Here is a 110523-nt window from a genome sequence, read left to right on the forward strand (position 1 = left end):
AAATCTATGCCCCCTGGTATTGACCCTTCTGCTAAGGGAAAACGTTTTTTCCGATCTAACCTATCAATGTCCCTCATAATTTTATATACCTCAATCCCCCCTCAGCCTTCTTTGCTCTAAGGAAAACAACCCTAGCCTTTTCAGTCTTTCTTCATAGCTGAAACACTCCAGCCCAGGCAACATCCTGGTGAGTCTCCTCTGCACCATCTCCAGTGCAATCACATCCTTCCTAAAGTGCGGTGACCAGGTACTCCAGCTGTGGCCTAACTAGCATTTTATACAGCTCCGTCATAACCTCCCTGCTCTTATACTCTATGCCTCGGCTAATAAAGGCAAGTATCCCATATGCCTTTCTAACCACCTTATCTACCTGTGCTGCTGCCTTCAGTGATCTTTGGACAAGTACACCAAGGTCCCTCTGACCCTCTACTTCCTAGGGTCCTACCATCCATTGTATATTCCCTTGCCTTGTTAGTCCTCCCAAAATGCATCACCTCACACTTCTCAGGATTAAATTCCATTTGCCACTGCTCCGCCCATCTTACCAGCCCATCTATATCGTCCTGTAATCTAAGGCTTTCCTCCTCACTATTTACAACACCACCAATTTTCGTGTCATCTGTGAACTTGCTGATCATACCTCCTATATTCATGTCTAAATCATTAATGTATACTACAAACAGCAAGGATCCCAGCACCGATCCATGTGGTACACCACTGGTCACAGCCTTCCACTTGCAAAAACAACCCTCTGCCTCCTGCCACTAAGCCAATTTTGGATCCACTTTGCCAAAATGCCCTGGATCCCATGGGCTCTTACCTTCTTAACCAATCTCCCATGCAGGACCTGATCAAAAGCCTTACTGAAGTCCATGCAGACTACATCAACTGCTTTACCAGCATACACACATCTGGTCACCGCCTCGAAAAATTCCATCAAGTTAGTCAGACACAGTCTCCCCCTGACAAAGCCACGCTGACTATCCCTGATTAATCCCTGCCTCTGCAGGTGGAGATTAATCCAGTACCTCAGAAGTTTTTCCAATGTTTTCCCAACCACTGATGTTAGACCCACTGACCTGTAATTACCTGGTTTATCCCTGCTACCCTTCTTGAATAATGGTACCACATTCTCTGTCCTCCAGTCCTCTGGTACATCTCCTCTGGCCAGAGAGCATTGGAATATTTGTGTCAGAGCCCCTGTTGTCTCCTCCCTTGCCTCACATAACAGCCTGGGATACATCTCATCTGGGCCTGGGGATTTATCCACTTTTAAGCCCGCTAAAACAGCTAATACTTCCTCCCTTTCAATGCTAATATGTTCAAGTATATCACAATCCGCCACTGCACCTACATCGTCCTTCTCCATAGTGAACACAGATGCAAAGTAATCATTTTAATCCTCACCTATGTCCTTCAGCTCCACACACAGATTGCCACTTTGGTCCCTAATGGGCCCCACTCTTTCCCTGGATATCCTCTTGCCCTAAATATACTTATAAAATGCCTTAGGATTTTCCTTTATCTTTCCCACCAGTGTCTTCACTCTCCTAATTACTTTTTTTAGTACCCCCACCCCCCCTCCCCCCCACACTTTCTAAACTCCTCCAGTGCCTCTGCTGTTTTCAGCACTCCGAATCTGCCATAAGCCTCCTTTTTTTTCCTGATCCAATCCTCTATATCCCTTGACATCCAGGGTTCCCTGGACTTGTTGGTCCCACCCTTCACCTTAATGTGTACATGTTGGCTCTGAACCCTATTTCCTTTTTGAATGACTCCGACTGATCTGATGTTGACTTTCCTACAAGTAGCTGCTCCCACTCCACTCTGGCCAGATCCTGTTTTATCATATTGAAATCGGCCCTCCCCCAATTCAGTACCTTTATTTCCAGCCCGTCTTTGTCCTTTTCCATAACTACCTTAAATCTTAGAGTTATGGTCACTATCCCCGAAATGCTCCCCCCACCCACCACCCCCCACCCCCTCCCCCCCCCGACACTTCTACCATTTGTCCAGCTTCATTCCCTAGGATTAGGTCCAGTACTGCCCCTTCTCTTGTCGGACTTTCTATGCACTGGCTCAAAAAGCTCTCCTGTATGCATTTTAAGAATTCCGCCCCCTTTAAGCCTTTTACACTAAGACTATCCCAGTTGATATTGGGGAAATTGAAATCCCCGACTATTATTACGCTATTATTTTTACACCTCTCAGATTTGCCTACATATCTGCTCCTCTATCTCTCTCTAACTGTTTGGAGGCCTGTAGTACACTCCCAGCCAAGTGACTGCCCCCTTTTTGTTCTTACGTTCTACCCATATGGCCTCATTTGAGGAACCTTCTAAGGTATCATCTCTCTTTATTGCAGTAATTGACTCCTTGATCAACAGTACAATGCCACCTCCTCTTTTACCCCTCCCCTGTCATGCCATAAGATTCTATACCCTGGAATATTGAGCTGCCAGTCCTGCCTCTCCCTCAACCATGTCTCTGTGATAGCAATAATATCATAATGCCATGTGCTAATCAATGCCCTCAATTCATCTGTTTTACTAGTAAGACTCCTTGCATTAAAATAGATGCAATCCAGCCTTGAATTTTTCCCTTGTGCCTTAACAGGTCTATATTTGCTCTGCATTACAGACTGACTCAGTTTCTCTTCTATATTTGACTGTGTATCACCCCCTACTGTATCTCCACTCTGTATCCCCTCCCCCTGCCAAATTAGTTTAACCCTCCCCTCCCCCCCCCCCGCCAACAGCACTAGCAAACCTCCCAGAAAGGATGTTGGTCCCGTTCCGGTTCAGGTGCAACTCGTCCAACTTGTACAGGTCCCACCTTTGCCAGAAACAGACCCAGTGACCCAGGAAGCTAAAGCCCTCCCTCCTGCACCATCTCCTCAGCCACGCATTCATCCGCTCTATCCTCCTATTCCTATACTCACTAGCACATGGCACTGGGAGTAATCCAGAGATTACAACCTTTGAGGTCCTGCTTTTTAATCTGCTACTTGGCTCCCTAAATTCTTGTTGCAGGACCTCATCCCTCTTTCTACCTATGTCGTTGGTACCAATGTGTATCACAACCTCTGACTGTTCACCCTCCCCCTTCAGAATGTCCTGCAGCCGCTCCATGACATCCTTGACCCTAGCGTCAGGGAGGCAACATACCATCCTGGAGTCACGTTTGCAGCTACAGAAACGCCTATCTGTACCCCTTACGATAGAATCCCCTATCATTACAGCTCTTCCACTCCTTTTCCTTCCCCTGCTGTGCAGCAGAGCCCTCCATGGTGCCACGAACATGGCTGTTGCTGCTTTCCCTTGGGAGGCCATCCCCACCAACAGTATCCAAAGTGGTATATCTGTTTGAGAGGGGATGGCCACAGGGGACTCCGGCACTACCTGCCTGCGCCTACTACTCCGTCTGGTGGTCACCCATCCCTTTTCTGCCTGTGCAGCCATTACTTGCGGTGTGACCACCTCACTAAACATGCTATCCACAATTTCCTCAGCATCGCGGATGCTCCACAGTGAATCCACCTGCAGCTCCAGCTCCGTAATGCAGGTAACCAGTAGCTGCAGCTGGATACACTTCCTGCACACATGGTTGTCAGGAACACTGGAAGCATCCCTGATTTCTTACGTAGTGCAGGAGGAGCATATCACGGATGCGAGCTCTCCTGTCCATAAATCAACTTAAAATTCTATTGTATGGGACTGCGGCATGCACCACTCACATCGCCAAATCCCTGATGGAGAAAGGGAGGGCTCCCAAGTGGAGAGCATCCCGCTGGGCTCCCCTGCCTCCTCCAGACAGCAGGACGGATGGCCACAGCTGGGTCAAAATCCTGGAACTTCCTTCCTGACAGCACTGTGGGTGTACCTACCCCACATGGACTGCAGTGGTTCAAGAAGGCAGCTCACCACCACCTTCTCAAGGGCAATTAGGGATGGGCAATAAATGCTGGCCTGGCCAGCGATGCCCAAATCCCATGAATGAATTTTAAAAAAGCATATCCAGATAGCCGGTGAGGGTGAGGAAGTGGGAGGTATATAAGAGCAGCCTGAACAGGAAACCCCTCTGTGCAGAGTAGAATGGCACGGAGGAGATTTCCGAAAGCCATCTCAGGTTGTGGGGCCAAGTCTCCTGAGGGAGGTTTTGAGGTCTGGCCCCGATGAGAAATTCCATCTGGACAGAGGTCAGCTCGGATGGGAGTGCTCCACAAGCCCGAGCCACCTCGACACCTTGCATGCAGTCAGGTCGAGTACTTTTTTTTTAAAAAGATTCTCAAAGGCTTTGGATGCTACCCAAGGATGCACATCATGCCAGTTCGTCCAGAGATATCCAGCCTACTTCTCCATCGTGCAGTACATCCCTAAGTCTGGTCACCAACCAGCGATCATGGGATTACAAGACCGACACCTTACTCCTTCGCCACCATGCCTGTACTCCTAGAAAGTTCCATTCCCTGGCCGAGAATCGAACACAGATCGCAGCAGTAAGAGCAGCACTAGGCCATCAGGGAGGCCAGAATGTTCACGCTCGGGTTCTGACCAGGGACCTCTCACATGTGAGGCAAATGCGATAACCGCTACAGTAGGTGGAACTGCCAGTCTGTATTTATACCACTTTTGGGCCAACGGGAGGTTGTTAATAAAGAGGAACAAAGTGCCCCTTCTGAAAGGGACACCATAAATATACTGTAACAGAAAAAAAAAACAAGGAAACTTCACAAATGAAACTAAAGTGACGTTCCCAGGAGTGGTGATGCACTCCAGTCGCAACCAACACCCCCCCCCCCTCGTGCTCACTGGTGGGTGAAGGTCTCAATTGTACAGCAGACACCCCGTGTTCCCTCTCCAGGGATACCTCGGTGTAGACACAGCTTCAGAATGAAAGGTTGCTGATTGATTGTGTGGCAGAGTGAGTGTGAAGAGCTGTGACGTGAGCAGCCTCTGCTGGTAGCAAAAGCTTACTGCAGTTGGTATTGCCCAAGCAGCCTCCCATCTAGTTACTAACCAGGTCTGAGTCTGCAGAGCTTCTGAGTATAGACTTACTCAGGCATTTGCAAATTACTATGGCCATAGGCAATCTGCCTTTACAGGGGTACAAGTGAATCTCCACCTACATACAATTAAACACAATTAACAAGCAATTAACAGATTCTCTTCAACACCACACAAAAGCAAAATACTGCAGATGCTGGAAATCTGGACAAACACAGAAAATGCTGGAAATACTCAGCAGGTCAGGCAGCACCTGTGGAGAGAAAAAGAGTTAATCAGATGCTGCCTGACCTGCTGAGTATTTCCAGCAATTTCTGTTTATGTAATAGATTTTCTTCTCTCTAAGTATGTTTATATGTACAACCAAAATTTCAAAACTAAATCAAATCCAAGGCCTCCATATTCTTAACAAAGCATTACATTGCGAAGCACACCTCCTCCGGGACCTCTAACAATTACTCTGTACAAGCATTTCTTTTTGCAAAGCAATCTGACAATTGAAGACATGCACCAACCCATCTAATTTTAGATTTCCTTTCTCTCCAGCATTTCTTTTCAGTCAGCAAGGTCAATCTATAACATTTTCTCATTCACACTTTTCAAGTACATTATCCCACAAGAAACAATTATATCTTTTGTAATTCGTTCTTGGGATATGAGCATCACTGGCAAGACCAGCATTTATTGCCCATCCCTAATACCCCTTGAGAAGGTGGTGGCGAGCTGTTTTCTTGAACTGCTGCAGTCCATGTTAGGAAGGGAGTTCCAGGATTTTGACCCAGCGACAGTGAAGGGACGGCGATATAGTTCCAAATCAGGATGGTGTGTGGCTTGGAGGGGAATTTGCAGGTGGTGGTGTTCCCATGCGCCTGCTGCCCTTGTTCTTCTAGATGGTAGAATCATAGATTGGATATAGCACAGAAAGAGGCCATTCGGCCTGTCACGCCCTTGCCAGCTCTCTGCAAGAGCAGCTCGCCTAATCCCCTCTCCCCTGCCTTTTCCCCGTAGCCCTGCAATTTTTCTTTTCTCTTCAGATAATTATCCAATTCTCTTTTGAAGGCCTCAATTAAGTCTCCACCGCACTCTCAGACAGTGCATTCCAGCTTGTAACCACTTGCTGTGTAAAGTTTTTCCTCATGTCGCTGTTGCTTCTTTTACCAATCACCTTAAATCAGTGCCCTCTGGTTCTGGATACTTCCACCACTGGGAACACTTTCTCCCAATCTACTCTGTCCAGACCCCTCATGATTTTGAACACCTCTATCAAATCTCCTCTTATTGTTCTCTCTCCAAGGAGAACAGACCCAGCTTTCCAACATATCCATGTAACTAAAGTTTCTCATCCCTGGAACCATTCTCATGAATCTTTTCTGTGCCCTCTCTAATGCCTTCACATCCCTCCTAATGTGCAGTGCCCAGAACTGTACACAATACTCCAATTGAGGCCAAACCAGTGTTTTATACAGGTTTATCATAACTTCCTTGTTTTTGTATTCTATGCCCCAATGTATAAAACCCAGGATCCCATATGCTTTATTAACCACTTTCTCAACCTGCCCTGCCACATACAGTGATTTGCGTACATATACCCCCAGGTTTCTGTGCTCCTGCTCCCCCTTTAGAATTGCACCCTTTAATTTATATTGCCTCTCCTTGTTCTACCAACCAACATGAATCACTTCACACTTTTCTTCATTAAATTTCATCTGCCATTTGTCCACCCATTCCACCAGTCTATTTTCTCTTGAAGTTTATCACTATCCACCTCACAGTTCACAATATTTCCAAGTTTTGTGTCATCTGCAAATTTTGAAATTGTGCCTTGTACACCCAAGTCTAGGTCGTTAATATAGATCAAGAAAAGTAGGGGTCCTAACTCTGATCCCTGGAGAACCCCACAATATACCCACCTCCAGTCTGAAAAACAGCCGTTCACAACTACTTTCTGGTTCCTGTCACTCAGCCGTTTTGTATCCATGCTGCTACTGTCCCTTTTATTCAATGGGCTGTAACTTTGTTGACAAGTCTGTTATGTGGCCCTTTATCAAATGTCTTTTGGAAGTCCACATATACCACATCAACTGCATTACCCTCATCAACATTCTCCATTATCTCATCAAAAAACTCAAGCAAGCTAGTTAAACACAATTTGCCCTTAACAAATCCATGCTGAATTTCCTTAATTAATCGACATTTGTTCAAGTGACCGTTAATGTTCTCCCAAATAATTGTTTCTAAAAGCTTTCCCACCACTCAGGTTAAACTGATTGGCCTCTAGTTGCTGGGCTTGTCCTTACATACTTTTTTGAAAAAGGTTGTAACATTTGCAATTCTCCAGTCCTCTGGCACCACCCCTGTATCTAAGGAAGATTGAAGGTTAGAGCCAGTGCCTCCACAATTTCCACATTTACATCCCACAGTACCCTTGGATGCATCTCATCCAGTGCTGGTGACTTATCAACTTTTCAGTACAGCCAGCCTATCTATTACCTCCTCTTTATCAATTTATATCCCATCGTGTCTCAACTACCTCCTCTTTCACCATGACTTGGTCAGCATCTTCTTCCTTGTGTTATGAATGCTGGACTTTGTAGTATGGTTATGTTTTGAAAACTGTGATGTTTAATGCAGTGTAAAATGGACAGTCAGAGGAAACATGTGATCTCAGGCAAAATCTGCCCAGAGACAAGCCTTGGTAACTATGAGAAGAAGGAAACCAGATCAATGGCCCTTTTGAAAGCAGAGTGAATGGTTGCAACACCTAAAGGACAATGTGTTTCACTCTCCCAGACTCACAGATTATAAACAAGGAGACAGGGGCTTTAAAATACAGATTTGAGTTGCAATTTTTAACACCTGGAAATGAAGGAAGGCCCAGGTGGTTTTGCCATGGTCAGACTTATGGTCTCTGAGAATTGTCAAAGGCAATTTTTTTGTTATTCGTTTGTAGGATGTGGGCATCACTGGCTAGGCCAGCATTTATTGCCCATCCTTATGTAAGATTTTGTGTATTTAGGTGAGATGTTGACTAGCTTGTGACCCACAAGGTACAAATTCTGGTTTCTTAATCAAGATAGAGAGTTTATTAAGAACAGCAAGAATATACAAGCAATAATTAACCAACAGCAGTAGTTATACAGCAAGATATCGGGTGTCCTTGGTCCTTGCCTTCCGAGTTGCTGTGGTGCTGTCTTCTTTCTTGAGGTGTTTTGTTGATTGTAGGTTGGTTTCTTCTCGAACCCACGTTGTCCCAGCACCTGTCATTTATGGCTCCTTCCGAGGGTTCCTTCCTTCCATATTAGGTTTAGTCCACCTTAACCCTTTGATTGGTCAGGTATGATCTCACCTTCTGTACGTTGTGTCTTCTTGATTAGTTTATAATAATTAGATTACAGCAGATATGACCCTACCTTCTGTACCTTGTCTTTGCAGACAGCTTGATGGCCTAAGTCATTGTCACACAATGGGGAATGTTTGCTGTCCCCATCAATACTCCAGTCTTGAATAGTCTCTGAATATTTTTATTTGCATTATCATCCTTCTTGAGGCCGACAAGTCTAACCCTTATGGTGACTGAGTCTGTCTTAGTTGAAATGTGAAATGGGCATCCGGTCTCATAGCAACGCTACTTCTGCTATTGTTGTTACAATAAACACCGTCTCCCACCATCTCCCCACTACAGTATACAAATATACATTTCACATTTAACAACATGATTCTAAACACAAAGTCCATAACTTAGTTCTAGTCTAATACATTGAGATATATATATATTTACAAAGTATAACTATTCCCGCGCATAACCGCAGCATCACTTAAAATCATTCTAATTTAAAGCATGGCATCTCATGTGAGTATTATCAGACCATAACTTACATAGATTCATCCAACAAATAAAACATGGCAGAGGTTAACCCTTTAGCTCCTACAACTAATTGCCCTTGAGAAGGTGGTGGTGAGCTGCCTTCTTGAACTGCTGCAGTGCTTAGGATGTAGGTACACCAACAGTGCTGTTAGGAAGGGAGTTCCAGGATTTTGACCCAGCGACAGTGAAGGAACGGCAATATAGTTCCAAGTCAGGATGGTGTGTGGCTTGGAGGGGAACTTGCAGGTGGTGGTGTTCCCATGCATCTGCTGCTCTTGTCCTTCGAAGTGGTAGAGGTCGCAGGTGTGGAAGGTGCTGTCGAAGGAGCCTTGGTGAGTTGCTGCAGTGCAGCTTGTAGATGATAGTGAAGGAAGTGAATGTTGAAGGTGGTGGATGGGGTGTCAACCAAGTGGGCTGCTTTGCCACTTCTTGAGTGTTGTTGGAGCTGCACCCATCCAGGCAAGTGGAGAATATTCCATCACGCTCTTGACATGTGCCTTGTAGATGGTGGACAGGCATTGGGGAGTCAGGAGGTGAATTATTCGCCACAAAATTCCCAGCCTCTGACTTGCTCTTGTAGGCACAATATTTATGTGGCAGACAAATTCAGGTTTTGGTCAATGGTGACCCCCAGGATGTTGATAATGGGGGAATTCAGCGATGGTGATGCCATTGAACATCAAGGGGAGATGGTGAGATTATCTCTTATTTGAGATGATCATTGCCTGGCACTTGTGTGGTACGAATGTTACTTGCCACTTATGAGCCCAGGCCTGGATTATGTCCAGGTCTTGCTGCATATGGACATGGGCTGCTTCAGTGTTTGTGGAGTCATGAATGGTGCTGAACATTGTGCAATCATCAGCGAGCATCCCCACTTCTGACCTTATGATTGAAGGAAGGTCATTGATGAAGCAGCTGAAGATGGTTGGGCCTAGGACACTACCCTGAGGAACTCCTGCAGTGATGTCATGGGACTGAGATGATTGACCTCTAACAACCACAACCATCTTCCTTTGTGCTCGGTATGACTCCAACCAGTGGAGAATTTTCCCCCGATTCCCATTGGCTCCAGTTTTGCTAGGGCTCATTGATGCCATACTCGGTCAAATGCTGCCTTGACTTTTGATCTGGATAAATTCAAGAGGTGTCCCTAGGTCTGGGGGCTGAAAGGAAGAAATGAAGCAGCGGTCAGCTGCCGGCCTGAAGAAAGAGAGAGAAAGATCCTGGGCTGTTGCAAAAGGCTGCTAAGATTTAAACCCGGTTCTAAGGTGTTAATAAGTTAATGGGATACACCGTTCTCTGTAATTTAGTGTATTAGTTACCTACTAAGTACTGTTTAGCTGATGTTGATTTTTAGTTGAGTTATAATAGTAAAATTCTTAAAACATGAAATCTTGTCGTGTAAATTCTTGAATCGGTCTGGGGAGTTCTGGGAATTAATAATTGATAATAAGGAGATGGCAGATGATTTGAACAGGTATTTTGCATCAGTTTTCACTATTGAGGATACAAGTAACAGCCCAGTATCAGCTGTAAGTCAGGAAATGCAAGAGAGGGAGGAACTCAAGAAAATTACAATCACCAGGGAAGTGGTACTGAACAAATTGTTGGAGCTGCAGGCTGACAAGTCCCCGGGTCCTGATGGACTTCATCCTAGGGCCTTAAAAGAAGTGGCTAGTATGATAGTTAATGCGTTAGTTTTAATTTTCCAAAATTCCCTAGATTCGGGGAAGGTTCCGCGAAACTGGAAAATAGCGAATGGAACTCCTTTATTCAAAAAGGGAGGGAGACAGGAAGCAGGAAATTACAGGCCCGTCAGCTTAACATCTGTCTTAGGGAAAATGTTAGAAGCTATTATTAAAGACGTTATAGCAGGGCACTTAGAAAAATTCAAGTTAATCAGGCAGAGTCAACATGGATTTGTGAAAGGGAAATCATATTTAACCAATTTATTGGAGTTCTTTGAGGGAGTTACATGTGCTGTAGATGAAGGGGAAATGGTGGATGTATTGTACTTATATTTCCAAAAGACATTTGATAAGGTGCCACATCAAATGTTATTGCAAAAAATAAAAGCTCATGGTGTAGGGGATAACATATTGGCATGGATAGAAGATTGGCTAGTTAACAGGAAACAGAGTAGGCATAAATGGGTCATTTTCTGGTTGGCAAGATGTAACGAGTGGTGTGCCACAGGGATCTGTGCTGGGGCCTTAACTTTTTACAATTTATATAAATGACTTAGATGAAGGGACCAAAGGTTTTGTTGCTAAATTTGCTGATGACACAAAGATAGGTCGGAAAGTAAGTTGTGAAGAGGACATATGGAGGCTACAGAGGGATATAGATAGGTTAAGTGAGTTGGCAAAAATCTGGCAGATGGAGTATAATGTGGGAAAATGTGAAGTTGTCTATTTTGGCAGGAAGAATAACAAAGAGCATACTATCTAAATGGTGAGAGATTGCGGAGCTCTTAGATGTAGAGGGATCTGGGTGTCCTAGTGCATGAATCGCAAAAGGTTAGTATTCAGGTACAGCAAGTAATTAGGAAAGCTAACAGAATGTTATCGTTCATTACGAGGGGGATTGAATACAAAAGTAGGGAGGTTATGCTTCAGCCATACAGGGCATTGATGAGACCACATCTGGAGTACTGTGTACAGTATTGGTCTCCTTATTTAAGGAAGGATGTAAATGCATTGGAAGCAGTTCAAAGAAGGTTTACTTGACTAATACCTGGAATGGGTGGGCTGTCTTATGAGGAAAGATTGGATAAGCCAGGCTTGTATCCATTGGAATTTAGAAGAGTAAGAGGTGACATGATTGAAACATATAAGATCCTGAGGGGTCTTGACAGGGTGGATGTGGAAAGGATGTTTCCCCTTTTGGGAGAATCTAGAACCAGGGGTCACTGTTTAAAATTAAGGGGTCGCCCATTTAAGACAGAGATGAGGAGAATTTTTTTCTCTCAGAGGGTCGTGAGTCTTTGGAACTCTTTTCCTCAAAAGGTGGTGGAAGTAGAGTCTTTGAATATTTTTAAGGCAGTGTTAGATAGATTCTTGATAAGCAAGTTAGCTGTCTCTACTGAGGTTGTAACACTTGGTAAAGACAAACGCAAAGTACACGTTTCGTACCTCAGCCATAAACCCCTGCCTCCATGTGTAAATCCTTATTTAGATCCTGAATTGGTTCTGCTCCTTCTTTTACCACCCTTTTACCAGTGATATGCCGACAGAAGACTTTTAGATTCCATTTTATGTTAGCTGCCAGTCTCTTCTCATACTCTCTCTCTGCTTCTCATTTGTTTTTTTCGCTTCCTCTCTGAACCTTCTATATTCAGCCTGGTTCTAAATTGTCTTTTCCATCTGACAGCTGTCATCTGCACACTTTTTCCACTTCATCTTATTCTTTATCTTACCTCTTTTGGCATCCAGGGAGCTCCCAATTTGTTTACCCTAACTTACTCCCTCGTGGGAATATACCTTGACCCTACTCGAACTATGTCCTCTTTAAAGGTAGACCATTGTTCAGTTACAATTTTGCCTGCTAATCTTTGATTCCAGTTTATCTGGGCCACATCTGTTTGCACCCATTGAAGTTGGTCTTCCCCCAATTAATTATTTTTAGTCTGGATTGCTTTGTCCTTTCCCATGGCTAACTTAAACCTTATGATACTATGGTCCCTGTCCCCTAAATGTACCCCTACTGACACTCGATTCATTTGATCCACATCATTCCCCAGAACCAGATACAGCAAAGCCTGCTCCCTCATTGGGCTGGAAGCATACTGATGAAAATGTTCTCCAGAACAGACTCTAGAAACTCTTGCCCCTCTCTGTGCTTTACACCCCCATTACTACTATGCCAATCTATATAAGGATAATTAAAGTCCCTCATTATAACTATTCTATAATTCTTGCCACTGCTAGAGGTCGTGGGTTTGGAAGGTGCTGTCGAAGAAACCTTGGCAAGTTGCTGCAGTACATCTTGTAGAAGGTACACACTGCTACCACTGTGTGCCAGTGGTGGTGGGAGTGAAAGTTTAAAGTGGCAGATGAGGTTTCAATCAAGCGGCCTTCTTTGTCCTGGAGCTTCTTGAGTCTTGTGGAAGCAGCACTCATTCAAGCAAATGGAGGTTATTCCAACAAACTCCTGACTTGTCTCTTGTACATGGTGGACAAGTAGTCAGGAGATGAGTTACTCAGTACAGAATTCCAAGCCTCTGAGCTGCTTTTGTAACCACAGTATTTATATGACTGGTTCAGTTGCGTTTCTGGTTAATGTTGACCCCCAGGATATTGATGGTGGGGGAATTCAGCGATGGAAGTGCCATTTAATGTCAAGATGGAGATGGTTAGATTCTCTATTGTTGGAGATGGTCATTGCCTAGCACATGTGTGGTGCGAATGTTACTTGCCACTTACTAGTTACGTCAAAAAAAATAGAAATATACTTCTCAAAGAACAAAATTACAGCCAGGTAATTCACTGAAAAAAAATTATGGCAATTCCAAGTTCTCTGTGATAGATGGTGATTTTTTTTTAAAGTTCACTAAATTCTTGAAGTCAAACTTGGCTCAGTCTTGCCTCTATATCAGAAGATAGTGGATTGAAGCCCCACCCAAGAAGCTTAAGCATGCAATCCAGACTGGCATTTCAGTGCAGTACTGAGGGAATTCTGCACTGGTGGAGGTGTTATCTTTCTGAAGGTAAGTTAAATCAAGTGCCCTTACCAATATATATCCTGCAACCACTATCACTAAAACAGATTAGTTGGTCATTACTCATTGCTGTCTGTGGGACCTTGGAACAAATTTGCTGAGTTGTCTACGTTACAACAGTGATTACACTCTACACTCATTGCCTGTTAAGCTGTTTATTTTAGAACTCAGATAGCCAGGCAGTGAAGGACAGAATATTGGAGCCTAGTCTTTATATACTTACAAGCTTTCATTTACAGAGAGAAGCATGCACCTCCAACCAACCAACCATCCCTCCTTCACCCTGCTGCTATCTATATGAGCACATGTGAGTTCCCAATTAGTGCCCACTACTTGAATATAATTAAACAATTAACACTTTAGTCATGAAAGGTGCCATATAAATGCAATCCTTTTGTTTCTAAAAATTTAGATAAAAGCTATTAACTTCAGAAAGTGGATCAGTCTGAGAGAGACACACACATACACACTGTCCTCTCTAAAATGTCACAGGGCACTATTTGGAAAAGAGCAGGGAAGTTCTCCCCTGGTGCGCTGGCCAATATTTATACCTCAAACAAAATGATTAAAACAGATTATCTGGTCATGATCATTTTTCTGCTTTTGGGATCTTGCTGTGTGCAAATTGCCTGCCACTTTTCCTACATTATAAAAGTGACTACCTCTTTGTCTGTAAAGCGCTTTGGGACATCCTGAGACTGTGAAAGGGGCTCGACAATATTTCTTAGTCCAGTAAAGATGCAATTGCAATACACACGTCCTCCATTAGTGGCACTGCTGAACTTCTGATCAAATACGTTGACAGGAAATCTTCGAGTGATCCGTTCACTCACTGTGAGAATTCCTTAGCTAACAGCTGCTTGGAAACTTTCCTCTTCAGAACCTCAAACCTTAGTGTAGTGGCTTCTACATTTTATTCAATTCCCTTCTTAGATCTGGGCTTGGGCAACTTAAGTAACTTTATAATCCCATCCCTCCCGTTCATTGTACAAAATAATGAATTCTCCTCCTCCTGCAGTCCATGGAAAATCAATCATTAATTGGCCACAATTATTTATTGTGCTGTTCTTTTTACTGACTGTACAGACACTGCAATTTAACATGGAGTCTAGTTCTTAGACATTTATGTAACATGCACAAAATACAGTATAACAGGTAATATGGGCCCCTCAGAAATACTGACAGTCTTACCATGCAGCCATCAATCATTGATCTGTGTAATAACACTGTCTGATCAATCTGTTCCTTTCTTCTCTAGGGGAAAAGGCAGCAGTGACTCTGGATCCAATGACTGCAAACTGGTATATGACTCTCATAGAGTTATTATGGTACAGAAGGAGGCCATTCAACCCATCGAGTCCATGGCAGCTCTCTTTGGAGCAATCCAGTCAGCCTCATTCCCCGGCTCTATCCCCATGGTCCTGCAAGTTTATTTCCCTTAAGTGCCCATCCAATTTCCTTTCAAAATCATTCATCGTCTCCACTTCCACCGCCCTCATAGGCAGTGCGTTCCAGGTCATTACCACGCGCTGAGTAAAAAAATTCTTCCTCACATGTCACCTGCAACCCTTGCCCAAAACTTTAAATCTGTGTCCCCAAGTCCTTGTGCCATCAGCTAATGGGAAGAACTTTTTTTTTCCAACTTACCTAAACCTGTCATAATCTTGTACACCTTTATCAAATCTCCCCTCGATCTCCTTTGCCCCTCGGAGAACAACCCCAGCTTCTCAAACCTAACCTTATGGCTAAAATCCCTCATCCCTGGAAACATTCTGGTAAATCTCCTCTGCATCTTCTCAAGGACCCTCACATTCTTCCTAAAATGTGGAGACTAGAATTGGACGCAATACTCTAGTTGTGGCCTACCCAGATTTTATAAAGATTCAGCATAACTTCCCTGCTTTTGTACTCAGTACCTCTATATTTATTTATTTATTTATTTTTAAAAAAATTTTTTAGAGATACAGCACTGAAACTGGCCTTTTGGCCCTCCGAGTCTGTGCCGACCATCAACCACCCATTTATACTAATCCTACACTAATTCCATATTCCTACCACATCCCCACCTGTCCCTATATTTCCCTACCACCTACCTATACTAGGGGCAATTTATAATGGCCAATTTACCTATTAACCTGCAAGTCTTTGGCATGTGGGAGGAAACCGGAGCACCCGGAGGAAACCCACACAGACGCAGGGAGAACTTGCAAACTCCACACAGGCAGTACCCAGAATTGAACCCGGGTCGCTGGAGCTGTGAGGTTGCAATGCTAACCACTGCGCCACTGTGCCGCAATGTCAAAGCCCAATGTCACATATGCTTTGCTAATTACTCTCACAGTATGTCCTGCCACCTACAAAGATTTCTGCACATGAACCCACAGGTCCCTCTGTCCCTGCACACTCCTTAGAACTGCGCCATCTGGTCCATAATGCCTCGCTCTATTTTCCTAACTCCTGATGTTAGACTCACCGGACTGTAATTACCAGGTTTATCCCTGCTACCCTTCTTGAATAATGGTACCACATCCACTGTCCTCCAGTCCTCTGGTACCTCTCCTGTGGCCAGAGAGCATTGGAATATTTGTGTCAGAGCCCCTGCAATCTCCTCCCTTGCCTCACATAACTGCCTGGGATACATCTCATGTGGGCTGGGGATTTATCCACTTTAAAGCCCGCTAAAACAGCTAATACTTCCTCCCTTTCAATGCTAATATGTTCAAGTATATCACAATCCCCCTCCCTGATCTTTACACCTACATCATCCTTCTCCATAGTGAACACAGATGAAACTCATTTAAAACCTCACCTATGTCCTCCGACTCCACACACAGATTGCCACTTTGGTCCCTAATGGGCCCCACTCTTTCCCTGGTTATCCTCTTGCCCTTAATATACTTATAAAATGCCTTAGGATTTTCCTTTATCTTGCCCACCAGTGTTTTTTCATGTCCCCTCTTCGCTCTCCTAATTACTTTTTTTAGTGTCCCCCCCCACACTTTCTAGACTCTTCTAATGCCTCCACTGTTTTCAGTGCTCCGAATCTGCTACAAGCCTCCTTTTTTTCCCTGATCCAATCCTCGATGTGCCTTGACATCCAGGGTTCCTTGGACTTGTTAGTCCTACCCTTTACCTTAATGGGTACATGTTGGCTCTGAACCCTCACTATTTCCTCTTTGAATGACTCCCTCTGATCTGATGTCAACTTTCCTACAAGTAGCTGCTTCCAGTCCACTCTGGCGGGATCCTGTTTTATCATCTTGAAATCGGCCTTCCCCCAATTTAGTACCTTTATTTCTGGCCCGTCTTTGTCCTTTTCCATAACTACCTTAAATCTTACAGAGTTATGGTCACTATCCCCGAAATGCTCCCCCACTGACACTTCTACCAGCAGTCCTGCAGCCGCTCCATGACATCCTTGACCCTAGCACCAGGGAGGCAACATACCATCCTGGAGTCACATTTGCAGCTACAGAAATGCATATCTGTATCCCTTACGATAGAATCCCCTATCACTATGGCTCTTCCACTCCTTTTCCTTCCCTGCTGTGCAGCAGAGCCATCCGTGGTGCCACGAACCTGGCTGTTGCTGCTTTCCCCTGAGAGGCCATCCCTCCCAACAGCAGTATACCTGTTTGAGAGGGGGATGGCCACAGGGGACTCCTGCACTACCTGCCTGCGGCTACTACTCCACCTGGTGATCACCCAGCCCTTTTGTGCCTGTGCAGCCATTACCTGCGGTGTGACCACCTCACTAAACGTGCTATCCACGACATCCTCAGGATCACGGATGCTCCACAGTGAATCCACCCGCAGCTCCAGCTCTGTAATGTGGGTAGCCAGTAGCTGCAGCAGGATACACTTCCTGCACACATGGTCATCAGGACACTGGAAGTGTCCCTGATTTCCCACATAGCGATGGTGTCGAGCTTCTCGAGTGTTGTTGGAGCTGCATCCATCCAGGCATGTGGAGAGTATTCCATCACACCCCTGACTTAGAGTCATAAATCATAGAGTTATACAGCACAGAAACAGGCCCTTCGGCCCATTGTGTCTGTGCCGGCCATCAAGCACCTATCTATTTTAAAATAAAAACAAGAAATGCTGGAACCACTCAGCAGGTCTGGCAGCATCTGTGGAAAGAGAAGCAGAGTTAACGTTTCGAGTCAGTGACCCTTCTTCGGAACTATCGATTCTAATCCCATTTTCCAGCACTTGGCTGGTAGCCAGTATGCTATGGCGTTTCAAGTGCTCATCTAAATACTTCTTAAATGTTGTGAGGGTTGTAGATGGTGGACAGACTTTGGGGAGTCAGGATGTCAGTTTCTAGCATTCCTAGCCTCTGACCTGCTCTTGTAGCCACGGTATTTATGTGGCTGGTCCAGTTCAGTTTCTGGTCAATGATAACCCCCAGGATGTTGATAGTTGGGGATTCAGTGATGGTAATGCCATGGTACATCAAGGGGAGATGGTTAGATTCTCTCTTGTTTGCAATGGTCATTGCTACTTCCCTTTCCCGCCGGGTCCCATAAAATCCCAGCCCACGTTACAGATACCCTTCATTTACTGATGCCACTTGTCATGTCACAGGTGGGTACCTGTCCCAGTGCCCTACCCAAGATGGCAGCATCGGAGCACCAGGGTTCATAGGGCAATGAGTGAGCCAAAACTACTGTTCATGGGGGAATGGAAGGACTTAAATTCAGCCTTCTTGTATTTTTACTGCTCAGTTAGTGCTGAATTGAAAGGGTTAAACTTCAACCAAATCATGAAACTGAAAGCAAATATTTTCACTCCTTCCAGTCAGTTTTTTTTCTTTCACATCCTGGTCTGGTTGCACAATATCCTCTGCGTAAAGGCTCTCGTTCAAGGGTTAGGAAAATGGAAACTGGAGCTTTAGCAGAGGAGTTGACTTGTGCTGTGTGTCTCCTGGTGTACCAGGACCCTGTCATATTGCCCTGCCAGCACAGTTTCTGCTTGAAATGCATCAAAAATGCTTGGGCACATGCAGCATGTCAGGGTGGAGTCAGCTGTCCTCAGTGTCGCAGGCAATTCAACCCCAGGCCCTGTCTGGAGAAAAACTTCACCCTTTGTAACATCGTGGAGAAATACAACCAGTCTCAGACTGCTGCTGAATGTACCCCTGTTATGTGTGAGTACTGCATTGACAATCCATCTGCAGCTGTGAAGACCTGTCTCAAATGTGAAACGTCTTTTTGTTCTTTTCATTTAAAACCACATTTGACAAAGGAGACTTACAAGGACCACACCCTGATCGAACCTATAGCTGATTTAACAAAGAGACAGTGCGCGAATCATAAGAAGATTCTTGAATATTACTGTGAACAGGATAAAGAATGTGTGTGTATATCCTGTACAGTAATAGGGATACACAAATCCCACACTCTGCTGAGTCTGGATCAGGCAGAAGCTCGAATCAAGGTGAGCATTTCTTTTCGAGAAGCTGGGGTAAAGGGCCAAAGTCCATACTGCAGAACACTATCAGGATTGAGAAGAAGAAATCATAATCAAACATTTTAGTTCTAAATGTTTTAAGAATAACCCAATTGAAGATAAATCAGAACTGTTGATGATATTACAGCTAATTGCAGAAGGTCAGTAGTCCAGTATTTTCTTGCTCACACTGGGCTGAGAATTATAGGGCTGAATTTTATGGGCCCCCCTAGGGATGGGAGCAGAGGTGGGCGGACCATAAAATTGCATGGGAAGGGGGAGGGGGGGGGGGGGGTGGGTGGTTTGGTTTCAGAATGCCCCGTTGCCTTCCTGACGCCTTGGAATTTAGTCCAGTGTGGGGAAGGCCAAAGACCAAATGCCAACTGATTGGCCACTTAAGGGCCTCTTCCCGCCGCCACTGGCATTTTACCAGTAGCTGGTGGGGAGGTCACACAGTAAAACAAGGCAATCTGTTACTCACAGAGGGCCCCTGGTGGCAAAAGTCGCCCCTCCACTAACAATACCCCCTCCCCCCCCCCCCACTGTACCCTCAACGACCATCCTCCCTGCCCACCCTCGCCAGGGCCTGTCGTAATGGCCCCAGCAACCCCACCACACTTACCTGCATCCAGGGCTCTGGAGCTGGTCCTGGTCCCGGGCCTCTTGTAGTACCAGCAGTAGCTACTGCTCCAAGTGGCGCTGCCGATACTACTCAGCTGCCAGCCCTCTGATTGTCCGGCAGCTGTTGGAGGTGGGATTCCCATCCTTAAAAGGAGGGACCCCGCCACCGGCCAGTTAATTGTCTGAGCGCTACGAGATAGAGCCGGGGTGGGGATCTCTAAAGGGCGAGGCAAGGTCCCCCTTACCTTTTGGGCCCAGTGTCAGGACACTTGCCACCTCCATAAAACCCAGCCCATAGAATCACCACAGCACAGAAGGAGGCCATTTGGCCTGTTGTTTCCATGTCGGCTTTCGACATGAGTAAGTCAGCTACTCCCACTCCCAAACCTTTGCCCTACAAATTTTTTCACTTCAGGTGCTTATCTAATTTCCCTTTGAAAGCCACATTTGAATCCACCTCCATCACACTCTCAGCAGAGCATTCCAGATCCTAACCACTCGCTGTGTCCTCTGACTCTCGACCCTTTTGCCAGTGGGAAAAGTTTCTCCCTATCTATTCTGTCTTCACCAATCATAATTTTGAACACCTCTATCAAATCTTCTCTCAACCTTTTCGTCGCTAAGGAGAACAACTCCAGCTTCTCCAATCTATCCACCTAACTGAAGTTCCTCAACCCTGGAACCATTGTCATGAAACTTTTCTGCACTCTCTCTAAAACTTTCACATCCTTCCTAAAGTGTGGTGCCCAGAATTGGACACAGTACTCTAGTTGAGGCCGAACCAGTTTTTTATACAGGTTCACCATAACTTCCTTGCATTTGTGCTCTATGTATCTATTTCTAAAACCCAGGATCCCTTATGTCTTTTTAACAATTTTCTCAACCTGCCCTGCCGCTCTCAATGATTTGTGTACATATACCCGCAGGTTCCTCTGTTCCTGCACCCACTTTAGAATTGAATCGTTCATTTTCTAGTGCCTCTCCTCATACCTCCTATCAAAATGTATCACGTGACACTTCTCTACATTAAATGTCATCTGTTACATGTACCGACCGCTGCGGAACTCCACTGTATACCTTCCTCCAGTCCAAAAAATAACCTTTCACTATTCGTCTGTTTCCTGTCACGCACCAACTTCATATCCACACTGCCCCTGCCCCTTTTATTCTATGAGCTTCAACTTTTCTGGCAAGCTTATCGTGTGGCTCTTTATCAAATGCCTATGGAAGTCCATGTATGCCACATCAACAGCATTACCCTCACCAATCCTTTCTGTTACCTCATCAAAAAACTCAATCAAGTTAATTAAACATGATTTGCCTTAAACAAATCTGTACTCATTTTCCTTAACTTATCCACATTTGTCCAAGTGACTGTTAATTTTGTTGCTGATTTATTGTTCCGAAAAGCTTCCCACCACCGAGTTAAACTAACTGGTCTATAGTTGCTGAGGTTACCCTGACACTTTTTTTTTGAACAAAGGTGTAACATTTGCAATTGACCAGTCCTCTAGCACCACCCCTGTATCTAAGAAGGATTGGAAGATTAAAGCCAGTGCCTCTGCAATTTGTATCCTCTGTGTCCTTGGATGCATCTGGTGACTTATCAAATTTCAGCACAGCAAACCTTTCTAATCCCTCCTTATTATCAACTTTTAGCCCATCCAGTGTCTCAACTACCTCCTCTTTCACCATGACTTTGGCAGCATCTTTTTCCGTGGTAATGGCAGATGCAAAGTATTCAACCTGTACCTCAGCCATAGCCCTCTGCCTCCATGCGCTGATCCCAGTTTTGGTCCCGAATCAGCCCCACCCCTCCTTTTACTACCGTTTTACTATTTATAAAACTATAGACTTTTGGATTCCTTTTTATGTCAGCTTTCATTCTCTTCTCATATTCTCATTTTGCCCCTCTTATTTCCTTTTCACTTGTATTATCAACCTGGCTTTGGTTTCCCAACTTTTCCCCCTCCTCGGAATGTACCTGGACTGGACCTGAACCATCTCCTCTTTAAAGACAGCCCCTTGCTCCATTACAGTTTTGCCAAATAACTTTGATTCCAATTTACCCGGGACAGATCCATTTTCACCCCATTGCAATTCGTTCCATTTGTTCGTTGGTGTCATCTTCTACCCAGAAGGTTGACTGTCATGGATCTCCATCTTTGTCTGTCCTGTGCTTCCCTTACACATTCCGCACAGCTCTACTGTACTGCATCTAGTCCATTATATCCGTCATCCATTTTCTCCTCTGCTTCCCTCTCCTGCATTTTTCATCGATCTTTCCTTCCAATAATTATCTACCTTCTGCTCTAATCAGCTGACCAAAATGTTGTATCTTTCTCTCTTTGGTGTTGTCATGCCAACTTGCTTTGTTAAATGATTATTTAATCCACTGACCGGAGATCTGAATTTTTTTGAAGAAGAAATTTAAAAGGAACAGATAAAAAAGAAGATTTTGCTAGCAGCTTAAGATGGCTACCTAATTTGCAACACTGTATCCTACATTGCAAGAACTGTGAGGAGGGAGACAAAATGGCTACATGTCTCAGGAAGTTTAAGGGAGCTGCTTGATAGGGCGGCACAGTGGCGCAGTGGTTAGCACTGCAGCCTCACAGCTCCAGGGACCCGGGTTCGATTCTGGGTACTGCCTGTGTGGAGTTTGCAAGTTCTCCCTGTGTCTGCGTGGGTTTTCTCCGGGTGCTCCGGTTTCCTCCCACAAGCCAAAAGACTTGCAGGTTGATAGGTAAATTGGCCATTATAAATTGTCACTAGTATAGGTAGGTGGTAGGGAAATATAGGGACAGGTGGGGATGTTTGGTAGGAATATGGGATTAGTGTAGGATTAGTAGAAATGGGTGGTTGATGGTCGGCACAGACTCGGTGGGCCGAAGGGCCTGTTTCAGTGCTGTATCTCTAATCTAAATCTAATATAATCTAATGATCTGGCTGAGGCAGAGGTGGTAGCCTCCCCAGTGGTTTGAGAGATACTGAAAGGTCAGGGAGGCAGAGCACTTTCATGAAAAGGTAGGTCTCTGGCACTTTTCCTGACTGTGTGGTGACCCAGTCCATGGCCAAACAAGTTCCGTCAGAGGAGGCTGAACTGGCACTGTAGACAGATGACCTGATTATCTGGTTATCTGGAACCTTCTTTGGGAAGTGAGAGGACCCAAAGGATGGATTAAACAGGTCGACCTTGGTCGAGGCTCAGCAGGTCAACCCAGGGTTAAAAAAGTTAGCACAGTCTGCCCAAACTGAAACTGGAGCAGAGGGAGTTCCAGAGTGTTTAAAGGATGAGGTGCTGATGAGGAAGTGGAGACCCCCTCACAGATTTGTAGATGAAGAGTGGACAGTGGTTCACCAGGTCGTGGTGCCACCGAGGTACCGTAGGGAAATATTGAGAATAGCCCACGAGATTCCAATGGCTGGACATGTCGGTATCAGAAAAACCCAAGCCCGCATCAGACAGCAGTTTCACTGGCCACAACTCCACAAGGATGTGGTGGAATTCCGTAAGACTTGCCACACATTCCAGGTTGTGGGGAAGCCTCAACCTGCAATGAAACCTGCACCCTTGATTCCCATACCGGCTTCTGGGGAACCTGTCAGCAGAGTGCTGGTAAATAGCGTGGGGCCCTGCCGAAAACAAAAGGGGGCTACCAGTATCGTCTCACCATTATGGATGTGGCTACCTGATTTCCAGAGACTATCCCTCGAAGAACTATCTCTGCCAAGGTAATGGTGGAGGGGCTAACCCAATTCGACACCCGATATGGGCTGTCTGCTAAGATCCAGTCAGACCAGGGCACAAATTTTATGTCCAGTATGTTTCAAAAGGTCTTGGGTAATCTGGACATAACCCAGCTAAAGTCCTCAGCCTACCACCAACAGTCACAAGGGCTTTAGAGCCTAAAGATAATGATCAGGACATACTGCTATGAGTACCCCTATAACTGGGACAAAGGGCTGGGATTTCTTCTGTTTGCCAGCAGGGATTCACCCAATGAGTCCACTGGCTTTAGTCCCTTTGAATTAGTTTATGGACACGAGGTGAGAGGTCCTCTAAAACCAATCAAGGAGAGATTTTTAGGACACAGGGATGAATCTTCCCTGTTAGACTACACCGCCATGTTCCGAGAACAGCTCACAAGAGCCTGTGCTCAGGAACACCTAAAAACCTCCCAGACAGCTATGAAAAGGCAGGTGGATAAACAAGCCAATTCCAGAACATTTCAGCTCAGTGACCATGTGTTAGTGCTATGACCAATACAGGGTGAACCATTGACAGCTCAGTTCAGTGGCCCATACAGAGTAATAAAGAGAATCAGCCACATGAATTATATAATTGACACCCTTGATCATAGGAAAAAGCAAAGGCTGTGCCACATCAATATGCTAAAATGGTATCACAGCCGGGAAGGGGACAAACAAGCACAAGTCTGTCAGACAGTCAGGAAAGAGGAGGGTGAAAGGGACAGTGAGGATGAGTTACAGGGAGGCCTGGAGGATTCCCAAATCGAAATCCCTACCATCCGGTGAGCTAACACTGAAATGTTAGGGAAATTAGACACCGTACTCTCCTATTTAAATGCAGAACAGAGAGGAGACCTAACAAGGCTGCTAACAGCATTTAAAGGGATCTGCAGGGACAAACCAGGGTGCACACCCCTAACACTACACGATATGGATGTGGGAGAGACCCCTCCCATAAAACAAAATCCCTATCACCTAGGTCCCGGGAAACTGACCCAAGTTCTGGAGGAAATATAGACTGAAGAGCTAGAAATTAAAGATTTAAATTCTGAAGGGAGACACAGAAAAGCTCATAAACCAAAGGAAAACCCGAAGCCCAAAAAGGTTTTTGAGGCAGATTTGGAGGGTGGTGATGGTGGTGATGACTGCATGTCAAGTATCCTAACTGAGGAGGAATTGTGGGCCAGACTGGATGAACTGGAACAATAGAAAGAGATTCAGGATGAAATTGATAGGTGGGCTCAAGTTGCAAGGAAGAAAATCCAGCACTGGATTAAAGTACAAAATGACTATGAAACACTTCAAGACAGGCTTAAAACCTTGCCTGATAAAGTGTTTTATGATGTTATGGTGCCATTTGGCCCACCTGCATTTATCCCAGGACAACTAATCCACACAAATGAAGTCACCATTTTACGAGGTGACAGTTGGTTTGCAAAGTGCTCTGCAAAGCAAACTGTTGGCCTGATGGAGCACAGGAAAAACCATGTACAAAAAGCACTGGATGATCTTCACAAAGTTATGAATATCTTTGAATTCAGGGTTGAGTTCACTGATGTAAAGGAACTGGGAAGGGAAAGCATTGTGGAAATGCATAAGGAAATTCAGTGTATGCTGGAGCACAAGCTGATTGAGCCCAGTCAAAGCAGTTGGAGTTCGCCACTTGTGTTCATGGCCAATCCCCGATAAAAAAAATGAAACCCAAGTATGGCTTTGACAGTGAGACTGATGAGTGTGCGTGTACAGTTTCTTTTTAATTTATGACCTCATAATGAAATGTCCCTGTTGTCACATCTCATTTCTCATGGTGGGGAGGTGCCACACCAACTTGCTTTGTTAAATGATCACTTTATTTAATCCACTGACTGGAGATCTGAAATTATTTTTTTGTTGAAGAAATTTAAAAGGAACAGATAAAAGAAGACTTTGTTCGCAGCTTACAATGGCTACCTAATTTGCAACACTGTATCCTACATTGCAAGGAGTGTAAGGAGGGAGATGAAATGGCTACATTTCCCAGCAAGAGCCAAGACCCAGGAAGTTTAAGGAAACGGCTTGTTGTTTTTCTTTTTAGCAAGAGAGAAATATTGCTAACTATTATGTTTTGAATGAGTGAGTGACTGTCATGTGACAAGCCCCTGTCCATCTGTGGTTTTTAAGCTGGTATTTTCTCTGAAGGAAAGGGGGAGCTTCTGGAATCTGACATGTGCAGACCCTAAGGGGGGAGGGGGAGGGGGAGGGGGAGGGGGGGGGGTCCCTCTCTCCCTTTCCATTCCAGCTTGAAAATTCCCAATCCTGCTTGTTGACTGACCATACTCCAGTTTCAGTCAGAAACCCTGTTGGAGGAAATTATCCACATCACTGTCTCCAAGCGACCCACAGGAACAGTCATCTACTTCTTCAAACTAAAAGCCTCAGGATGACCAAATTCAGCTAGAAGCCAGCCGAATCACCAAACACCTTTTTTTCTCTGGACTCCAACTCAACCAATCTACTTTTCCCCACTCTGTAGCCTATTTATGTGTGTGTAAACCTCTAGTGTGTGTGTGTGAGAGTGAAAGTTGGCGTGTAGTTTATTATTTCATTAGTCCAGTTTAGGTACAATAAAGTTAAGCTCTTTCTTTGTAAACGCAAGAGCCCTGTCCAATTGGTTCTTGTTATGATCATAGCAAGTAAGTAATCAAATACCTACTGAATTGACCAGTACCATCTGTTATGGTCAAACAAGGAGAGGGCAAAGAGGGAAGCCCTTCGATCCCTCCTCACTTGACCATACCAATGTTATAACTAATTTCTTCTTTTCTCCAGTCATTTCCAGCACTTCCTCATTAGTCTTTCTGGCTGTGTAGGATATGCGGAACATCCTCCAGTATGTCCACATTTCGAACGCATTTGGCTTCTCAATAGTCTCTTTGTTTGTTGTCCATGTGTCCGAAGAAAATAACATAGCTGACAAAATGTAGCATCTCAGCATTCTTATCCTACGGTTCCATTTCAGTTTCTTTGATGTTAACACATCCTTCATTCTGACAAAGCTGATTTTGACTATCTCAATTCTCCTTTTGATCTCACAATCACATCTCCCATCATCTGTGATAATCTGCCCAAGGTATGTCATTCTTTTCACTTGTTCCAGTCTTGTCCATTTAATTCAATGTTCACTTCCGGGGTTAGGTCTCTGCTTATCACCATTGGCTTGGTCTTCTTCACATTCATTCTGAATCCATGGGCTGGATTTTACCTTAGGCGGACGGGAATGCACCACCGATGTAAAAGTTGGTGGTGAACCCGCTTCTGCCCACCACAGGGATCCGTCCCGTATTTTATGGGTGCCCAAGCTTTAATTGTCCCGATGCGGGACTTCCACCCACTTGAGGGAGGAGGTCCCGCCTCAGTGAGCTGCCGGCTAATCAGCGGGCAGGCAGCTCTTAGTCCCAGCAGCGCCACCAGGAGCGGTGGCCACTGCTGGGTCTGCAGCCCAGCTGACGCCATGGAGCCTGGAGACGAGGTAAGTAGAGAGGAAGGAGAGAGAAAGCAGGGAATTATAGACAGTCAGCCTGACGTCAGTAGTGGGGAAAATTCTAGACCCCATTATCAAAGATTTTATAGCAGAGCACTTGGAGAACGGTGGTAGAATTGGGCAGAGTCAGCAAGGATTTACGAAAGGGAAATCATGCTTGACAAATCTACTATAATTCTTCGAGGATGTAACTAGTAGAGTTGATGAGGGGGAGCCAGTGGATGTGGTTTGTTTGGACTTTCAGAAGGCTTTCGACAAAGTCCCACATAAGAGATTAGCATGGGATTGGGGGTAGTGTATTGCGATGGATAGAAAATTCGTTGGCAGACAGGAAACAAACAGTAGGGATAAATGGATCTTTTTCCGAATGGCAGGCAGTGACTAGTGGGGTACCACAGGGATTAGTGCTAGGACTGCAGCTATTCACAATATATATTAATGATTTAGATGAGGGAACTAAATGTAATATCTCCAAATTTGCAGATGACACAAAACTGGGTGGGAGGGTGAGTTGTGAGGAGGATGCAGCGAGGCTTCAGGATGATTTGGCCAAGTTGAGTGAGTGAGCTAATGCATGGCAGATGCAGTATAATGTGGATAAATGTGAGGTTATCCACTTTGGTAGCAAAAGCAGGAAGGCAGATTATTATCTCAAGGGCTATAAACTGAGAGAGGGGAATATGCAACGAGACCTGGGTGTTCTCGTACACCAGTCGCTGAAGATAAGTATGCAACAGGCGGTAAAAAAGGCAAATGGTATATTGGCCTTCATAACGAGAGGATTCGAGTACAGGAGCAGGGATGTCTTGCTGCAATTATACAGGGCCTTGGTGGGGCCACACCTGGAATATTTTGTGAAGTTTTGGTCTCCTTACCTGAGGAAGGATGTTCTTGCTATAGAGGGAGTGCAGCGAAGGTTTACCAGACTAATTCCTGGGATGGCAGGACTGATGTATGAGGGGACATTGAGTCGGTTAGGATTATATTCGCTGGAGTTCAGAAGAGTGGGGTGGGATCTCATAGAAATCTATAAAATACTAACAGGACTTGACAGGGTAGATGCAGGAAGGATGTTCTCGATGGTGGGGGAGTCCAGAACCAGGGGTCATAGTCGAAGGATACGGGGTAAACCATTCAGGACTGAGATGAGGAGAAATTTCTTCACCCAGAGAATGGTGAGCCTGTAGAATTCGTTACCACAGAAAGCAGTTGAGGCCAAAACATTGTATGTTTTCAAGAAGGGTTAGATATAGCTCTTGGGGTGAAAGAGATCAAAGGATTTGGGGAGAAAGCGGGAACAAGCTACTGAGTTGGATGATCAGCCATGATCATAATGAATGGCAGAGCAGGCTCGAAGGGCTGAATGGCCTATTCCTGCTTCTATTTTCTGTGTTTCTATGTAAGTTGGGAGTGGTCGTTTGTGGGGGGGTGCGTCTTGGGTCCCGGGGCTGGGTTGGGAGGTGGGGGTGGTCCTCAATTGAGCACCTTGTGCCCGACTGCCATGGCCCCCCCCCCTGGGGCGCAGAAAGGCCTGCAGCTATCACTGGGTGGCCTTTCAAGTCCCCAGCACGCCTGCTTGCCACAGGTAAAATACCCGTGGAGGTGGGAGAGGGCCCTTAAGTGACCATTAAGTGGCTACTCAAGGGCCTTGATTGGCCTCGGGTGAGCGGATCAATCCACCAAAGCCCCCACCCCACCCCCACCACCCGACTGCCATAAAGTTGACCGGAAGCGGGAGAGGGTCGGGTTGGCCTCCCGGAGCCTCCCTCTCAATATTACGCCATCCCCACGCCACCATCCAACCCGCTGGGGCGGTGTAAAATTCAGCCCCATATTCCACACTCCTTGTATTCACTTTGTTCACAACTTCCTGCAGTGTCTCTGCTGACTCTGCAACCAGTGCAGTGTCATCTGCCTACCTCAAGTTGTTGACGTTCAACCCAGTAATGTTGTAACCTGGTAGATCTTCTATGTCTCTGAAGATAGCTTCAGTGTACAGGTTGTACAGTTTGTGGGGCATAAAACATCCCTAAAGCACTTCTCTTTTGATTAGGAAACTGTCTGACAGGCTGCTATCAAGTCTCATCATTGCTGATGGATTCCAATAAAAGGAATTATCCTTTTAACATTCCTGTTAATTGCTAGTATTTTTAAGCACTCCATTACTTTCTGATGATAGACACTATCAAATGCCTTCTCATAGTCTATAAAGCATGCTGACACAGGTTTTTGCACTTTCCAGGTATCTTTCAATGACTACTCGCAAGTTAAAGATGCCCTCTCTTGTTCCTTTCTTTGTGTCTGAATCCTGAATATCATCTAGCTCTGCTTCTATAGACTGGTCATTTCTTTCCAAAATGATTACTAGAATCATTTTCATCACATGGCTCATGAGGCTTATTGTCCTATGCCCTGAACACTCTAGGGCTTTTGGTTTCTTTGGGAGCTTAATAAACACTGACTGCATAAGATCCTCAGATAGGAATCCTATTCTGTAAATGTTGTTGCAGAGGTCTGTCAATTTCCCAATGTTAACATCAGTCAGGGCTTTCAGTCATTCTATTGGTATCTCATTGATTCCAGCTTCTTTATTTGCTTTCATCTCTTTCATTGCTGCACTGTCTTCTGCCTCTATTATCTCTGGTCCTTCTCTTCCCTCTGATGGTACCAATTCACTTCTGTCTTCATCGCCATACATCTCTCTGATGTACTCCACCCATCATTTCTCTACACTTTCTATTTAGAAGAGAAACTGACCCTTGTCAAATTAAATATTTTAGCTCTAGATTGCTCCTTGTCCTTCTCCATAAACTTTATGATACAATGATCACTGTTCCTAAAATGTTCCCCTACTGCTACTTGATCCATTTGACCCATCTCATTCCCCAGAACCAGATCCAGCAATGCCTCCTTCCTCATTGGACATTGATCAAAAAAATTCTCCTAAACACACTTCAGAATGTTTCCCCCTCTTTTCCCTTCACAGTATTACTCTCCAAGTTTATATTGCAATAATTAAAGTCCCCCATTATCACTACACTATAATTTTTGTATCTCTTTGTAATTTCCCTGCAAATTTGTTCCCCTATATCTTTCACACTAGTTGGTGGCCTATAGAATCCACCCCAATAGTGTACTGGTACCTCGAATATTTCGTAACTCTAACCAAACAGATTCTGGCCTTGACCCCTCGAGAACATCCTCTCTCTCTCCAGCACTGTAATATTCTCCTTAATCAATACTGCCATCCCTTCTCCTTTCTTTCCTTCCCTATCTTTCCTGAACACCTCATGTCCAGGAATATTCAGTACCTAGTGCTGCCCTTTCTGAGACATCGCCGCAACAGGACGCTCCCATGTAGCTATCTATGCCTGAAGCTCACCAACCTTATTTACCACACTTTGTGCATTTAGATATGTGCACAGTAAACCTAATTTAGACTTTATTACATGCCCTTTTACTCTAACCCCACCTACTACTTTAATATTTCCCACTCGAGTGCGATCTATCTCTCCCAATCTTTACTGCACCTTGTTTCTCATATCTATTGCTACATCCTGGTTCCCATCCCCCTGCCGAGTTATCACTAGTTTTGCTTGTTTCCCTTTCTGTTTAGCAGTGCAGCAGAGAGGGCATGTTGGCTGCTGGGAAGATGTGTAATAATGGCCCCAGCTAACAGTTCCTCCAATCTGCGTGGCATCTGCTGCTAATGAGCTGGCACTCCATAAAACAGGTCAATGGATCTCCAAAATGCTGTTCCTTCAGGCAATACAATGTTCATCCAAATAACAGATGAATAAATATCAGACATGGAAAGGGAAATGGCATACGTGGTAAAGAATCAGGAACTGGATGTAAAAATTGTGATTGCTTCTGTCTATAATAAGAAAGAATTTATTCTTCAAAAAATTTGTTGGTGTGCCTCTTTGTAACCCTATATGTTGATAACCACAATTCACTCCAAAACCTAGATTAACCAATTTAGAACCCATTTAATGCAAATAACAGTGAAAAGCAACGAGACTTGATTATTACAGTCCAGTAAATCCCTGAACCACTTTCTATTCATAGCTAGTCTTTTTCTGTTTAAATTCCTTTTGGGAATCCACTTTCTGAACCATTTGAATTTCCTTTTATAGAAGAAATTGAAGAAAGAAGTTGAGAACCTTCAGAGAGTTCAGAAGAATTGTTCAATCGAGCAACAAGATTTCAAGAAATCAGAAACTAAAATAAAGGTAGAGCAAACTGTGCAACTGGATTTAAAAAGAATTTCCCTTGGAACTGAATAAATATGTACCTCGGAAACAGTCATAATAAATTAGGCTTGTCCTGTTAGGCCTGTGTCACTGATTATACCATATTCCTTATGTGTCTGATATTGAGATGAGCTGTCCGTCACACGAACATCAGACAAAATATTAGTACATCCCAGGTGTCCAACTTATGAGTTGCTGCAGTGCATCTTGTATATGGTACACATTGCACCAGAGGGGGAGGGAGTGAATGTTGAAGATGGTGGATGTGGCGCCAATCATACAGGCTGCTTTATCCTGGATGGTGTCAAGCTTTCTTGAGTGTTGCTGGAGCTGCACTCATACAGGCAAGTGTTCCATCACACTACTGCCTTGGTATATGGTGGACAGACTTTGAGGAGTCAGGAGATGAGTTACTTGCTGCAGAATTCTCAGCCTTTGAACTGGTCTTGTAACCAGAGTATCTATACGGCTGGTCTAGTTACATTTCTGGTCAATGGTGACCCCCCAGGGTGTTGATAGTGGGGGGGTTTAGTGATGGTAATGCTGTTGAACATCAAGGGGAAGTGATTAGAATCTCACTTGTTGGAGATGGTCATTGCCTGGCACTTGAGTGCCACAAATGTCACTTGCCATATCAGCCCAAGCCTGAATGTTGTCAAGGTCTTGCTGCTTGTGGGAATGGATTGCTTCAGTATCTGAGGAGTCTTGAATGGTACTGAACACTTTGTAATCATCTGCACTTTTGACCTTATGATAGAAGAAAGGTCATTAATGAAGTAACTGAAGATGGTTGGGCCTAGGACACCGCACTGAGCAACTCCTGCAGCGATGTTCTAGGCCTGAGATGATTGACCTCCAACATCTTCCTTTGTGTGAGGTATAACTCCAGCCAATGCAGAGCTTTCCCCAATTCCCATTGACTTCAGTTTTATTAGGGCTTGTGGATGCCACACTCGTTCAATTGCTGCCTTGATTTCAAGGGCAGTCACTCACACCTCACCTCTGGAATTCAGCTCTTTTGTCTGTGCTTGGGCCAGGAGTGTAATGAGGTCTGGAGCCAAGTGGTTCTGGCAAAACCAAACTAAGCATTGGAGTGCAGGTTATTGGTAAGTGCCACTTGATAGCACTGTTGACAACATCTTGCATCAATTTGCTGATGATCGAGAGTGGACTGATGAGGTGGTAATTGCCTGAATTGGATTTGAATTGTTTATTCTGGACAGGACACACCCTGGGCAATTTTCCACATTCCACAGTTCTGGCAAAAGGTCACTGACCTGAAACGCTAACTTTGCTTCTCTCTCCACAGATGCTGCCAGACCTGCTGAGTATTTTCCAGCACTTTTTGTTTTTATTTCTGATTTCCAGCATCTGCAGTATTTTGCTTTTAATTTTCCACATTGTTGGGTAGATGCAATGGCCAGAGGCATAACTTCTTCTGGAGCACAAGACTTCAGCACTACAGCCAGGATGTTAGAGTTTAGAACCAGGCAAAATACAATAAGCTGAGAGGGGAAGTGAAGAGGAAAATAACACTGGCAAAGAGAGCACATGAGAACAGAATGGCGGTCAACATTAAAGGGAATCCAAAAATCATCTACAGGCACGTAAATAGTAAAATGGGTAGTAAGAGGCAAGGTCGGTCCTATAGGGAGAAAGAGGATAATATATGCTTCGAGGCACAGGGCAAAACTGGACTACTGAAAGAGTACTTTGCATCAGTGTTTACTAAGGAAGAGGATGCTGACAAAATATCAATAGAAGTGGAGCTGGTAGAGGTAATGGATGGCATGAAAATTGATAGGAAGGATGCACTGGAAAGGCTGGCTATGCTTAGAGTGGATATGTCACCTGGACTGGATGGCTTGCATCCCCAGTTTCTAAAGGAAGTGGGGGTGGAGATAGTGGAAGGGCTGGCCATAATCTTCCAAAATTCCCTGGATTCAGGGGAGGTTGCAGAGGATTGGAGAGTGGCCAAAGCAACTTGACAAGATAAGGTGTAAGGACATTCCTAGCAACTACAGGCTGGTCAGTTTAGCGTCACTGGTGGGTAAGGTTTTAGAAACAATAATCAGGAAAAATAATCAACTTGGAGAGGTATGAGTTAATTAAGGAGAGCCAGCATGGATTTGCAAAAGGCAGATTGTGCTTGGCTAACCTAATTTATTTTTTTGATGAAGAAACATAGAAGGTTGATGTAGGGAAAGTACTGGATGTTGTCTATATGGATTTTAAGGAAGTGTTTGATAAAATACCACATAAAAGGCTGGTCAACAAAATTGAGGCCTATGGAATAGGAAGCTCAGTGTCCAAACGGATAAAAAGTTGGCTCAAGGACAGAAAACAGTGTGTCGTAGTAACTGGCTGTTTTTGAGACTGGAGGATGGTAGATGGTGGTGTTCCCCAAGGGTCAGTGCTAGGACTGCTGCTTTTTAAATATATATAAATGACTTGGATATGGAATATTCAATAAAATCTCAAAATTTGCTAATGATACCAAACTTAGAGGAGTGGCATACAGTGAGGATGATAAAACCGTTTGCAACATGACATAGATAGACTAGCAGAATGGGCAGACAAATGGCAGATGGAATTTAATACAGAGGAGTGTGATGTGATACATTTTGGCAGAAGAGGCAATATAGACTTAATGGCACAGTTCTCAAGAGTGTGCAGGGACAGAGGGACCTGGGTGTTCATGTGCATAGATCTTTGAAGGTGGCAGGACATATTGAGAGGGTAGTTAGTAAAGCATATGGGAACTAGGGCTTCATCAATTGACGTATTGAGTACAAAAGCAGAGAGGTTATGCGGAACCTTTATAAAGTCCTGGTTAGGCCCAAATACTGGAGTACTGAGTCCAGTTCTGGTCACCACACTTTAGGAAGGATGTGAGGGTTCTTGAGAGGGTGCAGAGGAGATTTATCAGAATGGATCCAGGGATGAGGGATTTTAGCTACAAGGTTAGGTTGGAGAAGCTGGGGTTGTTCTCCTTGGAGCAAAGGAGATTGAGGGAGATTTGATAGTGTACAAGATTATGACAGGTTTAGATAAGGTAGACAAAGTAAAGCTGTTTCCCATTAGCTAATGGTACAAGGACTAGGGAATAAAGATGTAAGGTTTTGATCAAGAGATGCAGGGGGGATGTGAGGAAGAACCTTTTTATGCAACGAGTGGTAATAAACTGGAACTTGCTGCTTATGAGGGTGGTGGAAGCAGAGACAATCAATGATTTCAAAAAGAAATTGGATGGGCACTTGGGGGAAATAAACTTGCAGGGCTACGGGGATAGAGCAGGAGAACGGGACTGACTGGGTTGCTCTACAGCGAGCAGGTGTGGACTCCTTCTGTGTTGTAATGACTCTATTACTATGTGTGGTTTGGATTTTTAGACACTTACCAATGAGCTGAAAGGAAACCTGTCCAAGAAGTTCTCTGAATGGAGAAAACAGTTAGAAAAAGATGAAAAGTACACACTGCAACTGATCGATGAGGAGGAGATTCGCGTGCTCTCACAGATTAGGAGCTGTTCAGAATCACTGGCAAAAAAGATGGTACAGATCACATCAATAAATGATGAAGCCCATAAACAACTGCAGAGGGATAGTCTCTCCTTTATTCAGGTACACTTTATTGAAATTGGCACCTCTCCTCTAGTGAACCATTGCTTGCTACTTCAACAGCCACCAGCAGTCCTTCAGTGTCTCCCTCAAGTGGCCATGTGCATGGAACAAACGGTCAGGCCCTTGCAGAAGCTGTCAGGTAAATGAAGGCTGATTGCGGGTGTGGGGGCTGGTGAAGAGACAGAAGCCGAAGAGCGAGATCAAATGCTGGCAGATGGAAGGAATCAGTCCTCAGGCTGGTGTGGGGGGTTGGTGGTAATGGAACAACCAGTATCGGGGAGGGGTCAGGGAGATGATATGTGGTCAGAACCTCATCCCGGGAGTCAATATGACACCAAGACTGCAAACAGTCTGGTTCAGCCTCAAACAGTTGCTAGGGTGCCTAGGGACCAGGTTTGTGACGAGGACCAAAGATGTCTTTGTCTTCCCAATAATTAGTGGAGGAAACTTCTGCTCATCCAGTCCTGGATGTTGGATAAGCAGTCTGACAACTTATAGATTTGTAGGGGTCGAGAGAGGTGGTGGTGAGGTAAAACTGGGTGTTGTCAGCTTATATGTGAAAACTGACACTGAGTTTTCGGATGATGTCCTGGCAGGGCAGCATCTATATAAGAAATAGGAGGAAGCCAAGAATAAATTCTTGGGAGACACCAGAGGTAACAGTGCAGGAGCTTTTTTTTAATTCTTTCATGGGATGTGAGTATCACTGACAAGGCCAGCATTCATTGCCCATCACTAATTGCCCTTAAGAAGGTGATGGTGAGCCTTCTTCTTGAACCACTGAGTTCATGTCATGTAGATATACCACAGTGCTGTTAAGGTGGGAGTTCCAGTGAAGGAAAAGTGAGATATTTCAAAGTCAGGATGGTGTGTGGCTTGGAGGGGAACTTGCAGGTGATGGTGTTCCCATGCATCTGCTGCTGTTGTCCTTCTAAGTGGTAGAAGTCATGGGTTTGGAAGATGCTGTTGAGGGAGCCTTGTTGAGTTGCTGCAGTGCATCTTGTCAATGATACACACTGCTGCCACTGTTCACTGGTGGTGGAGGAAGTGAATGTTTAAGCTGGTGGATGATGTGCCAGTCAAGTGGGCTGCTTTGTCCTGGATGGTGTCGAGCTTCTTGACTGTTGTTGGATCTGCACCCATCCAGGCTAGTATTCCATCACACTCCTGACTCGTGCCTTGTAGATGGTGGACAGGCTTTGGGGAGTCAGGAGGTGAGTTACTCACTGCAGAATTCCAGCCTTGGACCTGCTGTTGTAGCCACAGTATTTATATGGCTGGTCCAGTTCAGTTTCTGGTCAATGATAACCCATAGGATGTTGAGCTGGACGAGAAGCCATTGCAGGTGATTCTCTGGCTACAATTAGATAGAAAAGGATGGAACCAGATGAGTGCAGTGCCACCCAAATGGATGATGATGGTGAGGCATTGAAGGAGAATGGAATGGTCAAATGTATGCTGCATTTTTTTTTCTTTTTTAATATTTACCCAAATTCCTTTTGAATGTTGCTACTGAATCTGCTTCCACCACCCTTCTAGACAGTGCATTCCAGATCATAACAACTTGCTCTCATAATAATTGCTCCTCATCTCCCTGCTTGTTTTATTGCCAATTATCTTTAATCCTTGTCCTCCGGCTACCAATGTTCCTGCCAGTGGAAATAATTTCTCCTTATTTATGCTTTCAAAACACTTCATAATTTTGAACATCTTTATTAAATCTCTCCTTAACCATCTCTGCTCTCAGCTTCTCAAATTTCTCTACCAGAATCACAATCCGGGAACATTTATGGGTAAATCAAACTTGGAGATTTGTTGCTGCCTCACAGCTGACTCAGAATGTCTTGTAGAGAAATGTTCCATTAATCAGTTACTACGAATCACTCTCCCACTCTCATACACTTACCTTTTTACACTGAATCCCATTCCCTGCATTTCATTCAACGGTGTGTTGATTGATTTTTTTATTTTATTTACAGGATTCTAAGCAACTTCTTTCCAAGTAAGTTTCTTTCAGTCGTCTAGTAATTGCTGCCGGTAGAGAATCTTCATTAGTATCTGGAAGAACAGTTTATGGAGGAAACGTGGGTTATAACTTGGCCTACCTGAATGTCATTGCTGATGACAAGATGGAATACTGAGCGTGGGGATAAGCAGATGGTTTGATTTTTCTTTGACTGCTAAATAAAACTGGTCTTGAGAATCGTAGCTGGATCATTTCCTAAATATCCAAAAAATATTTTTCCGCCACCTGTGCCCACAGCCTGCTATCTATATTAAATTTGCTATATATGAGATACACTCCTTATTTGGGCATCATCACTTCTGCTATGCCTGTCGGCGGTGCCTGGATGGATATTCCCATTATTAAGTGAGCAGCTATTCATGGTCACAGGCTCCGAGTCATGTTGCACTTCTACAAGTATGTGGAGATTCGGTCCCAAAGAGCTCAACCACCATTATGCAGACTGGTTCAGGGCTCTAACTTTCTAACCTTCCTCTTGAATAACAGTTGGTTTCTTATAGTCTGTTAGCCCATTTGCAGTGTGTATTTTCCCCAAATGTTAATGGCCTTTTGGCCTCCTGGACCATCTTTTTTGTCACTCTTTCAGGAGCACCCAAGTGTGCAAGCCCATTACCATGGTAACGAAGGGCTGGGCAATAAATGTTGGCTTTGCTAGCGACGCCCACATCCCACGAATTAATACACATCTCCCACTGTTGCTCACACGACGGCTGCAGGTCCCACGACTGCTGCGCACAATCACTCCTCGCAAGATTTTATTTCTCAACTTGTGCGGAAGTTTTTATTACATTCCTTAAGTTCCCCAGCCCTAATTTTGCCCTCCAGGTCGTTCCTATCACCAAATCCCAACTCATGCTCTCGGGAGATCGTTCTCTAGGCCCCAGTCTTCCAGATCCCCAAGTATTTCTTAACAGTTTTCATATCATTTGCAAACCTCCACTTCAGTATTATGATGGCAACAATTTATTACTCAAAATTTAGTCTTCGCTCCATTCCAACAGTTTGCCAGTCTGGATGGTTACCTCTTATATAATTAAAATAATTAAGTTCTTGGGAGCTAAGCAACATTGGTAAGGCTGTATTTATTGCCCAGTTCTACTTATCTATTTGTGGAACCACAGCAGCCTTTGTGGTGATTTTAGTATTGTTCTCATAATGGCTTTAGCTTGGGAATTCTAGGACAGCAACCCAGTGACAATGAAGGAACTGTGGTATACATACATCAGGTGTATGACTTGCAGCTGACACTGTTCCTACAGTATTGTAACCTTTGACAAAGAGGATTCCGGCCCAGAAACACACAACAATTTTTTTTTGTCAATTTGTACAATATTATTGAACCTTACATCAATTGACCTCTTTTTTTTCCCTTTTTTAAATTTGGCTGCCCAAGTTTTAGAATCTGGACAATTCCCACTGCACAACTGTTTTCCAGAACATTCCAGACCAAGCCTTCAAGGCCTTCTCATGCACCCATTTGGCATTTTCCCATTCTTTTTTTTATTTCAAAAATATTCATTAATTTAATCATTAACTATCTTGTGTAAGTTTAAAAATTTTGATTCATCAATATTTACTCTGGTTAAATGCTTTTAGATTTTCAATTCCTAAATATCTGCTCATTTTAATTGACACATTTATTGAACTGTACTCAGTGTCAATTCATTTTGAAAATGATAATTTTAACATTGTACTTAGACCCATTATTTAATAGATCATTTCTAAATTTTTCTCTCTAACATTTCGTCAATTCATCATTTCCACATTTTACTCAAATAATTGGTAACTTATTATTTAATTTTTTTTTCATTTAGTCTTTATTTTAGATAACAGTTTTCATTATTTCTTTCATTTTAGAATTTCGCAATTTTCAAGATTCCGAGATACCGTGACACCACATGTGAATAATCCCTTCATGGCAGATAACTGGAATGATGCTTGGGATATGAATGTTCCTCCACAGTCCCTGACAGACCCCAATTACATGTAACTGACAACCTATATCTTCCAACTCACCACAAGCAATGCCAAGAGATATCAACTGGCATTTCAAAGATTTTGAACTATAGCACATTTTCTAAATCTGTTGCAGTTTGTAAAAATCTAAACATCCATTACACATTGTCAACAATGAGACACTTGCGAGGGATGGGATCAGATGCAGGGGGCCCAATTAAATTGCTTGGGAAGGAGTGGGGTGCACAGTGCCCATCGCCTTCCCGAAGCCTGGGAATTTAGTCTGTGACAGGGAAGGCCGATCAACGGCCTTACCTCCCAGAGGCCAATTGAGGCTCTTAAGTGTGAGGAAGTCACCCAGTAAAACAAGGCGGCCTCCCTGTGGACTGGAGGGATGGTGCCCTCTCCCGTGGGCAATTTGTGGCCCACGGAGGGTCCCAGCAGCAAAGAACACCCCTCTTCAAACAACCCCACATATCCTCAATGACCAGCCTCCCCCACCACCCCACACCCTGCACCACACTGGGGACTGCCGGATTGGTCCCACACATACCTGAGGCCCGGTGCTTCAACTCTCCTGGTCCCAGGCCTCTTGCAATACTGGCAGTGACCACCGCTCCTGGTGGTGCTGCCAGTACTACTGAGCTACTGACTCTCTGAATGGAGGTGGGGTCCCCATCTTTAAAGAGACAGGGATCCCGGCGCCAGGCAGTTAATTAGCTGCCCGCCATGTAATTTGGCCAGAGGTCCAGAACAGGGCCGAGGTGGATCCATCCCCTTCCTTCCAGCCCATCACTGGGACCACCGCTGTCCAGGTAAAATTCAGCCTTTAAAGTGCAGAAAAAATTTGAATCCAGGCAAAACTTAGAGGTGCTAGAAAGATTAAAGTCCACTTTACCCTGCAGAAAAATGGGAAATATGAAGGAAAATAATAGGAAAATCCAACATTAGGAGAGTCACTTAATTAATTTCTAATGGAATGAAAAGAAAACTAAATCCTTTGAGTATCACTCATTGTGTTTGAGCCTCAACAAGACAGGATTATGTGAAGCATTATAAATATCCAAATCAGAGCCATCCTACATAGAGAAAACTTTAGCCCTTCAAAGTAGTATCAATTTGTCATGTGGCAGAGATCATTAAGATAGTTAGATCTACAGAAATTAAGGCCATAGAATTTTATACTGGACTTTATAGTGACATTGTATGGATGATGAGGACTGTTTTAGATTGTGGTGTACCCTACTTAAAAGGAGATTATAGATGCATTAGTAAAGGTTGAGAAAAGAGTCACAGGGTTGACTCCAGGTACTTGAAGACTAAGTTATGAAGAAAGGCTCAAACAACTTAGGTAATTTAGTTGAGAGATACAGCACTGAAACAGGCCCTTCGGCCCACCGAGTCTGTGCCGACCATCAACCACCCATTTATACCAATCCTACACTAATTCCATATTCCTACCACATCCCCACCTGTCCCTATATTTCCCTACCACCTACCTATACTAGGGGCAATTTATAATGGCCAATTAACCTATCAACCTGCAAGTCTTTGGCATGTGGGAGGAAACCGGAGCACCCAGAGGAAACCCACGCAGACACAGGGAGAACTTGCAAACTCCACACAGGCAGTACCCAGAATTGAACCCGGGTCGCTGGAGCTGTGAGGCTGTGGTGCTAACCACTGCGCCACTGTGCCGCCCCTAAAATTCACTCGAGATAAATTTTCAAAATGTAATAAAAAAGTCAAAAATCTGTACTCAGATTGTTTACATCCCTGAATACTAAAATCGGTAGGGGAAGAGATATCTGGACTCTAACCATAATATACCAAAGGTCTTTAGAAACATGTATTGTGCTATCAGACTGGAGTGTGACAAATGTTATACCGCTGTTCAAAAATAGGAAAAGAAATAAGCTAAGATGTGATAAGCCAATTAATGTTAACTCCATTGTCAGTACATTTCTAGCATTCATAATAAGCGATGAAACTCGTGAATCTGTGCTTCTTTGCACCCAACTTCTAACTATCCCTGGAATTCAGAAATATTCATTCATTGAATAATTTTTAACATTTTTGTACAATTTTTAAATTTTGATTCAATAATATTTACTCATTAGTAAATTATGCCATTTTTAGAATTATGATTCCTAAGTATCTGTGCATTTTAATTTACATACTTAGTTATTAACATCATTTATTTTACATTTTACTGATTCTGATTTCATAAATCATTATTGCAACGTTCAATTTATTCTTTATTCTTGATAACAATCTTCATTATTTCTATCATTTTAGATTTTTGCAATATGGAGCTCCCAACAATTTAACACACTTCTCATTTGGGAATGATTCCTACTTTACATCAAACCAGACAGGAACCTGGGCAAAGAATTGTTATCCCAACTTCCAGCAGGCCACCAGGTATGTGTGTCTGACAGCCTATATCCTCTGACTTACCATGAGTAATGCTACAGGCTAACAGCTAGGGAGGCAGTGGCGTAGTGGTATTGTCACTGGACTAGTAACCCAGAGACCCAGGGTATTGCTCTGGGGACATGGGTTCGAATCCGACCAATTATTAAAAAGCTAGTCTAATGATGGCCATGAAACCATTGTCGATTGTTGTAAAAACCCATCGGGTTCACTAATGTCCTTTAAGGAAGGAAATCTGCTGTCCTTACCTGGTCTGGCCTACATGTGACTCCAGACCCACAGCAATGTGGTTGACTCTTACATGCCCACTGAAATGGCCTAGCAAGCCACTCAGTTGTAACTAACCACTACGAAGTCAATAGCACTGTGGGTGTACCTACCCCACATGGACTGCAGCGGTTCAAGAAGGCAGCTCACCACCACCTTCTCAAGGGCAATTAGGAATGGGCAATAAATGCTGGCCTGGCCAGCGTCGCCCACATCCCATGAATGAATTTTAGAAAATAAGAAATTTTGAATCCAAATGTATATTTGTCAAAACTTAGAGATGCTATAAGGATCATTGTACACTGTAAATGAGCTGGATTTAGTCACGCCAGCAGGGCTCCCGGTGCTGGGCCGTAAAGGAAAGCAGAATTCCATCCTGGCCTTTCAGAGGCCCCCCTAGCAAGATTCAACGGCCTCAGTTTTTTAAGTGCCGGGCGCCGGATCCCTGGCCCTTTAAAGACAGGGAACCCACTTCCCAGAGCTTCCAGCCAATCAGAGGGCTAGTGCTCAGCAGTATTGGCAGCGGCACTAGGAGTGGTGGCCGGCACTACAGCAGGCCTGGGATTAGGCCCATCACTGGAGACCTGTACCAGAGGTGAGTGAGGCCGGGTCACCGAGGACAGTCCGGCAGCCCCTGGCGATGGGTGAGGGGGGGAGGGATGGTCAATGAGGGTAGGCGGTTGTTAACGTAGGGGCAGCCTTTTCCCCTGGGGCCCTCCGTAGGCCACACATTGCCCACATAGGAACCCACCCCTCCAAGTCTGCAGGAACGTCGCCTCATTTCATTGGACAACCTCCCCACATGATAAAGACCCCACCCTGCTGCTGGCTTAATTCCAGCAGTGGCAGGAAGAGGCCCTTAAATGGCTAATAATTGGCTATTTAAGGGCCTCAATTGGCCTCTGGATGGGAAGGCTGTCTTTGGCCTTTCCCACCCCTGACTTCATTGCAGTACAACAGGAAGGCGATGGACCCTCAGCCCCCCTCTTCCAGTGCCATTCTATGAGCCCCACCCCACCCACCTCCTAGGCCTATTAAATCCAGCCCACCGCAGCTGGGATTTTAATCCCTCTCACACAGTGGGAATGGTGCTTGGGAGTGATTATAATTTGAAAATTCTACCTTCCTGTTCCAATCCACCTCCATGGTGATTATGGCAAATCATGTCATTAGCGAGACTCCAGGTAGGGGCCTACTTAGTATTCAAAAAATATCATCAGGCTGTGGTATAATAGTAACCTAATGTCAGGGGGAATATCCACACTGTCTGCAGCAGAATCATGGCAGGAGGAGCTGACTGCAAGAGGAGGACAAGATTAGTCATTAAAAATTCCCTCTATTAGAACTCCTTGTGGACCAGGAAGAGCAGGAGTGCTCCTCCCAGGCTGACCCCATCAGCCACGGCCCTCCCCAAATTCCGATCACCCTCAAGACCCCAGCCCTGGCCTCTCCTCATCTGCCTCAAGATCTCAGCCCCAGCATCCCCCAATTGTCCCCTCTCCTTCCACCAAATTACTGCTCCCCCCCTCCGGCCGGGTAGTAACTCTGTCCAGGTGTCGGGTGCCCCTCTGAAACTTCTATTCAAGATCAGCAGGGCCTCCACATTACTGAAGTCTCTAGGTGTACCACCTGCTACCAGGATCGCAAGCATCGTTCTCCCTCCACCCGACTCATAAAATATAAGGCCTTTGTACCTGAAAATAAGAGAACAAAAAGTATAAATTCTACCTTGCCCAGATGGTTTAGAGTCATAGAGTCATAAAGTTATAGAGCACAGAAACAGGCCCTTTGGCCCACTGTGTCCACGCCGGCCATCAAGCCTATCTATTCTAATCCCATTTTCCGCACGTGGCCCATAGCCTTGTATGCTATAGCATTTCAAGTGTTCATCTAAATACTTCTTAAATGTTAGAGTCATAGCGTTATACAGCACAGAAACAGGTCCCTCGGCCATCGCGTCCGTGCCGTGCCCAGAATCTTAAAGGAGGTTGCAAGGTGATTTCTGTAGCACGAACCTTAATTTATCAAAGATATTTGCAAAACACAAATTGTGTGAAAGGTCTGCAGGGTGACAAATGTTATACTGGTTCAAAAATGGGGAAATATTTTTTCAAAATGATAGGCCAATTAGTCTCACCTCATTTCTGAACAAACTTCAAAAGTTCACAATGAAGGGAATGAAACTACTCTCCACGTTGAAAAAGGAATAGAATAATTAGTGGCAAATCCAATTGACTGCATCGGTCATGTAGTGGGCAAAATAATTTATCAGAATTTTTTGAAGAACTGGAGACTTGTTATGAAAATTAAAATGCATGGGATCGTATGTTCTTCACCATAATACCCCAGGCTGAATTTTGGTGTTACAGTGGGCCCAAAAAGGAGGGCCCCCATGCCCCCACCCCGTACCCTCAGGGAGGCCGCCTTTGTTCATCAGGCAGTCTCCTTATGTGGCGGATGGCCCACCCGCCGCAGGTAAAATGAAGGCAGCGGTGGAAAGAGGCCCTTAATTGGCCACTTAAGTGGCCCAGTTGGCCTCTGGGCAGGAGGGCCATCCTCCACCTTCTCCGTTGCTGGTAAAGTGGCATGGTGGAAGGAAGACGATGGGCACTCCACCCCACTGCCTTCTCCCACCAGTTTACAGGGTCCCCCATTCCCCCCACCTCTCAGCCCATCCTTAGAGTGCTGGTAGAATCCAGGGCACATGTATGTCTGTTTCCAGAATGCTAAGATGAGGGAAAACTGGCCAAGAATCATTATTTATGTTGATTCTCTGCCACCTTTGTACTGAACACTAAAAGCTCCCACTAAAGCACATTCAAGTATTCAAATGGCAATGATATAGGAGTGACATCAAAATCCTCTCATGTCGATATTCTACATTTCCACCTGGTACAGGCCCAACCAATGTAAGAGGTTGTGACCAATCCCATCAGATTGAAGAGTGTGGAAAGGGGTTGTCAGCAACCTCATACCAATAGGTTTTTGATTATTCATAAGATCATAAGATCATAAGAAGTAGGAGCAGGAGTAGGCCGTCCGGCCCCTCGAGCCTGCTCTGCCATTCAATAAGATCATGGCTGATCTTTTCGTGGACTCAGATCCACTTACCCGCGTTCTCACCGTATCCCTTAATTCCTTTATTATTCAAAAAGATATCTACCTTAGCTTTAAAAACGTTTACTGAAGAAGCGTCAACTACTTCACTGGGCAAGGAATTCCATAGATTAACAACCCTCTGGGTGAAGAAGTTCCTTCTTAATTCAGTCCTAAATCTGCTCCCTCTAATCTTGAGGCTATGCCCTCTTGTCCTAGCTTCACCTGCCAGTGGAAACATACTCTCCACTTGTATCTTATCTATTCCCTTCATGATTTTATATGTTTCTATAAGATCCCTCCTCATTCTTCTGAATTCCAATGAATATAATCCCAATCTACTCAGTCTCTCCTCATAAGCCAACCCCCTCAACTCCGGAATCAACCTAGTGAACCCCCTCTGCACCCTCTCCAGTGCCAGTACATCCTTTCTCAAGTAAGGAGACCAAAACTGCACACAGTACTCCAGGTGCGGCCTCACCAGTACCTTATACAGCTGCAACATAACCTCTCTGCTTTTAAACTCAATCCCTTTAGCAATGAAGGACAAAATTCCATTTGCCTTCCTAATTACTTGCTCTACCTGCAGACCAACCTTCTGCGATTCATGCACAAGGACACCTAGGTCCCCCTGCATAGCAGCATGCTGCAACTTTTTACCATTCAAGTAATAATCCTTTTTACTGTTACTCCTACCGAAATGAATGACTTCACATTTATTAACATTGTATTCCATCTGCCAGTCCTTTGCCCACTCACTCAATGTATCTATGTTCCTCTGCAAAGTTTCACAGTCATCTGCACACTTTGCTCTGCCACTCATCTTAGTGTCATCTGCAAACTTTGACACCCTACAAGTGGTCCCCAACTCCAAATCATCTATAAAAATTATAAATAATTGCGGACCCAACACCGATCCCTGAGGCACACCACGAGTGACTGATTGCCAACCAGAATAGCACTCATTTATCCCCACTCTCTGCTTCCTGTCAGTCAACCAATCCTCTATCCATGCTAATACTTTACCCCTAACGCCATGCATCCTTATTTTATACAGCAGCCTCTTGTGTGGCACCTTGTCGAAGGCTTTTTGGAAATCTAGGTACATCACATCCACTGGGTCCCCATTGTCCACCTTGCTCGTAATGCCATCATAGAATTCCAAAAGATTTGTCAAGCATGACCTGCCCTTCATGAACCCATGCTGCGTCTGCCCAACGGGACAATTTCTATCGAGATGCCCTGCTATTTCTTCCTTGATAATAGACTCAAGCATCTTCCCCACTACAGAGGTTAAGCTAACCGGTCTATAATTCCCCATCCTTTGTCTACCTCCCTTTTTAAACAGTGGCATCACATCTGCTGTTTTCCAATCTGCTGGGACTACCCCAGAGTCCAGTGAAGTTTGGAAAATTATTGCCAGTGCACCTGCTATCTCTCCCACCATCTCTTTTAGTACCCTAGGATGCATTCCATCAGGGCCAGGAGACTTATCAATCCTTAGCTCCATAAGCTTGCCCAACACTACCTCTTCCGTAATAATGATTGTTTCCAGGTCCTCACCTACGTTCGTCTCTTTGTCAGTTACTGGCATGTTATTAGAATTAGAATTAGAATTAGAATATTACAGCGCAGTACAGGCCCTTCGGCCCTCGATGTTGCGCCGAGCTGTGAAACCATCTGACCTACACTATTCCATTTTCATCCATGTGTCTATCCAATGTCCACTTAAATGCCCTTAAAGTTGGCGAATCTACTACTGCTGCAGGCAGGGCATTCCACGCCCTTACTACTCTCTGAGTAAAGAAACTACCTCTCACATCTGTCCTATATCTATCACCCCTCAACTTGAAGCTATGTCCCCTCGTGTTTGCCATCACCATCCGAGGAAAAAGACGCTCACTATCCACCCTATCTAACCCTCTGATTATCTTATATGTCTCTATTAAGTCACCTCTCCTCCTCCTTCTCTCCAACGAAAACAACCTCAAGTCCCTCAGCCTTTCCTCGTAAGACCTTCACTCCATACCAGGCAACATCCTAGTAAATCTCCTCTGCGCCCTTTCCATAGCTTCCACATCCTTTCTATAATGCGGTGACCAGAACTGCACGCAATACTCCAGGTGCGGTCTCACCAGAGTCTTGTACAGCTGCAGCATGACCTCATGGCTCCGAAACTCGAACCCCCTACTAATAAAAGCTAACACACCATATGCCTTCTTGACAGCCCTATTAACCTGGTTAGCAACCTTCAGGGATTTATGCACCTGGACACCAAGATCTCTCTGCTCATCTACACTAACAAGAATCTTCCCATTAGCCCAGTACTCTGCATTCCTGTTACTCCTTCCAAAGTGAATCACCTCACACTTTTCCGCATTAAACTCCATTTGCCATCTCTCAGCCCAGCTCTGCAGCCTATCTATGTCTCTCTGTAACCTACAACATCCTTCGGCACTATCCACAACTCCACCGACCTTAGTGTCATCTGCAAATTTACTAACCCACCCTTCTACACCCTCTTCCAGGTCATTTATAAAAATGACAAACAGCAATGGCCCCAAAACAGATCCTTGCGGTACACCACTAGTAACTAAACTCCAGGATGAACATTTGCCATCAACCACCACCCTCTGTCTTCTTTCAGCTAGCCAATTTCTGATCCAAAGCTCTAAATCACCTTCAACCCCATACTTCCGTATTTTCTGCAATAGCCTACCGTGGGGAACCTTATCAAACGCCTTACTGAAATCCATATACACCACATCCACTGCTTTACCCTCATCCACCTGTTTGGTCACCTTCTCGAAAAACTCAATAAGGTTTGTGAGGCACGACCTACCCGTCACAAAACCGTGCTGACTATCTCTAATGTACTTATTCTTTTCAAGATGATTATAAATCCTGTCTCTTATAACCTTTTCCAACATTTTACCCACAACCGAAGTAAGGCTCACAGGTCTATAATTACCAGGGCTGTCTCTACTCCCCTTCTTGAACAAGGGGACAACATTTGCAATCCTCCAGTCTTCCGGCACTATTCCTGTCGACAATGACGACATAAAGATCAAGGACAAAGGCTCTGCAATCTCCTCCCTAGCTTCCCAGAGAATCCTAGGATAAATCCCATCTGGCCCAGGGGACTTATCTATTTTCACACTTTCCAAAATTGATAACACCTCCTCCTTGTGAACCTCAATCCCATCTAGCCTCGTAGCCTGAATCTCAGTATTCTCAACAACATTTTCTTTCTCTACTGTAAATACTGACGCAAAATATTCATTTAACACTTCCCCTATCTCCTCTGATTCCACACACAACTTCCCACTACTATCCTTGATTGGCCCTAATCTAACTCGAGTCATTCTTTTATTCCTGATATACCTATAGAAAGCCTTAGGGTTTTCCCTGATCCGATCCACCAATGACTTCTCATGTCCTCTCCTTGCTCTTCTTAGCTCTCCCTTTAGATCCTTCCTGGCTAGCTTGTAGCTCTCAAGCGCCCTAACTGAGCCTTCACGTCTCATCCTAACATAAGCCTTCTTCTTCCTCTTGACAAGCGCTTCAACTTCTTTAGTAAACCACGGCTCCCTCGCACGACAACTTCCTCCCTGCCTCACAGGTACATACTTATCAAGGACACGCAGTAGCTGCTCCTTGAATAAGCTCCACATTTCGATTGTTCCCATCCCCTGCAGTTTCCTTCCCCATCCTACGCATCCTAAATCTTGCCTAATCGCATCATAATTTCCTTTCCCCCAGTTATAATTCTTGCCCTGCAGTATATACCTGTCCCTGCCCATCGCTAAGGTAAACCTAACCGAATTGTGATCACTGTCACCAAAGTGCTCACCTACATCTAAATCTAACACCTGGCCGGGTTCATTTCCCAGTACCAAATCCAATGTGGCATCGCCCCTGGTTGGCCTGTCTACATACTGTGTCAGAAAACCCTCCTGCACACACTGGACAAAAACTGACCCATCTAAAGTACTCGAACTATAGTATTTCCAGTCGATATTTGGAAAGTTAAAGTCCCCCATAACAACTACCCTGTTACTCTCACCCCTGTCGAGAATCATCTTCGCTATCCTTTCCTCTACATCTCTGGAACTATTCGGAGGTCTATAAAAGACTCCCAACAGGGTAACCTCACCTCTCCTGTTTCTAACCTCAGCCCATACTACCTCAGTAGACGAGTCCTCAAACGTCCTTTCTGTCGCTGTAATACTCTCCTTGATTAACAATGTCACACCCCCCCCCTCTTTTACCATCTTCTCTGTTCTTACTGAAACATCTAAATCCCGGAATCTGCAACATCCATTCCTGCCCCTGCTCTACCCATGTCTCCGAAATGGCCACTACATCGAGATCCCAGGTACCAACCCATGCTGCAAGCTCACCCACCTTATTCCGGATGCTCCTGGCGTTGAAATAGACACACTTTAAACCAGGTTCTTGCTTGCCAGTGCCCTCTTGCGTCCTTGTAACCATATCCCTGACCTCACTACTCTCAACATCCTGTACACTGGCACGACAATTTGGGTTCCCATTCCCCTGCTGAATTAGTTTAAACCCCCCCGAAGAGCACTAGCAAACCTCCCCCCCAGGATATTGGTACCCCTCTGGTTCAGGTGAAGACCATCCTGTTTGTAGAGGTCCCACCTACCCCAGAAAGAGCCCCAATTATCCAGGAAACCAAATCCCTCCCTCCTGCACCATCCCTGCAGCCACGTGTTCAACTCCTCTCTCTCCCTATTCCTCGCTTCGCTATCACGTGGCACGGGCAACAACCCAGAGATAACAACTCTGTTTGTTCTCGCTCTAAGCTTCCACCCTAGCTCCCTAAATTTCTGTCTTAAATCCCCATCTCTCTTCCTACCTATGTCGTTGGTGCCTATGTGGACCACGACTTGGGGCTGCTCCCCCTCCCCATTAAGGATCCCAAAAACACGATCCGAGACATCACGAACCCTGGCACCTGGGAGGCAACATACCAACCGTGAGTCTCTCTCGTTCCCACAGAACCTCCTATCTGTTCCCCTAACTATGGAGTCCCCAACGACTAATGTTCTGCTCCTCTTCCCCCTTCCCTTCTGAGCAACAGGGACAGACTCTGTGCCAGATATCTGTACCCCATTGCTTACCCCTGTTAAGTCGTCCCCCGCAACAGTATCCAAAACGGTATACCTGTTGTTGAGGGAAACAGCCACAGGGGATCCCTGCACTGCCTGCTGGTTCCCTCTCCTTCCCCTGACGGTAACCCATCTACCTACTTCTTTTACCTGAGGTGTGACTACCTCCCCATAACTCCTCTCAATAACCTCCTCCGCCTCCCGAATGATCCGAAGTTCATCCAGCTCCAGCTCCAGTTCCCTAACGCGGTTCTCGAGGAGCTGGAGTTGGGTGCACTTCCCACAGATGCAGTCAGCAGGGACATTCTTGGCGACCCTTACCTCCCACATTCTGCAGGAGGAACATACAACTGCCTTAATCTCCATTCCCACTATTCCAAATTCCCAACAAATCTACTGAAGAACCAAAAAAACAAAAAGTCAAAACTTGTTAGGTTAGCAATCCAACGGACAGAACTTCCTAAATAAAAAGTTTACCTTATCAACACACCAGAGTCCTTTTTTTTTGGTTCGAGGAGGAGGGTGGGTGGGAGACACTACACGTGTAGTGTCTCGGGTACAGCCACCACACAAATATATACCCTTTTCCTTACCCAGCAGTCCCCTGGTCCTCCGAAAACAAAAGGGAATTCACTTTTAAACTTACGCTGAAATTGACTTCCCAGCTGTAAGCCCGTTCACGCACCTCCGTTGCTATCAACGCTGCAGTCACCGAAACTAAAAGAAAGAGATTCTAAACCACACAAATATATACCTTTTTCCTTACCCAGCAGTCCCCTGGTCCTCCGAAAACAAAAGGGAATTCACTTTTAAACTTACGCTGAAATTGACTTCCCAGCTGTAAGCCCGTTCACGCACCTCCGTTGCTATCAACGCTGCAGTTACCGAAACTAAAAGAAAGAGATTCTAAACCACACAAATATATACCTTTTTCCTTACCCAGCAGTCCCCTGGTCCTCCGAAAACAAAAGGGAATTCACTTTTAAACTTACGCTGAAATTGACTTCCCAGCTGTAAGCCCGTTCACGCACCTCCGTTGCTATCAACGCTGCAGTCACCGAAACTAAAAATTAATGTCCTCCACTGTGAAGACCGATACAAAATACCTGTTCAATGCCTCGGCCATTTCATCATATCCCATAACTAAATTCCCCTTCTCATCCTCTAAAGGACCAACGCTTACTTTAGCCACTCTTTTTCATTTTATATATTTATAGAAACTTTTGCTATCTGTCTTTATATCTTGTGCTAGTTTTTTCTCATGTTCCATCTTACTTTTCTTTATAGCCCTTTTTGTGGCTCTCTGTTGACCTTTAAAGTTTTCCCAATCTTCTAGTTTCATGCTGTTTTTGGCCACTTTGTATGCCTTCTCTTTCAATTTGATAGCCTCCCTTATTTCCTTAGACACCCATGGCAGATTACCCCTTTTCTTCCAGTCCTTCCTTTTCACTAGAATATACTTTTGCTGAGCACTTTGAAAAATTGCTTTGAAAGTCCTCCACTGCTCAGGGCCAGTATTGAGGAGCAACAAGAGTTGGCAGCCATCAGGCTACAGTTTTTGACATGTGAACATTATTTATCCCTGTTGCAGGCCTCCCCAACCAGCAGAGGAGATCTGCCCAGTGTCCTGGCCAATATTTATCCTTCATTCAACATCACTGAAACAGATTATCAGGCTATTATCACTTTGCTGTTTGTGGGACCTTGCTATATGCAAATTGACTGTCACGTTCCCTACATTACCATTTCAAAAGTGCTTGGGCACTTGGATTGGTACTTGGACCTCAGCTATTTACAATTTATATTCATGACTCAGATGAGGGGAGCTCAGATATCGGAACTGCAAGTACATTGGAGGCAAGTAGAGAGTTGGGATCAGCATGTAGTAAATCATCCGGGTATGAGAGGGCTGCAGCCAGGCCAAGGGGAAAGGATGGTTCATCTGCCAACTTGCCAGAGGGTGAGGTCGCAGACGAGTACTGCTGCAGAAGACTCAGAGGTGGACCTTGATGGGGTGGCATACAGGAGAGTATTGATGTGCATGCACACTGAGATGCTGGTGCACTGACTGGCTTGCCAGACAGCCTCCTTGTCACTCACTATCAAGGAGCGTGGCAGAGTCCCGCTCTAAGTTGGCAAATGGTCTTGTGCAGTGCCTGGTCTCTCTGCAGCCTCTGCTCCGTTTTCCTGTCAGCCTGTAGACCCAGAGGCTGTTGCTACTGCTCATAACTGTTGCAGCTTTTGTATGGACAGCTCACCCACTCCTCTACCAGGCCTGAGAGGATGCAGTAACATTCTCTAGCAAATCCAGAATTCACTACACCTTCAACCAGAGTACTTCCAGACACTTTACATGGAAAAGTTTCTTAAAAATTACCTTGCTTGCAATTCAGGTGCCTGGCACTTGAAATAATGCTAGTGCAGGGACCATCTTGTACCAAAACACTTGTTGTTTGCAGAGTGATCCACTGCCTGGACTTGAATGATCCAAATTTGGTATTTTGACATCACGTCAATTGGTTGGGCTATGAGACATCAGGATAGCATCAATTCAACGCTTTCTGGCACACACACAATGCCTCGCAGCTGCACAGCAAGCAATTGGCGGCACAGGGCACCCCACAAAAGTGATGCTATGCAGCTGGAGGTGGTGCTACACAAAAGAGATTTGTGCCCGTAATGGTTTTCATGGTTATCTTTTTTTTTATGGAAAGGGAAGATATAATTATATTGTGTACTTGATTAGAGATGTTGGTCTGCTGTGTAGAGTGTAGTTAAATCCTATTTTCTACTTTGAATGTCTTGGTTACCTTTTGAATATATTTGTTGTTGAGAGTAACATCCTAATTCAAATGATTATTACATGACTGACTCCCCTTTAAATAAAGACCATCTCGTGCCTCGGGACTGCAGGCTGTCATCTGGAGGAACTACCCCAGTGATTCTGAGGAGAATGAGGTTTGAAAACAAACTAGCAAATAAGAAATATTAAGCTTGCATTGCATGGGCTTTGAGAGCCAGATTGCAAGGATGTAAATGGCTTATTGTTATTCTTGAGATTTGTGGCTGGTTGTACATCTTTGCTTCCTTGCTAAGATCATTGTGAAATGACCAGCTCTCTCTTTTATAACCTTCTCTTGCATCTTTCATTTGAAGTTTTTAGATAATTATGATAGATAATCAAAAGCAAAATACTACGAGTGCTGGAAATCTGAAATGAGAACAGAAAATACTGGAAATACTTATTCGGTCAGGCAGCATCTGTGGAGAGAGAAACAGTTAATGTTTCAGGTCTCTGACCCTTCATCAGAATCTCCAACTTGTTCCAGTTCTGACAAAAGATCATCGACCTGAAACATTAACTGTTTCTCTCTTCACGAGTGCTGCTTGGCCTGTTGTGTATTTCCAGTATTTTCTGCAGACAGATAGATGATCTGTCTGAGCATTTCTTGTTCTTATTCATTCTCGGGATGTGGGCGTCGCTGGTCAGGCCAGCATTGATTGCCCATCCCTAATTGCCCTTGAGAAAGTGGTGGTGAGCTGCCTTCTTGAACTGCTGCAGTCCTTGGGGTGTAGATATACACCAACAGTGCTGTTAGGGACGGAGTTCCAGGATTTTGACCCAGCAACAATGAAGGAACGGTGATATAGTTCCAAGTCAGGATGGTGTATGACTTGAAAGGGAACATACAGGTGATGGTGTTTCCACGCGTCTTCTGCCCTTGTTCTTCTAGATGGTAGAGGTCACGGGTTTGGAAGGTGCCGTAGAAGGAGCCTTGGTGGGTTGCTTTTTGTATAATGTACACACCGCTGACATTGTGCACCAGTGGTGGAGGGAGTGAACGTTTAAGGTGCTGGATGGGATGCCAATCAAGCGGGCTGTTTTGTCTTGGAATATGTTGAGCTTATTAAGTGTTGTTGGATCTACAAAAATCCAGGCAAGCAGATGGTATTCCCTCACGCTCCTGACTTGAGCCTTATAGAAGGTGGACTGGCTTTGGGGAGTCAGGAGGTTAAGTTATTCGCCACAGAATTCCCAGCCTCTGACTGGCTCTTGTAGTCACAGTATTTATAAGGCTGCTCCAGTTAAATTTCTGGTCAATGGTAACCCTCAGAATGTTGATAGCGGGAGATTCAGCGATGGTGTGGCTGTTGAATGTCAAGGAGAGAAGGTCAGATTCTCTCTTGTTGGAAATAGTCATTGCCTGACATTTGTGCAATGCAAATGTCACTTGCCACTTATCAGTTCAAGCCTAAATATTGCGCTGCATGTGGGCATGGACTGCTTCAGTATCTGAGGAGTCACGAATGGTACTGAACACTGTGCAATCAGCAATGAACATCCCGACTTCTGACCATACATTGGAGGGAAGGTCATTAATGAAGCAGTGAAGGTTGATGGGCCTAGGATACTACCCTGAGGAACTCCTGCAGAAATTTCCTGGGGCTGATATGATTGGCCTCCAACAACCACAATCATTTTCCTTTGCGCTAGCTATGACTCCAACCAGTGGAGCGTTTTCCCCCTGATTCCCATTGACTTCAGTTTTGCTAGGGCTCCTTGATGCCGCAGTTGGTCAAATGTTGCCTTGATGTCAAGGACAGTCACTCTCACCTCAGCTTGGGAATTTAGCTCTTTTGTCCATGTTTGGATGAAGGCTGTAATGAGGTCAGGAGCTGAGTTGCCCTGACGGAACCCAAACTAAGCATCTCAGTAACCGGATACCTACATTGTTAGAAGGAGGAAGAAAGAGAGAGACCTGCAGTGACCTGTATCTGAATATTCCTGAAGACTCCATATGTGTCACTGACTGGTTTATTAATGAATCACAGATCCCAGTCTCAGAGTTACAGTAAAATGTGTTGTTATGGGATTTTTCTATACAGAAATAGAGAAATGATTCAACTTGCCAGTATGCCAGTGTTGGATGTTCCGCAGACTGCAGGTCTGTAGATCCTATTCCTTCTCTCCCCTCACTTTACATGCAGAGGGCCGAGCTCATACTGCAAAACTGCAGGACAATAATATTAATTTAAAAACCATGACTCCCGTATAGAGGACTGAACTGAACTGAAATGCTGACTGCTTTGAAAATTCCAAATTTGAGCTGAATTACCAGCAAGCCTGGATCCCACTGTATGTGATCATTGAGAGCTGAAATCCCAGTGTCAGTAAAAATTGCTGCGGTGATCACTCATAATTCTTTGGTTTTCTGAACTGAAATGTTCCCGCTAATAAAAGCATTGTTCTTTCTTTCACTGCAGAGCTACTGCAACTCGGAAACCTTCCCACATGCCCGGATTAAATCACTTTTGTCAAAATGACACTTGGAATGCCGCATACCCGGATTCTCCAGAGCCCACCCTGAACTTGTCCAATGTATCCCAACTTCTCAAACAGAGGATGGAACAATCTAAAAAGTACCAGTCAGCCATCTTGGAAATTATAAGTAAGGGAATTCAGCATTTTCAACCTTAAATATTCACTCCCCCCACCACTGGTGCAATGTGGCTGCAGTGTGTACCATCTACAAGATTTACAGCAGCAATGCGCGTCCTTCGACAGCACCTGCTAAACACATGACCTCTGGTCAAAAGAAGGGCAAAGGCAGAAGGCACACCAAGTCACATCTTATTCTAACTTAGAAATATACCACTGTTCCTTCATCATCGCTGGGTCAAAGTCCTGGAATTCCCTACCTAATAGCACTGTGGGTGTACGTTCATCACGTAGACTGCAGTAGTTTAAGAAGGGGGCCCACAATTACCTTCTCAAGGGCAAATAGGGATGAACAATAAATGCTGGCCTTGCCAGTAACACCCATGCCATGAGAATGAATAATTTTTTTTTAAATTTCAAAATGTATCTACTTTCAGGAGCTAACAGCAAGATTATTTAGTCCTATTCAATGACTTGAAAGTATGCAAGAATACTTCAGGAAAAATACAAAGACACAAATACACAGAGAAGCAAGGAACATAATTTTGGAATTAAAATAGCCCATTCAGCCAATCGTCTTTACTCCTTCCCAGATCGTGCGAAATCTACTCTCATAAATTCCAATCCACCTGTTTAATCATTTTAATCATTTAATGCAACAATTAGAGGTAAAGTACTCCCAGGTCCCAAATTTAATGAAAATATCCAGCATATTCATCAATCCTATCTCCACTCTTCAACCTTGGCGTACTGCCCTCCATAGACTCCTGCACCACCCTGCTACAAAAACATAGTACCCATTGTATTCCATGGAGGGTTTGGTCTAGATCTGTCTCAAAACTTTCACTCCCTTTCACATTTAGATATTTATCTAGCATTTTCATTATAAAGATAACTATGTTCAGGAAAACTGTTTTCTGTATCCCGTACTTAAAGAGAAAAAATTCATCTATTCTCTCGTCTCATTTTAGGCTTGTCCATTTTAAACCTTTGTGACTTGGTGTAGGAACATAGGAGCAGGAGTTGGCCATTTTTTTTATTCATTCACGGGATGTGGGCGTCGCTGTCCAGGTCAGCATTTATTGCCCATCCCTAATTGCCCTTGAGAAGGTGGTGGTGAGCTGCCTTCTTGAACCGCTGCAGGTCATGTGAGGTACGTACACCCACAGTGCTATTAGGAAGGGAGTTCCAGGATTTTGACCCAGCGACAGTGAAGGAACGGTGATACAGTTCCAAGTCAGGATGGTGTGTGACTTGGAGGGGAACTTGCACGTGGTGGTGTTCCCATGTATTTGCTGCCCTTTCCTTCTAGTTGGTAGAGGTCGCGGGTTTGGAAGGTGCTGTCTAAGAAGCCTTGGTGCGTTGCTGCAGTGCATCTTGTAGATGGTACACACTGTTGCCACTGTGCGTCAGTGGTGGAGGGAGTGAATGTTTGTAGATGGGGTGCCAATCAAGTGGGATGCTTTGTCCTGGATGGTGTCGAGCTTCTTGAGTGTTGTTGGAGCTCCACCTATCCAGGCAAGTGGAGAGTATTCCATCACACTCCTGACTTGTGCCTTGAAGATGGTGGACAGGCTTTGGGGAGTCAGGAGGTGAGTTACTCACCTCAGGATTCCTAGTCTCTAACCTGCTCTTGTAGCTTATCGAGCCTGCCCTGCCATTCAATATGATCATGGCTGATCATCCACTTCAATGCCTTTTTCCCACGCTATCTCCATATTCCCTTATGTCATTTGTATTTAGAAATCTGTCAATCTCTGCTTTAAACATACTCAATGACTGAGCTTCCACAGCCCTGGGGGTAGAGAATTCCAAAGATTCACAACCCTCTGAGTAAAGTGTAAACTAATGGATAGTTATTGATTGCCATTATTAATTGACAATTCTATTCTCGTTTAATCATGTATCTAGCAAGATTGTAGAAGACAAATTAGATGGACCATGGTCTTTCCTTGTCTAGCAGTTCCTATGTGTGATGTATTGTGCTCGCAGAGTTGACTTGCTGCACCAGTTCCTGCCATTTATTTTGTTTTTCACAATACTTCTTTGTTGCACAGTCTGCAGCAACATGTCGATGCTGCCATGAAGTCACTTAAATGAGAAAAGCTGTTGAAGAAAATGTCCAAAATGTAACACTATTATCCCTCTAACACCCTTGTTGTTTTCTGAGTAACAGCTTTGGGATCAGCAATTCATGCACAGATGCCAATGTCAACCAACTGGTGAAGAAGGTAATTGTTTTGTCCCTTTATTTTTCTGTAAATCTTCAGTTGAGGGAAACAATTCTGTTCACCGTGAAACAGGGGCCAGTGGACTTAGGTGTACCGATTCTACAGTGGGTTTTGTGTATTGGTTTCTTTCTCACTGGTTATGTATGCATGTGCCATGATGTCTTGAGAACAAGCGAACCCCCTCAGTGATCTGGGGAACAGTATCTGCACAATGCCATGGCTCTGTGTAGATATTGCTGTATCTCCAATTTATCTGAACGTGCAGAGTGACATAGCACTGATCCCCAATGTACAGCAAGTGCAGCAATTGGTCACCATTGCTCATTGTTTTCTAGACAGTACATGAGCAAAAATGACCACTTTGATGGGCTATGCTGTTCATCTCCAACTTCAGGAGAGTTGCCTCTGGAAGCACGACAGGAGCCAGGAGCTCAGACCCATAATTAAAAAGAGGCCACAATGCCCTGTTTTGGGTGAGCTTCAGTCCTCTGGCACATTTACAGCATTGTCGATTATTTTGCAGCAGAAAATGGGCTGAAACCAATTTCTACCTGATTATGTGCTCTGCAATTACATGGTTAGTACAACCCTAAATCAAATCATCAATTACTTCCTCTTCCCTCCCACTACTGATGGGAAAGGCCCCCTCTTGTAGCACAGTGCCTGACACCATTTACCTGTACTTTGCTGAAGCTTGTACTTTTACATAGAGTATACCCACTGCTGAGGTGTTAAATAAAGGGCATGTCACATTTGTCTTTGTCTTCTTTGCCTTTATGTAAATGTTTCATTGACAGTTTGACCTAATTTTGTTTTGATTTTCTTTTCTTTCTGGTTCTGCCTTCAGATGATTATGGAATATTGTGAAATCACCGGTTGTTATAAGGCCATTTAGAGGATGACGAAAGATTCCATTTGTCAAGCACCCTACTTATGATTAATCCGAACAAAAATATTACTTTCTGTACTGGAAGGAAAATATATAGTACGATAAAAATTGTGCGGGCTGCTGTATATCTTTTGCCATTCTTCACTGATTACTTTTTTAAAAACTGTCTCAAGGTTTATAACAAATCACAGAATGATTATTGTACTGCTTTCCAAAGTTCACAAGTAGGGTCCTAATATATCTATGACTTGAAGACAGTGATAGGGATTTCTGAACAACCTCTATGCATGCTACATTTTACCAGATACCCGGCACAATAAAGGCACATTCTGACTCATTGGGAGCAAGCAATCGTATATGGTCTTGGTTTTTGGTGCTGAGCACAAGGAACATATCTGACCATAAATTCAGGACCATTTAGGCCATTTAATCATATCCGTCCAGAATGCCAACCTCCTATTGCAGCTTCTCATTTTTTCTCCAATTTGCCCTGTGTGCTGGCTTCATCCAGCTGTTGCCCACCCTTTTTGGAAAGGAACACTTCCAGATGTCTGTACTAAATTTGCCTTTAAAAAGCTTGATCTTGTGCCCTCTTTGCTTTCTGCCCTGGCATATATCAAAGTATTGTTTTATTTTCTCTATCCCATTATAAGTCTTCTGCACTGCTAGAAGATGGCCTCAAGACATCTATTTGTAGCTGAAGATTCCTAGTTTCTGAAATCATCCCTTGAAGCTCATCACCCTGAAACGGGGATCAACCTTGTTGGTCTCTGCATTCCCTCTAATCTTTGGTTTAGCCGGTCACAACTGTATGCATTATTCCATGGGGCCGCAGACCACTGTATGGCTCCCCAATGACCGCTAGGGATTGGATTTCAACTGATGAGGCAAACTAACACAGCATCCTTTTTATTTTGTTTAGCCCTGCCTTACATTGTTTGTACATGGCAAGTAATGAATCAAATAATTTCCCAAATCTCTTTCTTGGCAAGTTTTATCCCATATTCCCTATTCTATTCCATATCAAATATTTTTACATAGGTCTGCAGTTGAGTTGCTCACAGTAGGTCAGGGATCCACATTTTTACAAAAAATAGAAGTTATATATTTTTTTAATTTGGGGTCTCCTCCCCAGGGATCCAGGCCTCAATCATGGCCTGAATACTCCACACTAACACAAGTGCTGTTGAAGTATATCTACCGAGACTGGGAGTATCTCCATCCACACGAGGTTGGACTCGTACAGAGGCCTCCCAATGTTGACAGCCTTATCAGGGCACACAGAGATTCTGTTTGTACAAGGCCAGCCTGGAATCCTCAACTTAAGACAGGCCCTGGTATATCTGGGTACCTAATGAAATTGCAGTCATTCCAGGGAACTCCCACCAGAATTAAATGTTAAGATTAAATGTCTTATTCATGCATTCTCTAGTCTGGAACATACAGAAAGAATATCCTTTCATCTCCATTTTCCTGTGTGTGATGGAGGGGCAATCCTTTCACTCTATCCAAGTTTTCTTCGCTTAAATCTTATTGCTTCCCTTCTTTGGTTTCATACTTCCACATATACCAGATTTCAGGGTAAATATTTTGTTCTATATTATATCTGCAACAATTGAGACTTTTAAAATGATGATATAAGAGTTAAATCATGTATAAAATTCAGACATGAACATTTTGGAATAATAAATATGCATATGCATTGATTTAATGGAAATTGCATATTAGTTTTATTGGATTTCTGCTGCAATAGAGGGTAATAACTAATATCTAGTTTAGAAATAAAACCCAAAATAAATATGTTAAATGCTTAGTTAAAAAGTTGAATGTTTGTGTTTTACCTTTTGTATTTCAACGGATCCTGTGGTAAGAATGCATTCAGATGCAGGAGCGTCTTATTTGTTTGTGTTGGTGTCTTTTAGCTGGACATTGTGAACGGCCTGTTCTATTCACCATATTCAGGGTAGATGCTGAGAAAATGTTTCCCCTGCTGGGGAATCTGGAACACAGGGTCACAGTCTCAGAATAAGGGTCTGAGATCAGGAGAAATTTCTTCACTCAAAAGGTTGTGAATCTTTGGAGTTCCCTATCCCAGAGAACTGTGGATGCTTAGTCGTTGAGTATATTCAAGACCGAGTAATAGATTTTTGGACGCTAAGGGAATTAAGGGTTATGAAGATAATACAGGAAAGCGCAGTTGAGGTAGAAGATCAGCCATGATCTTGTTCAATGGCACAGTAGGCTCGAGGGGCCGAGTGGCCTACTCCAGTTCCTATTTCTTATGTTGTAATAAATTGTGACCCTAGTGGCCTTGCTGTTTTGCATCCCAATCATACCCAAAACACTTAGTGCCACCACATGCACCCTCTGGATGAAAACAAAATAAAAATTAATTAAGTCCCTTCGAGTTGAATCTTCTTACCGGTCTTATTTTCTCATCACATGAAAAGGTTGAAGGTAAAGGGGCAGAACAGGAAATCAAGAAGAATGCAGAAAGGAAGTGGCCTGGTTCCCATCTTCTACCTTCGGTAAATCTGAACTCATCCAAACCTCAGCTACCTGTACCCTGACTTGCACCAAGTCCTATTCACACATTACCCCTGTGCTCACTGACCTACACTGGCTGCCAATTCATCAATGTCTCAATTTTAAAATTCTCATCCTTTTTTCAAATCCCTCCATGGCCTTGCCCCTCCTATCTCTGCGGTATTCTCTTTGAGCCCTACAACCCTCCAAAATATCTGCGCTCCTTCAATTCTGGCCTCTTGTGCATCCCCAAATTCAATCGTTCCATCATTGGCAACTGTGCCTTCTGCTGTCTTGGCTCTAAGCTTTGGAAGTAGCCATTAGTAACAATCTTAAGACATGCTCACTGAGATTACTGCACAATTCTATCGTGCACAGTTGACATAGAGATGTGATTGGTCACTCCTATTGAGAAGCAGTGCACACTGGGAGCTCAGGTCAGAAAAGTATAGGCTTGCATCCCTAGAGTAGAGTAATTCTCTATTCTTTGATTTTGATGAACTTTAATTCCACAGTTTCCTGAACCAAACCCCCTCCAGAACCATTCACCGTCGGGAGCACCAAACAAAAACTAGTATTTATATAATATATAAAATAAAAACAAGAAACGCTGGAAATACTCAGCAGGTCTGGTAGCATTGGGGGAGAGGGAAGCAGAGTTAATGTTTCAGGTCAGTGACCCTTCAGGCAGGTGTGAGATGTGCAGGGGTGCAAAACCAGCACCCTATCAGTAGCCGCTATTTTTGAGATTTTCCACTGGAAGTGACGGCAATATTGAATACATCAACTGAGCTGTGGGAGAGCAGGTTCAAAGTGGAAAGTAATGACTGCATAACATTAGATGGTAACTGATAAATTAGATTGTGCTCAAATCACAAGCGATCCCGATGCAGCACAGTTGCACATGTCTAATGAAACCAGCGATAGGACCAGGGCAAATTGATCTTGCTTGTACTATTCAAAGAGGCTAATTGATCTTCTGGCCTCAATTGGATAGCACCAACAAGATCCTGGCACCAGAGGCAGCTCGCTGGTTACTAGGACAGCAAGATAGCCTGGCTTGAATGCCAGCCAAGGGCCTCAGTACAGTCTGGAGGGGAGAGAATTGGGAGATAGTGAGCAGTAGCCAGTGGCAGCCCAGAGTTTTAATGTGCAGACGTGAGAAGCCTTTCTTCTCCACAATCAGTTAAAAACTTAAAATATACATTGCTGTGGTAATTCACAATCCACTCTTGTATAAGGTGGTCTGAAGCAGATTTTAGCTAATCTGTTTCCATATGCAAAGGGCCGAATGGCTTTCAGGCACATACCTTGCAGAAACCGTAGTCAATGTGTTGCATGGCACCCCACCGGCATGGAATGAATGCACATGCCGCTGCCATATTGGGCCCTTAGATGCCCATTTTACGCTTGTAAGATAGGTACAGCACGATCTAATTTCTAGGTCCAAGTGTTTCCTGTTATTATTACCATAGCAAGGCTAGGCACATCCAACATTGCTATGGCAGGTAGGAGGGCATTTAAATTTTAAAAGATCCCTTTGAAGAGTGCAGTTGATCAAAGGATAATCAAAGACAACGGTATCAGTGATCAAAATTTCATAAGTGGCAAGATCGAGAGGCTGATTTACAGGATAAGTTTGAATGAGGTCAGGAGGACAGTGATGGTGGAGAGAGGACATGGGCGAAAGTTCTTTCCCTCCCATGTTAGATTCTCAAGATGAACAGAAAATGCTGAATGAGCTTTACTATAATTCTCTTAGTAATGCAGGTGCACTTGTTCTGGGAAATTATACAGATATTCTTGAATTTCCCATGGGAAGGGAAACCTTGAGATTAACTTTGGACAAACTGCATTGGCTCCTCCACAGATTCTATTCCACTCTAAGATTAATTGGTCTATTCATCAGACAATAGATATTGTTGTTGAGGATGCCCTACCTCACAAGCTGAGGTATTGTGACAAAACCCCAGTAGCCCAGTTTTTAAGGAAGAATTTGTTTCCACTGCCTTTTGAGGAAGAGAATTCCAAAGACTCACGACCCTCTGAGAGAAGTCTAGTAAACCTTCTCTGTACTGCCTCCAAAGCATTTACATTCTTCCTTAAATAAGGAGACCAGTTCTGTACACAGTACTCCAACAAATGTGAATGAAATAGCCATTAGTAACAATCTTAAGACATGTTCATTGCGATTACTGTACAATTATATCATGCAAAGTTGACATAGAGGTGTGATTGATCACTTCTATTGAGAAGCAGAGCACACAGGGAGCTCGGGTCAGAAAGGTATAGCTTACAACCCTGTAATTCTCTATTCATTGACTCTGATGAGCTTCAAGTCCACAATTTCCTGAACCAAAACCCCTACAGAACCATTCGCTGTCGGCAGTATCCAACAAAAACTAGTATTTATATAGTGCTTTTAATATAGGTGAATATCCCAATTCACTTCACAGGAATCCTTTCAAACAAAATTTTCCACCTAAGGAGATATTAGGACAGGTGATAGGATTAATTAATGACCTCATAGCGAAGGCGCCCCTAGGTAGCAGCGATAATAATATGATTGAAACTTACATTCAGTTTGAGGGAGAGAGAAGAGTGGGTCCAAGACTAGTATTTTAAACTTAAATAAGGGCAATTATGAGGCATGAAAGCAGAGCTAGCTAAAGTGAACTGGCAAATCAGGTTAAGGGATAGGTCAATAGAGATGCAGTGGCAGACATTTAAGGGGATATTTCAGAATACACAGAATAGATACATTTCAACGAGAAAGAAAAATACCAAGGGTGGAACCCGCCATCTGTGTTTAGCTAAAACAATTAAAGATAGTATCAAACTTAAAGAAAAAGCATATAATTGCGCAAAGATGGGTGGCAGGTCAGAAGATTGGACAGAATATAAAAAATAGCAAAGAATGACTAAAAGATTGATCAGGAAGGTAAAATTAGAGTACGAGAGAAAGCTAGCTAGAAATATAAAGGCAGATAGTAAAACTTTCTACAGATATTTATAAAAGAAGAATTAACAAAGTGAGCATTGGTCCTATAGAAAGTGAGTTTGGGGAATTAATAATAAGATGGCAGATGAATTGAACAGGTTTTTGCATTGGTCTTCACTATTGAGGATACAAGTAACATCCCAGTATTAGCTGTAAGTCAGGAAATGGAAGGGAGGGAGGAACTCAAGAAAATTACAATCACCAGGGAAGTGGTACTGAAAAAATTGTTGGAGCTGCGGGCTGACAAGTCCCCGGGTCCTGATGGACTTCATCCTAGGATGTTAAAAGAAATGGCTGGTGAGATAGCTGATGCATTCATTTTAATTTTCCAAAATTCCCTAGATTCGGGGAAGGTTCATTAGATTGGAAAATAGCAAATGTAACTCCTTTATTCAAAAAGGGAGGGAGACAGAAAGCAGGAAACTATAGGCCAGTTAGTTTAACATCTGACTTAGGGAAAATGTTAGAAGCTATTATTAAAGACATTATAGCAGGACATTTAGAAAAATTCAAGTTAATCAGGTAGAGTCAACATGGTTTTGTGAAAGGGAAATCATGTTTACCAATTTATTAGAGTTCTTTGAGGGAGTCACATGTGCTGTGGATGAAGCGGAACTGGTGGATGTATTGTACTTAGATTTCCAGAAGGCATTTGGTAAGGTACCACATCAAAGAACAAAGAACAGTACAGCACAGGAACAGGCCATTCGGCCCTCCAAGCCTGCGCCGATCTTGATGCCTGCCAAAACTAACTCCTTCTGCACTTCCGGGGCCCATATCCCTCTATTCCCTTCCTATTCATATATTTGTCAAGATGTCTCTTAAACGTCGCTATCGTATCTGCTTCCACCACCTCCCCTGGCAGCAAGTTCCAGGCACTCACCACCCACTGTGTAAAGAACTTGCCTCGCACATCCCCTCTAAACTTTGCCCCTCGCACCTTAAACCTATGTCCCCTAGTAACTGACTCTTCCACCCTGGGAAAAAGCTTCTGACTATCCACTCTGTCCATGCCGCTCATAACTTTGTAAACCTCTATCATGTCGCCCCTCCACCTCCGTCGTTCCAGTGAAAACAATCCGAGTTTTTCCAACCTCTCCTCATAGCTAATGCCCTCCAGACCAGGCAACATCCTGGTAAACCTCCTCTGTACCCTCTCCAAAGTCTCCACATCCTTCTGGTAGTGTGGCGACCAGAATTGCACGCAATATTCTAAGTGTGGCCTAACTAAGATTCTGTACAGCTGCAACATGGCTTGCCAATTTTTATACTCTATGCCCCGACCAATGAAGGCAAGCATGCTGAATGCCTTCTTGACTACCTTATCCACCTGCGTTGCCACTTTCAGTGACCTGTGGACCTGTACGCCCAGATCTCTCTGCCTGTCAATACTCCTAAGGGTTCTGCCATTTACTGTATACCTCCCACCTACATTATACCTTCCAAAATGCATTACCTCACATTTGTCCGGATTAAACTCCATCTGCCATTTCTCCGCCCAAGTCTCCAACCATCTATATCCTGCTGTATCCTCTGACAATCCTCATCATTATCGACAACTCCACCAACCTTTGTGTCATCCGCAAACTTACTAATCAGACCAGCTACATTTTCCTCCAAAACATCAAAAGTTATTGCAGAAAATAAAAGCTCATGGTGTAGCGGGTAACACATTGGCATGGATAGAAGATTGGCTAGCTGAGGAAACAGAGAGTAGGCATAAATGGGTTTGGTTTTCTGGTTGGCAAGATGTAATGAGTGGTGTGCCACAGGGATCTGTGCTGGGGCCTCAACTTTTTACAATTTATATAAATGACTTAGATGAAGGGACCGAAGGTTTTGTTGTTAAATTTGCTGATGACACAAAGATAGGTAGGAAAGTAACTTGTGAAGAGGACATAAGGAGGCTACAGAGGGATATAGATAGGTTAAGTGAGTGAGTAAAGACCTGGCAAATGGAGTATAATGTGGGAAAGTGTGAAGTTTTCCACTTTGGCAGGAAGTATAAAAAAGAAGCATATTATCTAAATGGTGAGAGATTACAGAGCTCTGAGATGCAGAGGAATCTGGTTGTCCTCGTGCATGAATCACAAAAGGTTAGTATGCAGGTTCAGCAAGTAATGCGGAAAGCTTATAGAATATTATCGTTTATCACAAGGGGAATTGAATACAAAAGTAGGGAGGTTATGCTTCAGCTATACAGGGCATTGGTGAGACCACATCTGGAGTACTGTGTACAGTACTGGTCTCCTTATTTAAGGAAGGATGTAAATGTGTTGGAGGAACAGAGAAGATTTATTAGACTCATACCTGGAATGGGCGGGGTGTCTTATGAGAAAAGATTGGGCAGGTTAGGTTTGCTGCCGCTGGAATTGAGAAGAGTAAGAGGCGACTTGATTGAAACATATAAGATCCTGAGGGGTCTTGACAGGGTGGATGTGGAAAGGATGTTTCCCCTTGTGGGAGAATCTAGAACTAGGGGTCACTGTTTAAAAATAAGGGGTCGCCCATTAAGAGAGAGATGAGGAGAAATGTTTTCTCTCAGAGGGTCGTGAATCTTTGGAATTCTCTTCCTCAAAAGGCAGAATCTTTGAATATTTTTAAGGCAGAGGTAGATAGATTCTTGGTAAGCAAGGGGGTGAAAGGTTATCGTGGGTAGGTGAAAACGTGGAGTCATCAGTTCAACCATGAACTGATTGAATGGCGAAGCAGGATCAAGGGTCTGAGTGGCCTACTCCTGCTCTTAATTTGTATATTCATATGACCAAAAGCTTGGTGAAAGAGGCAGGTTTTAAGGAGCATCTTAAATGAGGAAAGAGAGGTAGCAAGAAAGAGAGGATTAGGAAGAAAATTCCAGAGCTTAGGGCCTAGGCGGCTGAAGGCATAACCGCCAATGGTGGAGTGATTAAAATCGGATCTGTTCAAGAGGCCTGAATTGGATGAGCACAGAGATCTCAGAGGGTTGTAGGGCTGAAGGGATTACAGAGATAGGGAGGGGTGGAGCCACAGAGGGATTTGAAAACAGGGATAAGAATTTTAAAATTGATGTGCTGAGCCAGGAGGTAATGTTGTAAGCACAGTGGTGATGGATATCGGAGTTGACAATCACAGAATAATTCTATCAGCATTATTAATGATGAACAAACTTATTATCATGGTGCTGGGATTATGGGAGCCACCTGTGTACTCTCATGAGATTTTTAATGTGATTAGCAGCCATCTGTTTACCTATTGTTTCAAATACTAGTTGAATGTGGTTCGAAGAATATGAATCTCCACTGGCCTGTATTTTATAATAATGAGACAGGAGAACTGCAGTATCCAATTTCAGAAGAGACTGGAGAGACACTTTGAGTACAGAGTTGATATGGGAGATCTGCATAGTGAAGACACTTCTTTGGCAATTCAGCAACTAAACATCCATCCTGTGTCAAGAAAAGAACAGCTTGCATTGTTACACATTGTACATACAATAAATTATTTTGAAGTGCAGTGATTTGTTATGCCAGTAGCATTTTCTACATAACCAACGGCAACGAGATGAACAGCAGTTAATCTGATTTGGATAATGTTAATTGAGGGAGGAATGCTATCAGGACACCAAGAGAACTCCCATCTTTTCTATCAATAATACCACATGAGCTATAACATCCACCTGAACTACTGGAAAAGGCAGACTGTGTTCAACGTCTCATCCAAAGAACAACACCACCAGCAATTTAGAACCCCCTAAGCATTCTACTTGAGTTTCAGCCTATTCCCATCCTCAATTCTTGTAGTGGGGCTGGAACTATCAATCTGCTGGTGAACAGGTGAAAGTGATACTGAGCAAGCATGTAATAGCATCTGAGGTGACACCAGATTCGGTACAACAGTCCTTTATTTAAAGCATGTGGGTATTCATACATTTTAGTAATTTATAGAGAGGTAAAACTATTTGTTGTCAGTCCCTTGAAATGAGGCTGATGTCTACCAGGCTTCATGATTTATATGTCCTCAGGTGGCTCCGCCAGGTCAATCCTGGAACCACAGGTTTTTGGGCAGAGAGGACAGGAGTTGCCCTGAGGAAGGGGGAGTTCTCGAGCCAGGGTTTGCTCTCTCTCCTTCTGTTTTTTGTCACTTCTCCGCAGCAGAGTTCATGCGGTCAGTTTCTGACTGTGTTGCGGCTTGTTGGATGAGGCACTGCCACATGGTACGGTTTGTGACAAGTTCCTCCCATGCACCGATGTCAATTTGTCCCCTTTTCAATGAGGCCGTCAGAGTATCCTTAAAATGTTTTCTCTGTCCTCCTTGAGATCAAGTGCCATCCTGAAGCCGTTCGAGAGGATCTGCTTCGAAAGCCAATTATTTGGTATGCGGATGCAATGCCCAGACCAGCGGAGCTGGTTTCGCATGATCATGGCTGCGATGCTGGAGGAATTGGCTTTGGCGAGAATGTTGGAGTTTGTTCGCCTGTCATCGCACTTGATTTCAGGTATCCTCAGGAGACACCACCGATGGAAATTCTCCAGGGTTCAGAGGTGCCTTTGATAGGTGACCCAAGTCTCACTGCCATATGATGACAACAACAGTGTTGTAGACTAAAGCCTTTGTCCTCTTTTGGAAATCTCTGTTGTTGAAGACCTGGTTGCAAAATTTCTGTAAGGCTGCGTTGGCACAGCTAATTCTGTGTTGGATCTCCACTTCAATGGTGACCTTTTTAGAATGGCAACTGCTGAGATATGAGAAGTGTTCAACGACTTCTAAAGTCTCGGCATCAATATCAAAGCTGAGAGTATAGGTGCTTATCCAGGGGAGGGCTGATGGAGGATTTCTGTCTTGCTAATGTTGGGTGAGAGTCCAACCCTTTTGTCATAGAATCATAGAGTTATACAGCACAGAAACAGGCCCTTCGGCCCATCATGTCTGCGCCGGCCATCAAACGCCTATCTATTCTAATGTCATTTTCCAGCACTTGGCCCGTAGCCTCGTATGCTATGGCATTTCAAGTGCTCATCTAAATACTTCTTAAATGTTGTGGAGTTGAAGAGGGAGAAGGTGGTCTGAATGTCACTTGCAGTGTGGGCCACAACTGCATAGTCATCGGCATATTGTAAGTCATGGATATGCTGGAGTTTCACCTCAGTCTTGGCTCTAAGTCTGTTGAGGTTGAAAAGCTTCCCATTGAGTAGAAACTCAATCATGATCCCATGTGGAAGATGATCACGAATAAGTTCCATGACCAGGCTGAGATAGATAGTGAAGAGAGTAGGCACAATCACAGAGCCTTGCTTGATGCCCATCCAGAAACAAAAGGGCTCGCTCTCCAAGGCATTACAAAGGATGGCTGCTGTCACACCATCATGCAGAATTCGCAGAATAGTAACAAATTTGTTACTCAGTAAAACAATATTAACCTGTTATCTTAGGGGTAGAGTACAGTATATGGTCTATCTGCTCCTCCCAATGCAGGAGCTCGACCTCTGCAATTAGAAGCTGCTACATCTGTATTCTTACACCCATTTCAGTAACGCAACTCCCAAACAATCAAAACGGCATGGTTAGCACTTTACCAGTTTCCCCCTTCACTTTCCATTTTGGACTGAGAGGAGGAGAAATTCCTTCGCTCAAAGGATTGTGAATCTTTGGAATTCTCTACAACAGAGAGCTGTGAATGCTCAGTCATTGAGTATCTTCAAGACAGAAGTCAAAAATCTTTTGTACTTATTGAATGTGAGGAATGTGGGGATAGTCAGAAACATGAGGTAGGAGATCTGCTGTGATCTTATTGAATGATGGAGCAGGCTCGAAGGGCCAAATGGCCTACATCTGTGCCCTTGTCCTTCTAGATGGTAGAGGTCATGGGTGTGGAAGGTGCTGTCTAAGGAGCCTTGGTGAGTTGCTGCAGTGCATCTTGTAGATGGTATACACTGCTGCCACTGTGAGTCGATGGTGGACAGAGTGAAGGCAGAAGCTGGTGTATGGGGTGCCAATCAAGTGAGATGCTTTGTCCTGGATGGTGTCGAACGTCTTGAGTGTTGTTGGAGCTGCACCCATCCAGGAAAGTGGAGAGTATTCCATCACACTCCTGACTTGTGCCTTGTAGATGGTGGACAGGCACTGGGGAGACAGGAGGTGAGTTACTCGCCGCAGAATTCCCAGCCTCTGACCTGCTGTTGTAGCCACAGCATTTATATGGCTACTCCAGTTCAGCTTCTGGTCAATGGTGACAGCTAGGATGTTGATAGTGGGGGATTCAGCGAAGGTAATTCCATTGAAAGTCAAGGGGAGATGGTTAGATTCTCTCTTGTTTGAGATGATCATTGCCTGGCACTTCTGGGGTGCGAATGTTACTTGCCACTTATCAGCCCAAGCCTGGATGTTGTCCAGGTCTTGCTGCATATAGACATTGGCTGCTTCAGTATCTGAGGAGTCATGCATGGTGCTGAACATTGTGCAATCTTCAGCGAACATCCCCACTTCTGATCTTGTGATGGAGATGAAGCAGCTGAAGATGGTTGGGTCCAGGACACTACCCTGAGGAACTCCTGCAGTGATGTCCTGGGGCTGAGCTGATTGACCTCCAACAACCACAACCATCTTCCTTTGGCTGGGTATGACTCCAACCAGTGGAGGGTTTTCTCCCTGATTCCCATTGACTCCAGTTTTGCGAGGGCTCCTTGATGCCATATTCAGTCAAATGCTGTCTTGATGTCAAGGACAGTCAGTCTCACCTCACCTGTTCAGCTCTTTTGTCCATGTTTGGACCAAGGCTGTTATGAGCTCAGGAGCTGAGTGGCCCTGACGGAACCCAAACTGAGCGTCAGTGCGTAGGTTGTTGCTGAACAAGTGCCACTTGATAGCACTGTTGAGGACCCCTTCCATCACTTTGCTGATGATCTGGAGTAGACTGATGGGGCATTAATTGGCCAGGTTGGATTTGTCCTGCTTTTTGTGCACAGGACATACCTGGACAATTTTCCACATTGCCGGGTAGATGCCAGTGTTGTAGCTGTACTGGAACAGCTTGGCTAGGGGTGCAGCAAGTTCTGGAGCACAAGTCTTCAGTACTATTACCGGAATATTGTCAGGGCCCATCGACTTTGCAGTATCCAGTGCCTTCAGTCATTTCTTGATATCATGTGGAATGAATCGGATTGGCTGAAGACTGTGATGCTGGGCACTTCAGGAGGAGGTTGAGCTGGATCACCCACTCGGCACTTCAGGCTGAAGATGGATGCAAATGCTTCGGCCTTGCCTTTTGCACTGATGTGCTGACCTCCCCCATCATTGAGGGTGGGAATATTTGTGGAGCCTCCTCCTCCTGTCAGTTGTTTAATTGTCCACCACCATTCATGACCGGATGTGGCAGGACTGCAGGGCTTAGATCTAATCTGTTGGTTGTGGGATCGCTTAGCTCTGTCTATCGCATGCTGCTTCCGCTGTTTGGCACGCAATTAGTCCTGTGTTGTAACTTCACCAGGTTGACACCTCATCTTGAGGTATACCTGGTGCTGCTCCTGGCATGTCCTCCTGCACTCGTCATTAAACCAGGGTTGGTCTCCTGGCTTGATGGTAATGGTAGAGTGAGGGATATGCCGGGCCATGAGGCTACAGATTGTGGTTGAGTACAATTCTGCTGCTGCTGATGGTCCACAGCGCCTCATGGATGCCCAGTTTTGAGTTGCTAGATCTGTTCGAAATCTACCCCATATAGCATGGCATATAGTGCCACACAACACGATGGAGGGTATCCTCAATGTGAAAAACGGGACTTTGTCTCCACATGGACTGTGCAGTGGTCACTCCTACCAATACTGTCATGGACAGATGCATCTGCGACAGGTAGATTGGTGAGAATGAGGTCAAGTAGGTTTTTCCCTCTTGGTTCCCTCACCACCTGCCGTAGATCCAGTCTAGCAGCTTTGCCCTTTAGGACTCGGCCAGCCCAGTCAATAGTGGTGCTACCGAGCCACTCTTGGTGATGGACATTGAAGTCCCCCCACCCAGAGTACATTTTGTACCCTTACTACCTTCAGTGCATCTTCCAATTGGTGTTCAACCTGGAGAAACACTGATTCATCAACCGAGGGAGGGCGGTAGGTGGTAATCAGCAGGAGGTTTCCTTGCCTATGTTTGGCCTCATGCCATGAGATATCATGGGGTCTGGAGCCAACGTTGAGGACTCCCAGGGCAACTCCCTCCTGATTGTGTATCACTGTGCTACCACCTTGGGTGGGTCTGTTCTGCCAGTGGGACAGGATATACATGGGGATGGTGATGGTGGTGTCTGGGACATTGTCTGTAAGGTATGATTTCGTGAGTATGAATATGTCAGGCTGTTGGCTCGACTTAGCTGTGGGACAGCTCTTCCAACTTTTGCACAAGCTCCCAGATGTTTGCAGGCTTGACAGGGTTGGGTTTGCCGTTGTCATTTACGGTGCCTACGATGCCAGGTGGTCCGTCCAGTTTCATTCCTTTTCTGAGTAGTGGTTTGCTACAACTGAGAGGCTTGCTGGGCCATTTCAGAGTGTAGTTAAGAGTCAACCACATTACTGTGGGTCTGGAGTCACATGTAGGCCAGACCAGGTAAGGACGACTGATTTCCTTCCCTACAGGATGTTAGTGAACCAGATGGGTTTTTACAACAATCGACAATGGTTTCATGGCCATCACTTGACTATCTTTTAATTACAGATTTATTAATTGAATTGAAACTCCACTGGGCTATCTGCTGGACTTCAAATCCACTGAACCTGCTAGTTTATTATCATCTGTAAATGTGACCAGTTTTCATTGAGTTTCAGAATCCAAGTGATTTAGATAAATTCTAAGTAGCATTGGGGCAACCCACTCTGGTATTTCCCCTCGAGTTGCCTCTGAGCCAGGCCGCGTGTTCATTGCCACACTCCAACAACTTGAACGTATAATTTAAGTGGACACTTCAATCTAGTACTGAGGGAGTGCTGCACTGTCAGAAGTGCTGTCTTTCAGATAAGATGCTAAATCGAGGTCACATCTTCCCCTTCAGGTAGATGTAAAGAAATTCTCATAGAAGAGCGCAGACGTTCTCCTGATTGTCCACTGCAGTCTGTGTGATGAAAGCGTTTGCACGGTGCTGGTAGGTACAGAGTCCAGGATTTTGACTCAGGAACAACAATATATTTCCAGGTTGGGCTAGTGTATGTGACTTGGAGGCGAACCTGGAGGTGCTGGTGCTCCCACGCACCTGTTACCCTTGTCCTAGGTGATGGAGGTCATGGGTTTGGTGAGTTGCTGTAGTGCATTTTGTAGCTAGCATGCACTGCAGCTGATGGTAGAGGGAGTGGATGCTTAAGGTAGTTGGTGGGCTTTTGATCAAGTAGAAATAGGCCAGCCCAATGAAAAGAAAGGCTTGCATTTATGTAGTGCTTTTTATAACCTTAAGATGTTCCCAAGTGATTAACAGCCAATAAAATACATAGAATCATAAAATGGGTACAGCACAAGAGGCCATTTGGCCCTTTGTGTCCATGCCAGCTCTCTGCAAGAACAGTTCAGCCAGTCCCACTCCTCTGCCCTTTCCCTACAGCCCTACAACTTTTTTCTCCTGAGATAATTATCCAATTCTCTTTTGAAAGCCACTATTGAATCAGCTCCACCACACTCTCAGGCAGTGCATTCCAGATCCTAACCACTCGCTGTGTGAAAAAATTTTTCTTCATGTCACCTCTGGTTCCTTTGCCATTCACCTTAAATCTGTGTCCTCTGGTTCTCAACCCTTTCACCAATGGGAACAGTTTCTCCCTCTCTGTTCCATTTAGACCCCTCATGACTTTGAACACCTCCTCTCAACCTTCTCTTCTCCAAGGAGAACAACCCCAGCTTCCCCAATCCATCCACATCAGTGAAGTTCCTAATCCCTGGAACCATTCTCGTGAACCTTTTCTGCACTGTCTCTAATGCCTTCACATCCTTTCAAAAGTGTGATGCCCAGAAATAAATACAAAACTCCAGCTGAGACTGAACCAGTGTTTTATAAAGATTCGCCATAACTTCCTTGTTTTTGTACTCTATGCCACTATTCTAAAACCCAGGATCCCGTAGGCTTTATTAACCTTTTCTCAGCCTGCCCTAACACCTTCAACGATTTGTATACATATACCCTCTGCTTCTGCACCCTCTTTAAAATTGTATCCTTTATTTTATATTATCTCTCTCCTCGTTCTTCCTACCAACATGTATCACTTCACACTTCTCTGTATTAAATTTCATCTGCCACTTGTCTGCCCATTCCACCAGCCTGTCTATGTCCTCTTAAAGTGTATCTCTATCCTCCTGACAGTTCACAATACTTCCAAGTCTCGTGTCATCTGCAAATTTTACATTTGAAGTGTAGTCACTGTTGTGCTATAGGAAATGTGGCAGTCAGTTTGCACACAGCAACCACAACAGCAATGTGATATCACAAGATAATCTGCTTTAGCCAGGTTGGTTGGGATATAAATATTGGCCAAGACACTGGGCAGAACTCCCCTGCTGTTCTCTGAAATTCTGCTATGGGCTCTCCACCTCACAAGGCAGGCAGGGCCTCTGTCTCATTTGAAAGCTGGCACTTCCAACATTGCCACACTCCCTCAGTACTGTAAGGTGTAATGCAGAGTCAGATCAGATTTTGTGATGTGATCAAAGGCCATGCTTTGCAACCATTGGACACAGCTGACTGTTTTCAACTTTATTCATGTTTTGGCAGTTCGATAACATCTTGTATGTATGGCTCAAATCAATGGTCCACCCAATGCTTTCCTCACCTGATCTTGATACAAGTGTAGTTTCAGTCAGAAGTCAGTAGATGGTGATCAAGAGTGGAAATTCTCTAGCTTGGTTACATAGGGCAGCAAGATTGGCAAATGTAGCTTGAAATAAAATCCTTTTTGTGTGGCCCAGTACCACAGCGTTGGGTATGAATAAGTTACTACAAATGAGGGAAGTAATTGCTAAAATGTTTACTGTCAATGGAATATGAAACCAAAATATATAGACTAAAGTTTGGAAAGTGATGGCAGGTTGGAAAACCCCATCTGATTTTTTCTCCAGACCCATTTTTACTTTTTGCTCTGTGGACTGTTTTATTGTGTACATTAAAAACTACGCATTCCAATTAATTTTAGTCTCTGTTATACTTCACGATTGATTTTTTAATTCTTAATATTAAAAAAATTGATACGTGTTTTCAATAGACAAACCGGATCATCACTCTTTAGGATGTTCAATGCCATGAAAGGCACTTTATAAATGCAAGTTCTCCCTCTAAAACTACCTCAACAATCATCTCCAAAACGCCCTCCCGCAGTTTAGAGTTCCTCACATTATGCAAAGGCACTTTAGCCCCTCTGAGCCCAGCTCACAAAAATGCATCATCCTTCCAACAAGTTCCACTCAGATCACAAAAGCACACACTCTCCCAGTTCATGCTGACACTCTTTCTCAATTCAACCTGACTTAAAAAAAAAGTGTCAGCCTTGGGTTAGTAGTGGAATTCTTATCTCCAGTCTAAACATTGTAGGTTCAAGTCCTGCTCTAGAAACAGTAAGCATGTAATCTATGCTGACACTTCATTACATTAGCTAGAGAGTGCTGTCCAAATCATCACACTTCTGCACTGGTGTCACATAGCTTTGGAAATGTTTAAGTATGTATCCAATCCTCTTTTGAAAGTTACTATTGAGTATGCTGCCAACACCCTTTCAGGTAACGCATTCTAGATCACAACAACTCACAATGCAAAAAAAAAAAATCCTCCATATTCCTCCTCCTGCTTTTGTCAATTGCCTTAAATCTGTGTTCTGTGGTTAGTGACCCTGTTGCTAGTGGAAACAGATTCTTACTATCTACTCTATCAAAAAGCTGATTTGAACACCCCTATAGAATTTCCCCTTTAACATTATCTGCTCAAAGGCAGCACAGACTGGAAACTGAAAGTAGGCCTATTCTTATATACGGGTCAGAGTTAGATATAGGCTGGGATTTAAAGCCCTCACCGGGAGTGGGCTAGGAGGTGGAGGGGGCCGTAAAATTGCGTGGGAGGCGAGGGGCACCATGCCGTCGCCAACGCGTCCCGCTGCCTTTTTAACCAGGGAGGTGGCAAACAGCCTGCCCACCACAGGCCAATTGAGGCCTTTAAGTGACCAATTAATTGTCAATTAAGTGCCTCTTCCTGCCACTGCTGTTATTTTACCAGCGGGTGGACGGGCACTTCGGAACCTGCGGAGGTTGCCTAATAATATCTGGTGGCCTCCTTGCGGGCTGGGCGAGGGAGGAATGCCCACAGAGGGCCTCCCCACCACCACCCCCCCACCCCACTCCAGCAGCACAGGCTGTCCCTCCCTAAAACAACACCTGCTGTGATAGAATCCAAGCCCTCCCCCCCCCCCCCTCCCCCCACCTACCTCACCTAGCCAATTGTCCTGGTGCTGCTGCTGGGACTGAAGAGCTGCTCGCCTCTGATCGGCCGGCAGCTCTTGGAGGTGCCTCAAACTGCCTCAGAGGGGCGGAATCCCAAACTGGGGCCAATGAAGTGCCTGGGCCATGTAAAAGAGCGGTGTGGCTTCCAGGTGCATTGGGGGCAGGCTCCCCCCAGACGTTTCAGCCAGCGGGCGGGGCCATTGCCTCACCATTAAATACTGGTCACTGTGTGAACATATACTGCTGACTGGAGAAGCACCATTGGAACGGCCTATCTACGGTATTGGGTTTATCGAACACTGTAAAAGTTCCAGGAAATCATGGCATGAATGAGTTACGTCATTATTCACAATGTGCCATAGTCAATACCCTTGGCATAATCATGAAAGTTGATTATCATAGCTCTATCACACCGCCCCTCAGACAAGACAATGGAGATCACAAATTTCCTAGGTTTACACTATGTACGTACACAGGAAGATATTCAGCCCCTCGAGTCTGTTCTGCCATTCAATGAGATTCAATGATCTGCAACCTAACTCCACACATCTGCCTTTGCCCCATATCCCTTCATACCTTTGGTTCACATAAATCTATCAATCTCATATTTATAATTAACATCAATTGTCATTTGCGGAAGAGAGTTCAAAACTTCTACCACCCTTTGCTTGTACAAGTGTTACCTAATTTCACTCCTGACAGGACTGCATCTAATTTTTAGACTATACCCCTAGTCCTAGACTAGTAATAGTTTCTCTCTATCAATCCTATCTGTTCCCCTTAAAATCTTTAAAACTTCAATCAATCCACCCCTTCACCTTCTAAATTCCAGGGAATATAACCCTAATTTGTTTAATCTCTCCTCGTAGCTTAACGCTTAGAGTCCAGGTATCATTCTGGTGAATCTACACTGCACTCCCTCCAAGCCCGGTATCCAAAGGGGTGGTGCCTCTGCTGCTTAGACGAAGAAAGAATGAATTTGTGAGTTCACAATGATTGATTAAAGTTAAATAAATCATCTGCTCTTTCCTGAAGTATCTAATTCTTAGGTAGAGCAATCAAAATATTTCTTTGTTGATTTTGTGTGTTTAGTCTACATTATGTGCACAGAGTCTCATCGACAGGTTTGCGTCTGCCTGCAATGAATTTGGCCTAACCATCAGCCTCAAGAAAACGAACATCATGGGGCAGGATGTCAGAAATGCTCCATCCATCAATATTGGCGACCACGCTCTGGAAGTGGTTCAAGAGTTCACCTACCTAGGCTCAACTATCACCAGTAACCTGTCTCTAGATGCAGAAATCAACAAGCGCATGGGTAAGGCTTCCACTGCTATGTCCAGACTGGCCAAGAGAGTGTGGGAAAATGGCGCACTGACACGGAACACAAAAGTCCGAGTGTATCAGGCCTGTGTCCTCAGTACCTTGCTCTACGGCAGCGAGGCCTGGACAACGTATGCCAGCCAAGAGCGACGTCTCAATTCATTCCATCTTCGCTGCCTTCGGAGAATACTTGGCATCAGGTGGCAGGACTATATCTCCAACACAGAAGTCCTTGAAGCGGCCAACACCCCCAGCTTATACACACTACTGAGTCAGCGGCGCTTGAGATGGCTTGGCCATGTGAGCCGCATGGAAGATGGCAGGATCCCCAAAGACACATTGTACAGCGAGCTCGCCACTGGTATTAGACCCACCGGCCGTCCATGTCTCCGTTATAAAGACGTCTGCAAACGCGACATGAAATCGTGTGACATTGATCACAAGTCGTGGGAGTCAGTTGCCAGCATTCGCCAGAGCTGGCGGGCAGCCATAAAGACAGGGCTAAATTGTGGCGAGTCGAAGAGACTTAGTAGTTGGCAGGAAAAAAGACAGAGGCGCAAGGGGAGAGCCAACTGTGCAACAGCCCCAACAAACAAATTTCTCTGCAGCACCTGTGGAAGAGCCTGTCACTCCAGAATTGGCCTTTATAGCCACTCCAGGCGCTGCTTCACAAACCACTGACCACCTCCAGGCGCGTATCCATTGTCTCTCGAGATAAGGAGGCCCAAAAGAATGTGCACAGTGTAGGGCACAGAAGAACCCACACATGCCATTAAGGATAGGGAAAAATTTGTTTAGGCTGGTTTTCTGGGTTGAAGTAGTCAGAGCACCCACAGCACATGGCAAAAGCTGGAGACCAGTCTGAAATCAGGCCCTCCCCTAAATAATTCAGGTGCACTAACAACACCAGTTGTGCCTCCTGAGGCAGCTTGCTCGGTTTTTGGTAGAACACGATGTCAGCAGTGACCATCAGAAAGATTGTGGGAGCGATCTGCATAGATCCGCAGTGGCCTGTTTTTCCTGACTCTGCATTCGGGTAAGTTAAAAAGAAATAAACTGACCTTCCAATTGGCAGCCTCCAGCATTCCCCTTAAGTCATTTGAGTTGAAGAAGTTGGGAAATTTGAGAGGAGCATACCCAGCATAGTTCCCGAGCAATATTGAAGTGGGTCATTAAACTGGCATTGGGCCTCTCATTAACATATACAAGAAGCCTAATGATTGAATATCGCCAAAGCCAATATAGTGTCGATCCATTATCAAAACTCCCATCATCAATATCCTGAGGTTACCACTGACCAGAAACTTAATTGGATCAGCCACATAATTAATGCTACCAAAGCAGGTCAGAGGCTGGAAATTCCACGACAAGTAAGTTACCTCCTGACTCCCAAAGCCTATCCACCATCAACAAGGCACATGTCAGGAGTGTGATGGAATTCTCTCCACTTGCCTGAATGGATGCAGCTCCAACAACACTAAAGAAGCTCAGCACCACCCAAAACAAAGCAGCCCGTTTGATTGGCTCACCATCCACCACCCTCAACATTCACTCCCTCCACCACCGACGCATAGTGGCACCAGTGTGCACCTTATACAAGATGCACTACTGCAACTCACCAAGGCTCCTTCGACAGGACCCCTACCACTTAGAAGGACAAGGGCAGCAGATGCATGGGAACACCACCACCTGCAAGTTCCCCTCCGATCACACACCATCCTGACTTGGAACTATATCGCCGTTCCTTCACTGTCACTGGATCAAAATCTGGAACTCGCTTCCTAACAGCACTGTCAGTGTACCTACACCAGATGGACTGCAGTTATTCAAAAAGGCAGCTCACCACCACTATCTCAAGGATAGTTAGAGATGCGCAATAAATTCTGGCCTTGCCAGCGATGCTCACATCCCATGAATGAATAAAAAAAAGTTCCGGTGCCCTTGCAGCACGTGACATAGTCCAGCGAAATTGGATCTTACTGCCCCCTTTTGCACCTGCCTCATGCAAAACAAGAACCAATTCTATCCCCCCGTTTCATGTAGCTTAAATTTCTAAAGTCTAAAAAAAATCTGTAACTTAGAATATTCTTTAAAACTCAATACAGAGGCCGAGGATGTCCATAACTCAAAAAAAATTGCAAGTGATCAGGTTTAATATAGTGAAAAGATTGAAATTCACAATTCTATGTTTCAGACAAACCAATGTTGATCCAGTCAGCTAGTTCATTCATGCTTAACCAACATCCGGTACTGGATGAGCAGAAATTTTCCTCCAATTTAATATTGAGAACCCATTATGTTTAGTCCCCACTCTGAACTCCATTCCCTCGCAACCAACACCATTCCACTCTCTGGCAACAGTCTGTGATTAAGCCAGACTGTTCACAATCTTCATGTCATATTTGACCTCAAGATAAGCTTCTGACCTCATATTTGAGCCTTCACTAAGACCCCCTATTTTTATCTCCACAAAGTTGTCCGACTGTCCCTGTCTCAACTCTTCTGCTGCTGAAACTCTCATTCATGCCTTTGTTATCTCTAGACTTGACTATTCCAACGCACTCCTGGTTGCTCTCCCACATTCTTCTCTCCGTAAACTTGAAGTCATCCAAAACTCTGCTGCCCGTGTTTTAGCTTGTACCAAGTCCTGTTCTCCATCAGTCCTGTGTTCGCTGACCTACATTGGCCCTTAGTCAAGCAACATCTTGATTTAAAAATTCTCATCCTTGTTTTCAAATCCCTCCATGACCTCATGCCTATCTCTGTAAACCTCTCCCGCCCACAATCCTCCGAGATGTTTGCGCTTCTCTAATTCTGGCCTCTTGTGCATCCCCGATTTTAATCGCTCCACCGTTGATGGCCGTGCCTTCAGTTGTCTGTCCCCAAGCTCAGGAATTCCCTCCCTACAGCTCTCTGCCTCTCCACCTCACTTTCCTCCTTTAAGACATTCCTTAAAACCTACCTCTTTGACCTAGCTTTTGGCCAGCTGACCTAATATCTTTGTATGTGATTCAGTGTCGTACTTGGTTTTACAATGTTCCTGTAAAGCAGCTTGGGATGTTTTAATCCAATAAAGGCACTAAATAAATATACATTATTGTTGTAAAGTGTGTGCCACCATTATTCCAGGAAATTCTGGGCCAATTGACGTAAATCAAGTTTTGTTAAATGATTACAGGTTGGGAAACCCCTTGGTCCTGTTTTAATGCAGTTCTTCAATTACTTGACATAAAAAAAACAGCAGGAAATTCCCAGCAGCAGGAAAGTCCCAGCAGCTGCCAAGAAGCTGCTCTAACAGCGGACCACCAGCAGGGGGAGTAAGGAGGGGGCGGGATTCTGGAACCCACCTCTGAAAGAGAGAAAGGAGGGTGAATATTAGTCCTATTTTTAATTAATAACCCCAGATACCTACATACAAAACTTAGTCAAATAAAGTAAAATTCATAATAAGACAAAAATAATAGAAAGACAAATTGCTGCTTTACATCTTCTGCATTTTATATTTTAAAATGTTTATTTTACAATCCTCCCCCAGAAAGTAAAACAGAATGACATAATCCAGAATGGAATATGACGCGGAGGATTCAACCAAGCAGGAATGGGGGGAAGCAACATATGTTCAGAGTTACTTACTAATTAGCAGCTAATTAGGAAATTGTTTAAATGATAATAATTTTTAATTAGTTATCCATGTTTATGCAATGTGATATGGAGAGGATATGTTCTCGTGAGGATGTGAATGGGTTTTATCTGTCTCCCCCTCCCACCCGATGTGGAGTTGAGTGAGGCGGGATCTCTGGGGTTCTCTGGTGGAACGCTGAGTATCCAGTGGGAGGTGAGGGGTATACATTGTGTCAGAGGGAGAGATACAAAGTAACCCCGGGTGATTGCTGCGCTGCTACAGCCTGGACAGGAGAGTGAGTATAGAAACCCACTAACGGGGCATTTAATCATGGTGTGTGAGGGAGATACATTCCGAGCGCCACAGATGAAGCATCTCCTCCCTGTCCCCTTTCTGTTGGAGATTTGGGTTTGTCTGATTAGAATAGTTATTTCACGAGAGAGTTTTTTTGACGGGACGACTGACTTGTTCAACTACCCGACTGAGCTCTCCCCTCTTATTTCCCTCTCCTCCTTTGGGAGGGGAGGGGGAAACATCTCCCCGTTGGACCGCGTGCATAATAACGGGGTCACTCTGATAGCCCCCCGACCGGGTAGACGAGCTCGTGGATGTTGCTCCTCTCTTTCCTGTTTACCCCGAGCCCCTGTTTATGTGTTAAACTGCGTTATGTAGATTCTTTATGTATGTAGGATTATTTAACCGGTAAGGGGAGTTCTTTACTCCCTGTGCTGCACAAATATTTATCCCTCAATCAACAACACTGAAAAAATGATCTGATCATGATCATAGAGTCATAACGGCACAGAAGGAGGCCATTTGGCTCAGTGAGTCCATGCCAGCTCTCTGTAGAGCAGTCTGGATCCCATTCCCCCACTCTATCCCTGTAGTCCTCCAAGTTCATTTCCTTCAAGCGCCTATCCAATTTCCTTTGAAATCATTGATCGTCTCTGCTTCCACCATCCTTCTAGGCTGCGAGTTTCAGGTCATGCCCATTCGCTGTGTAAAAAAAAAAGTTCATCCTCACATCCGATTGTCCAAAATCTTAAATCTGTGTCCCCCTATCACATTACATTTTGTTGTGTGCAATTTGGCTTCTGTGTTCCCTACATTACAACATTGGCTGTAAAGTGCTTTGGGATTACCTGAGATTATGAAAGGTGTGATTATAATTACAAATCAATCTTTTTAGATGTAGAAGTATTCTTTCAATAGCAGTGTTGCTGATGCACGGAATCCATAATCTACTACAATTCCTTCCCCAACGTCATCCCCCTGCCTCCCACTCCACTCCACACTTTGTTAACCAAAACAAGACTAAGGCTGATCTATGACATTGTAGTGACTGAAACTACCTACACAACACTGTGCTGTTCCAAGAAATAATGCTGCAGCTTCTGGAAATCTGGAAACCGATAAAGAGCTAGAAATACTCAATGTTTCCATGAAAAGGAAGGATTTACAGAGCTGTGGGGAAAGAGCAAAGAAGTGGGACTAATTGGATAACTCTTTCAAAGAGCTAGCATAGGCATGATGGCCCAAATGGCCTCCTTCAGTGCCATATATTTTCTCTGGTCTGTGTGTGTTCCTATAGGTCAGGCAGCATCTTTAGATTTCCATCTTTTTCTGTTTGTGTACCTTCCATATGTGCATTGCTTGAGAAACATCCCAACAATTGTACTCGCAGCTTTGTGTTAGTTTAGTTTAGAGATACAGCACTGAAACAGGCCCTTCGGCCCACTGAGTCTGTGCCGACCATCAACCACCCATTTATACTAATCCTACACTAATCCTACATTCCTACCACATCCTCACCTGTCCCTATTTTCCCCTACCACCTACCTATACTAGGGGCAATTTATAATGGCCAATTTACCTATTAACCTGCAAGTCTTTTGGTTGTGGGAGGAAACTGGAGCATCCGGAGGAAACCCACGCAGACACAGGGAGAACTTGCAAACTCCACACAGGCAGTACCCAGAATTGAACCCAGGTCGCTGGAGCTGTGAGGCTGCGGTGCTAACCACTGCGCCACTGTGCCGCCCCGAAGTGTTCCTCACTTCATTCTCAGAGTAGAAGATATTTCACTCTTTAATCAGACAGAAGTTAGTTACAAACAGCTATTGGTTAAAATAACCCAACCTGGACAACCTTTACTAAAATTTTGTTAGTGGGTGTAATTGTTTTTATAAAAACAGATTTTCAGTCATTTCTGGTGTGCCTTGGTTGTGAAGACATTTTTGTTTGTTAATATCAGTTGGGTTAAAGGGGGGAAAAAAACTTTCATTTGTATAGTGCTGCCATGTCAAAACATCTGTAACACTGGGACCAGTTGGGACTGAAATGTACTTTTCTGGTCCTAATTTAATTTTTTAGTTTTAATTTAGAGATACAGCACCAAGTCTGTGCCGACCATCAACCACCCATTTATACTAATCCTACATTAATCCCATATTTCTACCATATCCCCCTACCACCTACCTATACTAACGTAGTAGTACTAGGGGCAATTTATAATGGCCAATTTACCTATCAACCTGCAAGTGGGATGAAACCGGAGCACTTGGCGAAAACCCACGTGGTCACAGGGAGAACTTGCAAACTCCACACCCGGGTCGCTGGAGCTGTGAGGCTGTGGTGCTAACCACTGTGCCACCCTAATGTAAAGCACTTTGTACAGTGACTTGCTTTCTGGAGTATAATGACTGTTGCATTAGGGCAGTGTTATTCAGTATGTCAGCCACTACCACATGTGGTTAATTGGAAATCCAGAAGTGGCTAATTGCAGTGGGTAGCACCGCAGCCTTACAGCTCCAGCTACCCGGGTTCGATTCTGGGTACTGCCTGTGCTGAGTTTGCAAATTCTCCCTGTGACCGCGTGGGTTTTCGCCGGGTGCTCCGGTTTCCTCCCACAGACTTGCAGGTGATAGGTAAATTGGCCATTGTAAATTGCCCCTAGTGTAGGTAGGTGGTAGGGAATATGGGATTACTGTAGGGTTAGTATAAATGGGTGGTTCTTGGTCGGCACAGACTCGGTGGGCCGAAGGGCCTGTTTCAGTGCTGTATCTCTAAATAAAAATAAAATAATGAATAAACAGACACCATTATTAGGTGCGTGACTGCAATGTTCATATTCACATGGTGTATGCTTGTGAACTTTAATTTTTTTGTATGTTTCTTGGTAAAATGGTGAGATGACAAGCAGATTGCACGCGTTTCTTTTGATCGTTGTGTATTTCCTTGGTTACTGAATGGTAGATGTTAAGTGAATATAGACACGTGAAGTACATTTACCTGGATGGTGTGAGTGCATGTCAAGCGTTGTCTATTAAAATCAGTGCCGTGGCTAAACTGGTGTCATTGTAACCAGCAATTTCTATTGGACAACATTGGGTTCGGCAAATGCCTGCATGCTAATATTAATTGCTGTTAGATCTTGGGCTTAATGGCCTCAACAATAGTGGTGTGTGTGCAGTTGTAGGTGCTTCATTATAAAAAGAGCAGTAAAATCACAGAGAAGGGCGGCACAGTGGCGCAGTGGTTAGCATCGCAGCCTCATAGCTCCAGCGACCCGGGTTCAGTTCTGGGTACTGCCTGTGTGGAGTTTGCTAGTTCTCCCTGTGACCGCGTGGGTTTCCTCCGGGTGCTCCGGTTTCCTCCCACAGCCAAAGACTTGCAGGTTGATAGGTAAATTGGCCATAATAAATTGCCCCTAGTGGAGGTAGGTGGTAGGAGAATGTGATAGGGAATATGGGGGTTAATGTAGGATTAGTATAAATGGGTGGTTGTTGGTCGGCACAGACTCGGTGGGCCGAAGGGCCTGTTTCAGTGCTGTATCTAAATAAAATAAAATAAATAAACTTACAGGGCAGCTTCACTGGACTGATGGCAGAATAGGATATGAAAGTTGTGAGGAACTACTGCTTCCACTGGTGCAGAGAAGGTTAATAGTCTTTTGAAGTTATAAATTGTTCTGATAGTGAATAGGGTAGGATTATTCCCTCTGGTTGGGGAGTCAGTATTGAGAGATCATCAGTTTTAAAATCCCCATTTGTGAGGTTTGGAGAAAATAGTTCAGACCGGATTGTCAGAGTATGGAATGCTTTGCCACAGGAATTGGTTGATGCAAATAGCATTGCTGCTTTAAAGTGCAAAGAGGATAAATATTTGAAGTGAAGGAAAATGCAGGGTTGGGGGAGAGAATAAATCAATTGGGTTAGATTTAGAATGTTTTAGAAAAACTCCGACACTGACCTGACAGTCGGAATGACCTCTTGCTGTGCTGTGAACCTGAGGATCTGTGGTTCCATGCCATCTCCTTCCTTTCTCTTCCCCCACTGCTCAACCCCTCACATTTTTCTTAACAATTAATTCTGCGTTCTAATATTTCCTGCCGTTTATATTAGGTGATGTCATTGTTGCCCCCCCCCCCCCCTCTCTGGAGATTGCAGTATTTTATCAAAAGCAAAATACTGGAAATCTGTTATAACAGAAAATGTGCAGCTGGTGAGGCAGCACCTGTGGGGAGAGAAACCAGAGTTAGTTTCAGGTTGATGACCTTTCATCAGAGGTAGAAGATGTTAGATTAACAGTTTGTAAGCAAGTACAGAACCAAGGAAGAGGTAGGTTGGGGTGGGGTGGGGGTGCAGGGGGAGGGGTCATTGAAAAAGGAACAAAAGGGAAGGTCTGTGATAGGTTGGAATGATTATATAACAAAGGATGATGGTGTGAGGCAAAGAGGGTCGTAATGCCACAAGGAAAGGAACAAGAGATGGGGCCAGAAGAGTTGTAAATGGTTACTCAGAACAGCTGAGAGGGAGGGAAGCACAGAAAGTCTGGTGACTAGGAGAACGGATCTCGACTCGGAATTGCGGTGTAGGTCAGTGAGCACTGGGGTGATAGGTGAACGGGACTTGGTGCAAGTTAAGACATGGGCAGCAGAGTTTTGGATAGCCTCAAGTTTATGGAGAATAGAATTAATAGATTCACTGGGCTGATGGCAGAATAGGCAATAAAGTTATGAGGAAATACTGGCACTGTTTCCACTGGAGCAGAAAAGGCTAATAGAGACTTTTAAAGTTATAAATGTTATGTGTCTTCATCTTCCGCCAACCTTTCAGGCACTGAATTCCAGATCTTAACTTATTGTATTTATATATTTTGTAAAAGGTTCTCCCCATCACTTCCCCCAAGCCCCAGCTTCTTTTGCCAATTATCTGAAATCTGTATCCTTTAGTTACTGATGCTTTTGCCAGTGGAAAGTTTTTCCATCTCATTCTCTTTAAAACCCATCATCGTTTTGAACACCTCCCTTAAATCATGCCTTAACTTTCTCTGCTCTAAAACTGCATGGTTTAGAAGACCCGAGAAGCGAGATGGGCTGGGGTGGGGTGGGGTGGTGGGGGCAATCTCTACACTTCCATTTCAAGGCCAGATTTCATTGCAGTTAATACAAAAGTTTCTGTGTGCTAATGATGAACAAAACTGGTGGTGGCGTATGGAGCAGGCTGTGTTTTAAAAGACCATTTAGTTAATGCAACTATTCAGTCCTCTAATAAACCCAAAGAAACTTAAAGGAGTTTGCAGCAGCTAAGAACTTAGTGTTTTACAGCCCACATATAAAGGGCTGAATGCGTAGCTTTGAAGTTAATGGATGACGTTGGAGCTTATCACAGCAGGCGAATGCCTGGGCTCTTTTAACGAGGAAGTGGAATTGTAATTACATTCAAATTGTCAGTGGGGTGGGGGGGGGGGGCGGGGTTTATCTGTTGTGGTTTCAAGAGCAGGAGGAATGTAGCGAATATTACAGATGGAGGAAGTGGTCCCGTGTTGGTGGGGGAGATGGAATTCATAAAACTACTGGTACTGTTGACATCAATACTGTACACTGAACAAAGAACAGTACAGCACAGGAACAGGCCATTCGGCCCTCCAAGCCTGCGTCGATCTTGATGCCTGCCTAAACTAAAACCTTCTGCACTTCCAGGGACCGTATCCCTCTATTCCCTTCCTATTCATGTATTTGTCAAGATGCCTCTTAAACGTCATTATCGTACCTGCTTCCACCACCTCCCCCGGCAGCAAGTTCCAGGCACTCGGCACCCTCTGTGTAAAGAACCTGCCTCGCACATCCCCTCTAAACTTTGCCCCTCACACCTTAAACCTATGTTCCCTAGTAACTGACTCTTCCACCCTGGGAAAAAAGCTTCTGACTATCCACTCTGTCCACGCAGTTCATAACTTTGTAAACCTCTATCATGTCGCCTCTCCACCTCCGTCGTACCAGTGAAAACAATCCAAGTTGATCCAGCCTCTCCTCATAGCTAATGCCCTCCAGACCAGGCAACATCCTGGTAAACCTCTTCTGTACCCTCTTCAAAGCCTCCACATCCTTCTGGTAGTGTGGCGACCAGAATTGCACGCAATATTCCAAGTGTGGCCCAACTAAAGTTCTGTACAGCTGCAGCATGACCTGCCAATTTTTATACTCTATGCCCCGGCCGATGAAGGCAAGCATGCCGTATGCCTTCTTAACTACCTTATCCACCTGCGTTGCCACTTTCAGTGACCTGTGGACCTGTATGCCCAGATCTCTCTGCCTGTCAATACTCCTTAAGGTTTCTGCCAAAGAATATGAGCAAAGAATTTTGTGTGTGGGGGAGTTCGTGGAGAACTCAGCAAGTCTGGGTTTGGTGTGAAATGTATAGACCTGGAAGGGCCCCAATTTCTGATCTGTTCTGATCTTAGCTGTCATGATGTCAAAGATGAGCTATGTTGCCTCAACACGCTTGGCTTATAGGTAGGGATGTAATTTACAAGTCAAGACAAGCAAATCTACAGATTATATCTGGCAATGCCACGTCTGAAATGTAGTTTTCCTATCTCCCCTTTTTTAAATAAGGTTCCAAAATTATCAGAGGGAGTACAGAGGTAGGGGCTATGAGGTCAACTGCAGAACTCGGGGTGGGAGTTGCAGGGAGTCATCAGTTATCCTTGGACTGTTTTTTTTTCTTTGAAAAAGGCTGAGGGGTCATTTGATCAAAATATTTACAGCTTACAGATGCTGATAGGCCTGTGGTGAATTTCCAGCATTTTCTGTTTCAGAATGTTATGAAGTTTCTGTTTTAGAAGAAAAGGTTTTTTGTTGGACCAACTGGGTGACATCAGCTCGGGAACAGGCACAGAGTGTTTCTGATGAATCTTTTATCTCTGCACTGGGCTGTATCCAGTGCATGAGGTTCACCCGATCCTGTAGCTTAATAACACCCTGCACTTGTATCACACCTTTAAAATAGTAAAACGTCCCGAGGTGCATTATCGGACAAAGTTTGATACCGAGCCTCGGAGATATCAGGGCAGGTGAGCTAAAGCTCAGGAATAGGTATGAGAGAGATTTCTGAAGGGAATTTCAGAGCTTGGGGCTTCGACAGCTGAAGGCATGGCTACCAGTAGTGGAGTGATGAAAATTGGGGATGCTCAAGAGGCCTGAATCGGAGAGGTGCAGCGATCTCTGAGGGTTGTCAGCTGGATGGGAAATGCTACAGAGGGATTTGAACACAACAGTGAGAATTTTAAAATTGAGGTGTTGCTGCAGGACTTGTTACGAGTTAGGATAGGGAGAGCAGAATTTTGGATGAACTGAAATTTACAGAGGCTGTCTCGAAGCTGAGTGTGGAGGTAATGAAAGGGGTGGGGTCTCAATGGCAGAAGGGTAGAGATGGGTGATATTGCGCAGTTGGGCATAGCTGGTCTTGGTGATGGATAGGGTATAGGATTGATCAGAAGCTCAGTTCAGAGTCGATAGGACACCGAGGGTGTGAATAATACAGCTTGACCTCAGCTATGGCACTTTTGCCTATCGGTCAGAGGTGGTGGGTTCAAGTCCCACTCCAAAAAACAGAAAGACTTACAATTATATAGCGCCTTTCATGAGCACCGAATGTATCAACGCACTTGACAGCCATTGAAGTACTTTTGAAGTCTATTCACTGTTGTAATCTAGGAAATGCAGCAGCTAATTTGGACACAGCAAGCTCCCACAAACATTAATGTGATAATGACCAGATGATCAGTTTTTGTGATGTTGATTGAGAGATAAATATTGGGATCTTTTATATCCACCAGAAGAAGAAGATGGGGCATTGGCTTAATGTCTCATCAGAAAGCCAGCACCTCCAACTGTGCAGCACTGTGCTGCAGTGTTAGCCTTGATTTTTGCGCTCAAGCCCCGGAGCAGGACTTGAACCCGGAACCATAGAAAAATTACGGCACAGAAGGAGGCCATTCAGCCCGTCTTGTATGTGCCTGCCGAAAAAACTAGCCGCCCAATCTAATCCCACTTTCCAGCACCTGATCCATAGCCTTGCTGGTGACAGCACTTCAGGTGCATGTACAGTTCCCTTTTAAAAGAATTGAGGGTTTCTGCCTCCACCACTGTTCCTGGCAGTGAATTTCGGACACCCACCACCCTCTGGGTGAAAATGTTTTTTCTCATGTCCCTTCTAATCCTTCTACCAATCACCTTAAATCTGTGCCCCCTGGTAATTGACTTCTTCGCGAGGGGAAATAGCTCCTTCCTGTCTACTCTATCTCAGCCCCTCATAATATTGTACACCTCTATTAAGGGCGGCACAGTGGCGCAGTGGTTAGCACCGCAGCCTCACAGCTCCAGCGACCCGGGTTCAGTCTGGGTACTGTCTGTGCGGAGTTTGCAAGTTCTCCCTGTGACCACGTGGGTTTCCGCTGGGTGCTCCGGTTTTCTCCCACAGCCAAAGACTTTCAGGTTGATAGGTAAATTGCCAATTGTAAATTTCCCCTAGTGTAGGTAGGTGGTAGGAGAATGGTGGGGATGCGGTAGGGAATATGGGATTAATGTAGGATTAGTATAAATGGGTAGTTGTTGGTCGGCACAGACTTGGGCAAAAGGGCCTGTTTCAGTGCTGTATCTCTAAATAAATAAAAGTCATCCCTCAGCCTCCTCTGTTCTAAGGAAAACAACCCTGGCCTATCCAATCTTTCCTCATAGCTGTAACCTTCGAACCCTGGAAGCATTCTTGTAAATCTCCTCTGTACTCCAGAGCAATTGTGTCCTTTCTGTAATGTGGTGACCAGAACTGTATGTAATACTCCAACTATGGCCTAACCAGTGTTTTAAACAGTTCCAGCATTACATCTCTGCTTTTGTATTCAATATCTTGGCCAATAAAGGAAAGCATTCCATATGCCTTCTTCACCACTCTATCTACCTGTCCTGACACCTTCAGGGGCCTGTGGACATGCACTCCAAGGTCTCTCACTTCTTCTACCCCTCTCAATATCCTCCCATTTATTGTGTATTCCCTTGCTTTATTTGCCCTCCCCAAATGCATTATCTCACACTTATCTGGATTGAATTCCATTTGCCACTTTACCACCCACTCAACCAAACCATTGATATCATTCTGGAGTCTACAGCTATCCTCTTCACTATCAACTACACGGCCAATTTTTGTGTCAGCAGCAAATTTCCCAATCGTGCCTTCCACATTTAAGTCTAAATCATTTATATGTTCTTTGGGCCTCCTTATCTCGAGAGACAATGGATACGCGCCTGGATATGGTCAGTGGTTTGTGAAGCAGCGCCTGGAGTGGCTATAAAGGCCAATTCTAGAGTGACAGGCTCTTCCACAGGTGCTGCAGAGAAATTTGTTTGTCGGGGCTGTTGCACAGTTGGCTCTCCCCTTGCGCCTCTGTCTTTTTTCCTGCCAACTACTAAGTCTCTTCGACTTATCATTTATATGTACACCATAAACATCAAGGGACCCAACACTGAGCCCTGTGGAACAGCTTTCCATTCACAAAAACATCTGTCGACTACTATCCTTTGTTTCCTGGCCCTGAGCCAATTCTGGAGCCACATTTCCCTGTATACCGTAGGCTTTCATTTTACTGACCAGTCTGCCATGTGGGACCTTGTCAAATGCCTTACGAAAATCCATGTAGACCATATGCACAGCACTTTCCTCGTCAATCCCTCTTGTTACTTCCTCAAAAAACTCAATTAAATTAGGAAGACATGACCTTCCCTTAACAAATCCATGCTGACTATCCCTGATTAATCTGTGCCTTTCTAAGTGGCAGTTTATCCTGCCCCTCGATAGATTCCAACAATTTACCCACCACTGAGGTTGGACTGACCAACCTATAATTATTTGGCCTATCCCTCACACCCTTTTTAAACAACGGTACAACATTCACAGACCTCCAGTTGTCTGGTACCTCTCCTGTGTCTAGTGAGGATTTGAAGATGATCCTCAGCGCATCCGCTATTTCCTCCCTGGCTTCCTTTAACAACCTGGGATGCAATCCACCTGGCCCTGGCGATTTATCCATTTTCAAGGATGTCAGACCCTCTAGTACTTCCTCTATCGTATTACTTATCGTATCTAATATTTCACACTCCTCCTCTTTAACTATAATGTCTCCATCAACCCTCTCCTTTGTGAAGGCAGAGACAAAAAAACTCATTAAGAACCCTGCCCACATCTTCTGCATCTACGCATACGTTCCCTTGTACATCTCTGATAGGCATAATCCCTTTCCTTAGTTATCGTCTTGCTCTTAATGTACTGATAAAACATTTTTGGGTTTGTCTTGTGACTCAGAGGTGTGAGATCGACCGACTAAATCACTGCTGGCACCACTCCAGGACCTTAAGCACAGAATCTAGGTTGACACTTCCAGTGCAGAACTGAGAGAGTGCTGTGTTGTTGGAGGTGCCATCTTTCAGATGAGGCATTAAACCGAGGCTCAAACCAACCTTCAGGCAGATGTAAAAATCCCATGGTTTGCTTGAGTTTTCAAAGAGCAATGGGAGTTCTCCCCACTGTCCTAAGCAACATATAACCCTTAACCAACATCACCAAAACAGATTGTGTTCATTATTTCTTTGCTATTTGTGGGATCTTGCTGTATGCAAATTGGCTGCCACATTTCCTACATTAGCACAGTGACTGCACGTTCAGAGTACTCCTCACTGCAAAGTAGTTTGGAGGTCCTGAGGTTGTGAAAGGCACTATATAAATGCAAGTCATTCTTACAATGGCCAGGATGGGGGACAGTGGGGAGAAATCTGAGTTTGTGGCATTTCCAAAACAATGTCTTTTGTCTTCCCAATGTTGTAGCGAATGCTTGAAAGCACATGTGGTTTAACTGTTTCTCTGACGTGGATTCAGTTGTTTTACTGTATCAGTCTGACACTTGCTAAGCTTATCTTGTGGTTTCTCATCAACTTTGTGGCTCATGTCACGGGGTCCCAGGGAGGAATGTGATAGGCTTGTCATTAGAACTTGAGGGTTGGGAGGTGTCGCAGTGAGTACCCTAGTCTAGTACAAAGAAATACTGTGCAAGCAGCTGACTCAAGAGAATCAAAACAACTTCTAACTGGGCTTGTCTGAAAGCAGGGCTGGCTATTGCTTGTATAACTTTTAGGTTTGGTTTGATTGAGTTTATTTTGAACAGGGAAATGAAAGTACCAGACTCTTGGCCTGTGCTGAGATAGTTGACATTGGATGGGTTTCTTCAGATATCTCTAGCACCCCCTCCTACCCCAGTTAAGGCGAAGGATAAATGGTTCAGGGTTAACGCTGTTACATAAGCAAAGCTTAAAATTTGAACTAGGCCATTCAAGGGTGATGTCAGGAAGCACTTCTTCACACAAAGAGTAGTGGAAATCTGCAACTGTCCACCATTGGCAGCTGTACCTTCAACTGGCTTGACCCTAAGCTCTGGAATTTCCTCCCTAAACTTCTCCACACCTCTCTCCTCCTTTAAGATGCTCTTTTTAAAAACTACCTCTTTGACCAAGGCTTTGATCACCTGCCCTAATATTTCTGTAGCTCAGTGAAAAGATGTTTTGTGTGACAATGTTCCTGTGAAGCACCTTGGGACGGCTTACTATGTTAAAGGCACAACATCAATAGAAATAGTTGTTGATGTGCGTGATGCGTGTGAGAGCAGACCGGGTATTTGAGTGAGGCCAGTAAACACTGTGCTTACTACTCTACATTCCGGTGTTGGAGCCGCCTTCAAGTCTCAATATGAAATTTGACAGATTTATAAATGTTTCAGGTCTGTGACCTTTTTAATTTCAAGCACTCGGGCATATTCTGAGCTGGTATAACATTGAGATCACTACCCGCCCCCACCCTTGCAGGCAAAATCCCCGTCATTGGCACGTTGATGTTGGGTGACTGTCGTAGATGCACAATGGCCCCACAGTCAGCTGCATCCAACTTAACCAGAAGTTAAAACAGAGGCACTCTGGAGTAATGCCTCTGCAGACTGAGTGGCCATGCAGCAATGCGGAACATGGAGTGCAGTGCATCAAACGGGCTGCACACCACAAAGAAAAATTAGAGGCAACATTGCTCTGGTCACCTGACAAGACATGCAACACTTCTCATGAGTTGTACAAGCTGCTGCTGTGTCTCTCTCACTAAATGTAAAAGCACCCAGCCCGATTCTTTGCTCGCACCAAATGGAATTGAGCATATCCCACTTCCAACCAGGGGTGAGCAGAGGAAGCTCTCAATTGAAGAGGAAACACTGGCTACAATCAAACTGAGCAAGTGGGGGTTATGAACATTCACTGAAGCAATACGTTCCTAGCGCTCAGCTAGGCAACCTACAAAGATCCAGAGCACGAGAATAGATTCAATGGGGTGGAAGGAAAGATTGAAACTACCTACAAGTAGTTTCTTGAGGGCAAGAAAGCCCTCAAGCAACTAAAATAGAGTTTTTTGTTGGTTTGCTCTCCTGCTCTATTGATGGTTTAGTATCTGATCTGTTGTTTTGTTCTTTGCCTTGAAGGGGATGCAGTGCAGAGCAGATTCACCAGATTGATACCAGGACTCTCAAGGGTTAAATTATGATTCAAATATGTTGATAGGGTCGAAGCAGAGAAACTCTTTCCTTTGATGGAGGAAATGAAGAACAAGGGGGCATCATCTTAAAATCTGAACGGGGCCATTTAAGGGGCACATCGAGGAACACTTTTTTTTTCCCCCAGACTGTAGTAAAAAATCTGGAATTTTCACGACTGATCGATTTTTGCTAGGTAAGGATATTGAGAGATATGGAGAGTTAAGTTGGATAAATGGGCTTGAGGTACAGATCAGCCATTGAATAGTGGAGTAGGTTTGAGGGGCTGAGTGGCCGCCTCCTGTTCCTATGTCCTATTTTCCTTTTGTGTTTTCCCTTTTCATCTCTGACCCACAGTTATTTACCGAATTCTGGCAGCCCTCCAAAAAGTCAGCGATGTGGCCGTTCTTCAGGTTAGAGCACAGTGTGCGGTGGCAGGATATTGGAGACTGTCCCAATCCTGTTCTTGACTGATGTCTGCACATACACTTTACAGCAAGGGTCACTGATGGTGACCAGGAACAGGGACTGTCTGATTTCCTTACATCAACCCTTTCCTAACTCCTACCACGGCCAATTGTAGTTGTCCCAACTGCTGGGCCTGCTGAGATCATCTACCTCTGCACAGACCAAAATTGAGTCGAGGCCTGTCTGAAAACTCTTTCCACTGGCTGGAGGGTTGATAACCAGAGGAGACAGATTTAGGTTAATTGCAAAAGAACCGTGGGAAGAGAATAACGTTTTTTATTTTGGCAGTAAGTTATGAAATACCTAAAGGTGGTGGAAACAGATTCAACGGTAATTTTCAAAAAGAAATTGGTTATATACTTGAAAAGCAAAAAGTTGCAGGGCTATGGGGGAATAATTAACTCTTTAAAAGAGCCAGCACAGGCACGATGGGCCAAATGTCCTCTTTCTGTACTGTAGGATTCTGTGGTGTGGCACAATCTCACTACGCGGGAAGGTCCTTTTTTAATTTACTGTGTTGTACCTGGAGTTTCTGGAGAGATGATCGGTGACACTGCAAGCTCTGGGCAGCTTGAAGTGCAGCTGCACAGAATTTGGGTTTGTGGAAGAGCGTGCGGTACACTATGAACAGCATGGCTACTCTGGGAGGGCAGCAGTAAGTCAAGTGGGAGCGAAATTGAGGATTTCAGTAAAGTGAAATAGTGTGTGAAATGGTTTTTTTTTTCCCCACTACCTGCTTGTACTGTGGAAAGGATCCTTTAGATTTTTGTTCTCCCAAATTGGACTGCATTTGTGGAGAGTGTTCCGCATGGTATCACACCAAAGTGAACTATTTAATGGTTACATGTCTGTCGACTGATGTTGGCAAAGGAAAGAACTGTTTAAGATGATTTAAGAGGATTACATGAGAAGCACAGAGGTTTACTGGCTTAACTGGGCGTTTCTTGCTTGCTCCCTGCAATGGATTACCAGTAGGCCCAGTGTCAACACTGCAGCCTGCTTTCCTGAATATTTCCTTTGTGCCAATATGTATTGGTTCCCAGAACTTGGGTGTTCTGGTGTTTCCTCCATTCGTGTTAATCCCAGTGTAAATGTATCCCCTCTGCTTCCGTGTAACACATCTTTCGGAGGAGCTATTAAACCGAGGCCCCATTATTTTGGGTGGATGTAAAGATCCCGCGGCACCATCTTTTGAACAAGAGTGGGAAGGTTCTCCCAGGTGTCTGGGGCCAATATTTATCCCTCATCCAGCATTACTAAAAACGTATGATCTGGTCATTATCACACTACTGTTCGTTGGGAACTTGCTGTGTACAAATTAGCTGCTGCGTTTCCTACATTACAGCAATAACTCCACTTCAGGGTGGCGCAGTGGTTAGCACCGCAGCCTCACAGCTCCAGGGACCCGGGTTCGATTCCGGGTACTGCCTGTGTGGAGTTTGCAAGTTCTCCCTGTGTCTGCGTGGGTTTTCTCCGGGTGCTCCGGTTTCCTCCCACAAGCCAAAAGACTTGCAGGTTGATAGGTAAATTGGCCATTATAAATTGTCACTTGTATAGGTAGGTGGTAGGGAAATATAGGGACAGGTGGGGATGTTTGGTAGGAATATGGGATTAGTGTAGGATTAGTATAAATGGGTGGTTGATGTTCGGCACAGACTCGGTGGGCCGAAGGGCCTGTTTCAGTGCTGTATCTCTAATCTAAAAATCTAATCATAATCATCTTCAGAAGTCCTTGATTGGCTGTGATATCCTGCCTTTATACAAATTCTACTTTAACATAACCGTCATTATAACCTGTTTCCAATGAGGTGCTCAGTAATTTGATACAAAATTACAGACTTTGTGTTCCAAGCACAGAGTTGGGACTCCTGCAAACGCATCTACATAACCTTAGCTGTCACTTTGCTGTGGTACTGAAGAAGTTTACATTGTTGGAGGGCCTTTATTTGAGATATCAGACTAAGGGTCCTGTCTGCCTGAGGAAGAGGACATAGAAAATCCCATTGACACAATTCAAAAGAAACTGGGGCCAACATTTCTCACAGAAGCAACATGACCAAAAATCAGATCAATTGGCTATTCATCTCACCTGTGGATGTGGGAGCTCACTGTGTGTCTGTTGTTTACTGCGAGTAACCACATGACAGTGTCTGCACTTCAATATCTAATTCACATTGCTGTTTGTGGGAGCTTGCTGTGTACAAATTGGCTGCTGCATTTCCTCCTGAAGCAGTTTAGGACATCCCGAGAGACACGAGACTCTGTGTTGACACTCTTGAACTAAGCTAATGATTTAATCCTCATCATGGAATGACTGTGATCTTCCAAATATTTCCTTTGTGCCACTATGTATTGGTTCCCAGAACTTGGGTCTTCTGGTGTTTGCTCCACTCGTGTTAACCCCAGCGTAAATGTATCCCCTCTGCTTCCGTGTAACGCATCTTCTGGAGAAGATATTGAACCGCGGCCCCATTATTTTGGGTGGATGTAAAGATCCCGTGGCACCATTTAACTAATCCCGTCAATGGGAACTGAATTTAACATTGTGACTGTAAACGAGTGGACCCATTAATGCTGCAGTTAAAAGATGGTATTCTTGTTCCAGTCAGGTGTTTCTAATACAGGCAGCCCGCCACATTCCCTGACTCTGAAGTTTGTTTCATCTTTTAGCAGTCATTTTTAAACAAATTCCAGACTAATACCAGCTCGAGCAGAAGTTATTCAAACAAATGAGGTTAAGGTACAATGCATTGTATTGGTGTTACCAGAACCTTCTTTCATCACCACTTTATTACTCAGTTTTATCTGCAGCTTTCCTCTGGTGCATTGAAATTTGAAGCTACAATAACTCATGTAAATACTTGACTTTTTTAAAATTCCTATTACCTGTTTAGCTAACCTTCCAGTCCCCTCCATTGTATGTTCACACTTTTTTTTTCCCTCCCATATCTTTGCTACTTCGATCCTGCTACATTGTTCTGTTTGTATGCTGTCAACTCATTTGGCCCAACTAGTTTATGCTCCACATGAACCTCTTCCCGCCCATCCTGCCTATCTCAGCCTATCAGAATATTCTTGTATTCCTATCTCCCTCCTTCTTAGTAAGCTTCCCCTTATAAATGTATTTAAACTATTTGCCTCAACTACTCCCTCTGGTAGCGAGCTCCACATTCTTGCTTTTCTCTGGGTGAATAAGTTTCTCCTGAATTCCCGATTTGGATTTATTAGTGACCATTTTATACTGACGGCTGCTAGTTCAGGACTCCCCCCATAAATGGAAACATTTTCTCTACATCCACTTATCGAACCCTTCCATAATTTTAAAGACCTCTATTTGGTCACTGTTCAATCATGTCCTTCCTAGAAAAGAACCCCAGCGTATTGAATGAAGTACTGATTTGTAGAGACATTTACTTCACTCATTCTATCAGAAGATTGTCTGCATGGAAATTCTTCATCTGTGAATCCAGGTAGTGTTGGCAAGCTACCTTACTGTGGGAGGTACTGTATCTTAGTTAGGCCCCTTCTTGTTACCCAATGTCCTGTAAGGGGCTGGGGAAGAGTTAGTGGTTAGTAATTCTGATTGCAAGCCTTTGCTTTGCTATTTTTAAAATGCCCATCGTCCTCTGAGACACAGGGATACTGAATCTAACTTCAAAAGCCAGAACTCTGGTTAGCTCGCTCTGCAAAGACCTGGAAACCAACCTGATCTCTGGCTATAGTGTCATCCATGGCTCAGGGACAGCATTCTCACCTCTGAGTCAGAAAATTGAGTTCAAGTCCCATTCCAGAGACCTGAGCATATAATCTAGGCTGACACTCCAGTGCAGTATCGGCAGAGTGCTGCACTGTCAAAGGTGCCGTCTTTTGGATGAGGGATTAACCCAAAGCCCTGTCTTTCCTAATGTCGCTGTTTATGGGAGCTTGCTGTATGTAAACTGGCTGCCACACTTCCTACATTTCAACAGTGACTATACTTCAAAAGTACTTAATTGGCTATAAAATGATTTGGGACATCTTGAGGTCATGATTGGTGCTAGATAAATGCAATTTTTCTTTCTGTAGAGTATGCATTAAAATAGTGCACTTCCCAGCCTGCTCGCAGCACAAAGTTACTGTTTGTTCAACAGTTGACATTGAATTGACCCTTGAAGTTCTTGTGAAACACTTGCTGGGATGTATTTTTAATATGACTGATGAAATCAACCATATTTTCATCTCCGTCTGATCTTGCCATCGGGGCTTGTTTCTAAGCCACCGTTGTAGTTGTCTTTGGGCGATTATTCTCTTCTGTTTGACACTTTGTCACTTTGCTGTTTTCAGACTCGCTATGAACGAGGAGCAGTTTGTTAATATTGACCTAAATGATGACGATATCTGCGGCGTCTGTAAGCTTGAGACTGCGAAAGAGATGCTTTCATTTTGCCACATCTGCTTTGAGCTCAGCATTGAAGGTAAGGGTGACTCCTGGGTGGTGGTGGAGAGGAAACCTATTTAATAATGGGGTACTTTTGCAAATATATCTGTCAAAGTGAACCAGTTCAGCTTGTTTCTGTTTCTAGTAACCATTGGGCTCTAGACACAGGCTATAAAGGAAATGAAGGCCAAGAGTGAAGTCCAGGCCAATCAGTATTTGACAAAAGGAAGTGAACATGGGAGCAGGAGGAGGCCATTCAGCCTCTTGAGCCTGTTCTGTCATTCAATTAGATCATAGCTGATTTGCAACCTAATTCTGGGTTTAAAAATAAAGTTTCTCTTGAGTTTCCTATTGGATTTATTAGTGATTAACCTATCTTTATGGCCGCACTTCTGGGCTCACCCAGAATACTCATTTAACATGCAAATATTTAAGTAAGCTGGCCATAAATAATCATGCAGGGTTACCATGGACACAGGCGCATTCAGCCCTCTCAACAGTGTTGGGCCCAGTCATACTGTGCCAGTTCCACAATGTTCGGTGTGTCCTCAGACGTCACTTCCAGGACCAGGGATGCAGGGAATAAAAGGGCAGCCAAATTCTTTAAATTCTGCTGTTACTGTTGTGGAAAGTGACTCTCGTGCAAGGCATTGCTAGACAAGCATGTTGGGAGTTACTATGACGACAGTGCAATGTTTGGAAAAAAGTGAGAGGTCTGCTAGCCTCTCTGGTTGGGGGGGGGGGGGGGGGGTTGGTAGGGTCAGGACTGCAAGTGGTACAAACGTTTAAGCCTGGCCTTCATGTTCAGACCAAATTCTGCTGCAGTATCTTAACTGTTTGCATTGCCTAAAACGTCATCCTCAAACGTGGAGCATTTAACACGACACTTAAACATCACTTGCCAGGTTCTCTTCCGGGGGCACAGTGGATGAAGGTATCTCCCTGAGCCATGCAGACCAGAAGGTCTAGGCATTGGGGAGCTGCAACTGACATCAGACCCCTAAACTGGAAAAAGGACAAATATGAGTAAAGTTCTTGCTGTCTATAATCTTTCTCCTCCTGAGTGTATGCTTTTGTTTGTGAGTCTCTATCTGCTTTTTATTATTTATTCATTCAGAGGACGTGGGCATCACTGGCAAGGCCAGCAATTATTGCCCATCACTAATTGCCCTTGAGAACATTGTGATGGTTTTGAACCATTGTAGTCCATCGTAGCAGTTTTGATACAACTGTGTGGCTTACGAGGCCATTTCAGAGAGCAGTTAAGCATCAACTACGTTGCTGTGGGTTGGGAGTCACCTATAGGTCAGACCGGATAAGAGCGAAGATTTCCTTTCCTAGGACATTAGTGAATCAGGTGGGCTTTTACAACAAGCCAGTACAAAGAACAAAGAACAGTACAGCACAGGAACAGGCCATTCGGCCCTCCAAGCCTGCGTCGATCTTGATGCCTGCCTAAACTAAAACCTTCTGCACTTCCAGGGACCGTATCCCTCTATTCCCATCCTATTCATCTATTTGTCAAGATGCCTCTTAAACGTCATTATCGTACCTGCTTCCACCACCTTCCCCGGCAACAAGTTCCAGGCGCTCACCACCCTCTGCATAAAGAACTTGCCTCGCACATCCCCTCTAAACTTTGCCCCTCGCACCTTAAACCTATGTCCCCTAATAACTGACTCTTCCACCCTGGGAAAAAACTTCTGACTATCCACTCTGTCCATCAGTTCATAACTTTGTAAACCTCTATCATGTCGCCCCTCCACCTCCGTCGTTCCAGTGAAAACAATCTGAGTTTATCCAACCTCTCCTCATAGCTAATGCCCTCCAGACCAGTCTGTTGGCATTCACCATTACTGATACTAGCTCTTTATTCCAGATTTATATAATTAACAGAATTTAAATTCCCCAGCTGCGGTGGTGGGATCAGGATTTGTGTTTCCGGTCTATTAGTCTAGTAAAATAACCACTATGCTACAGTACTCTGTGTGTCTCTCTGCTATTCCATGAACCTGCTGATATTTTCTAGAAACAAAGTATAGCCTGGTACTATAAGGGCTTCACGTGCTGTCAAATTGTATGACCTGTTGAGCAAGGAAGACTGTAAATTGGCAGCAAAAACAAAACACGATTTGCTTGGAGAGTATGAGCTCGTCAGAGTAACAGAGCTTTCCTGTTTCAATGCTCAGAATTTTTAATCTTCAAAATAAAATCAGCTGGTAAATTGTGACTCCTGTTTAGTACAAGATTAAATTTTGTAAACAGTCAGTGTGGTCTTCCATTGTATAGAGGAAGCTGGATCTCTAAGTCATTGTGTGGTATATGGGGTTTTCTGTTTTGCTAAATATTCCTCTGTAAAATGTTTCCCTATTTTTGCTGAACAGGTCTTCTAGTGATTACCAAAATGTGTGATTGCGAAGGATTGTCACTTAAGATTTTAGTAACTTGTATCAGTAGTGCCTGATCTGTCAGCATCTCAAATGTAAAATTTTCATCCTTGTTTTCAAATTTGACAATGGCTTCGAGCCCTCCCAATCTCTGTAACTTCCTACACCCTCTAAGATCTCTGTACTCCTCCAAATCTGACCTCTAGTGCATCCCCAATTTTCATGGCTCCGCCATTGGTAGCTGTGTCTTCAGCTGTCTAAGCTCTAACCTCTGGAATTCCCTCCCAAAACCTCTCCACTTCTCTCTTCTCCCTTAAGTCCCTTCTTAAAACCTACAGGTTTGACCAAGCTTTTGCTCGAAAATATCCTTATCGTGCTCAGTGTCAAATTTTGTTTGACAACACTCCTGTGAAGCCCACCCTCAGTTGCAAGAAATGGGGTGCAACCCTTTTTGGGTAAATTTGAAGTAAAAATGAATCTGCATTAGTTTAGTTTAGAGATACAGCACTGAAACAGGCCCTTCAGCCCACCGAGTCTGTGCCGACCATCAACCATCCATTTATACTAATCCTACACTAATCCCATTTTCCTACCACATCTCCACCTGTCCCTATATTTCCCTACCACCTACCTATACTAGTGGCAATTTATAATGGCCAATTTACCTACCAACCTGCAAGTCGTTTGGCTTGTGGGAGGAAACCGGAGCACCCGGAGGAAACCCACGCAGACACAGGGAGAACTTGCAAACTCCACACAGGCAGCACCCAGAATTGAACCCGGGTCGCTGGAGCTGTGAGGCTGCGGTGCTAACCACTGCACCACTGTGCCGCCCTGATTACTTGTGGTGAAGCCTCATTCTTTGGTCCCTAACTTTGTTTCCCAAAAAAAGGCAACCAGAAATTAGTCTCAAGAGGTCAAGCATCTAAGTTATTTGCTTTCCTCCTCTTGCTGCCAGTCTGCACCATTATCTGGGTACCATCAAATAACGCACAAACATGCAAAATAGATGGGTAGGAAAAGACTATCAAGCCTGTTCAACACTCATGGGTGGAGTATTGTGAGGGAACTCTCCCTCCCTCCCTCCACAGCTATGTAATCTCCTGGAAGACAAACACCTCAGGGCCAGTAAAGCAAAAAAAAAACCTCTGAAAAAATTCCTCTTCGACCCCCTCAAGCGATCAAAACTAGTCCAGGACATCACATGGACCAAGTGTTATTTGTAACCATTCTCTGCGTGATGCAATCTCTGCTCCAGTCAAGAACCAGTCCAGTTTGAAAGTGGTACCAAGTTGGCAGCCACCACACCAGCTGGCAATATCCCATGAAAACTCTGGGCAGTGATCTATAACAGGGTCCTTCACCACAGACTGATATTAACTAGTGTAATGACCTTGTTAGCAGGTCTTTCAAGAATTGGTGATCTGATGGTGAATTATAAAAGGCAATGAAACTGGTTTAAAGGTCTGACATTTGCATATCTTTCAACTGTTCTTTAGTATGTTACACACTACATTACATTGTTGGTATGCTGTATACACGACTCATTGTGACCAGTCGTGCATGTTTAACAGTGGCTGTTGGCTGACCCTGGCATTTTTCTGTTCATGAGTGATGTTCCTCAATGGATATTGTGCATGTATTTGCATCCGGATTTCTTAACAATGGGCCCTCTAGCATCTAGATTTCTGCAGTTGGCTGATTTTTTTTTTGCTGTGTTGTGTGCATTTCTGGCGGTGAGCCAGAAACAGGGACCAAAGTTTGAAGAATTTTTCTTGGTTCTGTCTCAGTACTTTTTTTCCTCCTTCTTTTCACAAATGATATCCTATGTGACTGTGACAAAGGTAAACTAGTCCTTCTCTACCTGTCTGCAGCCTTTGACATGGCTGACCACGTCGTCCTTTTCAAACTCCTCTCCGCCGTCATCCAGCTGGGTGGGACTGCACTCGCCTGGCTCCATCCTGAGGTCATCCAAAGTTCGTCGACCTACTGGTTAAGCAATGCCTCAATTTTAAAATTATCATCCTTTTCAAATCCCTCCAAAGCCCTCCCTATTTCTGTCATCTCCTGCAGCTACAAAATCTTCCAATATCCTCTGATTCTGGCCTCTTGAGCATCCCTGATTTTAATTGTTCCACCATTGATTATTGTGCCTTAAGCTGACCAGGCCCTAAGCTCTGGAATTCCCGCGCTAAACCTCTCTTCACTTTTCTCCTTTAAGACTCTCCTTAAAACCTAACCCTGACCAAGCTTCTGGTCATCCGCCCTAACAGTGCCTTATGTGACTTGGTGTCACATTTTGGTTTCTAACACACCTGTGAAGCACCTTGGGATTTCTGATGTTAAAGGTGCTAAAAATACAAGTTGTTGTTTCTTTTCTTCCTCCCTGACATTGAGACTATTTCCCATAGTTACAATTTGTAAAAATATCTTGCGCACCCTCCCCAATCAATGCAGTAATTTTTCAATCTTGCGTCATTAGACCGACTCGGCATGCTTGGTGGGCAGAAGGGTGAACCCAGTAAAACCTGGAAGAGCAAGTCTCTACTTTTTTTCCTCAAAAATATACTTTATTCATAAAAATCTGTTTTTTAAAAAAAAAATGCATTACAAACAGTTCAAAACAGCACCAAGTTGACATTGCAGAAAGTGCAAAGGAAACCAGTTTCTTCAATGCGGAGTGAGTTGCCTCACTACCCTTCCATTTCATTTTACAAGCCATGTACATTTTGCAGCAAACCTGTATTTTCTGGGTACAGCCCCTCATTTCACTTTGGTGGTGGGGGGGGGGACCTTACACTGTGGTCTTTCCCCATTGAGCCTTTGCCATGGCTGCCCCAAGTTTTAGTGCGTCCCTCAGCATGTAGTCCTGGACCTTGGAGTGTTACAGACTGGCACATTCCATCGTGGACATCTCTTTGCGCTGGAAGACCAGCAAGTTTCGGGCAGACCAAAGGGCCTTTCACCAAATTGATAGTCCTCCAGCAGCAGTTGATGTTTATCTCGGTGTGCGTCCCTGAGAATAGCCCGTAGAGCACAGACTCCTGTGTTACAGAGCTGCTTGGGACGAACCTCGACAAAAACCACTGCATCTGGTGGTCATCAGGATGAGGGCGACGTTGGGTACATTTTTCCCGCCCTTATCCAGAGATTTGAACATTGTGTCCCTCCGGATCCGGTCCATTTTGGATCAGCAGATGAAGCGGAAAATGGCTCGGGTGACCACCACAGCGCAGGAGTGGGGTATGGGCCAGACCTGCACCACATACAGCAACAAAGAGAGTGCCTCGCACCTGATGACCAGGCTCTTACCCACAACGGAGAGATCGCTGCTCCCACATGCTCAGTTTATGGTGTACCCAGCTACTCGTTCCCTCCAGGTTTTGGTGCACGCCCCAGCCCTTCCGAACCATATCCCCAGCACCTTCAGGTAGTCTGACCTGACAGTGAAGGGCACAAAGGATCGATCAGCCCAATTCCCAAAGAACATGGCCTTGCTCTTGCCATGGTTAACTTTGGATCCTGAGGCCAGTTCGAACTGGTCACAGATGCTCATCAGTCTGCGAACGGACAGCGGATCCAAGCAGAAGACGGCGACGTCATCCATGTACAGGGAGGTTTTAACCTGAGTGCCTCCGCTGTCTGGGATTGTCACCCATCTTATGCCCGCATCCTTCCTAATAGACTCAGAAAAGGGTTCAATACAGCAAACAAACAAGACAGGGGAGAGAGGACAGCCCTGTATGACTCCAGATTGGATCGGGAAACTTTCTGATTCCCACCCATTGATTGAGACTGCGCTACCGATGTTTGTATAGAGCAGTTTGATCCAATTGCAGATTCCATCCCCAAACCCCATTTTGGAAAGCACGTCCATCATGTATGTGTGCAATATCCTGTCAAAAGCTTTCTCCTGGTCCAGGCTGATGAGGCAGGTGTCCACCCTCCTGTCCTGTACATAGGCGATCGTATCCCTGAGTAGCGCGAGACTATCAGAGATCTTCCTGCCGGGTACAGTACAGATCTGATCAGGGTGGATCACCAACGCCAGAGTAGTCCCAGTCAGATTGTTTTAGTGAAGGCAGCAGTGGGAAGATTTCACTTACTGCTGTTGGCTGCATCATCTTAATGTAAAGGTAGCCTTTTCAGTGGGCAGTAGAGAGCTCTTTGGTGCTGAATGACTGAGTCAACTAGAACTCAAGTTATTGAGTTCAATAACTTCAGAGCATGACTGGCCTTTTTTAATATTTTATTTGTTTAACCATGTGTCTGCTTTTCATGTATCAGAGCTGCTCATTATTCTGCTATTAACACTCTCTCTGGACTAATGCTTTGTCTTTCACCACAAGCATTAACACACTTTTTTTTCCTTTGTCCCAGGACAGCTTAGTTATTTAATCTCTCCTGTCCTATCAAACACCTTCCCCTTTGTTCTCTTCACCCCCCCCCCCCCCCACCTCCCCTTCACTTGCTTAAAACCTATTTCTTTTCTAGCCTTTACCAGTTCAGATGAAAGGTCACATACCTGAAACGTTAACTTTGCTTCTCTCGCTACAGATGCTGCTGAGTATTTCCAGAAATTTTTGTTTTTATTTCAGATTTTCAGCATCTGCAGTATTTTGCTTTTATATTAGGACAATTCAACCAGTTGGGGAGGAAGTATGAGACTTAGAATCAGAGCACAGTTAGGCCATTCTGTCCATTGTGTTTCTGCCAGCTCTTTGAAAGTGCTATCCAATTAGTCCCACTGCCTGCTCTTTCCCCATAGCCCTGCAATCTTTTCATTTTCAAGTATTTATCTAATTCTCTTTTGGAAGTTACCAGTGAATCTCTTCCACTGCCCTTTCAGGCAGCGCATTCCAGTTCATAACCCCTCACTGCTTGAAAAGAAAATTCTCCTGCTCTCCAACCTGGTTCTTTTGCCAATCTTCTTAAATCCATGTCCTCTGGTTACTGATCGTCTTGTTTCTCCTTATTTACTCTGTCAAAGGCATTAATAATTTTTGAATACCTCTATTAAATCTCCTCTAAACCTGTGCTCAAAAGGATAACTATGCCAGCTTCTCTAGTTTATCCACAGATGAAGCAGACTGTCATTCCGGTTAAGCCAGTATTCAGCTTCCTAAATTTGAGACAGTTTGACTCTATTGATGATTCAAAACCCTTTCATATCATTGTTGTGCTGAGACTTGAAGTTTTTGCCTATGAGTGCAGGCAGGATGTTTGCGTTATGCCAGTTAGTGAGAAGTGCTTCATAAAGACAGTGCTGCCAACACCTCCTGTGCACATATGGATATGTGGCTCCGATGGAACTGATCACCGCTGTGAAATACAGGGGAGGAATATCTAATTCATAGAATCTTAACACAGAGGCCATTAGGTCCATCATGCCTCTGCTGCCTCTCTGAAAGAGCTATCCAATTAGTTGTGCTGCCCCAGCTCTTTGCCCAGAGCTGTGCAAATTTGTTCAAGTATTTCTCCAATTTGGTTTTGAAAGTTACTGTTGAATCTGTTTCCGTCATCTTTTCACAGATCACAACAATTCGGTGAGTTTACAAATAAAATCTCCATCTCTTGCTAGAACTGGAGAGGATAGATTTCTTAAATAATAACAGAAAATGCTGAAACCACTCAGGTCCAGCAGCATCTATGGAAAAAGAAACCGTTAATGCTTCATCTCAATGTCCTTTCATCAGAACTGGAAAATGCAGAGCTTCTCAGCAAGTACAGGGTCAGGGGCAAGGAGAGGGCATGCAGGAAAAGAACAAAAGGGAAGCTCTGTAATGTGGTGGAGGCAGGAGGGATATTGGTACAGGACAAAAGGAGGTGGGAATGGGACAAGCAAAGAAGCAAAAGATGGGTCCAGAGCAGGTAGTTACAGCAGAATTAGCAGGTAGTGAAGCATGGAAAAGGCGGCAAACGAGAAGGATCATATGGCCCAGAAATGTGGCAAAGAAAGGTGGGAGACCCCAGGGGTGTGGGCCACCCACTCCTGGCCATGTACCAATAGGGGATCACCACCCCAAACATTGAGGCCTACACTGCTTCCCATCCAGGTTATTCTAGTGCAGCCATTACTAGTACCTTCTGTCTGAGTGAAAATGGATTAGATCTGAAGCTGTAATGTAGGGAAACAAGGCAGCTAATTTACCAACTGCACGGTCTGCACGAGCAATAAGATATTTGACCGGACAAACAATCTGGTTAACTGAAATAAAAGCAAAATACTGCGGATGCTGGAAATCTGAAATAAAAATAAGAAATGCTGGAACCACTCAGCAGGTCTGGCAGCATCTGTGAAAAGAGAAGCAGAGTTAACGTTTCGGGTCAGTGACCCTTCTTCGGAACTGACAAATATTAGAAAAGTCACAGGTTATGAGCAAGTGAGGTGGGGATGAGGCAAGAGATAACAAAGGAGAAGGTGTAGATTGGACAAGGCCACATAGCTGACCAAAAGGTCATGGAGAAAAGGCAAACAATATGTTAATGGTGTGTTGAAAGACAAAGCATTAGTACAGATTAGGTGTTAACGGACTGAATATTGAACAGCAGCAAGTGCAAACCTGAAAAAAAAAGTGGGTAAGCATACTGAACAAATTAAGATGAAATGAAATAAATGCAAAAAAAAGATTGTAAAAAAATGTAAAAAAGAAATGTGAAGAAAAAATAACTAAAAATGAAAGTAAAATGGGGGGCTGTCATGCTCTGAAATTATTGAACTCAATGTTCAGTCCGGCAGGCTGTAGTGTGCCTAATCGGTAGATGAGATGCTGTTCCTCGAGCTTGCGTTAATGTTCACTGGAACACTGCAGCAATCCCAGGACAGAGATGTGAGCATGAGAGCAGGGGGGAGTGTTGAAATGGCAAGCAACCAGAAGCTCAGGGTCCTGCTTGCGGACTAAGCGGAGATGTTCCTGGTTTACTGATGTTGGTTGAGGGATAAATATTGGCCTGGACACCAGGCAGAGTTCCTCTAGTCATCTTCAAAATAGCGGCCATGGGATCATTTACATCCACCTGAGAGGGCAGACCGAGCCACAGTTTAAAGTTTCATCTGAAAGGTGACACCTCTGATGCTGCAGTACTCCCTCAGTACTGGCCCAGATTATGCGCTCGAGTTTTTAAAGAGTGGATACTCAGTCTTCTGACTCCGATAAGATTGCTACCTGGTGAGCCACAGCTAATGCAAAAGCAACGTGTTGCGAGGGAAGCAGAAACATCTCCCATTGTTGCCTTGAAGTGCAAACCTTAAAGGTACTGCTTCATCATTTCTTAAGATAGTGAAAACAGAAAATGCTGGAAAAACTCATTGAATCAGGCAGTGTCTGTAGAGAGAGAAACAGAGTTAAATGTTGCCCCAGTTCTGATGATAGGTAATCGACCTGAAACTTTTAACTATTTATCTCCATAGATACTGCCTGACTTGCATGGCTCCAGCATTTTCTCTCTTTATTTCAGATTTCCAGCATCCACAGTATTTTCCTATTTTAAGATAATGATGCATTTGATTCAGGAGTCAGCATGGGACCAATTTTCAGTTTTTTATAAATTGGGATTTGCACACTGGACTGACGTGCACACAAATTGCCTGCTGTAGTTGCGTAAATTGCAGGCTGTTTTAATGCTGTTTTTCTATTTTCAAAATAGAACACCACCAACACCAGCAGGAAATTTTATTGAGGGTTATGTTTAATAGATGCTTGAAATTAAAGCTGTAGGAAGCCACACACTTAAGCTTCTTAATTAAGTAAAGGTGTTTGGAACTACATGTAATAATTAATTTCTGTAACGCCAGACAGCTAATGAATCAGTGCCTCATTTAACTGCCTTCAGTTAATGGGCTTATGAGGCTTAATGGTAAATAGTACAGATATTCCTGCTTTTACAAAAGAACATGGTTACAGGGAATGAATTCTCTTGTTCCTCAATGCAAACATGAAATACTGTAGATGCTGGAAATCTGAGACAAGAACGAAAAATGCTGGAAATACTAAACAGGCCAGTAGTATCTGTGGAGAGAAAAACAGAGTTAACATTCCAGGTCGTGACCTTGCACCAGAACTGGTAACATTAGAAATGTAATATATTTTGAGCAATTGAATGGGAGAACCCTCCGCCTGGACCCCTCCCTCTGTCCTCTTACCCTCCCTCGATCTTTAGATTGAGGACTGCCAGCATGACACTGGCTGTCTCAATTTCTCTGCTCCCCTCACTGACTCTAACCCGTCTCCCTCTGAACTTGCTACACTGTTCTCTCAGGTATAACCCTAACGTTGTTATCAAACCTGCAGACAAGGTTGTGCTGCTGTTGTCTGGCATACCAACCTGTACCTAGCAAAGGCTGAGCGCCAACTCTGACACTTCCTCCCACCTCCCCCTGGACCATGACCCCACTACTGAACATCAAGCCATTGTATCCCAGACTGTCAATGACCTCATCTCCTCTGCAGATCTTGCCTCCATGGCCTCCAACCTCATAGTTCCCCAACCCTGTACAGTCCGCTTCTAGCTCCTTCCCAAAATCCACAAACAAGACTGCCGTGGTAGACTCATTGTTTCGGCTTGTTCCTGTCCCACTGAACTGATTTCTTCCTATCTTTTTACTCCCTTGTCCAGTCTCTTCCACTGCCCTCCATCACTTTGACAGTTTCCTGGCCCTCGCCGCTTCCTATGGATGTCCATTCTCTCTACACCTCCATCCCCCACCAGGACTGTCTGAGGGCTCTCTGCTTCTTCCTTGAACAGAGGCCCAACCAGTCCCCATTCACCACCACCCTCCTCCGCCTGACTGAACTTGTTCTCATATTGATCAACTCCGCTCACTTCCTCCAAATAAAAGGTGTTACTGTGGGTACCCGCATGGCTCTTAGCTATGCCTGCATTTTTGTGGGATATGTGGGACTTTCCTTGTTCCAGTCCTACTCAGACCCCCTTCCTCACCTTCTCCTTCCGGTGCATTGAAGACTGTATTGGTGTCACTTCCTGCTCTCGCTCTGAACTGAAAAATGTCATTGAATTTGTTTGCAATTTCCACCTTTCACCTTCACATGGTCCATTTCCAACTCTTCTCTTCCCTTCTTTGACTTCTCAGTCTCCATTTCTGGGGATAGGCTATCAATAAATATTCACTGTAAGCCCACGGATTCCCACGCTACCTAGACT

The 110523-nt window shown here is 44.4% G+C and overlaps 2 protein-coding genes across 3 annotated transcripts in view; both read left to right on the forward strand.

The window, feature by feature from the left end:
• The first annotated feature begins 18405 nt into the window (after positions 1–18405).
• Positions 18406–60008, forward strand: LOC137374716 (E3 ubiquitin/ISG15 ligase TRIM25-like). Of its 2 annotated transcripts, XM_068041263.1 has the most exons (9): positions 18407–19036; positions 31082–31177; positions 34591–34821; positions 36801–36823; positions 38705–38833; positions 41102–41227; positions 55003–55187; positions 57354–57408; positions 58256–60008. In XM_068041263.1, the coding sequence occupies exons 1-8, from the start codon at positions 18476–18478 to the stop codon at positions 57401–57403; spliced, it is 1401 nt and encodes a 466-aa protein (XP_067897364.1). In that variant the 5' UTR covers positions 18407–18475; the 3' UTR covers positions 57404–57408; positions 58256–60008. The 2 variants fall into 2 exon arrangements, with proteins under 2 accessions (XP_067897365.1, XP_067897364.1); XM_068041264.1 differs by lacking the exon at positions 55003–55187 and having other exon boundaries at positions 18406–19036.
• A 21366-nt stretch (positions 60009–81374) lies between these two features.
• c10h21orf91 (chromosome 10 C21orf91 homolog) overlaps positions 81375–110523 on the forward strand; it is a 45224-nt gene continuing 16075 nt past the window's right edge. Inside the window, exons 1-2 of the mRNA XM_068041265.1 lie at positions 81375–81487; positions 98881–99011. Of these exons, the coding sequence (XP_067897366.1) occupies positions 98888–99011 (124 nt within the window). The 5' untranslated portion in view covers positions 81375–81487; positions 98881–98887. The remainder of the gene's footprint in view (positions 81488–98880; positions 99012–110523) is intronic.

Source organism: Heterodontus francisci, chromosome 10 (genome assembly GCF_036365525.1).
Source record: "Heterodontus francisci isolate sHetFra1 chromosome 10, sHetFra1.hap1, whole genome shotgun sequence".
NCBI lineage: Eukaryota > Metazoa > Chordata > Chondrichthyes > Heterodontiformes > Heterodontidae > Heterodontus > Heterodontus francisci.

What these genes read in the sequence shown, in the direction of transcription:
- LOC137374716 (XM_068041263.1), top strand. Translation starts at nt 18,476, where the DNA reads ATGGAAACTGGAGCTTTAGCAGAGGAGTTGACTTGTGCTGTGTGTCTC. An exon ending in TCTAAGCAACTTCTTTCCAA is followed by an intron (nt 36,824 to 38,704) that starts GTAAGTTTCTTT and finishes CTTTCATTTTAG; the next exon opens with AATTTCGCAATTTTCAAGAT. An exon ending in CTGACAGACCCCAATTACAT is followed by an intron (nt 38,834 to 41,101) that starts GTAACTGACAAC and finishes CTATCATTTTAG; the next exon opens with ATTTTTGCAATATGGAGCTC.